Source organism: Arachis ipaensis, chromosome B4 (genome assembly GCF_059453495.1).
Source record: "Arachis ipaensis isolate K30076 ecotype BB chromosome B4, ASM5945349v1, whole genome shotgun sequence".
NCBI classification, from domain to species: Eukaryota; Viridiplantae; Streptophyta; class Magnoliopsida; order Fabales; family Fabaceae; genus Arachis; species Arachis ipaensis.
In genome coordinates this window covers 323,794-465,648 of record NC_142439.1, presented here as the reverse complement: position 1 = coordinate 465,648, position 141,855 = coordinate 323,794, and the positions used below count along the sequence as shown (strand labels likewise).

Sequence of the window (141,855 nt, the reverse complement as noted above, 5' to 3'; positions counted from 1 at the left end):
CCAATTGATGTCCTTTCAAACATGCTCAACTTGTCTCATGTGTGGCTTCAGGGGAACTCGTTTACAGGACCTATTCCTGACATGTCTCGCTGCACTGATTTAGAAGATTTACAACTTGCCCACAATCAATTAACAGGTGTGGTCCCAGATTCTCTCATCGCTCATCAATACTTGGAAGATTTTTATTTGGGCTATAACTTTTTGCAAGGTCCTCTACCAAATACTACCTTCAATAGTTTTGCTATTATGGAGAATCTCGGTGTTAACACCACAAATGGCTTCTGTCACAAAGATCCAGGACCTTGTGATCACAAAGTGACCCATTTGCTTCAAATTGCTGCGGAATTCAAGTATCCAATTTTGTTGGCACGTACATGGAAAGGAAATGATGTCTGTAAAGGTTGGCGTTTTATTACGTGTGATGACAAAAATAAGATCAGAATGGTCAATTTATCAAATCTGAAATTGACGGGCACGATCTCACCTGCATTCGCCAATTTAACTGATTTGTGGAAATTGTATTTGGATGGCAATAATTTGACGGGTGAAATTCCTCAAAGATTGACAAGTTTACATGAACTTGAGGTTGTGGATGTCTCTAACAACCATCTTGAAGGAAATATTCCCAAATTCTCACCAAGTGTAAAGTTTATTGCCACAGGCAATGATTTTCCTAATGCTTCCCACCATAGACCAAGGCGAACCTTAACTACTACTTTGATTACAGGTACTTCCACCTAACTTCAGATGTACCATGTAACAATCTTTTAGAGAAAAGTTTTAATTTCAAATTATTGTTTTTAGATTTTTAATTTAATAAAAATTCAATACTACAAGTTATCTTTTACAAATTTGCAAATAAAACCATATTTAACTGTTACTAGTTGTGTTTCCTATTTTAGTAGCATTAGGCCATTAGCCTTATTGATTTTTCATGGTTTTTAACTTTGTTTCTGCTGGCATGTGTCTAACTTGATATTGTGTTATTTTGTTCTCAAATTTCATGTTAGTATTCTGTGGATCTTCAAAATTTTATTTAGAAAACAACAAAAAAAATGGTCTCTTTACCGAGATAATAAAAAAAAATAAAAAGTACTTGAATATTTTCAAAATTCAAAATAATAAATCCAAAATTTATATGGATTAATATTGGCTAATAGTTAGTATTTTTCAGATTTATCCCAAAAAAGAGAGAAAACAAGAATTGTCGTTTATTTTTATGTCTATACTACTTCCTTCTACTCAAAATAATAAATTAATAATACTTCTTTTGTCATGTTATTCATACTTATTGTGGCTATTCTTTTAAAGATCCTAGTGTATGTAATTGTTCTCCATTTTTTTGCATATATATACACTTATAGAATTAATAATTTTTTTTCACACGTGAAACAAGTAGAGAGGATCTATAAGTAAGTGGTTTAATCATAAATGAGTGGTTCATGATATAGAATGCTATCAAAAATATTATTTGTACACTAAAATTAGCTACTAAAATTAGTCACTAATGTATTTGTGTATAAATACATGTGTAGCTTAATTTATCTATTGGTCCCTATAGTTTTGCAAAATTTTCAATTAAGTTTCTATACTTTTTTTTTTCTTTTAATTGGGTCTCTGTACTAATTTTTTTTTAATTAGGTCCCTCTTAGCAATAATTGACTTAATTTTATAGGGATCCAACTAAAAGAAAAATTGGTGCAAGGACCCAAATAAAAGAGAAAAAAGTGTAGAGACCTAATTAAAAAAAATTAGTGTAAGGACTCAATTAAAAGAAAAAAAAAGTACAGAGACCTAATTAAAAATTTCGCAAAACTATAGGAACCAACAGAGTAATTAAATCTTTAATTTATTATCACTGTGTATTTATATTTCAACATGTATTTTATATTGGTGGCTGGCTTTGGTGACTGATTTTAGTGTGGCATATCATAATTCGAATGCTATATATGTCATTATTTGCTGGTCTATGTACCTATAGCTTTATTTAGTGTGACATGCCTGAGATTTTTTCCCCTTCTTTTAGGTATACACAGAGATTTCAGAATTTTTAAATTGTTTAAAAAATAGACAAATATTATATAAATAATAATGAATTAATATGCATAGTAGAGTACTAGAGTGTATGTGTAGAAATCAAATGCATGGAACACTCTCCGAATTAGATTTCATCATGGTAACTCAGTCAAACAATTTTTGTTGATCCTTTACTTTAGTGTTTGAAATATCTAACTTGTACAATCATTTTAAAGTCTTACCAGCTCAATATGAAAAATCATGAGTGATTGAATTTTCGGTCCATGCTTCTTAAGAGTTGTTTGTAGTTGATCTCCACTTCCTTGCATATATGTGTACAGGCTTATCAGCAGCCAGTGTTGGAATTTTGGTAACATGTGCTGTGGTTATTTATGAAAGCAAGAGGTTACAGAAAATTCTGTTCAAGAAAACAATTGTTAATCACAATATTGAGGATTTGATACAAAGTCATGGGTTTATGGTGCAAAAACGATATAGTTACTCACAGGTAAAAAAGATGACCAATTCATTTTGTGAGAAACTAGGACAAGGAGGATTTGGTGTTGTATATAAAGGAAGTTTAAGTGATGGTCGTCAAGTAGTAGTGAAGATATTGAATGAATCCAAAGGTAATGGAGAAGAATTTATAAATGAGGTTGCAAGTATTAACAGAACATCTCATGTGAATATTGTCCCATTTTTAGGATTTTGTTATGAGCCAAATAAACGAGCTTTGATTTATGAATTAATGCCAAATGGTTCTTTAGACAAATTTATTGATGAAAGGGCATCGTTTAATACTGTGTGCAAATTGGACTGGAATATACTCTACCAAGTTATAATTGGCATAGCTCGTGATCTAGAATATTTACATTGGGAATGTAGCACCAAGATTTTACATCTTGATATTAAACCTCAAAATATTCTTTTGGATAGAGAATTTGTTCCTAAAATTGCTGATTTTGGATTAGCTAAAATATGCACAAAGAAAGAGAGTATTGTATCTCTACAGTGCCCAAGAGGAACTGCAGGATATATTGCACCAGAAGTATATAATCAAATGGACGGTGGAGTTTCTCGAATTTCTCACAAATCCGATGTGTATAGTTATGGGAAGTTGATTCATGTAGTAGTCGGAGGAAAAAAGAATTATAATAGTAAAGATTCTCGTGCAAGTGAAATATTCTTTACAGATTGGATTTATAAGGAATTCGAACAAGATAATCTTCCAGCAAAATGCTTGATGAACATAGAGGATGAAGATGATGATTTAATAAAGAAGATTATTTTGGTAAGCATGTGGTGTATACAAAGAAATCCGTCGAATAGACCGTCCATGAAAAAAGTGATAGAGATGTTAGAAGGACCACTTGATTCTATCCCATTTCCTCCGAAGCCAATATGGTATTCTCCCCAAGGATCAAAGTTGCAATCTCCAGATATGGCTTATGACGATACACATGAGACAGATTCATCAACTTCAGTGCAGAATGATTCCATCAATCCAAATGACGTTGCCTAAGGTAACAAAATTTATGTAGTTGTTGTGTAACATATTTCTCATTATATTCTAGACAACAATCTTGCATGGTATCTCTTTTTCTCAAATGGTATGTTTGTGCATCTATAAAAACTTACTGACGTGAGAAAAGTGAAGCTTCTCATTGTCTTAGGGGCACTTGTAGTTGTATGTGAGTAGTGTGGTTTGCTTGCTATAAACTAAAACTAAGTGGTTGCTTCTGATGAAAATGCATTTAGTTTGCATGCATTCTTTTTTAAGTGAAATTATTTCGTTAGCATAATTATTGAACATTTTAATTTCAAATTGAGTCCACAGTAAATAGGGTTTCTGTATTAGGCTTTGTTACTAAGGAAAACTGTTGTTGAATGGCTAATCTTTGGTACAAATGAAGTGTTTCACCAGAGTTTTGGTAAAGACCAATAATTAACAAGTGTTAGAACACTCAAGTGTTTCTTACCAAAGACAGACACAAATATTGAGCCATTCTAAGGTTTTCATAGTGTTTATACTTCATGCATTGAATTAGAGATTGAAGATGAATAATTGCCTTTTTTATCTTTTCTTTATTTTTCTTTACTTTTTTTTCCGTTCTTTTTACTTCAAGTACAAGAATGAAACCTCTACTTCACTTTGAAATCTGTTGCAAACAGAACTCTTTAATATAGTGTGTTTAAGTTGAATTTTACACCATTGATTCTTGTAAAATCCCTACAATACCCTTACTCTCTTTTTTCCCAAACCAACCCTAACCCTAATCTCAAAATAAATCTCACACCCTCCCTCTTACACATACACACACACAATTCAGAGAAAGAGGGAGAAGTAACGGAAGCAAAGAAAAGAGAAAGGGGAGAGTGAGGGAACGGAGAAGAAAAGAGAGGGAGGCTGTCCACCGTCAATGCCGTCGCCTTGGAGCACGCCGGCGTTGCGCCTCACTGCCGTGGAGCCGCCGTCCCACGTGTCGCCGCTGGCGCTGATGAAGAGCGGAGAGTGAGACGTTGAGGCAGAGAGCTGCCGCCACAGGAAACGCGATGGAGGAGAGGACGCCGCGAGCTCTGTCATGCCTGGTTGCTGCCTAGCATGCCGTCGGAGACCGCCGTTCCCTCACCACTGCTGCGTCGCCGTTGATAAAGCTGTTGTTGCCACCGTGAGCCGCGAACAGAGGAGGGAGAAGGAGGCGAGTTCGTGAGGGAGAAGAAGCAGCGCTACCACCTTGCTGCCGTCGAGTTGTTCGCTGCCATTGTTGTCGTTCTGGTTCGCTATTTTTCCTTGAATCTGTTTCACTTCCGTATCTTGTCATTCTGATTTTATTGAACCTCTGCTTTACCTTGGATTTTCCAGCACTATTTGTTGTTGTCTTCCATTCAATTTGAATCCAATAGTTTCTCTGGGTGCTATGATCATTGACGTTGCAATAAGAAATGGATGTTGCTGTTGTTGTAGCCGCAACTTTCCGCTGCCCGGTCCAAATCCTGCGACTCTTCATTTCATTCTACATCGATTCTTCTCACCCGTTAATTTCGCACTTCGGTTTTGGTCTCTTCGGTCCCTTAGGACCACGTTGTGATCAGGCTTTACATTTATAATTATTTGGCTTTACATCTATAATTATTTTGATACATGCTGTTTGAATTTATGACTATACTAACAAGTTATTAACAAAGGATTTGAATTTGATTTTAATAATGGATTTATTAGAACTATGTATTATTTTTGTGAAATTCGAATTTTTAATCTGCACATGAGACTATATACATGTTTGATGAAGTTTTGTATTATTTTAGAATATTCAATTTTATTGAAGATATGTTTTTGAAACATTAAAGTATTGTGAATACTTACTCATATACTATGAATTTGTAAAGTATATTTGACATTTCATATGACTGAAAATGATTTTTGATAAGAGAGTATTATTTGATTTGATTTGATACTGTATATAATTGAAAGATCAAAGATTAGTTGTATTTGAAATTATTTGTTTTGAATTGGTTTGGGAGGCTCGTATTAGAAAACCGTAGTTAACGGCGATTATGACGTTAACCTAGATGCATCTGGCTCAGACCTCAACTAGCAGGGGCGTTGCTAGCCTAACGTGTAGGCCACACGTTGGATCTGTTATTCCGTACGGACACACTAGAGGAAAGGGCTACCCTTAGAGGTGGAGCCGCCCAAGTGTGGACTATTTGATTTGATTTCTGTATGAGAACTCCCTTATTGATTCACTTATTCATATAAATTATTATTTTCTAACTAAAATTATTTTCATAATAATGTTTAGATGGTCTCATGTGAATTATAGATGTACTGTCTAGTCATTGAGTTGCAAAACTCACCCTTTTTTTAAAAATATTTTTCAGGAATAAGTATTTGATTATGCGAGCTTTTCTATTTAAGAGTAATGATCTGCAATGGGTTCTATTCCTTGTTGAGTTATTAGACGTCATCTGCTCCATATGTCACAGGCAGGACCTATCTATATTTATTTATTTTATTTTTGTTTAATTATGTAATTATTCATTCTAGAAAGTGTAAATTTATCAAAAACTATTTGTAACATTTTTATTTATCTTATATTCGAATCTGTTAGGCTTGCTAGGGAACTCTTTTTCCTGAGCGCCAGTCATGGCTCATTTTGGACCGTGACAATTCTCAAATTCCTTCCTATAATACATAAAATGAATAATATTAAAATTGAGGTAATGACCAAATCAGTACCCGAAAGATTAAAACGCTGACATTGCGGTATCTGACTATTGTAATCGACAAAATGGTACTTGGTTAATTTTAAAAACTGACAAGCGTGTCCATAAGCTTGCCGGACCAAAACTCCGGTGAGGACAATGCTTACCTGGACACCGGATTATGCTGACAAATCATGTTTTAATTGAGTTGTAATTTTTAATTAATTAATTTGTTAGCCTAAGTGGAAATTGATTTCATTTTGCCCCAAATCAGAACTCTTTGCCCTAATCCCAAATTAACAAGCTCTCTATGGCAGAACCAACAGCTTCAGTAACGCTTCTCATAGCCAGCTGGTTAACACCTTCTTCCCTCTTCATCTTTGTCAACCTCGTCATTGACACCATTGCCATCACCTCCCGCTTCACCTCCTCCCACAACAACCGAATTCAAGAACATGAACTCCAACAGCCTTTCACTCGCTCACCCTCCCTCCTGCAACGAGTCAGATCCTTCAGACTCACTCATCAATACACCTACGACACAACGCCACCTTCTCCTCCCTCGCTCTTACTGGCCGAGCCACTGTGACCCTCCTCTTCGCGATATCACCTCCAGCTCGCGTCCAGCCTCCGTCTTCTTCCCCTCCTGTCCGAACCCTAGCCTCGCCTCAGCCTCCAATCATCACCACCGCAACCGGCGTCTGTACCCACAACCGACACAGAGCCACCACATCTCTCTCTTTCTTCTTCTTCCGCCTCTCCATCTTTCCCCTGTCCGTACCCTAGCGCCGCCCAGAACCACCGAACCTTCGCGGACCACCCAACGCGCCTCCACACCTTCACTATTTCGACGCCTCACCTCCGCGATTTCACCATCGCCGCACCTCACCTCCGCCGAGCCCAGAACCTAACCTCCAACCACATCGCCGCCGGTTCTCCTTGGCTCTGTGCGAGACCCACCACCTCCGCGAAGCTCTCTCTCCCTCTGTCATTAGTTCCCTAACCGCCAGCCACCAACAGCCTCCTCTTCACCGGACCAACACGACGACGAGCTTCTCTTTCGCCTCCCTGTTCGCCGCTAGGACTCCACCTAGAACAACCGAGGCCACTCCTCTTCCTCTCCTTTCCTGTTTCGAAGTGGAAGTAGAGAAGCAGAGAACAGAAATTACAGATACAGATCGAGATGTTGGAAGTAGAGAAGCAGGGATTCAAGTGGCAGAAGTTCAGAGAGCTTGTTAATTTGGGATTAGGGCAAAGAGTTCTGATTTGGGGCAAAATGAAATCAATTTCCACTTGGGCTAACAAATTAATTAATTAAAAATTACAACTCAATTAAAACATGATTTGTCAGCATAATCCGGTGTCCAGGTAAGCATTGTCCTCACCGGAGTTTTGGTCCGGCAAGCTTATGGACACGCTTGTCAGTTTTTAAAATTAACCAAGTACCATTTTGTCGATTACAATAGTCAGGTACCGCAATGTCAGCGTTTTAATCTTTCGGGTACTGATTTGGTCATTACCTCTATTAAAATTTTATTCTGTATATACGTCGAGTAAACCAACCCAAACACTATGTTAGTGTGAGTCTCTAATACTCTCTCTTTCTTTAACGCATTTAACAATTATATTCTCTTACACTTATACTTTAGGAAAGTTATCACGTATGGCAATCCAAAAAAGAGGCATATGGTATGCTTTGTACGATTAGGATTTAGGTAGGCAATGAGAAATTTGTCTTGTAGTGAATGTTGAATAGACAAAATTAACCCTGTCAAAGCAAGTGAAATGCCATAATTATCCTGCTTAGAATGGCAAAAAGGCCGTGGCTGAAATAGAATAGCTAGGAAGGCTTCGGCTTGGAGAGTTGTGTTGGGTAATGGGCATTCACGCTCCCACCCTTATCCTGGGTGAAACTGAAAGGAATTAACAATTGAAGCCCTAACCACTCGGTGACGCAGCCCTGCCGCCGGCAGTCACGTCAACCACCGTAGTCACATCAACCCCGCAACCCCGTCGCGTGTGGAAGTCCGGCACCATCGCAGGAGCGTGAGGTCGTCTCACTGTTGGAGCCCGCTCTCACCGTGCCTCTGTCACCGCTGCTGTGCCCCCGTCACCGTCTCTTCTGTTCGTGCTTCCCTCCTCTGCGTGAGGTAGGTCTTCTCGTTTTCTCCGTTTTGTAATTATTTTTTAATTGTGTATTCTGGAAAGAGTACTGCTGTTTTTATTTTTGGAATTACTGGTTCTGAAATTTTTTATTTCATATTCTAGTTACTATTGGTAATGGTGTCTTCCTTACAATGTTCCTCATCTTTGTGATGTTATATTCTATGTTATTATATTTTGTGACTAGAAATCATTTAGTTTGGTTAATTACTTAATGTTGTACATGATTTTTGTTAACTAGATTTTGAATTTTTTTTGTTGCGCTTGGAGTCATTTGGTTTGCTTAATCTTACTGCGAGGTCACTCTGTGATCGCCGTTAATCTCTCGTCATCTCTCCGGTAGGCTGATGCTTCTTCAGCGGCATCTATTTTTGTATTTCTTTTTTAAGATTCTCCGGTTATAGTAGTCTTAGGTCCCTGCAACTTGATATTGAACATTTTCCTATGTTAGATACTTTGATGGTTGATAATTATGAAAAGCTAGAATTATCAACAAATTCGAATTTGAGGTAAAGGTTGTAGATTTTGTTTCTATTGCCAATTTGCTGGCCTTGCCCAGTGAGATGTATGAAGTCGTTACAGTATTTCTTGGTTTGAAGATACATCAATCGTGTGGTGCTTCTTGTGTGAGTCACAAATTAAAAGTCGAGAACTTATTTTGCGTGGATTGTTAAATTGTTACATAGCTAGGGTACCTGAGTCATGTCACAAACAGATAAAGTTATAAACACAACTAGCTAATTAGCCAAATATGATAATAAGCTTATTAATTTTATGAATTATTGTTAAGAGAAAAAAGGGGAACAGAGGTTGGTTCTAATAAGCATCCTTTCGTTGTCATCGCAACTGTAATGAGCCTGCAGTTTCGGTTTGGCCATAAAATTTAAGTAGCAGGCAAATAATAAACCAATCAAATAAAAGTCATGAAACTTTAGGGATACTATTTGTTTTTTTTTTTTTTTTTCCTCTTTAAAATTAAAGTAAGTCTTGTCTTCCAAGTTAATAATACGAATACCTGTTAGAATATGATTGATTTTTAAATGACAAAATTGAGAAAAAATATTTTTGACCAACTCAGAATAAAATTCATAAAACTTGGAAGTTTAATTATGGCACGTATATATAACAACATTGTATTAGAAATAGATTTTGCAACATTTATTAAGACGGAAAACCTGCACTAATCAAATTTGTTAATTAAATACACAAATTAATAATTTTTGTATCTTAATTTAGTTCTGTAAATAATAAATTTTTTATTTAAATAAAAAAGGACAAGAGTGGGATCATATTTTAATTGGCAAAAACTTTAATAAATGTTGCTCCATAATACAAATGAGTACAATGCAAGTCACCAAAAAAAGGAGTACAATATACTACTTCACAAGTAAAATTGTGTATTTTTCACCTAATCAACACTTTTCTTTTATAAAATCAACAAAATACGATTTATTTTTTTTTAATTTACACGTGTATCAAAAATAGACAATTACTTTGCATTAAAAAAATAATAACATTTAATTTAATACTATTATCTCATATATAAAATATTATTAATTTATTTAAAATTCTTTTTATTTAACAAAAATGTTTTCATATCCATCATTTTTTTTAGCACAAAATATAAAATACATAATTAATATAAAATTGTTACATTATGCAATACAGACAACTACTTCTATTCTCCACTATTGCATCCATCCTCAATATTTTGCCTCTCCACATTATTCATTTTCTATGATAGAAACGGGCTTAATCACAACAAGGGAAAAAACTAGAACAAAAATCAAACACAAGCAAAAATCGAATTACATAACATTATTCTACAATTGGCCCAACATCCAGCCTGTATGTGTACCAAAAAAAAAATTTTCAGCTGAGCTCCCACAACAACAAGCCAGCTGGCTCTAGCCAACATTGCGTCCACTTTTGGAATCCAACTACTTCATGTCAGTGTGACAATGGATTACCGTGCCAATCAGTTTATCCCACACCATGGATCCTAGCCATTATATTCCATATTATTAACCATCTCCTCTATCTGAACCATCAACATATTTTAATTTATATCTGAACGGTCCACATGTTTGCCATACCAAATTCTATCTTGTACATTGTCATACGGGAACACCTTCCAATAGTATAATGTGCATTTAAAGATAATATAATAATAAATATTTATTATGACTTGACTGTCATTCAATTTCTCATTCTTATTTGAATGTAAAATAAATAAATAATTTGGGTCTTTTTAATATTATTAATAATTTTACATACATAATTCATATAGTCAAATGACATAAATATGTATTGAAAAAGAAAAATGAATTTCCTTCATTAACCATCTGCAAAATATTGAGAGAAGTACTAAGAAATTAGTAGATTTTGTGATCTGGAGTCATCAGTTAGTTATCATCAATATTAAATATCGTTTTTTTTTTAAAGAATAAAATTAAAGCTTAGTTGGATAAATTTTTTTTTGAATATATTCTCTATCAAAAAAAATTTATCTAAGCTTTAATAAAAAAAATTTATCCAACTAAGCTATAATATTTTTTATATTAGATAAATAAAAAATATTATATATTTATACTTTTAGCATTTAAAAGTAAAAAATACTCTTAAAAGTATTGAAAAGAAATATTTTTATATCAAAATTTATTCTTATATTTATGTCTATTAGACTGTCTTTATTTATTAGGACAGAATATTAAGACATAAAAATAGAAATACAAAATTATATTTGACAAGTGAAATATAGATAAATTTATTATATATTTATATCTTAAAATATTAAATTAGTGTATTTTGTCAGGAAAAACACAAGACTCTGGACGAAGAGATAACTTGTTTTTTTTTATTTTTTATTATCACTATCAAATTTTTAAAATTAAATATTTTATCATTTTATTTTTGTTCAAAATTTTATTTGAAACAAATAACAGTAAATTAGACTTCTTATTATTTGTTCTATTTTATATTCAGTTTATCACTAAATAAAATATAAAAATATTAATTTTTATATTTTTATTTTCTATATTTTATTCTCAGTATCTTGCCTTATTATATTATTAGACATAACCTTACTTATAGTCTTTTTAAAATTTATCAATTATTTCACGAAATATAATTATTGTTGCTTTTAAAAACCATTTTTAGTTTAATTTAACAAATATAAATTATTTTTTTAAAATTAATTTTATTAATTTAATTTTAAAAAATAAAAATAAAATCCAAAACCAATCTAAAATACAAGATTCTATCGGATTTGGGAAGTCAAATCATACCATTTTTTTCCCAGAAATTCAATCTTATATATTTAATTAGCAAATCAAAGAATTAAATATTTGTATTTGAATATCTTAAATATAAATCTAATTTATTCAAAATATGCCATTGTAATTAATTGATATAAGATTGTGCAACTATAAAAGGCACACCAAAACAGTGTTGAAATACAATAGATAAATTCAAGAATTTATCGAGACAGCATTGATTTAATCTCTCAAAAAAAAAAAAAAAATTTTTCAACATGGCCGTCATGAACAACATAATTATCGTCATATTCCTCTTTCTTGCCCTGGTTTCTCAATGTAATTATTTTCAAATGCATGAATTTCTACTCTTTTTCTTTTTCTTTTTCTTTTTTTCATTTTTTTGCGAATGTGAGAATTTCAAATTAGGTGTATAATAAAAATGAGCCATAATATTTTTTATAATATGTTAGAATATAAAAAATATAAAATAATATGTATGTATATATATACAATTATAACTGATTTAGTACTTGTTTGGGCGCCATTATTTTGATAAAAAAAGATCTTTTTTCAATGAAAAAAGATTTTTTTTTTATTTTTTAGCGTGTTTGACAAATTTATAGTAGTAAAAGTAAAAGCACTAAAAAAATTAAAAAAAAAATCTTTTTTGAAAAGCTGTAATTTACATATTTTTTTTAAAAGATTTTTTTCTCTTAAAAAAAAAGATGTTTTTTATCTAATAAATAAATAAATAAGTACTTTTATATCGTTATACCCAAACATAATTGATAGATAAAAAGATCTTTTTACATGAGATACCCAAACATAAAATTATTTTTACTTTTCCATAAAATCTTTTAAAAAAAAGATCATTTTTTTAAAAACTCACCCAAACAAGCTCTTAAAAACTATTTTTATTATGACTACTGGTTTTAATTTATTTGTTGTTTTGGTATCATCAGGTTATGGCCAGTGCAGAGAGTCTGATCTTTTTCTGACGCAAAAACCAACAGGGGCTATAGTAAAAGGAAAGGCAGAGTGGGAAGTTACTATAAGCACCGGATGTGCTAAATGTAATTTTCCGGGAGTAAGGGTAAATTGCTTAGGATTTCAAACCGTGGAGCCTATAAATACGTCAATCTTGGGCAAACCGGAAGGAGGACTTTGTCTTGTTGCTAAGGGTCGACCTATTTCTAGATCACAACCTGTTACCTTCAAATATGCATCGGACACCTCTTTTCCTTTTCATGCTGTCGAGACAAAAATTGTTTGCACTTGATTTTCCAATACTTAAACATCTCTTTGTATACTTATATCATGTAATTAAAGAATAAAAGTTTCGTACTAAGAAACAGAAATAAAAGTGAAAAAATATTTTGTATATAAATAATATTAAAATAAAAAAATCTCGTGGTTCAATTATTTATTAAACATATGTATATACGGTATATTTTTTTATTGGTATTGGTTAAATCTATTTTTGTAATTGTTTTATTCGCGAGGAGTCGTATGAGATGAAAATCTCATGTACGGTTCTAGAATAGCGATGGAATTTCTAAACAACCATCAACTATAACCTCAATACATTATGTTTCTTTTGATACAAAATTTTTAAGAAATTAAGTGATTTTAAGTGATTTTAAAGAAATAGAAAATTTCCGAAATTTCTTTGTATTTGTATGTAGTAAAAGCGCTTTCTTTTTATATTTTTTTTATTATGATTAACGATATACTAAAAAACAGAAGATAATAAAAAACAGAGGTTTGCGATCTCATACTTTTCTTCGATCGATATTCTGGTGTCCTAGGCATAGAAGAACCATACCAATCCATCCCGAACTTGAAAAAATTTCAAAAACGACAAGAACTGAGAAAAAAAAAAGATATATTCAAAAACCGATACTTCTTTTTATCTTTTTTATAATAGCATTTGAAAATTATCATTCTATATTCTATCTATGGTTTCAATATACTATTAATATATTTAATTTAAGTTGTAAACAATAAATTGTATGTTTGTGATTTGATACGTGTAACCTAAAATTATGGCTTTTACCTTTTATGCATAAATAAATTAAAAAATATTTAAATTACCTTAATCTCCTAATTAAAATAAATTAATTACACAAATGTATGTTTTTTATAACATTATATAAATAATCTAGAATGATGTTATTTTGGTTTGTACGTAGATAATTTTATAAGGTGGCACAATTTATTTGTTAAAATTTTAATCATGTGTTAAAATTTTAACTCGTTTAATATATAAATTATTCAAAGATGTAATAATTTATATTTGTACATAAATAGTTTTGGCGATGTCAAATTTTTGTGTAAAAATTTCAACTCGTTTAATATATAATACGTAAATCTTATCGAAAAATTATGAGTCTTAAATGGATATAGATCGTAGTAAACTATTAGAATTTATATCCTGTGACTTATGTATGTATAGATAAAAACAAAAGTTTATCATCATAAAAATTTTAAAAAAGACATTTTTTGTATTTTTATTTTAACTATTTTTTGAAAAAAATAAAAATATATTAATTTATTTCTATTCTTACCTTTTTTTTATGAAATTCTTAAAAAAAATTTGGATATAATAATGAGATATGAAATTCTAATATTTATTATTTCTCTTCTTGTCTCATTCTACAGTGACTACTCATATTTACTAATATTTTTTTCTTGTACAATATATTTGTTAAGAATAATGTTATACATCTTAGTCTTTTTATGAATAAAGTCCAACCAAGTTAAATAATAAGATTTAAAATAATACTAGTTATAATTAATTTTTGTTATACTAGACTAACTTGATTAAATTTAGTTAACAAAAAAATTTAAATGTGTAGCATTATAAAAAATATTAAATAAAATAGACAATATTTTTAATCTCTTGAAAATTTTTAACCAATCAATTATTCTCTGCTTAATTAATATTTAAAAGGAATAGATAATATTACCTCTATTTTATAATGTTATCTTTCAAATAGATTTATGTAATAAAAAATTGAGCATTATAATTTACCTAAATGAATAAACTACTTATTATTTATCTCTCATATATTATTGATCAACTTAAAAATAGTAGAATGAAGATTTTGTTTTGTATAAAATTTTACTAGCAATAATTAACGAGTTGAAAATTAAACACATAATTCGTGGCATTTTAGGACTATAACCTAAATAGTTACACCCTAAAATGACTTATGTGTTAAACGTGTTAAAATTTTAACTCAAATTGTAAAATTTTAGGACTATTTATATACAAACATATATAACTACATTCCACGATAATTTATTTGTTAAATGAGTTAAAATTTTAACAGATAAATTGTGCCATCCTACAAAAACAATTTATGTATCAACCAAATTGACATCATCATAGGATGATTATTTATTCTATATTGAAAAGAGGACATTCATATAATTAATTTTGTTTCAGAAGATTCTAGTAATTTGGATTTATTTTAGCTTATTTATGCAACAAAGTCTAAAATTACTTGCACTAAAAAAATATAGTTGTCTAATAACAAAAACTAATCATATCATTATACTAGAACAAAAATATTTAAATAATATTTGACTTATCTAACGCTAAATCTTAAATACATATATTAGAGTTATTCTTAAAATAGCAACTAATGAAAATATTATAACTATATTAAATATGTAAAATTTGTATAAATTCAGACTATATTTTATTTTAAATATACTTCATTATCAGTTATCCATGAATAAAAAAACTGAAATAACTACCGCATTAAGAAATTATGTTTACCTTTATGCCTCTTTAATGACAATGCATTAGTACATTAGATGGCTGAAATTTTTTGGAATGTTAAAAAATAACATTAAAATTTTATTAAATAAAATCACCTAGTGTAAAGTATTTGATGAGAATTAAAAAAATTAAAAAGATAGAGTATTAAAAAGCTTATACAAATTCTTCGGATTGTATCTCTAATTTTGATATAAGTTTTTGAAAAACGAAACCTAAAATAAGGAGCTCAATCTCATTATATACTCCACTCTAAATATTCTTGGCCATACTCTATACAAAATTATTTGAATAATGACTGAAAAAATTAATGGCTAATAGCGACTAATATAGAATTTTTAGGATCAGAGAAAAGTTGGTCGCTAAAACTAATAGCAATCGAATTAGTGATTGATAAGTTTTTTATACAACTAGAATCAAGTTAGTCTCTAAATCGGTCGCTATTTTTTAATTTAGCGACCGAATTAGCAACCAAAACATGAGAAGTAACATTTTTGGGACTTTTGGTCACAAAATCAGTCGCTATTTTTAATTTAGCGACTGATTTTGCAGTCAATAGAGAGATAAGGTGAAAAGTTTTCGGTTGCTAAGGTAGTGGTCGCTATATCGGTCACTAATAGCAATCGAATTAGCGACCGATCACTTTTTTATACAACCAGAATGTAGCTATGGTTGCTAAAATCGATCGCTATTTTTTAATTTAGCAACCAAAATAAAGAAGTAACATTTTTGGGACTCCTGATCGTTGATAATCAAATCTTATTTGAATTATATTGGTCGTTGATATTCGACCCTTGCAAAATTTTTTAAAAAATAAAAAATATTTATATAAAACAATTTATATATATATATATATATAGTGAATAACTAGTTTTTATTAGAATTGTTACTAGTTGAAAAAATATAAGTGGATCTAGAGATATTAACATGAAAAACGAACGAGCTAAATGGTTTGATTTTGGAAGCGGTTTGATTTTTAATTGGTTTGATTTTATAAATGTTTTGATATTAGAAATGGTTTTTGATTTATTGAAAATGATTTGAAAGAGTTTGAGAAATGGTTTGGATGGGACCCGAGAAGGGTGGCAAAGTCCGAGTTTTATGGAAAATGTTGCCAAAATTTTTATAAAATCCGAGACTTTGTTTGAAATGTTATTTAGAAAAAGATTGGATTTGAGAAATTGTATCATTTGATTTTTGATTTATTAAGAAAATAGTTATGTTTCGAGTTTAATTCATTCAAAACAATGTATATGTTTTGAGTTTGATCTATTTAGAAAAGAATTATTTTATATTTAAATTATTTAAGAAAAGTATTATGTTTTAAGGTTGGTTTAAATATGAAAATGGTTTATGTTTTGAATTTGACTTCAGAATTTTATTCGGAGGAGTTTTAGTGAACTTTAAAAGTAATTGAATTTTGATTGAATGATTTCGTTTTAATTTGCAACGTCTTGGAAAAAGTTAAAGAATTAATTTTAAGGATGAAACTGGGATTGGTTTGGTTTTAAAATTGGTTCGAAACTTCTGATTTGTATGATTTGGTTTTGATTTGATTTATAAACTTTATTTGATTAAATTCAATTTAAAAAAACAATGATTGTTAAGTATTTCTAATGAACTTAGAAAATGAGATTGGTTGTCGTTCCCCTAAAATCTAGAGGCCTTGCTGAGGCGTTTAACTAATAAATGGTTTTTCTTTGTCTTCTGAAAGAAGAATTGGTTTAAGTGAAATTGTTTTAAAGGTTTTGGAGTATGTCACAAAGAGGTGGTTTTGGTTTTAAAAGAAAAAGAGAAGATAAATCGGCACGTGTGATTATGAGAATGATTGAAAGGTTACGAGAGGGTGACGGAAAATAAATAGTTATGGTGCCGATGTGAAAATGTTAAGCCGTGGGTTTTATATGTGAATGATTGTGTGGGGACCCCGTAAATATGGAATGGCTTCCAGGAGAAAGGGTCACATGCTTCAGCTGGAAAATCAGCGTCTACAAGTACTTGCAGATAGGGGTGTAATCGGTTCGGTTTGGTTCGGTTTTCGACCGAAAACCAACCGAACCAACCTGATCGGTCCTCTAATAATACCAACCATTCGGTTGGCTGCGGTTTGATCAATCGAACCGAACCGAACCGAACCAACTGCGGTTTGGTTCGGTCAGTTTTTTCGGTTTTTTTACACCTATTGATCAAAATTAAAATTATTATAAAATAAAATTTAAAACCTTCAATAAACTAGAATAACAAGAGTATATCACATCCAAATTTAATACAGATTCAACTTAATTAAATATAAAACAAAGACAACTAAAAATGTCTAGCAAAACTAACAAAAATAAACACACTTTGATCTAGAATGGGGCGGGGATTTGGTAAGCATGCCGCTGTCCGTTGAAGAACGTACCACAGACTCAACAATTTCACCCCCAACTTTAGGCGTCCGCTCATTGGGCACCTCATTGCTTGTTGGCTGCATATATATAAACAGAACAAAGAAAAATTAGTATTTTTAACTCATGAACAGCACCAAAAGTTTTGTTTCCAGCAACAAAACCACAACAGCTCATAAGCAGCTTATGAAAAATTAGCATTTTTAATTATATGCAGCCATATATATGCACTTATGCAGAACAAAACCATTGGATAACAACTTCAACATCTTGCACCAAACATATAGCCATATTTCAAAGTCTTAAACTAAAATCAAAGGGGCAATTAGTGTAGAGCCGGCACAAACATATACACTTATACACTATATTATAAATTGACCTTTGCAATGTGAAATATCAAATGTCACAATATTTCATGCCACAGTTGAAGCCTTCCTCAACTTGCAGTTCTGTTACATCTTAAAGACTTAAAAAGACACAATAAAAGTTCCAAAAGACCCCTAAACTAAGACTAAGGCATTAAATTATTAAGTAAGACAACTACCATGCATTCTTGTTATTAATAACTTCATAATAATATAATATGATACCATGAGTTAGAGCAAAGTCAATTAAGCAATCCACTTCTATGTATTAGAGCATCAATTCCATAAGTAATCTGCAGAATCTAGCATTATGATCTTAACAAGTTTTATAATCTGACTGCTCAAAGAATTGCATTTATTATTGGTTGCATATTTCACTATCAGTGATTTTTGGTATCAATATTAGTGTGGAAATGAGATACAAGAACTTGATTTTTAGGAATAAAAGATACAAAAACTTGATTTGATAAACATTCAACCAGAATTTGAGAGAAAATGAGATCAAGCACAATATCACTAAAAATCAAGCACAAACAGAATTTAAATCAAGCATAACATCACTAAAAATCCCACAAACAGAATTTCTAAAAACAGAACCACAAACATAATTTCTAAAAAACAATTATTCAGGTTAAATCAGGCACAATATCACTAAAAATCAAGCACAAACAGAATTTAAATCAAGCACAACATCACTAAAAATCCCACAAACAGAATTTCTAAAAACAGAACCACAAACAGAATTTCTAAAAAACAATTATTCAGGTTAAATCAGGCACAATATCACTAAAAATTCCACTAAATCAAGTACAAATATCACTAAAAATATTGCAGACTAGGAGAAATTACTGTAAAAAAAATAACCAACCACAAATTCTAACCTCTGAAGAAGACATTCTTCACTTGCTTTTTGCAGGAGAGGGCTTGGTGACAGGAGTGACGGCGACCCAGCGAGCAGCGACCAGCGACGGCGACCCTGCGACGGCTACGGATGAACGCCTTCGAGAAACGATTGGCGACTTCCTTGACGATGGACACTGGACAGCACTCTCTGGCTCCCTCGGGCTCTCTTTCTGTCAAGCATGGAGGTCGGAGGTGGTACCGTGGAAGAATGGGAGAGAGAAGTTTTTTGTGGGTGAATTGGGTGTAGCCGCGTAAAAGAAGAAGAAAACTAGGGTTGTGGCTAAGTGGCCCTTTTATACCTAGGTTAAAGGGCAACTTAGTAAAAATACACACCACTGAACCCCCATTATTCGGTTCGGTTAGGTTCGGTTCGGTTTCTGCCGATCCAACCGAAAATCGAACCGAACCGATCGGTTTAGTTCGAAAAAAACAAAAAAAAATCGATTTTTTCGGTTTTTCAATCGGTTGTTGTAAAATTCGGTTCGATTTTGTAATATTTTTCGGTCCGATTCGGTAATTTACACCCCTACTTGCAGAGGTCATGTCTCGTGGATGACAAATTTAGTATTGTAATTGTCGCAAAATTTGCTGGTAAAACGACGGTAATATACTAATATTCGACACTAAATCTAATGGTAAAATCGACAATAATTAATGTTTTCTTGTAATGTATTAACCAATCTTATCAAAAATGCTTTTCATAAATAAAATATAAATAACTAATTACTAACTAATCTTACAAATTTGATTTTCATAAATAAAAAACCCATGACTAAGACACACATAAATTAGATACATTATTAATTAAAAACATTTTATATGTATTTTTATTTTTTTAAATTAATAACAAATCTCATGATATTCATTAATTGTTAAAAAATATCATCCTAAATATATAATATTGTTCGCAAATAACGTTGAAAAGAGAGACGGATTGGATAAAGAATGAAGCCAAAACACACTACATTGACATACTATTGCTATGCATTTTAAAATAGTATAATACTATAATGTGCATTTTAAGATAATATAATAATAAATATTTATTATGACTTGACTGTCATTCAATTTCTCATTCTTATTTGAATGTAAAATAAATAAATAATTTGGATCTTTTTAATATTATTAATAATTTTACATACATAATTCATATAGTCAAATGACATAAATATGTATTGAAAAAGAATGAAAATGAATTTCCTTCATTAACCATCTGCAAAATATTGAGAAGAGTGCTAAAAAATTAGCAGATTTTTAGTCATTAATTAGTCATCATGAGTATTAAATATCGTTTTTCTTTAAAAGAATAACATTAAAGCTTAGTTGGATAAATTTTTTTGATAGAGAATATATATATATATTAGATAAATAAAAAATATTATATATTTATACTTTTAGCATTTAAAAGTAAAAAATACTCTTAAAAGTATTGAAAAGAAAAATTTTTATACCAAAATTTATTCTTATATTTATATCTATTAGACTGTCTTTATTTATCAAGACAGAATATTAAGACATAAAAATAGAGACACAAAATTATATTTGACAAGTAAAATATAGATAAATTTATTATATATTTATATCTTAAAACACTGAACTAGTGTATTTTATCAGGAAAGATACAAGACTCTAGACAAAGAAATAACTAATTTTTTTATTTTTTATTATCATTATCAAATTTTCAAAATTAAATATTTTATAATTTTATTTTTGTTCTAAATTTTATTTGAAAAAAAAACAGTAAATTAGACTTCTTATTATTTGTTCTATTTTATATTTAGTTTATCACTAAATAAAATATAAAAATATTAATTTTTATATTTTTATTTTCTGTATTTTATTTTCGGTATTTTGTCTTATTATATTATTAGACATGACCTTACTTATAGTCTTTTTAAATTTTATCAATTATTTCACGAAATATAATTATTGTTGCTTGTGCTTTTAAAAATCATTTTTAGTTTAATTTAACAAATATAAATTATTTTTTTAAAATTAATTTTATTAAGTTAGTTTTAAAAAATAAAAATAAAATCCAAAACCAAGTCTAAGATACAAGATTCTGTCGGATTTGGGAAGTCAAATCATACCATTTTTTTTTCCTGGATTTAAACTTATATATTTAATTAGCAAATCAAAGAATTAATTATTTATATTTGAATATCTTAAATATAAATTTAATTTATTCAAAATATGCCATTGTAATTAATTGATATAAGCAGTGACGGATCCAGAAAATTTTGATAGTGAGGCAAAATATATATAATATTATAATAATTTTTATAAAAAAAATTATGTTTATATAAAAAATTAGCTATCAAATTATCTATTATAAATTTGTGTATAAATACATATGTCATTTAACTTATTTTTAATATGTATTTTGTATTTTAAAATTTATATTTTAAGATTTATTCTGTACAAGTGATTATTTTATGTATACGTAGCATAATTGTTGTTATAATTATATTTTGTTATTGTAAAATATGATTAGGTTTCAAAATATCTAATTACAAATTAAAATATTAAAATAGTAATTTAAATAATAACATATAATTTAAAATTTAATTTCTTATATTTCATATTTTGAAACTTTGACAATATAATTAAAATGTCTTTTTTTTGTATATGTCGTTAAACAATCATTTAAAACTCAACTTTCATACAAATTAGCTCTTGATGATATTTATAGTTGAAAAAGTTCATTCAATTAGTGGAGTTATTATGAAAAAAACTAAAGCTAATTTTAAAAGAAGGAACACAAATGGATAGATAATATTCTTTCGAGTCGATCTCTAAGAAAGAACACCAATCTTATTTAAATTTAAAAATTGATCATTATAATGGACATCTAATATGAAGTTTTCAAATTGGCTATCAAGAGTCGAAAATTGAATAAAAAATTATTGTGGGGTCAAATTTAATAATTTAATGGAGACAAATAAATATTATTATTATATACTACTCAATAAAATTTCAAATTGTAGTAGGCCACACCCACATGAATGGATCCCTCCTTGATATAAGATTGTGCAACTATAAAAGCACACCAAAACAGTGTTGAAATACATTAGATAAATTCAAGAATTTATCGAAACAGCATTGATTTAATCTCTCAAAAAAAAAAAAAAATTAAGATGGCCGTCATGAACAACATAATTATCGTCATATTCCTCTTTCTTGCCCTGGCTTCTCAATGTAATTATTTTCAAATGCATGAATTTCTACTCTTTTTCTTTTTCTTTCTTTTTTCATTTTATTACGAACGCGAGAATTTTAAATTAGGTGTATAATAAAAATGAGCCATAATATAAAATATATGTTAGAATATAAAAAATATAAAATAATATGTATGTATATATATACAATTATAATTGATTTAAAAACTATTTTTATTACGACTACTGGTTTTAATTTAATTGTTGTTTTGGTACTAATATATAGGGGTGTTATCGGTTTGGTTCGGTTCGATTTTAGACCAAAAATCAACCGAACCGATATGTTCGATTCTTACAGACACACAACTATTCGGTTTGTTGTTTTTACAACAATCGAATCGAATCGAACCGAACCAACGGCGGTTTGGTTCGGTCAGTTTTTTCAGTTTTTAATTTCTAATGAGAAGAATATGAATCACAATAATTAGAGGTTTAAAATAGTCAATAAACTGAAATAATAAGAGTAAAACATTGAAATGGTTAGGGGGTTGAGGATTTTTGTTGTTAGGTTAAAGGCTAAAATGGTTAAAATATTGAAATGTACGCATATTTTCGGTTCGGTTCGGTTCGGTTCGAACCAATCGAAAACCGAATCGAACCGAACCGATCGGTTTTGTCAGAAAAAAATCGATTTTTTCGGTTTTCAAATCGGTTGTTGTACTTTTCAATTCGGTTTTGCGGTAATTTTTGGTCCAGTTCGATAACTTATACTCTACTAATATATATATATATCATCAGGTTATAGCCAGTGCGACCAGTTTCTTGATCTTCATCTTACGCAAAAACCAACAGGGGCTAAAGTACAAGGAAAGCCAGAGTGGCTAGTAAATATAAGCACCACATGTGCTGTATGTGATTTTCGGGAAGTAAGTATATTTTGCTTAGGATTTCAAACCGTGGAGCCTATAAATACATCAATTTTGGGCAAAGAGGAAAGAGGACTTTGTCTTGTTAATAATGGTCGACCTATTTCTAGATCGCATCCTGTTACCTTCAAATATGCATGGGACACCTCTTTTAATTTTCCTAATATAATTTCCAAGGCAAAAGTTGTTTGCTTTTGATTTTCTAATACTTAAACATCTCTTTGTATACTTATATCATGTAATTAAAGAATAAAAGTTTCGTACTAAGAAACAGAAATAAAAGTGAATAAATATTATATATGATATTATCTTATCTTTTGATACACTATTTTTTGTTTAATTACTCTGTTGGTCCTTATAGTTTCGTGAAATTTTTAATTAGGTCCCTATATTTTCTTTTTTAATTGGGTCTCTGCACCAATTTTTTTTTCAATTAAGTCATTTTTAGTAGTAATTAGCTTAATTTTATAGGGACTCAACTAAAAAAAAAGAATTGGTACAGAGACCTAAATAAAAGAAGAAAAAAAAAGTGTAGAGACCCAATAAAAAAAATTAGTACAAAAACTCAATTAAAAGAAAAAAAAAGTATAAGAACCTAGCTAATTGAAAATTTTGCGAAACTATAAGACCAGCAAAGTAATTAAACCACTATTTTTTATAATAGCATTTGAAAATTATCATTCTATATTCTACCTATGGTTTCAATACTATTAATATATTTAATTTAAGTTGTAAACAATAAATTGTATGTTTAATTTGTGATTTGATAAGTGTAACCTAAAATTATGGCTTTTACCTTTTATGCATAAATAAATTAAAAAATATTTAAGTTACCTGAATCTCCTAATTAAAATAAATTAATTACAAAAATGTATGTTTTTATAATATTATATAAATAATCTAGAATGATGTTATTTTGGTTTGTACACAGATAATGTTATAAGGTGGCACAATTTGTGTGTTAAAATTTTAATCATGTGTTAAAATTTTAACTCGTTTAATATATAAATTATCCAAAGATGTAATAATTTATATTTGTACATAAATAGTTTTTGGCGACGTCAAATTTGTGTGTAAAAATTTCAACTCGTTTAACATATATAACACGTAAATCTTGTCGAAAAGTTATGAGTCTTAAATGGATATAGATCGTAGTAAGCTTTTCCAATTTATATCCTGTGACTTATAGATAAAGACAAAAGTCCATCATCATATAAATAATTTTAAATAAGACATTTTTTGTATTTTTATTTTAAATATTTTGTGAAAAATAATAAAAATATATTAATTTATTTCTATTCTTACCTTTTCTTTATGAGATTCTATAAAAAAAATATTGGATATAATATATGTAACAAAAAAATAAAAAATTAGTTTAAATCAAAGCCTAATATTTGTTATATTTCTCTTCTTGTCTCATTCTTCAGTGACCGTTCTTGTTTACTAATATTTTTCTCTTGTACAATATATTTTTTAAGAATAATGTTATACTTTTAACCTTTTTATGAATAAAGTCCAACCAAATTAAATAATAAGACTTGAAATAATATTAATTATAATTAATTTTTGTTATGTTAGACTAACTTGGCTGAACTTAGTTAACAAAAAGCTTTAAATATGTAACATTATAAAAAATATTAAATAAAATAGACAATATTTTTAATCTCTTGAAAATTTTTAACCAATCAATTATTCTCTGCTTAATTAATATTTAGAAGGAATAGATAATATTACCTCTATTTTGTAATGTTATCTTTCAATCAGATTTATGTAATAAAAAATTGAGCATTATAAATTATTTTAGAAAATATACCTAAATGAGTAAACTACTTATTATTTATCTCTCATATATTATTGATCAACTTAAAAATAGTAGTATATGAAGATTTTGTTTTGTATAAAATTTTACTAGCAATAATTAACGAGTTGAAAATTAAACACATAATTTGTGGCATTTTAGGATTATAACCTAAATAGTTACACCCTAAAATGACTTATGTGTTAAACGTGTTAAAATTTTAACACAAATTGTAAAATCTTAGGACTATTATATATAGGTGAATTCTACCCAACCTCCTCTAAAATAACATGTAAGTTACCCTTTATGATGTGTCACATTTTAATTGGTCATTACTTAACTATAGTTGGGTTATTTTGTAATTTATTATTTGAGATGGGTAATTGTATAATTTCTTAAAATATTAAAATTCTACCCCATTAATTGAAGCACATTCTCACGCAATCTCTTTCTACAATGCATCATTTCTTAACGGGTCGTTGAATTCCCATGACTCGTAACTTCCCTGTTCTTCCCAGTATAGCCAACGCAGACTTCATTGCTATCTCTTGTCCTCTCACTCAATCCCCCCCCCCTTTTTTTTTTTTTTTTTGCCATGAATCACTCTTTACCAACATCAACATCATTATTGGTTAGTTCGGTTATTAAATTTTTTTATTAAAAAAATATATATTTATTTAATTACAAGATGGAATATATATTCATATTTAAAATATAATATAATAAAATAAATCTATTTAAAATACTTGAAAGTATAATTAAAATCATGAATATATAAATATAATAATAAAATTTGTACTCTAAACAAGTAAACATATTTTTTATCATACATAAATTATTTAAAAAATAAATATAATATTAAAATTAATAATACAAATTTAAAATAATAAAATCCAATTTTTTACTGTATTTGTTATAATATTTTTATTCTTTTAATTTACAATTTATTAGTACTTTATTATTTAATTAATGATTAAACAAATTATTTTTATAAAAAATTATGTTTTGTATTATTTTATAGAAGAGACCAATATAGTAGTTTAAAAAATAAAGTAAAAATGAAATTTTAAATAAAAAATATTTAATATTAAAATTTTTAAATATAAAAATAATTTGTATAAATATTTAAAAGATAAATATAAAATATATGCATAAAATAAATAAAACAGATAAAATGGAAGTACTCATGAGAAATAAATAATTATTTTTGTCTCCTTTATTTATTTTAAACATGTATTTTATATTTATATCTTGAATATCTATATAATTTGCTTTTGTATTTAAAAATTTTAATATTAACTATTTTTTATTTAAAATATCATTTTTATATTAATTTTTAAATTGGTATATTGGTCTCTTCTTTAAGAGTATACAAAAAATATTTCTCATGAAAATAATTTGTTTAATCATTAATTAAATAATAAAATATTAATAAATTAAAAATTAAAAGAATAAAAATACTATAAAAATTACTTGTAAGAAAGTTGAATTTTATCATTTTAAATTTGTGTTATTAATTTTAACAATTTATATTTTTTTTAAATAATTTATGTATGATAAAAGATATGTTTACTTGTTTAGAGTACAAATTTTATTATTATATTTATATATTTCTGATTTTAATTATACTTTTAAGTACTCTTAATAAATTTATTTTATTATATTATATTATATTTTACATATGAATATATATTCCATATATTATTTTTAATGAAAAAAATTTAATAACCAAACTAACCATTAATTATATTGGTAAGGAATGATCCATGGTAAAAAAAAAAAAAAAAAGATTGAGTGAGAGGACATGAGATAGCAATGAAGTCGTGCTGACTATACTGGAAGTCGGTGCTGACTATACTGGGAATAACGAAGAAGTTACAAGCCATGGAAATTCAACGACTCGTTAAGAAATGATGCATTGTATAAAGAGATTGCGTGAGAACGTGCTTCAATTAATGTGGTAGAATTTTAATATTTTAAGAAATTATACAATTACCCATCTCAAATAATAAATTACAAAATAACCCAACTATAGTTAAGTAATGACCAATTAAAATGTGACACATCATGAAAAGTAACTTACATATTATTTTAGAGGGGGTAAGGTAGAATTCACCTTATATATAACTACACTCCATGATGATTTATTTGTTAAATGAGTTAAAATTTTAACAGATAAATTGTGTCATTCTAGAAAAACAATTTATGTATCAGCCAAATTGACATAATCATAGGATGATTATTTATACTATATTAAAAAGAGGACATTTTCATATAATTAATTTTGTTTCAGAAGATTCTAGTAATTTGGATTTATTTTAGTTTATTTATGCAACAAAGTCTAAAATTACTTGCACTAAAAAAATATAGTTGTCTGATAACAAAAACTAATCATATCATTATTTATACTAGAACAAAAATATTTAAATAATACTTGACTTATCTAACGCTAAATTTTAAATATATATATATATATATATATATATATATATATATATATATATATATATATATATATTAGAGTTATTCTTAAAACAGCAACAAATAAAAATATTATAACTATATTAAATATGTAAAATTTGTACGAATTCATACTATATTTTATTTTAAATATACTTCATTATCAGTTATTCATGAATACGAAAAACTGTAATAACTATCACATTAAGAAATTATGTTTACCTTTATGCCGCTTACCGAAAGATCATTTTCTCGGTTCTTTAATACACATAAGAAGGTTATTATAATGCACAATACGTATGAAATAAAGAGACATTATATAATGATATACAATGTTAATATCTATATTTAAAAAATTTAAAATAAGACATATAAAAAAGGTAGTATAAAACCCCTATTTCTAGTGAACTTCCTATATATATTCCAATGCAATTAGATAGTAGATACGATTCGATAGTGAAGAGAGACTTGTTCCACAGCTAGGCTTTGTGTATATTTTGATGTAGGTATTAATCTTTGACTAGATAAAAAAGAAGTCTCCATATTTCATAGTTTGCATAGTTCAGAGAGGATATCTTATCGAACAATATATGAGTGAAATTTGTAAATAGTTTGGCATAAGGTTTAGAGTGAGAGTAAGAAAGTGAGAAGAGATAATGATTTTTCTTATAATAAAGTGAAAAAAGTATATGAATGACAATTTATAGAGATAATAAAATATAGAAAAGATAGGTTATCTAGAACGTTTTGTATAAAAAAGATGAAACAGAATGAAAAAAGAAAAGACTCAAATAGCTCTTAGGTATGTACAGATTACATTAGAAAAATATAATTAGGTGGAATCTCCAATATAAATCCTCACTTTGCAAGTCCTATAAAATTTTTGCCCAAACACTTGTCCCGTTAAAAATCCGTTTCGAACAGGTTAAAGGGATGAATACCCACAAATTTAAATAGTGTTGTTACTTCTATCTATTTTATTCACTGCTAGTTACTATAGTACTATCAACTATGTGATATATTCAATCTATGCAAAAATGTTACTTCTGTATTAAATCTAGCGATAAAAATTAGTTATTAGCATAAAATATATATTAAAAATAAATTAAATTATATATTTTTATATATAAATATATAATAATTAATTTTAATGTATACTAATTAATATAGTTGCATCCAGAGTTCTTTTTTGGCATAGAAAATAAACCTTACATGTTAACATAATGCGACTAATTTTTTTGGTTATGGAAGAGGGGCAGGTGTTATGTCGGGTTATGGAATGAGGGGGTGCTACACCTAAATGTGGGACAGTTTTTGGTTCGGATTTAGTAGGAAGAAATCGGACCGTCCGAGTTCTTTGTTTTGAAAATTTTGTAAGCAAATCAGAGGATCCGTTTTGCTTGTAGTATACGAAATTCACGTAGAAGAAATCGGACTGTGCGAGATGTCCTCACTAAAACGGATGGTCCGTTTTCTTTGTTGGTTTTTTTTTATTTGGTTATACTAGTCCCTGGGTCCGATTTGTGCTTGAGAGAATTTTTTTTAATTTACAGTAGATGAAATCGCAGGGTTATACTAGTCTTTGGGTCCGAGTTCCCATCAGCAACTCGCAGGGTCCGATTACTATGTTCCTGATACCACAATCTGGTAAAGCTTCCTTCATCTCCATATCCGCGTCTTACACTAACGTTGCCTCCATAATAAAATTAATGTGCGACATAATGCAGTGTGTTAAATTGTTAAATGGAGCCGTCATGCTAGGAAGCAGGAACAAATTCAACGGAAAAATGTAGGTTTTCTCCTCTTCCGTTTTTTTTTTTTTTTTAAATATGAGAGATAACAAATTCAGACTCTATATTGAATAGTGTCACTACATTTTTTTAACGGCTTTGGTTTTCGGTAACGAATCTCTTTTTTTTTTGTCATGGGTCACCAATCTGAATTACCTTTGTTAACAGACCCAAAAAGGCCCTAAAGCCTTGTATTCAAACTAAGCGTAGCATAGCTTTAAACTTTTTTGTTAGTTCAATTAGTTGCAGTTTACTCTCTTGCTCTGTTGGGCCTCCAAGCCCATTATCACTTTAAAAGTGTGATGCACAGTAAAAATTCTTTAGTGCCTCAATTTTTTCACCGATATTTCTATACAAATAATTGATGGTTGGATTAACAGAATAGAGATATAATTGGTAATAATTGGTGACATTTATTCTTCATATTTTTCTCGAAATTTTTTATTTATTTATTTGGTAAATTAATTCCAAATATTATATAAAATTAATGTCATTGCCTAACTTATTTATTTATTTATATACACACTTAAACATTCTTTTAGTTACCGAACATAAGAGTTAACAAGGCCAAAAAACATCATCCCATTTTGCCTTCTAGAACCCTTCGTTTTCTTTCTGATCGATCACATCATGTTAGGTGGTTTAATTAACGTATTGATAGAACGATGCTATAAATTATAAGTTATTATAGTATAATCGGGGTTAGTTTGTGTTGTTTTTTCAACCCTTAATTTAGTTGCACGTACTCTAATTATTTTTTTCCTCGAAAAACTGAATGTGAAAAATGCCCTGATCAACACGTTAAAAAATTCAATGAAATCAAATAAAATAATGATGAATGTTAGAATGTTATCAAAATTTATTATTTTTATTATCAATTAGTTATTAATTTTTTAAAATATGAAATAAAATATGTTGTTAAATTATTAAATTAAAAGAATTAAATTAAACGAATTGAGTTGATGGTTAAATAATAATTTTTTTTAAATAATTTTAAAATGCAAGCTTAAACGTTATTATTGTGAATCACAAATTTTATATTATATATCGATGTAACATACGTTTTTTAATAGTCAATAATCTAGATACATGAAAGATGTATACATACATATTGACTAGACCAAAGTCGTAATGCATATATAATATTTAGATAAACAACAAAATATGTCATCTATATTTATGATTCGTGAGAGAATATAGTGATTCTTGCAATGCACGCTATAGCAGAAAATAATTAATAATCCTTCACTTTAATTTTGTAATCTAACTCTAAACAAAAACACCAAAGCTGCGTTTGTTTTTAAGAACAGGGCAGAATAAGACATTGAGAATAGGACAGGACAGAATACTGATGAACAGAACACAAAATTTTATATTTTTATATTCTGTTTGGTGATAAACTATAACAAATTATGAAAATTTAATTTATTTTTATTTTTTTTATTTAACAAATTTGAGATGAAAAATATAACAATAAAAAATATAATTATGAAAAATTAACAAGAATAATGAAAAAAAAATAAAAAATAAGTTATGTCCTTTGTTAATGTCTCCGTGTCCTTCCTGTTAGGAAAGACACAAAATATACTAATTTAGTGTCTCTGGATATATTGTGTTCCTGTCTTAGTGTCCTGTCTCTATAAACAAACGCAGCCTAATACTAAAAGAGACTCACCAATAGCTCCTCTATCGCAAAAATCAATTGTGTTTCACACCAATATGAAAAAATTAAATTTATCAGAATAATTATTAAACGGGAAAACGAGTTGTCTGGCCGATTATAGTAGTAACTATGTAATAATTAAACAACAATCTGATAATTACCGCTCAGGGGAGGGCACAAAACTCACCATCCAATTTTCATTGAATGATATGGTTTGGTCATATGAGAATATGGAATTAAATTATAACGCATAATGTGATGGTCCAAGAAAGGCAACTGGAGTTTGACATTCACATTCCCATTGTGAGAGTACGTTGACATGATGACCTAGCTATAATTTAATTAATTTATTTGTTTGATAAAATCAACTAAAAAACAAAATAGAAAATGAATCATCCCTAAGTGTGCTACAGCTCCTTATTACGCGCAATTAACTAAGGTCTAAGACTACTGAAAATGGAAGCATCTAAAGCCTCGGATCGGAGCTCCTATACCTCATCATATATACTCCATTTGTCCATTCATATTGTTTTCAACGCTCAACTCATCTACATAAATTCTCTTTTATGATGTGTAATAATGTTATTTATACAATTTAACACTACAAAAAAATCAACAGATAGCGGTGGATATTTAGTGACGATTTTTTTTAATCGCTGCTAAATAGAATCTGCCAGCAGTTCTTATGACGAATTTAGAGAGGACTACTAATAAGATAAAAAGATGAATATTAATATTCGACAAAAAAAAGTTCAATTATATATTGGTTCTTTCTTTTTTCATCATCAGTTATAAAGCTAGCATTCTCCTTTTATGATAAAGAATTTTGCAGCTATTCCTATTTTTTTTTCAGAGGTGACGAGCTTATGAAATTTAAAAATTTTAACTTGAGTAACGTTGATATTAAATTGGGAGGATTACTTGTAAAGATATCCTGATGTTTAAGTTAGTAATGGTTAAAATGATAAAGTGAATCCTAAATAATATGTTAGTTGTTCTGAGTTTTTTTTTTTTTTTTTTCATTTTATCGGTGTAACGTTATTAAGTATTTATTGTATTTAATATATATTTTTAATGCCATAAATTAACACCTATACAGATTAATGACTTATTCGTCTTAATAACATATCTATTAGTCTTTATTGAGATTGTAATATAGTATTTTCATTTACTCAAAATTTTAATATGCTATCCTAATCCAAAACAGTAGTCTCGTCAACAAATGTTATATAAAAAAAGGTTTATTAATTTTTTTTTTAAGTTTTTTCAATTCAATTGTCATCTAGCTATCTCAAACTATTGTTCACAACTAAATTCTAAAACAAGTTTTTATATCATCTTATATAATAATATACTATTCCTTAAAATATATTATTCCATAAGGTAGCTATTATTAATTACGTTTTTGAGTAATTAATGTTTATTTACATGATTTATTATTCAATTTAATTGTAAATATAAAATTTATAAATTTCTCTTAAGAAAAAATTATTTATGTATTGAATGATTATTGGTAATTTAGGTAATTAGTATCTAGAAGAAATAATATTTTTTTAAGATATGGATGATTCATGAGTTCAAGAGAAAGCAATTCATAATTGATCGTATGTATTTATTTAATTATTCAATCACGTTAATTTTACATGTCATGTATAACATTCTAATTTATATTGGAGATTGATTTAAGTAGAAGAACAAATTAAAAAAAATCATATTTCTACTGTTATGTATGTATCAAATTGTCAACTTTTATGATTAATGAATATGATTTAAGAAATAATTGAAATTTTGATAAATTAATAATGTAAAATATTTTACAAAATTATTATTTAAATTTTTTTGTATAATTATTTGTTAAGTAATTAGTTAACAAATAATTATTTTTAGGTAATTAGTTAACAAATAATCAAATATGAGACCACCTTTTATTCCTCACTTCTTCGAAATGCAAATCATGATCGTTTAAATTAAAGAAGGATAGGTAGCCTTCGTGGCAGTGTACACTTAATTTCCTATAAACTACTTCGTTGACTGTTGCTTTTGAGTTTTGACCGCTTAATTCCCTTACTTTTTTACTTGTTATAATTCTAACACAAGTAATTGTGTCACTTTTTAACTTAATGTGGGAGGAGGAATGATGTAGAATGCAAATATGAAGTGTAGAAGTGTTTTATGCAATTAAATTGTTCGATTTTTGGGTACACAAATTGGAGGGTTTGATTACCTTAATTTTTTTTATAAAGAAATTGGATGATCTAATTTTTTTATCTTTAATTCAAAAAAAATTATTCTCACATCCATGTCTAACACCCACATTTTCCACAATAATACACAACACACATACTTATCATGTCCCAAAAAATGAGTCTAATTGTGTATGTATGACAAATATAATATTATATTGTATTATATTTGGGAAAAAAAGTTTTGTAGCATTGGGTACTTATAAAAGAAATGGTAATTAATACTACAGAAATTGGATAATTGCATAAATAAAGATGAAGATTTTACCATCACATGCTAAATTAAATTAAGTTAAGCCCTTTATGACTTTTTGTTAATTTATTTGTAATGACACGCATTGACTTTTAGTGAGGAAACACCTCCCCATCCTTCCGCCAAAATCCGGTTCGGTGATTTGACCAAATTGTCCTCATTCCGCGCACTCGTTGATTTGCAGGAATCGTAGTTTGTTACGCACCGCGGTTTTCAATTCTATTCTAATTCGCCCACACTCAACACAACATTTAAGTCCAAATTATTTGGATCATATCAACTCATAACTCATTTTTTTTTCTATGCTATGGCATAGTTTTAGTTCCTCGGGGCTTATCCAATAACATTGAGATTTTTTTTAATAAAAATTTAATTTATTTACACGTTAGAATTAAAATATGTTAAAAAAACTAAATTTTATATATTATCTACAAAAACTTCTTTAATTATTAAGTTTAATATATATACTAAATTAAATCCTCTTCATAATAACAAATAATATTAATAATTAATATACTACAATCCAATCATGCGGCGGATCCCAACTACCTTCCCCGCCGCCGCACGGCGATGACTCATTTGACTCACACTCCTTCCTTCCCTCTCAAACCACATAGCATATGTAACCGACTTAATTCAATTCTACACAGCTGATTAGAATTATCTTTGATTTTTTTTAAAGGATAAGTTGGTTAAAATTAATTTCATAAATTCAGGTGGATCCATTAAAATCAAGCATCCTATTTATTACTTGCTGTCAACTTTTGTGGATTATGGTGTTTAACTTTTCTTCCGCACTATGTTCTATTTCTACTAACTACATACCAAACAATTTCTCAAATTATGTTTCACTTATACGAGGTGGTCACGAAATTAAAGATTCCGCTTGCTATGTATGTGGAGATGTTCCAAAAAAAAAAAGAGTAACTTGAATAATCTAAGTTTTTTATAAAAGGGCAATTGGCCATTAACGTGTTGCATAAATAATTCCTCCTTGTTTAAGTAATATTTTTCATCCAAACCACCTAACTCATTAGTTAAAACAATAATTAGTATTAAAATATAACACATGATTTTTTTTGTAAAAAATTAACGTAACTAAACATAAACTAATAATTAATAGTTCGTTGCCGTTGAACCGCAGGCATATAATTCAAGTTTCCAACTACTATGATTTTTTTTTTTATTTTATGTTGCTGTTTAATAAACATTGATGTTTTCTCTTGTATGTATATAGTGGAACGTAGAAACTAGAAACAAATTAAATTAAAATTTTCTATAAACTATAATCTAACAATGTTGCAAGAACATCGACTTTGCTTATTGTTCCATTTCTCTGTATCTGAAAGAAGAAACAAATTAAATCATGTTCACACATTGCTTGATCGAAGAGTCGCTCACTTAATCGTACTACGTCATCTGTCTGTCCCTTTGCTAGCTGCCATATATAGTGATGAAATAGATAATAAAAAAAAAGGGAGTTTTAGATAACAAAAAAAATATTGTGTTTAGAAAATACATATACACCGCACAAAGGCTAAAAAAATTTGGATATGGAAGTATGATGAGTGTTATGCCTTAACGTGATAATTTTTGGTGTTTTATAAAACTATGGAAGGTACACAATTTAAAAAATTAAAAAATTTTGGAGTCCGATTTGTGTACTCCAAATTTTTTAAATTTTTAAACACAAATCGAACGGTCCGATTTCTGTATAATAGATCATAATTTAAATCATCCCACATTTTAAAAAAATACTACAGTAGATCATAATTTAAAAAAACTCCACTGTTAATCCAATATTAAAAATAAAAATGTGCCGGAAAAAAAGGATGGCGGCGGCGTAAAGGCAATAAAAAATTTAGTTGAGATGGAGTTCTATTTTGCTATGATTTTTACATAATTATGGAATTTTTTTTTGAAACAAGATTGACTGAAAATATGAGTTGTTGTTAGAAGAAAATATATTTTTTTTTCTGGCAAAAATAAAATTGTAAGATTCATTTATTTACTTACAATTTATTATGTAGTATATTCCACTGTTGTAATAGCTTTTTAAAGCGCCACTTATATTATAGCATTTGAGTGTTATGAAATGAAAGCTAAGGAAACATTCCGGAAGATGGCATTCCTACTAAGAAGGTCCTTTAATGGGAGAAAGTCAAGGAGGGGTAGACATGTCATTTTACCTAAACCCAACATCTTAGACTTGAGAATAAGATATACTCGGTTCCCCATTAATCCAATTATTTAAATCACTTTCAAAGGGTTTGCCAAACACCACAACCACCGCACCCCCCTATAAATAAAGAAATGGCACATAGAAGAAGAATAATTCCATTGCGTACAGGAGCTACACAAATCAAAGAGAAAAATTCAACACAACCAACAAGTTCTGCTGCCTAAACACTTTGTAATTTGTATCTATATATGTCACCAATTCTCTAAGGTTCCTCAAGAAAAAACAAACATTATTATTCTTTAATTCTTTTGGTTAGATGAAGATGACATTGAGTTCCTTGTTCCTGAGTTGTTACAAGGGTGGTGATCATTCTGATTACCCACCACAGTCTCCTAAGAAATCAAACAACAAAGTGGTGGCAACCAAGGGTCATAGTAGCGGTACTAGTACTACTAGGAGCGGTTCTAACAGAGTTTCGGTTACCGATTTGAGTTTTCCAAGCGCTACCACGCTCTCTGAGGAGATCTCCATATCTCTAGCAGGGACCAACCTTTATGTGTTCACACTCGCCGAACTCAAGATCATTACTCAGAGCTTCTCATCAAGTAACTTTCTTGGTGAAGGAGGCTTCGGACCTGTCCACAAAGGCTTCATTGATGATAAGGTAAGGCCTGGTCTTAAGGCTCAGCCTGTTGCTGTTAAGCTTTTGGATTTGGATGGAACTCAGGGCCACAAGGAGTGGTTGGTAAGTCAAGTCCCTTAGCTTCTTCTTTTGATTCATTCTGGTTTGTTTAGTAGTTAATTAAACCTTACAATTGTTTGTTCTGGTTTATGATAGACTGAAGTTGTGTTTCTGGGTCAACTGAGTCACCCGCACCTTGTGAATTTGATTGGATACTGCTGTGAAGAGGAACATAGGCTTCTGGTGTATGAGTATTTACCACGAGGCAGCTTAGAGAATCAACTCTTTAGAAGTAAGTTGTTGGGTTAATTAGTTACTGTTTAATTTGTTTGACTATAATAATGTATTTAATATGCTAATGTGTGTTGTGTTTTAATGAAATTGCAGGATACTCTGCGTCATTGCCATGGTCAACAAGAATGAAGATTGCTGTTGGAGCAGCCAAAGGTCTATCCTTTCTTCATGAACAAAAGAAGCCAGTAATCTATAGAGATTTCAAGGCTTCAAACATCTTGTTAGACTCTGTGAGTGTCACAATAGCATTATTATTATTATTGTTGTTGTTATTGAATTAACTTTCTTCAGAAGTCTATAAAAAAGTTTAAGAATAAATTACCATTTGTACTCATAAAAAATATAGACGCTGACAAATGTATCCATATAAGAATAAAACAACAATTGTAACCACGGAAGATGACCTTCGTGTGCCAAGAGTACTCAGACGTTAGTTATGTAATTGGTCTGTTAGCATACTCTTGACACACAAAAGTCATCTTCTGTGATTACAATTGTCGTCTTTCGTGGATACAAATGGTAATTTATTCAAAGTTTAAAATTGAAAACTGATGATATGATAATGATGATCAGGATTACAATGCAAAGCTATCAGATTTCGGGTTGGCAAAAGACGGGCCTGAAGGAGATGACACACACGTGTCAACACGAGTGATGGGGACACAAGGATATGCAGCACCGGAATACGTGATGACAGGTCACTTGACAGCAATGAGTGACGTGTACAGCTTCGGAGTGGTGCTGTTGGAGATGCTGACAGGAAGAAGATCAGTGGACAAGGGGCGTCCATCAAGAGAACAGAATCTGGTGGAATGGGCGAGGCCTGCACTCAACGATTCAAGGAAGCTGGGGAGGATCATGGATCCAAGGCTGGAGGGACAGTACTCTGAGATGGGTGCAAAGAAAGCAGCAGCCTTGGCTTACCAGTGCCTCAGCCATAGGCCTAGGAACCGTCCTTCTATGCCCGCCGTGGTTAAGATCCTTGAGCCACTCCAGGACTATGATGATGTCCCCATTGGACCCTTTGTTTACACTGTTCCAAATCATGATGATACCAACACTACCACAGATGCTCAAACTCCCAAGGAGCGGAAGAGAACTCACCATCGTAGGCATCCTCTCAAGTCGCCAAAGTCTTCACCAGATTCACACAATCACAATGCCGATGACAAATCCAATTAATTAATTCAGCTCCAATATTATACTGTAAAATGTAAAGGGTAACGGAAATGTTTGGTAACAAAAGAAAATCAGCTAAAAAATAGCCAAAATTTGGCTTATTTAGCATTCATTAATTATTGCGATAATTAATGAAGGCTAAATAAGGCAAGTTCTTGCTGTTTTTTTTGTCTACCTAACATTACTTGGTAATGTTAGAGAGAAAAAAAAAAACAGTCATAACTTACTTTATTTAGCATTCATTAATTGTCCCAATCAATGAATACTAAATAAGGTAATTTATAGTTGTTTTTGGCTGATTTTTTTTTTTGTTATCAAACATTTTCGAAATGTAAATAATACATACATATATAGTTAAGTAATTTTATGGTCACTGTAATGAGCCTTCAAGCCAAAAGGAAAGCAAAAATTAAAGGAGAGATTATTATTATTAAATTAGAGTGTAATGGGGGCGTTTTGAAATTTTGAAGTAGGAGAAGAGAAGAGAGACTAGTTCAGCAATTGGACAATTATTTACCAACTACGATTTGTTGTGTTTGAATGAGTGAATGAAGTTGAAAACATATCTTCAAAGAAAACGAGTACAGCTAGATTACATATATAGCTGACCGGTTTGACCGGAACACATACATGTGAATAATATACACAACAATTTGCCAATCAGATCATACCCCACTGCTGGACAGCACTAACACCTGCCCCTCCTATATAATTATTAATTTTTTTTTCTACTTTTGTATTCTTATGCCATATACATACACTTCAATTAGTACATGAATTAAATAATGAACACGATTCAACTCGTCAACTTATTAACTTGCTAGCTATCTAGCTATATATCTTGGTTTTTGATAAATTATTATTCATGCAAATGAAATTCCTTATAGTAATAATTTATTCCAGCCATGCTCAATCAATCAAATAAAATCATAGGTAATTGACGATAGTATCTTTGTATCGTGTACTGCTAGGCCGAGTGTTATTAATTTAAATATTGACTTGATATGTTTAACAAGCTTCATTATTTAACTAATTTATTGAACGCTGTCTTTACTGTAAAATTTATAGTAAAAATTGTTACATAATTTAATAAATTTAATTAAATTTTTATTTTATAATTTTTTTATTATTAGTTTTACATAAAAATAATTGAATGTGAATTTTTATTATCTAACTAATTTATTGAAAGAGTTGTGTCGGTTGAGACTTGGGAGTATTATGAAGAGACAAAATAATGGGAGAATCTTTAATTTCAATAAGGTTTAATTGCCATCATGTAAGGCAGTAAGACTCTGATTAACCGAGCGAATTATTAGTAGGAAAAAGTATAGGTAGATTATGAAAATACTAAATAATATGAATAATAAAAATATTGGATATTTAATTTATTAGATATGTAAATAGTATTCTAATATTAAGATTTAGGTGAGTAATTTGAGAGTGTAGTGTATTTTTATTTTATTAGAGTAATTTTAGAATTTATTGTTCATATTATTCACAAAAAATATTGTTTACCTAGTAAAATAAGATAAATTTATTTTTAGTAATACTAAAAAAAAAATTCTAAATTTATTTTATTATTTATTAATTTTAACAATAATTAATAAATATTAAATAAGATAAATTTTGATTATTTTTTATTAATTTTGTTTGTTAGCAAATATTTCTGTAATATTATATAGTGTGAACAAGAAGAGGGTTTGTAGATGAGAAAGATATATACATACATTATACATATGCTCCCATCATATTATGTGGTCCTCATAGTCATAGAGAGTAGCAATAATAGATACAAGAAGATGAAACCGTGCATGTCTGAGTGACCGTGTGATGCGCAAAAGCCTGGAATTCATCAATTTAAATATTTAATAAATTTTAGACACAATGAATAATAATATAATATCATCAATTAGCCCCTCGTCCCTAGCTACCACAAGAATTTATGCGGATATTTTCCAAAATGGAAGACAATATTATACTAATATGAAAATTAGTAGCCGTTGTAGTTGACAAATTAACAAGGGCTGTCTCTGCAATTCTGTGGGTTTCGAGAATAATATTTTATTTTATTTTATTTTATCCACTTGGGTAATTCTCTATTCTTATTTCTTAAATACGACAAATTAAACGCTTGGGTGATTGTCAAAGATAGATATTTGTAGAATGACATAATCATTATTACCTACCACAAATATTTAAATTTGATTAAGAGGCCAAGCCAGCTAATTAACCAGAGACCAATTCCTTGGAAAATTATACAATATAAATAATGTACACAATACTTTTTACTACTTCATATTAAATATATCTTGAGAGCGCTCATGCAATGCTCCAGTAAGCCAAGAAATATGTTGGCGGTGGTGGCTGCTGTGATTTTTTGGTTTCAGTGAATTTTGAGTTACTGTGGTGGCTGCTATGCTTGAATTTGTTGGTAAAACTATATATATATTTATGCCACTATAGTTCTGATATAGATCTAGAATTTGTTCTCTCTGCACGCATATTATTGTTGCATTAGTGGCTTTCTAGCTAGCTAGTCATGATTTTATGGTTGACTTTTGTTAATTTTTAATCGTCTTTTTGTTGATCACATTTTTATTGTATTGAGTATTGACATGTATTAATTTATGATCGTAGCGAAGCAACTACCAATTTTAAAAGATTGTGTGTTAGTTGCTGTGTTATTTACTAGGTGGCTTAATTAATAATTATATTGGATGTTGGTTGATCACTCTGTTCTGATATCAAACATACCCTTGAGGTTGAGGGATTGATGTCTTACTTTATTCAAAACTAATCCAAACGTGACTCTTATCATCAAATTAAAGGAATCAGCGGCCTTCTTGAATCTTGACACTGCAGAGATTATAGTTGCCAGCCAGTTGTCATAAGTGATAATAATATAATAATGAGTAATACTATACATCTAAGTCTTTTTATAAACTAAGTTGAACAATAAAATTTAGAATAATACTAGTTATAATTGATTTTTGTTATGTTAGATCAATTTAATTAAACTTAGTTTAACAAAAAAAATTTAAATGTATAGTATTATTCTAATATAATATTCACAAATTCACTCAAGTGCAAGGGGAAAAAAAGGAGGTATTGGGGGCGCATTATTATTAATCCGGTGCATGATCATCATATCTAACATTAGATATATATTAAGTTCAACATCAAATTAACATGTGTATGATAATGTTTTTCTGGCGGAAAACATGTCTTAAAGCAAACCAATTATAAATTAGCATAGCAGTAAATTAAAGGAGTGGAAAAGGAGTTGGGATCTGTATATGTAGGCGCACATAATCAATCAAACAACAATATGTAAGTCAATAATAATGATGAAACTAAGGTTCATATTCAACCATCTTATATATCCCCCACCGCCACACATATCATTATCATGATTTAACTCATTGCTTTCTTATATATTAACTCGTTACATGATTGGGTTATGCCAGGTTTCTTGTTGTTACATAGGAGATTTTAATAAAATAGTACATGTGGAGAAAAGATAAAGTACTGTTATTTTATCTCGGTCTATGGATAACTTCAAGAATTGAATACAAGATATGCACTTAGTGGATTTGTCACTCACTGATCGTAAGTTCACATAGTTTCAGAGGCGTTTTTACAGTCGTATAGATAAAGCTCTGGTTAGCTTAGAGTGGCTAGAAGAGTTTTACGAGACCCGGTTACGAGGTGGACCTAGAGACTTATCAGATCATTGTCTTATTTTAGTGGAAGACAAGAAGTTGAGGGAAGGTCCAAGGCTATTCCGAAGCCTAGATTCTTGGTTTAGACATGAAGGCTTTCTCAGAATGGTGAGGGATAAGTGGAGAGGATTGGGGGAGATACAGTTCACGGATAAATCGAAGGCTTTGACGACTCCGATAAGGAGGTGGCACAAGGCCAACTTTGGTGACATGGACAAGAAGATTACAAAGTTTGAGGAATAAATTAAAAAGTAGTGTATGATGGAACGATGGAGGTTAGAAGAAAGGCGCTAGTTACTTGTTGTGAGAGGTGGTATATGAGAAAAGAAGTTCACTGGAAACAGATGTCTCGGTCTAGGCAAGCGAAGGATATGGACAAAAATACAAGATACTTTCACAATATAGATTCAGCAAGAAGGAAGAATAATAGGATTGATACACTATTAATCAACAGCAGACTGGTCAGGAATCAAGCTAGAATAAAAATTGCAATTACAGAGTTATATAAGGATTTATATCACCAGAAAGATTCTCCGATGGTGGGATTCAGGGACGGTCTGGTAGGTAGGATAGACCAGGAAGATTCTATGAATTTGGAGACGCTGCCATCGGCTGAGGAGATCAGAGAGGTTGTATGGGATTGCGAGTCTTCTAAGGCACCAGGCTGTGATGGATACAACATGAATTTAATTAGAGTAAAGTATCGTTTTTGTCCCCAACGTTTGGGGTAAGTCCTATTTGTGTTCCTAACGTTTAAATCGTCCTATTTGTATCCTTAACGTTTATAAAAGTGATTCAATGTTATCCTACTATCAATTATACTAATAAATCAGATTATATTTTTCAATTATTCTCACTTGAATGTATTCATTCTCAATTAGGTCTCACTTGGATGTGGTTGATTTTAATATTTTACCCACTATTTGTGTTTAGATTCACTTATGTCCTTAGAAAAGTGAATTATGTAAATGTTGTAGGAATTAGTTTCAACATTTGATGAGCTCTTTTTCGGAGTAGATCATCGATTCTATCCCAAACATTTATATTCTAACTTCAAGAAGAGATTTTTAAAACTCAAATTAAAGCGCTCATGATGTGTAACTGACGGCAGGATAACATTGAATCACTTTTACAAACGTTAAGGATACAAATAGGACGATTTAAACGTTAGGGACACAAATAGAATTTACCCCAAACGTTGGGGACAAAAACGATACTTTACTCATTTAATTAAGAGGTGTTGGGGCGAGATTGGATCTGAATTCACGGCAGCTGTGATGTGATTCTTTCAGATATCCAGGTTACCGGCTAATTCCAATGTCACCTGGGTAGCGCTGGCACCGAAGTTCATTGGTGCAAGGGAGATTAAGGACCTACGACCTATTAGTATGGTTGGGTGTGTATACAAGGTTATTTCCAAGGTACTAATTAGGAGGATGAGATCTATGATACCAGAGTTAGTAGGGGAGACTCAGAGCGCATTTGTAAAGGGAAGGAAAATACATAATGGGGCACTTATCGCGAGTGAAACTGTAAATTGGCTTAAACTGAGAAAAAAAGAGGCTGCAATAATCAAGATTGATTTTCAAAAAGCATATGATAGAGTCAAGTGGAGCTTTGTGGACACAGTAATGCAAAATGTGGGGTTTGGACATAGATGGAGATCGTGGGTTATGGAATGTGTGGCCACAACATCTATGTTGGTTTTGGTAAATGGTTTGCCGACTAAGCCGTTCAAAATGGAAAGAGGGCTTAGACAAGGTGACCCACTTTCTCCTTTCTTGTTTGTCCTGGTTGTGGATGTGCTGCATGGAATGGTTGGAGAGGCAGTGAGGAACGGCCGCATATCACCTTTGTTGGTTAGGAGAGATAGTATAGAGTTCTCACATCTACAGTTTGCTGATGATACAATTCTGTTTTGTCCACCAGAAGAGGAGACTATCAAGAATTACAAGCGACTCCTGAGATGCTTTGAGTTGATGTCAGGGTTCAGTATCAATTTTGATAAGTCGAGCTTGATTCCAATAAATTGTGACGAACAATGGATCCAGCGTATGTGCCGCTTGTTGGGTTGTAAGCGTGATTCCCTTCCAGTTAAATACCTTGGAATCCTCTTAGGAGCAAATCCGAGGTTGGTGAAGACCTGGAAGCCTATAATAGACAAAGTGGAGGAAAAGCTCAGCCTGTGGAAAGCTAAAGTACTGAACAAAGCTGGAAAATTAGTGCTGATCAAATCAGTTTTAAATAGTTTGCCAGTGTATTATTTGAGTTTGTTCAAGATGTCGAAAGCTGTTGCTGAGAAACTGATTTCACTGCAGAGAAGGTTCCTGTGGAGTAAGGAGGATGGTAGTAATGGGATGGCATTAGTAAGATGGAAAGTGGTGTAGGCTCCAAAGAAACTTGGTGGGTTGGGAGTGGGAGATGTTATGATTCATAACACAGCTATGTTGTTTAAGTGGTGGTGGCGATTTGCGAAGGAAGAGTGCCCGTTGTGGAAGAAAGTGGTATGCTCCTCCAATAATCTAAATCCTAATGAGCTTCTCTCAACTCAAGTGCTACCTACTAGAGGCGGGCCCTGGAAGGATATATGCCAGATGCAGATAATGAATCAACATATAAGGGAGAAGATGATTACTGGCTTATCTATGGAGATTGGTGATGGGCCACGTACTTGGTTTTAGGAGGATGTTTGGTTACTTGGTGGACCTTTGAAGGATCGGCTCCCCAGGCTTTTCTCTATTTCAAACCAATGTGGATTTGTTATAGGGGATTGCGGGTTCTGGAACGGGTTAGATCGGATTTAGAACTTCCAATGGCGGAGAGAGCTCTTTCAATGGGAGCTGGAACTTCCGAGTCAATTACATGAGGCATTGAGACCTGTGAAACTAGTAAATAACAAAAACGATAGAGTGATGTAGAAATATGATAGACAAGGTGTTTATTCAACTAACTCATTTGTGCAGGTTTTGCAGTAGGAAATTATCCCAGAAGAGGTTACCAGCTACAGCTTCACTAAGACTATCTTAAAAGGTTTAGTGCCACCAAGAGTGGAATTGTTTACTTGGTTCGTCTTGATAGGGAGGGTGAATACAAAAGAAAGGCTAAGCCGGTTTAGAATTATCAGTAAGGAAGATAATGTATGTGTTTTATGTAATAACGATGTGGAGCATGTCCACCACTTGTTTCTAAGCTGTGATTTTGTTTGGCAGGTGTAGAGTGCTTGGATATCGATGCTATGCCAACAGTGGTCCTTTCTGGATTCGATGAAAGAACATTTCCTATGTTGGACTGAGGAACCAAGGAGAAAGGTGGATCAAGAACAACGATTAAGGTGCTTCTGCGCAATCGTTTGGAACATCTGGCTAGAAAAAAATAGAAGAATATTTCAGAATAAAAGCAAAGATGTGGAAGAAATAATCAATATGACGGTGGTGAGCTTCAACGAGTGGAAAGGTGTGGATCCCGTTAGTTGTTGATAACTATGCCGGAAATGACATGAGGTCTCTTTTTGTGATGTCATGTACTTTCTCTAAGTGATTATTGTATTTTCTGACTCTGTTTACTCCACTGTATTATGTTAAACTCCTTGCTTCAAAAAAAAAAAAAAACTCATTGCTTTCATATGCATTCTTTGAGCTTTAAATAGTTTATCAAAGGTAAGTATGTGTATTACACAATAATTATTGTGATTTCTTATTAGTTGCATGTGTTAGGCCGAAATCATTCTGGACGTAGAATATAATAAAAATCCTGATATCTCCTGCTGCTTTTGCACTAGAGAGGCTACATATATCTTTAACTGCAACACAAACAAAAGATGGTCCATTATTTCCCGTGCTTTTGCCAAAAATTTAGTGTAAGTAACTAACTCAACCCTTCCTATGAGTAAAAATTAAACAAACAGAAGAAAAATATAGAAATTTATATTTAAGAGACAAATATGTATGTCTTCATAAGAAATGATAAAGAATAACGACCTTAGATGCACATATTCGTGTGTGACTTGTAATTTACAAATTATGATCTGATGCTACGTTGAAGCTGATTGTATGATGAGGAGCCCAATGGGCCAAAGTCCCTATTGACTAATGATTTAGTTTGCAAAACAAGATCTCTTATTTTCACTTTGATTGCATTATTATATTAGCTGCAGATCAGAGGTTTGCGGGGCAAAATATAAAACACATCGTCGCCTGAGAGATTCGAACTCTCGCGGGGAAACCCCATGTACTTAGCAGGCACACGCCTTAACCACTCGGCCAAAGCGACTCTTGTTGAAGTTTCGAACATATTAATTTACAAGGTAACAAGATTCAAACCAAATTGAAACCATATATATAAAAGTAAGTTTAAGTTTACCTAAAAATTAGCATTAGCCATTAGGTATTAAAAAGAAACCCGTACTAGTTAGTACATCAGCAAATAAAAATGAATACACATTTTTGCTTGTTAAGTATCAACTTTCCTAGCTATGTATAATACTATGATTATGGTTATAATTATATAAATATTATGCTAAGAATAACATCATCTAATTGTTAGAATAAATACACACAGTATCATCTGTTTCACCAACCTTAGATGATACTCTAAATATACATATTCTTTTTCAAGAAATAATTAATTAATTACAAAGGTACTTGTTATTTAACCCTATTTTAGAGGAGTTGCAATTAATTAATATCATTTTTGCTTTTGATATTCATGGGCCATGTATCCATGCATGCATCTCTTTTATTCAGCTGAACCCGTGAATTTGTGTCAGACAAAGAACACGATGACGTTTTATAGATATTTTACACAAGGGGACAAACCACTGAATGGGGAGATTACAATGCAGTGAATCAGTGATGAGGTACCCAGGTTTTTTAATTACACATAATTCAAATGGATTTTCCCCCTTAAACTAAATCAATAAGGCACAAATACACATATAATATATAATATATAATACACATAAATACAAAGTTATGCAGTGTATGTCTGTATTGTGTATAGTTCATCAAAGTTGTGGAGGCACACGTGCAATGTGTAGCTTTATGAACCACTTTCAGGTTGATTTTCATTAACATATCCATACATATTATTTAGTAGTAGATGAATCACATGCCCGCAAATTAATGTTTTGAATTAAATAATTACAATTACCGATGGCTAAAATTAAAGGAGTATATCTATCTATCTATGCATGTGCAACCTCAGAAAGAGTCAAAAACAAATGCAGGCACGGAACATTCTGATTTGTACCAATACCTACCCTGCCTGATCCTATCCTTCATCAGTTGAAACGAAAGCACTTATTTTTGCATTTCTAACTTGTTATCTGCAAGAATTCCATTCCATGCAGATGACAGATATAATTTAATTTATGATTTTTCAAGTTCAATAAAATAAAATAAACACGGGAATTGAAGATAGTTTAAAACCAGATAAACTTTAATAATTTTTCTCACTATGCTTCCTTTTATTTTGATTTTAACCGCATGAATCTGTTACCAATAAGCCAATAATGGCACAGCTTTCTCTGATGAGGAATAAATTGTATGAAACCAAAACACTTGTTCGTTCATTCAGTCATAATTATATGACTGCTGCATAGTGCATCATACTGTGGTCTGTCATTTCTTTTTACTAAAATTCTTGCTTCCACCACAATCCATAGTGCTGTACTTCCTTTCGAATATACTATGATTAGATTTCTAAGAGATTTTCTTTTTTAGAAAAGAAATAACTCTCATCCAAACACTGTTGAGCTTATGAGTGGGGCAAATTAATAAAGCATGCACGTACAACAAAATATCTCCTTGTCTATCTTATAACTCCTGCTCCCGTTTTGTATTATTTTTTTATTACAGTTGCCAAGTCCGTGAATGGAGAGGACAAATTAAAAACCCAATATTCAATATTTTATCACCAGCAAGAGTGTTTTTATATTTAGTTTGGAATTTGGATCAATGAAGTGTTAAAAAACAAAAAGGTTTGCTTTAATTTCATCCATGCATATCATAACGATTGAAGGGTATAATATTCGGCAGGCATGAGCGTATCAAAAGAAGAGATTTGGTTGAACAACGATTTGCGCTAATAAAACATGGTCTTGCATCACCAAAGAATGGCTAAGATTGGTGGACCCTCAACCATGACGCGTTTACAGCTGTTTTTGTTTAACCCATGCATAGTGAAGACAAAAAATTACTCTGAATTCTGAAATCTATCCCATGCACTACAAAACCATATATTTTCACGCTAATTATGAAATTGATGTAAGAAGGAAATGCAATGCAACATATAATAATTTGGACTCTTTTGAGCGCTAGTCAAAGTGATGTCAAAGACATGGCTACTTATTAGCAAGTAGTTATAACTTATAAGTGTATGCAGTAGTTGCATGAGGCATCATTGCAATGCAGAGCAATTAAATCACACCACTACCTTACAAAATTAATAATAGAAAACTTAGCCCTCATTGGCTAAGCTGCTTGCATTGTATATATATATATATATGACTGGGGAGAAGTGAGTTAATTAGCAAGAAAAAAGCAACAAGGCAGGCAGGGCATGGCCTCAACGTGTTCCATCTCCATGGTTATGATAGCGATGATGCTACAATGTCTATTATGTGAAGCGATGGCCACCAGCACAAAGAAAACTTACATAGTTCACATGAAACACAAACATCACAACCCTTCCAAGCGAGACTGGTACACAGCAACACTTGAATATCATAACTCCCACTCCGATTCCCTGCTCTACTCATACGAAACCGCTTATAATGGCTTTGCCGCTTCCCTCAGCAAGGACCAGGCACAGTTACTACGCCGTTCCGATTCGGTGCTTGCGGTTTACGAGGACACACGCTACACCCTCCACACAACAAGGACACCGGAGTTCTTGGGCCTCCAGAAGGCTTCAAACTTGTGGGAAGGCCACACCATTCAGGATCTCGACCATGCTTCCAACGACATTATCATCGGAATCCTCGACACCGGGGTGTGGCCGGAGACAAACAGCTTCGACGATTCCGGCATGCCTCCGGTTCCCACAAGGTGGCGCGGACAATGCGAGCCAGCTCCGGATTTCGATCCTTCCCTATGTAACAGAAAGCTCATTGGCGCCAGGACTTTCTCCAAGGGCTACTTATTGTCCTCCGGTGGCGGTTACATGGTTAGGGAGAAGGACCAAGTGTCTCCACGCGACCGTGAAGGACATGGAACCCATACTGCTACTACTGCTGCAGGCTCCGCCGTCCCCAACGCCACTTTACTTGGTTACGCCACTGGAACGGCGCGTGGTATGGCACCACAGGCGCGCATCGCGGCGTACAAGGTCTGCTGGACAGGCGGCTGCTATGCCTCCGACATTCTCGCGGGGATTGATCAAGCGATCCAGGACGGCGTCGACGTGCTCTCGCTCTCTCTCGGAGGCTCCTCCACCGCCTACCACCGGGACACCATTGCCATTGGAACCTTCGCGGCGGTGCAGAAAGGAATCTTCGTGGCCTGCTCGGCAGGGAACAATGGTCCTCGTCAGGGATCTGTCGCCAATGTGGCTCCCTGGGTGATGACCGTCGGAGCCGGAACCCTAGATCGGGATTTCCCAGCTTATGTTAAAATCGGAAATGGAAAACGATTCAGCGGTGTTTCTCTTTACGGTGGAGAAGGTTTAGGAGACGAACCGGTCGGATTGGTTTATTTCACCGATAAATCCAATTCGTCGAGCAGCGTTTGCTTGCCCGGTTCGCTGGAACCGTCGCTTGTGCGAGGGAAGGTGGTGGTTTGCGACAGAGGGCTCAATGCGCGGGCGGAGAAGAGTGCGGTGGTGAGAGAAGCTGGAGGTGTGGGGATGATACTGGCGAACACGGCGGCGAGCGGCGAGGAAGTGGTGGCGGACAGCCATCTTGTACCGGCCGTAGCTGTGGGGAGAAGCGCGGGAGATGAGATCAGAGAGTACGCTTCGTTGGATCCTAATCCAACGGCTGTGCTTAGCTTCGGTGGAACTGTTCTGAACGTGAGGCCTTCGCCAGTTGTGGCCGCGTTCAGTTCCCGTGGGCCCAATGGAGTTACGCCTCAGATTCTTAAGCCCGATATTATTGGGCCTGGTGTTAACATTTTGGCGGGATGGTCCGAGGCTGTTGGCCCGTCTGGGTTAACGAAGGATACTCGCAAAACCCAATTCAATATCATGTCAGGTACTTACTAGTTAGTTAATTTTGATCACGTGAGATGTCATTATTATTATAATTTGACCTGGGAATTGAATTATAGGTACGTCAATGTCATGTCCACACATAAGCGGATTGGGTGCGTTGTTGAAAGCAGCCCATCCAGATTGGAGTCCAAGTGCCATCAAATCGGCACTCATGACAACTGCTTCTACACACGACAACACCAACTCCCCTTTTAAGGATGCTGCCGGAGGAGACTTTTCAACCCCCTGGGCTCATGGTGCCGGGTATGTGAACCCACAAAAGGCATTCTCTCCAGGGCTTGTGTACGACGCAACCACCGATGATTACGTTGCCTTCTTGTGCTCCTTGGACTACTATACGCCTGAGACTATACAGCTTATTGTTAAGAATCCCAACGTGAATTGTTCCGTGAGATTTGATGAGGCGGGGCAGTTGAACTACCCGTCGTTTTCGGTTGTGTTTGGGACCAAGAAGAGGGCTGTTGCGTACACTCGGACGTTGACCAATGTTGGGGCAGCAGGATCCGTGTATGATGTGGATGTTGATGGACCATCCGTCGTGGCAATAACGGTGAAGCCCACAAGGCTTGTGTTCGCCCAAGTTGGGGAAAAGCAATCTTACACGGTCACCTTTGTGTCCAACAAGAGTGCTGATGATTACTCGCTTCTTTCCAAATTCGGTAGCATTGTGTGGAGCAATCAAGTGCACCAAGTTAGGAGCCCAGTTGCTTTTGCATGGACTGATGATTCGTGAACTTAATTATTCCTTCTATACCCAGTACTAAAAAGCTAACGTAGCAAACACAGAGTCCTTGCTATATATGTATGTAATAATATTATGATGTTCAATATAATGCTCCAACGAGTATTATATGCAGCTTATTATGCCTGTTTTTGTTCCCTCATGCCTAGCTAGCTAGTTTCAGATTTTGTTTTAATTTTTAAAAATGCTGTGTGTGTGTGTGCAATGTGCATATATATTTAGCCACTTCACAAATATGGAAACATAGCAATGACAGTTCTGTGGTCTGAACACCACCCTCGTGTGTAATCACTGTTTTCATTGGATATTTTAGCATTCTAGTTCTAGTTCTACCGCAGTAGATCTCTATAATAGGCACACAAAAGGGGGTCATTTTCTGAGTGAAAACTTACTCTGAATTGAATTTCTAATTTCTATATTCTTTTTTCCGAAATGTCTCATTCCAAACGATCTAAAGCCAGATTGGCTTCAAATCTGCGTACTGAATGAATGAAAAGACATTTGCTGAGTTCTGTGTCATTGTCAGCAATGCAGAAAAAAAGTAGTTCACGCCCATCACATATTTTCCTGACTTCTTTTCCCGTTTGATCACTTCATTGATCATCAACTTTCTTGTAGGACCACCGAGATTAAAACTTGGTAGAAAATAAAAGATAATAGGACAAAAAAGAAATCGCTTTTACACTTCTCTTTTCGGAGATAAAAAGTAAAAACTCTTATATGCTTGTCAAAGTTTTCAAGAAGCTGCCACTGCCATTCCTTACCATAAGTGCCCAAAGAATCTCATTGGATTTGCTAATCAAAACACTCAAAATTAAGCAATAAAGCTGAACAAACCATCAAGCCATATTTCAACGGCCATTTTTATAAATTTATACTATTGCATCTTCCATTTCACATGCAACACTGAAAAATGCTGACAATAAAGGACCAAATTTATCTGGCCCACAAATTACAAAGCAGAGCTACTACATTTGCTTCAACTAACTATACAAATACTTCAAAATCTAACTTAGCTTATAACATTTTATAATAAAAAAACTCCTTTATATTTCCAAAATTTATACTCTAACTATATCATAATTGCAAATTGAGCAAGTAATATAATATAATTTGAAAATCTAACAACAGAAACAGCAGAAAGCACTTCTCCAAAAGGACTTTGTACAGCAGCAGCAAGGGTGTACCTTGGGACAACTGGGGCAAGAACAAGTGCAGGAGCATTTGCAACTGCAGCAAGAAGGGCAAGATGGACACTGAAAACTGCAACTGCTTGGGAGAATGCAGCAGTTTCCGAAGCCGCAGCTACCTTGGCAGCATTTTGATTGAGGACAAGAGCAACTGAAGCAGCTCCTCCTCCTCCATTTACAGCACTTTGATCTGGAACAAGAACAGCAGCTGCTCCATCTACAGCAACTTGATTTGGAAAATGAGCAGCAGTTACTCCCTTTACAGCAATTTGATGACGAAGTGGGACACAAGCAGCAGCACAGCCATTTTGGCAAGGAGCAATTGATGGAGGGAAGACAATTGCAGCTGCAGCTGCAGCAACTGCATGGCCTGCAGCAGTGGCAGCTTGGTAATTTCAGATGTACAGGTAAGCCTTCACAGCAGAAGCAGCAGCAGCAGATCCAAGACAAGTTTAAACATGGCAAACCACTGTACAGTGAAAAAAAATAAAAGTTACTCATATGTTCATTTTTCATGACAGTAAATAAATAAGCATACTTGGACAGAGGTTGCTCTAGCTTCATCAATAATTGAGCTTAACAACTAAGGCATAACGGAAACTAATAATGAACAAGGTAAACCTATTACTCTTCAAAATTAGGGATGGCTCAGAGTTTCAATCTTCAAAGCTAAACAACATTAACATATTACTCATCAAATAACCTTGATTGTCCTTACATGCTAGTAGCCTGTTTATCTTTATTATGCTTTTTATTATATAAAATATTCAGTGGAAAATGGACTACAAATATTGCACCAGACAGCAGGTATCAAGAAATGAAAAATTACTACTGAAAACTAATTTTATATGGCACACTAGCACTTTATGCATTATGTATTAAACCTTTTTTTTTCCAATAGCAACTAAATTTTCATGCGTGAAATGTATTTTAGGTGCATCTCCCACATTGGTATCTACACTCTAAGTAAGAAGATGAAGTAGTAGTAGTAGTAGTAGTAGTACCAGAGCCACTTCCAAAAGCGGCATGACTTGCGATTCTTCTTGCTTCTGCTTGAGAAAGAAAAAGAGAAACAAAAAAAAAGTATAAAAACGATGATGCCATTTTGAAAGTACGAAAGAAAGATTGTGGAGAAGTAATAAGAACATTGATTACGAAGGTAAGAGAGGATCAGAGTTGGCGACCACAAAATCAGCAACCCTGCAGATTAAAGTAAAGAAATTTGTTTAGCTCGAAGAGTTTGATAACGAAGGAAGTGGAGAAGAGAGAATGAACATACTCTTTGCAGCATGCTGAAGCTGGTTGAAGGGCTTCAACATTTTTCAACTCAACCTGACAGATGCAAAGATACTTGTGAATAAAGAGAAATGGTGCAGTGCAGATACATGAAAAGTGAAAAGAAAAAGAGAGAGACCTCGAGAAAAGTGATTTCTCTGTCCAGCATGTGAAGCCTGGCGGTGTCGCGGCGCTTGCCGTACAAGTCAGGGGGTGACTTGGGGGAAGGTGGTGGGAGAGAAGGAAGGGAGGAAGAAGAAGCAGCAGTGGCCATGGCTTGGAGTGGAGGGATGAAAGAAAAGGGAATAGGCACAAGTGAGTGAGCGCAGAGAAGAAGAAGAAGAAGAAGAAGAAAATAAGGTTAGGTTAGGTGCGAGTGAGTGAGAGTGGCAGGGTGCAGTAAATTGGGTCCTCTGACATCCCCATACATAATTATGAAACACCCAGAACAGAGCCACCACTAAATTATTTCTTTTTTGTTTATTTACAACAAAAATAGCTTCAATTTGAATTTCAACCACCATTTGCCTTTGCTTGAAACTGAGCCTCAAGCACCCCGGCAACAAAACCTGCAAACTAAGCTCTACTAATCCCTGCTTAGCGCTGCTTAATTACTTTTTGACAATTTCTTAACTTCCTGAGGCCGCACGTGACGTCAATGCAAGTTACAGTTACATATTGTGATTTTTCAAGTAAGACATTTTTATTTTCTATAGGCCCAATAAAAGAAATTAAAAAAGAAACGGAAGCCCGGTATAAGAAATCTTCTCCATTTGGGATCGTATTCCGTGCCCTGCGCTCAGCGATTCTGTTCCCTTCCGTGATCACATTTATTTAATGAATTCTGGTAGAGAAGTAATGGAGTATTTGTACAATGTGTACAATGGGCTATGTATTTGATTCAATATGAGTTAAAAAATGAACATTTAGGATAAAATACTACTAATTTCTCAAACACAATACATTTATACTATCCAGAATAACCATCCGGATATCACAAATAATAAACATCTGATAACCTACTGAATTGAACATTCCTAAACCGCGATTGCAGAAAATAATAATACAACACAACCTCTACATTGCATTCTATACATATGATTCACCATTTGATGATCTATTACTTAATTCTCAAGACTATTCTAGATAAATACAATGAGCTTAACAAAGAGATAATAAACTGAAAATTGTTACAACAATGAAATAGATAATAGCTCTTGAGGAACGTGTTAATCTCTTAAGCATGTGCCTACAAAAAATAATACTGATGCAGCTTCTGGATAATAGTTGATGAAAAGCACAAGCAGATCTGTTACATTTGCTTCAACTATACAATTTACAAATCGTTCAAAATCTAACTTACATTACAACATTCTAGCATAACATGCAAACTAGCAACAATAACAACAGAAAGGGCGTACCATTGGACAACTGGGTAAAGAGCAAGTGAAAGGAGCATTTGCAACTGCAGCAACATGGACACTCAAGAGTTGAAGGGAGGAGACCTCAAGAAAGGTGATTTTTCTCTGTGAAGCAGAAGCTGTGGACATAGCATGGCAGAGGCAGAGCATGCATATATTTTTAGGTTTGTGATGTAATAAACATTTTCCTTAACATTAACATACATGACATAAAACTTGTGTGGTCCAATCCAAGGTCGAGTTTGAGAATGTTGCACTATGCTTCTTCCACATTTACGATACCCATCCATCCATCCATCTACTCACCAGTCACCACAAAACGTGCTCCACTTTCCTCTCCCAATGCTTACACTTTTTTCAACGTTAACCGGATACACAAGAATCGAATATATGGTCTTTTCCTTTTTTTGGATAAAAGCCACAACTTAACCCACTTTATCTTTTTATATATGCTTTATTCCCTCTACTTAAAACCTTGGCTAAACAATAATCCCATATAAATATATTAATTAAAAATGAAACTAGAGGAAAATAATATTTTACCTTTTAATTTTATATACTCGAGAAATTTTGTTCACTTTTTTAAGAGTTATTTTTTTTTGTCAAAAAGAATCTCGCAGATGGTTAATTAGAAAACAAGTTGATAAAACTTGTGTGTAAAAGATTAGTGAGTGAAAATTAGATTAGTATGCCTCTTATTTGTATAATTCATCAACCATGTTAAATATACTAAAATTAATCATCACAAATGAATTGAAATATCCATATATTTATACACAAATATATAATGAATGATTTTAGTATATTTATTTGTATAAATTTTCATAATATATAAATGAGTAAATTTTGAGAAATTATAACCTTTATCAGTTAGTTATACTATTTTCATTTAGTTGTGTTATTTAACCTCGTTAACTTTGGTTATCCAACAAACTTGAATTTTTTTTAAAAAAAAGGGCTAATGGATATCAAATTTAAGGTACAAGTAAATAAATAATGGGGTTGAAGGAGGTGTAGGGAATTTCAAAAGTTTGCATACATTTATTGTCTTTAAAACAACTTGGTAAGTATTTGGAATTGCCACCAATGATTGGGCCAATAAAATGTATAGGTTTTGCGTTTGAAGTGAAAAGCACTTAACTAAATGCTCCCATCCATGCTACCTAGCAAGCCAGCTAGCCACAACACAATATTCAAACTCACACGGCTGCACACAATTTCAACCCCTCTCTCGGTATCTGAATTACTTCGACTCTGTTCCTTATACACTAAAATCAACCACGAAATTAATTATAAATATAAAATATATATTAAAATATAAATACATACTAAAAATAAAATAAATCATACTTATATTTATATACAAATATATTGATGATTAATTTTAGTGAATAATTTTAGTATACGAATAATATTTTTAAATTAATATATATATATATATATATATATATTAATTCAGTCTATATCTCTTCCACAAGCAACCTCCTCGTCAATATTATCCATGCATCATGTCTTATCTCCCACGTCAAAAACTTGCCAAACCCTTCAACAAAACCCACCTTGATCTCTCTCGATCTTTCTCTCTCTTTGTGTGTGTATATATACATACATATACATATATATTGCAGTTTGAGAGACGCAAAGATGCTGCCTGTAATTAGCAAGTTGTACTGTCGGGGTGGTGAGACGGAATTCGTGGTAAGGATGAGGCCGCATGCGGTGTACGGAGGGGGTTTGGTGGTGACGGATTGTAGCAGCCACAAGGTTGTGTTTAGGGTGGATGGTTGCGGTGTTCTTGGTAAAAGGGATGAACTCATTCTAAGAGACGCTGACTCTGTTCCTTTGCTTCTCATGCGTCGAAAGGGTGCAGGATTCGTTGAAGCGCTCTGCTTTAATAAGGTTTGGAAAGGTTACCGTTTAGATCAGTTGGAACCCTCTGGATCCGTGGTGAAGAAGCAGTTGGTTTTCAGTTTGAAGGAGTCATCATCATCATCTTGTTTTATTTCAAAAGGAGGTGGCCCAATCAGAATCACCACTCAACCGAGGATTTTTAGTAACAAATCCTGGGATTTCGAGATCAAAGGATATTTTCCTGACAAGTGTTGCAGCATTCTTGATTGTCAAGGCAACGTGGTTGGGATCACCAAGGAATTGGAGACATTCAAGGATGTGTACCATGTAGTCGTCAATCCAGGGATGGATCAAGCCTTTGTTTTTGGTGTCATTGCTATCCTTGACTACATTTACGGCGAATCTACTATCTGCCCATCGTGAATCCTAATTTGAATTCAAATGTACACTCATGCATTCCTATTTTCTAACACCAAATTACAGATTAAATATTCTTTTGAATGAGAAGAACATGATCCCATGATGGGTTTGTCTTACTTTACTTAGCTTGTTTATATATTTAATTTGCTACTTTGATTAATATGATGTGAGTAAGTAATATTCTATGTATGGTGTGGAATGAATGCTTTCTATTTTGATTAGTTAATCTATTTTTAAAAAGAGTGGCTGAAATGATTCTTTGGTGACGGAGGGATGCTCTACAATCTATATACATGCATGCATTTTTTTCTTATTCGTTAAAAGAGAAAATACTCAATTTAATTCTTGAAGTTTCAATTGCCTCAATTTAGTCCTGATCTTTTCAAATTTTAATCACGTTAGTCCTGCAGTGGTTTCCGTCACAGAGTCAATTGAAAAGTTTGAGGACTAAATTGAGGCAATTAAAATTTTAAGGACTAAATTGAGGCTCGAGTGTAACTTCAGAGACCAAATTGAGTATTATCTCTAATTTATCATAGTAGTGATCATCACCAAATTTAACTCAATTCAATTTGCTGTGAGACTCATACTGCATGGGGAAAATGCAACAAGTACATGAATTAGTTTCAAAATCATATGTAATGCACATTCACCACTACAATTATTTTGTCAAAATTATAGATCAACACTTGGTCCAAAAATGTCTTGCTAATGTCAATCACTCTGTTTCCTTCTCTGTTTTGGGTCAAACACTATTGCTCTTCTATCACCGGGGATTGGTACTTATTTGGGTCAAAAAAAGCTTGGCCCAATGAATTAGACTGAGTGTTGACCAAAAACGCCAAGAAGAAGAGAGTAGAGCCAATGAGCAGTGGTGCACGCGGATCGGATATGACCAAAATTTCGATCCGATCCTCACTAAAATTATCGGATCGGATCCAATATCCGCAGTTTTTAAGGTTGGATCCGATCCGCCACGGATATTGGATATATCCGCAAAACACAAAAATATTTTTAAAATTTTATTTTTATTAAAAAATATCAATAAAATTCATTTTTTATTCTTTTAAATATGTTTATTCTTAAAATAATATTAAACATATTTTTTTTAAATAATAAATTAAAATAATACAACATATATAATAATTATTAGTTAAAATAAAACATAAAGAATATTTACTTATTTATTTATTTATTTTTGCGGATACGCATATGCGGATATCAACACAAAATCCGCAATCCGATCCGATTAGTGTGCGGATTCGATCCGATCAGATCCGAAAGCCTTGCAGATCGGATCCATATCCGCAATTTTCGGATCGGATTCGGATAAACACCGCGGATATGCGGATCGGATCCGATCCATGAACACCCCTACCAATCAGTTTCAGAATTCAGACTGACTATTCTAATTAAGGTTGTGAATTTGAAATTAAGATATTAATCAAGTGATTGAAGCAGGCAATCATGCAAGATTATGGTGAGGATTGCATAGAGTTGGTCGTACTGAATATACAAATTATTGAGATTTTTCCAGCTCTTTTTGTCTATAAGTGCTTTTGCAAGCTTAGATGAATTATGAAATTTGCCTTGAGCAATTTCCATATTTATACAAAGTCATGATGGCCTTCACTGGACTCTTGAATTATTCCCTGAAATTTTGGCATTGATGCTGATTTTACAAAGAAAAAGGGACTGCAAAGCCATGCTCTTCATCAGAGCTCTCTGGATTCTGTAACTTCTGATAACTTCCAGTGCTTTAATTTGATGTACCACGCTCTTGCTCTTGTTCATTTGTCATATTTTCATTGATCACTTTCTTGAATAAGTTTATCACAACAGAATAAAGGAGAGAGAGATCAATCTCACGTTTTGCAAAAGTATAATGTGTAACTACAATTAACAACTAAATGTTAATAAAGTGATAAATAATGTTGTTGCAACCTAAACATACAAGTAACATGGTTTGAACTTTGAACCCACCTCATGATAAGTGAAACTCCAAAATATGCAAATCTAGAGCAGTTAAGAAGTTCTTCTTGGACTTGCTGCAATGGTGACCCTTTATATGTATGTTTATTGATCTCTATGGTCAATATAATGTGGGGTCATAGAAAATCACATGATGCTTTTGCACGTTTAGTCCCTGTCCCTTAGCTAAGGTACTAGTAGAAAAATGGGGGAAAAGAGAAGTCTATGATGTTCTTTTTAAAAGGGCAGTATTATTGGGTTAAAATTGGATGTTTTTCTTTCAGAGTGGACTTGCACAAGAAATAGAACAAAGAGCACTATATGAGGGGTTAGGTAAGCTACCTTTTAAACAAAAGAGCATATATAATGGAAATTGTTTCTTCGTGACCCATATGAATAATAATTCAGTTTGACTAAATTACTTTGATGACTAAGAAATTGGATTATGGTGCTATATGTGAGGCAATAGCATTAGGAAAATTGGAAAAATGTTAAATATCTTGGATTCTTATCTTCGGCTAATTTTTTTTGTTATGGAAGTAGGAATAGTGATATACCTTAACATTGTAATTTTTAATATTTTTTAAAATTGTGGAAAGTACACAAATCGGAGGGTCCGATTTCATTACAGAGAGAGGGGGTACAAATCGGACCCAAGGTTTTCTGAAATCGGACCCAAAATTTTCTGCTAGTACACACATCGGACCCAGGGTTTTCAGTACCTCTAATCGGATGGTCCGATTTCTCTTGGACAACCATCATACGCCAGTGAATCACCATACACCCCCATAATTTAAGGTATACACCATTCTTTTCATCATATTAAAAATAAAAAGTTCCTTATGTTCTTTGAAAATCAAAAGTAACCTTTACTTGGAAAAATTCACTTGGTCCCTCAAGTCCTTTTCTTCTGCTGTTTTACTTTGTTTTTTACTACTTGCATTGCAAGTAGGTGAAAGTGAGAAAATTTCTGCTGAAAATGGGCACCGTTGTACTCTGAGTAATACACTTATTTATCATTATCATGAGATACACCACATTTTAATGCACACTTCAAATGGCTTTGGTGCATGCATGTGGCACCGTACACCGTTACGTCAATAAAAGTTTGTGTTGGTTTCTTCTGATTCTGGTTTTGAACCTGAAGATACCTATTTTAATGCTTTTTTGCTTCTAACAGGAGCTGCTTTTTTAACTTTTGTAGCATCAAACCAAACTAATCAATTCACAAAAGAAACTTCCCAGGGTTATGGCAAAGTGAATTGAATTGATATATAATATCTTCTAGATTCTAGATATCAGGATCGGTCAAGATCAAGATTGCATATCTGATCTTAGCTAAGCAATTAGCAATTATCGTAACACAATAAAACGTGACACCATGAGTAATTGACTCTTCAATATTTAAATGAACTACTAATTTAGTTTTTATATATATATTAGCATTAGATAATTATCAATAATCCACTCCAACAACAACACGTAAACACAAATATTGAAATATCTAATTAAGATGTGGTAGCAAAAACCTTGATTGTTATAAGAAACGTAGAGTGAATGAGATCCAAGTCTCCAACACAAACACGCAAACCGAAGAACCTAAAAGGACATCATCATAAAATAATAACAACAATTTGCAATGATAATCCAAATGGTTTGGGGGGTGTGTCCCCACTCACACTCGATCCCTTTGTCAGAACACACATAAACACCTGGTGGATACATCCGGAAGGTTCAGATCACTCTTACTCTTTTTCTTCTTTATGTCACTATCTATCCATACAGACAAGAAGTAAATTTCGGTCTCAAACTGATAAATAAAAATTACTGCTCGCTAATCATTCCGAATGTATCACCGTAAAATTATTGGTCTCAAACTGACATTATTTTTATTAATGTAGTAATATATGCTTAATTATCTGTGTCTCTTAATCACATCTCACATAGGAATTAAACCAATTATTATAGCTTTCATGTCCTAATTCAGATATGTAAAAGAACCAATTAAGTTGTGCAATTTATAAAAGGCCTTGGGGTTGAAGGAAGAGCCAGAAAGAAAGACTAAATACCTATTTTGATCCTTGAACTTCATGCTATTACTCAATTTGATCTCTGAAATTTAAAATTATCTATATTAGTCTTTTAGATTTAAATCCAACACCAATATGGTCCCTCAACTCTTTCCAGTGATGACTAGACAAACAAAGTACTGATATAGCATCCTTTCTATTACGGTGGATGATGAGTAAACGATGTCGTTTACCTTTGGTGCCCAAACAAGTCAGAAATGAAGAATATTGGAGGTAGAGGAGAAGAAAAATATTTTATTTTGGGTCTTCATCATTTCTTCTCTCTTTATATTCAAAGCCACGATATTTTTGACTTGTTTGGATGCCAAGAGTGAACAACGTTGTTTACTCATCATCCAACGTAGCAGGGAAGCATATCATCTCAGCATTCTATTTGTTTAGTCATCGCCAGAAAGATTCGAGGGACCACATTGGTATCGGGACTTGAATTTGGAGGACCAATATAGCTAATTTTAAATTTCAAAGACCAAAATGGATAATCACTTAAATTTCAGGGACCAAAACGGAAATTTAGTCAACAAAGAAAAGACAAAATGGAAAATTTTACAGCTTCATTGGAATGCATGCTTTGCTTCATGTACCTAAGTAGTTAAAATTTGGCTGGTACACTAATTAACTGGAGCCCTGAAAAGTTTAATACTCTTGCACCAAAAAACAACGTTGGGAATTTTCCGTGCACTTTCGTTTTCTGTCACCTTCCCCCTTTTCTTTTTTCTTTCTTGTATGGAAAAAGAAAGAAAGAAAGAGAGAATCTTTTGATTGAGTATGGTTAATAATGGGCATGCTGAAAATGGACATTAACAGCTAAGAAAGTGAGAATCATTAGTTTGGAAAGGCTTAGGAATTAAGATTCGTCATACAACTATAATGTGATCATCACTCATTGGATTGTAAAATTCTTTCTTTTTTAAAAAAGGATTGAGCCTGGAGTTTGCGCTGTCTTTTTTTGTTCTCATTCTAATTCAATACTCTTAGCTTAACTCATAAGCTTTGTTTTCACAAAAATAAATATATATCTAAATTACAAGAAGAAATTCATGGAATATTCAGCATATAAGAAAATTAAGAAAAAAACAGAGAAAATTAGAGAATAAGAAGGAATTAAAAGTTTGAAGAATTTGTTAACCAGTCTACATGTATATACAGTAAAGAAGAAGGATTAAAAGAAAGAAAGAAAGGAAGTAGTGGCGATTGGTGAAGTGATCGTAATCATGGAGTTGTGTTATACCCCTGATATAGATGAGAAGCAACTGTCGGATCGAAGAAGAGCGGCTGGTGGAGCAGTTTGAACACGATGAAGCGGTGGAAGTGCTCCGGTGGAATTGGTCCGGAGAGGCCTCGGAGAAGAAGAAGAGGAATCCAAACTTCTTCGAAGGATTCGTGCCATGGCGAAGAGAGGGTGCTCTGGTTTGGCTGAAGCTCTGAAGTCTCTGCAGAAAGAGATGTGGCGGTTGAGAGCTTCTTCGGTGGAGATGAGGGTGTCGGATCTGAGAAGCTCGTCCTTGACCGCCTCGACGCAGAGGCCGCAGAGCCAGCGTCCCTGGTAGCGCTGCCGCAACCGTGAAATGTACGCCGGCGTGCATTCTTCCGTGAAGCCGCATGAGTCGCATTTCACGCACTCTACTTCAACCGCGTTCACGTTTCCGTTACCGTTACCGTTACCGTTGACACTGTTACTACCTTGCTCACACTCTGAAGAAATTCCCATTCTCTTCATCAATTCTCTCTCTCTCTCTTTCTCTTCCTAACCTAATGTCAATGTCTCCCTTCTTTAATTATATAAATAACACAACACAAATATTATCACTTTTTTTCGTTTTTTAAACAAAAGGCGAAAAATTATTTGTGATGGACAGATGTCGGTAAGGAATGTGATTGGAAGGTACTAGATCACCTATGACCTGCCTATGTAAAGAAATATAAAAATGAAAGGAAAAGAATTTCAAAATTTCAATTCATTATTTGCTGCTACTAACATTGTAGGCATTGATTGATTGCCAATTACTTTAACATGTGAAAAACAGCTTTTTGTTTCAATGTATTTTATGAGTCCTTATTAAGAGTGATATAACTAACTGTAACTAATAGTAATAATACAAGCGCCTAGCGGCTCTGATCTTATTTATTTCATTTCATGTCACATGCAAAAGAGAGAGCATGGTCCTATCATAATGAGTCTAGAATCAATGGGAATGTGAATCATAATTCTGCCATACACAAGAATAAGATGCTGACACTACTGTTTTCGTTTCTTAAGGTTGCACACATGCTATACTACTCCTCAATGTAGTTTATTTGCTATATATATATACTGTTATATTTAATTATTATTTCCATCATCTTCAAATATTGTTCCAAATTAAAGGGCAGGTGGTTTGCTTAGATAGCTGCTGGGAGTTATTAAATAGCAGACTTAAATGTTTGAATAAAAGAGACTAGGTAGGGTTTGAAGGTGGCCTGGGGAATCCATTGCAAGCTAAGAAAGGGACAAGAGGAAAGGGAACTACCATCACAATGCATGCAGGACTTGGGAACTTGCAGCAGAAGATGACAAGAGTGAGGTACAACTCTCTGATATTAAGGGAATCTCTTTTACTTGTATTATTATTGGCAAGAGTCACAACCTACTAACAAATTTGATATGCATATCCATAAATGCTATATAGCTATACACATTTCATACTAACTACTAACATAGAGAGTGGCATGCATCCATTCATTATAAATAATATTTTTAAGGTCGTCAAAATGCAAATCAAGGGCAAAACTGGAATTATTGATTGTACTTGTACAGCTAAAGATCATGAGGGGGAAGTGATCTGGTCCAAGTGGTTTCATTGGTTGGTACTTCTTGGTCCCATCATTGCTAAACTCTTTGTTCATGTTAGTACGGTATCCTAATACATACATACATATATACCTAGACATACATATAAGCTTTTTTATGGTGGAGCCACTATGGCTGCACTACAAGATCCGTTGTTGAGAAAGTTGTGCTCAAAAGTATCATGTGTCTTTTGTAATCTTGTTCATGCAACCTTGAATAAACAATTGACATATTTTCTTAATGCATGCACTGCTCTTATGACTTCATTTTTCATTTTAACGTTTTTGTGACATACATAATGTATTTTACACATTATTTTATGAATACATCAAGAAAGTTAAAGCAACTTATCCCAATGAATCTTTGTCAAAGTGGTGAAAAAGATATAAACAAACTAAAGTATGTTATTGTTGTACCATCGTGAGGAGTTCTCGACCACTAAGAGAGAAAACACCACATCCAACTCAAAATCTTAAAATAGTAAATTAATGGGTCTTTCATCTTATAAATTTTTCGCTCTTCCTTGCTTTCTTCAATGTAAGATTAATTTCATATACTACTCCTTACACTTACAACATTAACAGTTATTATTACCCATAATTCTGAAATAAAGGAGTTTGTGCGCCACTCCATAATATAAGGATATAAAGTTGATTAAGGAGGTCAATGCATGGAGGGTAAATAAGTGACAATGGAAGTGAATGTGGTAACTGAATTCAACAAGATCAGAGCAGAATTTCTGAACACACCATATGGGAAGGTAATGATTTCTGTGAAATAAGCTTTGGAGTTTGAGAACCATTTTTAACTTCGGTAGTCTCAGTTTTCCAATTTCACTGAAAACTTATTTATTACCATTGTTGCAAATGTTCATCACCTTCCATTGAATGAATGATAACAAAGGACGTTTTCTTCCAATTTTCTATATTTTTAATAAATTAATTCCTTCACGTTACTCTTTTAAAATAGATTTTGTAAGACTTATTTTTTAAGTAGTGGCAGTGGCACAATCAAAGTAGCTCGAAGTTCCAGGCTTTTTATTTAAGAAGAGAATTATGAAAAATTTAGTAATAATAAACAGAATTTCCTGAATATTATAGTAGTGTGTGAGACTAAAACCATTTTAAGACCAAAAAATTAAACTAAGCAGTCTACTTGCTTCAATTGTTAATCATAAATCTCACATTATTAATATGGATTAATGGCATGTTCCCTTGGAAAGCGTTTCTCAACCCGAAAAAGAATGGTTAAGCAGTCTCATCATTATCTATATTCTATACGATAAATGCTCATAAATAAAGAAAATAAAAAATCTTTCCAAATTTAGAAATATGCAGAATAAATGTAGATTACTAAAGGATTATTCCTTTAATGATGGTCAACTTAGGAGAACAAAATCAGTTACTGTATCTAAAACTAACTATATTATATTTATATCAATGATTAAATCATAATTAATTAACTATAACCTGACATAATTCACCAACATTATTTTTTCTGTTGGTTAAGAAATAGCACATGAGCATGATTATATGATTATTTATATTGTTAAAAACTTAAAATAGTTAAAAAGAATAAAAGCATTTGCATATGAACTTTTGAGGAGTGACGGTGAAGCGTTGCCGCGAACTGCGTTGTTCTTCGTACACCGTACGCTCAGAGGTACATAGCTCCTTACCTCTCTTCTTCCAGGTTTTATTCTTCTTGGAGTCGGCGACATTGTTCTCAATTCGGCATCTAATTTCTTCCGCATTCGGCAAAGTTGATTTTTCTATTTTCCCTTTTTGGGGTGATTTTGATCTTACATAGAACAGGTACCGTTATTGTTGTTGTCTATGCTTGTGAACTTGCCAGATCCATTGTCAATTTCGTGCGAGATTTGCGATGTATAAATTATGTGCCATTGTGATAGGCGTATAGCTAGCTCCTGAACTTTGATTTGGGATTTTTTTTTTTACAAAGAAAAATTATGTTTTGATGTTCCTGAGATTGTGTCATACTTGGCTTACAAGATGGTACTTGCCCAGGTTTCGATGCAGAAAGTTTTCGAATTGGGCATAAAATTTTCCTCTTTCAGATTAGTAAGATCAGGGTAGAGGTCTAGAGGACGCGTTCAGGTTTAAGTTTTTTCCACAATTGGGAGGGTGGCTCTTGCGTGATTGGGAGGAAGGACTTCATAGGTTGAGATTGTTATTTTGGATTGGTGTTTAACTGTAAGGCAGTAAAATCTATTTATTTTGGATGATTAAGCTAATAAAAATATATGGTTAAGGTTGTGTATTTTTGTTCCTTTTGTCTGTTTGCAGATTGAGCTTAAAATGTTTTTAAACTAATGTTAGTTGCTGGATTGCTGGGTTGCTGTTTCAGTTTCTGGTTCTGTTTTCTGCATTTTAGAGTTATATTGAGCTTCTATTGCCAATTCTTGATGTGTGCAGTGTCCATGTGTTTGCTGAAATTGAAGCTCTCTGTTCTTGCTAGTGATCATTGTTTTTTCTTATTTTTGCTGATGCATGTCCACTTGACTTTTAGATGAGAGCTTGCTCTTCTCTTCTTCCTTTTTGTTCTTTTGATTTTATGTTTTATGTTTTTGCAGGATGAAGACAGGCTTAAATGGGTTGAAGGGTAAAGAAATTACTCTTATTACCATTGTTGTCATGTCTGCAACTATCATTTTGTGGAACTGGGAGAAAACACCCCGTCTTACTGCCCTTTTCCCTCCGCAAGATCCATTGCAGCTGTCTTCAGGTTTGCTTCCATATGTATATAAAATAGTTCTTTTTCAAAACACACCAATATGATACTCTATCAGTATGACAAATATTGTTTTATAGACTTGAACAACTATCTGGCATATATTTTTCTGCTGTATGTTTTTGCAATCTTTCTGTCAACGAGTAGAATTAAAGTATCTCTCGCCGCATTTTGTCCCTGTGGGTGATGAAGCTGGAAACCAATCTTTAGCTTCTTGTTCAGCATAATCTCATCTATTTGAAATTTCGATTAGAATATCCTTAATATATCTTTTTGTACCAATGTTTGATTGATAGTTCATGCTGCTTAAGAAAAACACTATTAGTACTAAGTATATTAATCTGGTCAGAATGCTGCACCCACTGTCCTGTTAAGCTTAGTTGATGCCTTGATGGGGGTTCAGTTGAATATATTGCTAGATGTTGGCACCTTGTTATATTGAATGCTCGATTTTTTTTTTTTGGTGTTTTTTTTTTTCTTTTGTCTTTTTGTGGTGTGGGGGATATAGCCCTTACCACAACCCTCTTCTTTTCTCTCCTTTAATCTTTTTAAGAAAAAGGAATCTCATTTTGATTTCTGCAGCTTAACATGTCTTTTATGTGATGGTGTAGAAATACTTTCAAGTGTGCCAGATGAAGTAAAACATCCTTCGTATGTATCAGATGAAGAAAAACATCCTTCAAGTGTGTCAGATGTAGTAAAACATCCTTCAAGAGTGTCAGATGTAGTAAAACATCCTTCCAGTGTGTCAAATGAAGCAAATCAGTCTTTCAATGTGTCAGATGAAGAAGTAGAACATGACAGAATTTCGGAAGCTGGGAAAAATCATGCTATACAAACTTTTCCGAATCCAACAGCGCATAAGACTGAAAGGAATGAAGCACAGGCGGAGAGAACTTCAAAACAAGAAGAAAATATAAAACATCCAACAAACGAAGATCCACAAAGAAGCTCTTTAATTAGTGGAGAAGACAAGAATTCAAATAAGGCTACAGAGAGTAAAGGTGCTGACTACTCTTCATTCATACTTATCATCTATTAACTCTAATGAAAAGTTTAGTTGCTTTGGAATGTTTTGATGGGTGAATCACACACACACACACACACTTGTCAGCATGTTCTATAGATTTTTTATCAGAAACATTTTTCTTTATTGTTTCTAAACGAAGAAGTTATGCTAGGAACAAGGATTTAGTTGTCTTTGTGTGATCTCAAGATCATGGATTTAAGCCGTAGAATCAACCACTGACATTCGCATAAGGTTAGGTTGGATATATTACATCCTTCAGGTGTCGGCTTACCTGATTCTGCGTAATGTGGGATCCTTGTGCAGCCCTTATTGTTTTTGGAGAAAGCTCGATACATTATTGTAAAGTTAAATTGGTTCCCAATTGTCATGATGTTTTCTAATAATAAGCTTTCTATTGAAGGATACCTCCTATATTTTTACCTTTTCTTTTGGTGTATTTTTAAGAAACCTTTTATAATTAGTTCAAGTTAGAATTTGTCTGTTTCTTGTACTCTTTCCATTTGTTACAGGTAGACTATTATCTTGATAGCCCTTAGCCACTATTTTAAACATGTGTAATTAGCAAACAGAAAAACATACTTTAGACTAATATTTGGATAACAAAATTCTCATATTAGACAAGCTGACTTATGTTGTACGTTTTTCTTCCGATATTATTGCATCTGTTGGTTTCTTCATTCATTAAAAGATTTATCAGATCATTATCTTGTTCAGGAGGGCGTTTCCCTGCACATTTATTGGAATGATGGGTTATTTATTTATAAGCACTGTTAACTAATGGATGTTCCCTCCCCAACTTTTTCTGCAGTCTGTAACTATGCAAAAGGAAAATGGGTTCTAGATGACAAGCGGCCTTTGTATTCTGGATTTCATTGCAAACAGTGGCTGTCAGCGATGTGGGCATGCCGCATGATGCAACGTACTGATTTTACTTATGAGAAGCTCAGATGGCAGCCAAATGATTGTCAAATGGAGGAATTTGAAGGTTCTAAATTTTTGACAAGGTATTCTCTATTTCTCTCGATTGTATTTGAATATATAAATTCTATGCTTACGTAATCGTGAGTCTACCCTCAGGGATTTGATGCTCAAAATTGTGACTTTTTGTTTCTTTTGCCTGTAACTCACTTATTCCAAAATGATTGAGGAATAGGATGCTCCTCAATGGACCTGAAAGAGGATAGGCAGCTTTGGTTGAGGCATGTGTTAGCATATTATTGAATGATTCCCTCAAATTATTTTTTGTGGTCACATGTGACTACTGCTTTTTGAGATGCCTTTACTCTTTAAGGCAGCTTTTGATATATAGAGGAACAAATTTCCCCTAATTTTCACATCTAGATTTCTTTCTTCATACTTGTCTATTTAAGTTCAAGTTCAACAGTAAAAAGGCCAACAAATGCATGACTAATTGATAATAAGCTTTTGTGCATTCAGGATGCAAAGCAAAACTCTAGCATTTGTTGGAGACTCATTGGGCCGGCAGCAGTTCCAGTCTTTAATGTGCATGGTCACTGGTGGTAAGGAGGCCCCTGATGTACAAGATGTGGGTGCAGAGTATGGATTGGTTCTGACAGAGGGAAATTCCCGCCCTAGTGGATGGGCTTACCGTTTCCCAAGCACCAATACTACCATTCTCTACTACTGGTCAGCAAGTCTCTGTGATATTGAACCAATTGACATAAACAACCCAGAAACAGAGTATGCAATGCACCTGGATCGGCCACCGGCATTTTTGCGCCAGTACCTTCACAGGTTTGATGTACTGGTTCTCAACACAGGTCACCATTGGAATCGAGGAAAGCTCAATGCTAACAAATGGGTAATGCATGTTGGGGGGAAGCCAAATACCAATAGGAAAATAGCAGTGATATGGGTTGCCAAGAATCTTACAATTCATAGCATTGTTAGTTGGGTGAATTCACAGCTCCCAAAGTACCCTGGTCTGAAGGCCTTTTATCGGTCCATTTCTCCTAGGCATTTTTTTGGTGGGGAGTGGAACACTGGAGGCAGTTGTGACAACACCACACCAATGTCAATAGGAAAGGAAATATTGGGTGAAGAGTCTACTGATCAAAGTGCTGCAAGTGCAGTGAAAGGAACAGGAGTGAAGCTCTTGGACATAACAGCTCTTTCTCAGCTTAGGGACGAGGCTCATATATCACGGTACAGCCTGACAGCACAGCCAGGCGTGCAAGATTGCTTACACTGGTGTTTGCCGGGTGTTCCTGATACATGGAATGAACTAATCTTTGCACAGATCTAGTTTGTTGTGTTGGAGAGTATTTGGTTGGCCTTAAAAACATTACCACCATTCCTTGAGTTGGAATGGGTCACTTAACTTCGAATACCATAGTTTCGCAGAGGATGTTGTCATGGGGTTGCAATGTATCCAACTCTTGAGGTAATATTATGAGATATTTGAAGCCGAAAAGCGCAGAGACACTAGAATATAAATTAAACACTAGTTGGCATGGCCCCTTGGAGTCCTCAGCAGAAAGGCCGATGACAAAGGTGCAGTATAGGAGCATTTGAAGAATGTTAGCGGAACGTGAGTTGCTATTGTGTGGTGTAGCAGCAGCAGTAGCAGCAGAGGTTCTGGTCAGTAGGATAGGAAGATACTGTTGCTCTTAGATTTGTCAAACCTTAAAGGGGTTTCAACTTTCAACCCTATTACACAACAATATGATGATATGTTATGTATCTCTCCCAGGCGGGATTGAGTATTATATGTGGGGGGTCCCTCCTTTTGTTGAATATTCTTTTTTATCCAACTCCTGCATATCCATTGACGCGTTTGAATTAAACAATACTAAATACTAGTTTGATTATCAGAAGTTTTCAAATCAGAAAATGCACGAAGCAATAGACACTTGGATCTCTCAATAATGGCAAAATAGATGTCAGCTTTGATGTATCTTATCCAAGGCAAAAAAGCACAGAAAGCGAAATACGCAGTCTCATAAATGTAGGCATGTAAGGAGTGTGGTGCGCAAATCTGTGAGACTGAGACCAGTAAGAAACAAACAATTCATAAATTTCAACGGTCAAGTATGGGAAATATAGACAATTGGAGTGTATTTATTAATGGAACGACCTTGCAAGTTAAGCATCACATGGACAGGACCCTCACATATCAAAATTTAATAGTAGCGATCAACGTCCCCGCTGGTCTATCTATTATTGTTAATAATGCTTAATATCATAATGAAATCGCGTAAACTATAGTAATATATCAAATCAATGTGTCAATTATGCAAAGTCATGAATTAAATTCAATTGCAAAAGTCGTTTTAACAACAATATCTTCTTTTTTCAACTGATTTATCAACTTATAGTTATGAAGTTTTAATCGAGTGAACACACAACACACAATTGCCGACATGGAAGAGGAACACGTGGCAGAAGAGGAACGGTCCAACAGACCACATAACGGAAAAACAGAAGGTGTGTAGTTTAGAAGAGCATAGGGAATAGGGAATAGGGGAGGGCCCCACCACAGCACAGCACTACTACACCATAACACAAGAACGTTATTACCCTCCTTTTATTTTTGCAAAGATATTCTGCTCCCTTTTCTTCTTCCAAACTCTTCTTCACCCTTTTCGTAATTCTTCTTCAAGCTTTATTCATTTCTCACACACTTTTCTGTATTGAAAACTCTAATGGCGGAGGATTTTTCCAGAGCCGTTGATGATGGGATCAAGCTCTCCAAGCGAATATACTTCGGCAAGGACAGGGCCGTGGCACCGCCCAATCCGGTGGTGCCGATGGCCAAGTCAGCCAGGGCGCTCCTTCCTTCGGGGCCCATGGTTTACGCCGTCATTCAAGACCCGGGGATCGTTGACAACCCGGACATTCCGAGCTACCAGCCGCACGTTCACGGACGCTGCGACCCGCCGGCGCTCATTCCGCTTCAGATGAACGCCATCGCCGCGGAGGTCGATTGCCACCTCGACACCGCGTTCATCACGGTGACCGGCGTATGGCGTGTCCATTGCATCATGGGAAGCCGAAGCTGTGATTGCCGTCTCGCTGTTCCCATGGGTTCCCGGGTGAATTCCTCTTTTCTCTTCTTCTTTCTGATCACTCTATTTTTTTTATTCATTTGGATGATTATTAAGTGTTTCTAACGTGATTTGGCTAACAGGGTTCAATTCTAGGTGTTGAGATTGAGGTTCCAAGGAAATCATATTCAACTCAGCTGGTTGTGATGGATGATGACACCAAGAAAAATGAGAGTGGCACTTCCCTTCAAAATGGAGGCTTTGTCAACTCTAATATATTTACTTTGACTATACCAAAGGTGAATCAATGCTTGCTCTCCTTCCAAAACTAGTTTTATTCTGATGCTGTTTACTTGTTAGTAACTGTGGCCTTCTGTCTCTGTGGTTGTTACAGATTGATGGGGGTACCAATTTATCTATTAAAATTAGTTGGTCTCAGAAATTGGTCTACACCGAGGGTGAGTACTGTTTGGATTTGCCGTATACCTTTCCTGATTTTGTCAACCCTGCTGGGAAGAGATTATCCAAGAAAGAGAAGATACAAGTCAATGTAAATGCTCTTCCAGGAAGTGAGATTCTTTGCAGGACAATGAGCCATCAACTAAAGGTGCATATTTGTTTGTGTGTGTGTTTGGTACGATCATAGTTGAACATTTGAAAGTTTACAAATTGTATGATGAATGAACCATTTGAACCTGACTTGTTACAGGCAATGAAGCGGCATGCTGGGAGTATGGGTTTCTTATATGATGCCGAAGTTCTCTCGTGGTCGAAAACTGATTTTAGATTTTCATATGCTGTAAGACTCAATCAATTCTTTTTTAATAAATTGTAATTCAGCTGTTGAAAGGTTATCTTATTGGAATAGCTATGTCTATTTAGGTTCCGACGAATTATATAAATGGAGCCATCCTTTTGGAAGGTGCATCTATGCATGATTTTGATCAGAGACAGATGTTCTACATATACCTTTCTCCAGGAGATATAAAGCGTGACAAGGTTTGTGTAATATCTGCAATCTTCATAGGTGTATATATTATCTTATTTTATATATAACTATTAAATTTTCTTTTTCTTCTCACTTCTGGTCCTACTCTATATGTAGGTATTCAGAAAGGATATAATATTTGTTATCGACATCAGCGGAAGCATGCAGGGAAAACTAATTGAAGACACAAAGAGTGCCTTATCTGCAGCACTCTCTAAGCTTAATCCCGATGATTCATTTAATATTATCGCCTTCAATGCAGAGAGTCGTCTATTTTCGAAAACAATGGAATTGGCTTCCAAGGATACTGTTGAAAGGGCCATTGAGTGGATTAATGTGAATTTTGTGGCTGGGGGTGGTACAAATATTTCACATCCCTTAAACACGGTACATTGAAATATTCAATACCATTTCTATGTGAATATTATTGAACTGTTATTAGGTACTGAATCTATTGAACATCAAATCAATTATTATCTTCTTCATTTCAGGCAATAGAGATGCTATCCAGTGCTCAAAGTTCAGTTCCAATAGTTTTCCTAGTTACAGATGGAACTGCTGAAGATGAGAGACAAATTTGTTCTATGGTAAAAAATCATATGGCAGATGGAGAGTCAATATGCCCCCGAATTTACACTTTTGGAATAGGTCTCAGTTTCTAGGCCTTGAACCTTAATCAGATCTTTCCAGTTGAAATAATCTGTTAGGCTATGACATCCTTTTTGTCCAAAAAAAAAAAGGGTTAAATCGTCTTAAGTTCTTTTTATTCTTCATTGTATGTTATATAACACCTTATTCAACCCCAGGTTCATTTTGCAACCATTATTTCTTGAGGATGCTAGCTGTGATTAGTAGGGGACACTATGATGCAGCTTTTGATGTAGGTAAGGTCTGAATTGACATTGTTGGTATGAAATTTTGAATTTGGCATTTTGGTATTTGTGTAGAAACTCTTCCTTTAGGCATTAAACAGGAAACGTTTCTTAGATTACTTTGTATGAATTTCTATTGTTTCTGCATTTATATCTAATTTGACAGCTGCCCTCTTTTTTTGGATTGCTAGATTTGGTTGAGCCTCAAATGCTGGCATTGTTTGACAAAGCTTCATCCCTTGTTCTAGCAAATATAACAATAGACATATTTGATGATCTTGATGAGTTTGAGGTAAAAACTTCTGGTACCTCGCTAGATTGAATTGGAAAAAAGTATGCTGTGCATGAACCTCTTTATAACGGCCTGTCCTGAAAATAATGACATTTATTATATTCCGCATACCCTTATTTAATGTTACACATGCTATTGTATAAGTAGAATGTTTGTCCAAAGAGTTTATGCCTCTTGCTTATGGAGTTATCTGCAATGTTTGTGATAGGTACACCCCTCTCATATTCCAGATCTTTCATCAGGGGGTCCATTGACTATATCTGGAAGGTACAAGGGAAGTTTCCCCGAAACTGTTAAAGTCAAAGGTATCTTGGCTGATCTCAGTAATTTTGCTGTAGATATGAAGATAGAAACAGCTAAGGACATGCCTTTACAGAGGGTAAAGTGTTCTATCACTATGTATACTTATTTTTAAAATTATACATACAATTTCTGGACAGGAGATGCCAAATTTGTAGAGGGTGCTTGGGGAGCTATTTAGTTATTGGTTCTATGTGAAGTTTTTTTTACTTTAAAGAATCTGTTTGCTCATGAAACAATATAATTAGTAGTTGCATCAAGTTTTAACCATTTAGAAGGGATTCCTCTTATAACCTGTCTTTATTATATTTTTCTGCGTGTTCACAAAGAACCACGGTCTTGTTTCCCTACTTCATATTTCTGTGGTGTGTCCATCATCATAAACTCTTGTCATCAGTTCTTCGTTTCTTGCATTCATCGTCTTTGGATCTTTAGTTGGATGCTGCTTTTTAAATAATGCGCATATATTTACCATTCTGTCTCCTTTCCGTTACTACTGTTTTTCTTTCAATTCCTCATTTCTTCTCTTAAACAGGTTTCTGCAAGAGATCAGATAGAGATTCTAACTGCTCAAGCATGGCTTTCAGAAAATAAACAAATAGAACAGAAGGTACTTTGTAATATATCACTCCACTTGGTGCATGGGACATTCAGTTTTATATTTCTCACTCCAATCCTTTAATTGGCAGGTCGCAAAACTGAGCCTGCAGGCTGGATTTATGTCCGAGTACACACGTATGGTAATACTTGAGAATGATCATCTAAAGAAAGTCAAGGAATCTGGGAAGAAAGAAGTACGTGTTATGAATATTGAGTGTTTTGTCTTTTTCATTTTCAAATTCTGTAGAAAAACATTGGTTTTAGACTAATACCGTTAAAATATCTTAGAGAGTCTTCTGTAATCATATCTCTTTGATTCATTGCAAACAGGCATCGAAAAAGAGCCAGCCCCAGTATGAGGAAAACGTCCAAGGGCAGAGGATGATTTTACTCCCACATTTAGGTGTTGGCTTTGGCAACTTGAAAGCAACTGCTGAAAATACTCCTCCAGGAGATGTATCCAAGGTACCTGAAGTGGCTGAAATATTTAAGGCGGCCTCAAATTGCTGTAGCAGGATGTGCAGTTACTGCTGTTGCATGTGCTGCATCGATTGCTGTTCGCGGATGAACAACCAGTTTGCAACTGCATTGACTCAGCTTTGCATTGGTCTAGGATGCTTCGGCTGCCTCACATGTTGTTCAGAGATATGCTGTTCCGGAAACGATGGCTGATGAAATCCCAATTTTGTTGTATGATGGTTCTTGTATTTTATTGCACAGAAAATTTCTCTTTGTATAGTATAGTTTTAGTTGTTCTGGCAATGTATATCCGTATATTACACATGCAATAGAAAGTTAATTGTACACTCGTAGCAAAAATAGAATATGAATATACAAGAGAGTCATTTTCCAGTCAAATATTTCCTCCTTCTTTGCTTTCATCGTTTTGTATTTGATTGATACTGAGTGCTTGCGATGGTTGATAAGTAATAACGAGCAGAGCCATGAGGCATCAAAGACAACATTCATTAGAAAGTGCAACCATACAAGGAAGGAAGCGTTTGTAAATTTATTATTAAAGAGTAGAGATTCTTCAGTTGAATACAAAGCTGGAAAACACTCATTTATTTATTTAATTAGGAGTAGGTATGAGTAATCACTCGGGAAAAGTGAGTGCAGTGATGAGTTGGTCCAGCTGGGGAAAGCGGGAGACGAGGTCAGAGCGCTTAGCAAGCTCAAAGTCCTGGAACTGAAACGCGGGTGCACACGTGCACCCTACCAGAGAGTAGTGCCTCTCACAGTCCTTTGCTTCGCCTCTCACGAACGACGACCCTTCCGGAGACGCGTTGAAATCCCCGGTGGGGAATGAACCAAACCACACGTTGGGAGGAACAGTATACTGCGGCACCTCATTCTCATTTAGGTTGGATCCCAGCTGGGTGAATTTGACACTTGCATCGTTCTCATTCAGTTCAACTACGGTTATGGGGTCACCGATGTAGTGGTGCCAGGTTTCCGCACAGGGTATGCGGTGCAGGCGAGACACGCTGCCAGATGGAAGCAGAAAGTATATGGAGGTTGATACAGGGCGATCAACTTTGTCTGTTACAGTAAATTCAATTTCAAAATCTGAATCAGAATGGAATACTGGAATTGTAAAAGGTCATGAAATACAAGAAAGAGTGCATTACATTGGGGTGGAAGCTGAGACTTGGAGAGTTGAACGGATCCGTCGCGGAATGTCTCGGTGTAGAAGCCACCTTCAGGGTGGGGCTGCAGATTCAGCTTCGTTGCCACCTGGGATGCCTTCAGTGACATGCTTGCTTCTTTGCTTTCTCACTGCCCTGCGGCCTGCGCTACCCGCTAAGCTGTCTTAACTTAAGTCCTTGCCTGAGACTAAGATCAAAGGTTGAGATTGTATCTTGGAGTAAAATATGTTTTACTCCGTCTCCAGTCCACACCTACCCACTTATTTTTATTTTTATATTCATATGCACACTAATGGTTAGACACGTAATGAAAGCAATAAAGGGTTTACACCTAGATAAACAATGTCTCTACACTCTACTTCCTTCATTTCGGCCTCTCGAATCTCGATTAATAAAACACCAAGGTAATGACTATCTAGTATTTTACCATTTGCTATTTAATATTATTTCGTCAAATTTTGCGGAAAGTAGCATTGTCAAGTACGAAATAAAAGTTTGAATCAATAATTTCCTAATATAACCAATCAAACCAAGATGGATAGCAAGCGTAAAATGATTATGTAGCATAAATGCACAAGGTGAGAACCAAATTATTTGCAAGCACAGCCCTTGATAATACGGAAGGTTACAACATAAAAATTAACACCAAATCAATACAGTTGTAGAGTCCAAAAGAAACTCATTAAAAAATGTGTCCCTTGCGCCATAAAACCAAAATGGGATTATTTACAAGAGTGAAATTATTGTGTTAGCATAAGGCACTCGAGCGCTAAGCCAATGAAGTGCCCAACACAGAACAAATGTGAACTTATCCAAACCATAAGTACTAGTAAATATAGCATCTCCTACAAGTGATAATCATGGTTTCATTGTTCAAGAGAAACATGATATGACCGCGGAGTCGAATATTATCTACGAAGAACTTTCCCCATAAACCCTTGAAATGTGTTCCCGAGTCCCGCACTCACAGCTTCTGCCAAATGCTGTGCCTGAGAAAATAAAGTATCACTGACTCTCAAGTCCGGAATGCACCAAGCATGATAGTAAATAATTCAAATTCCAAAACTCGACGGACAGATTCAGAATTACCTCTTGAATGGTTTTCTTTAGATCGAAAGCATCTTTCACTCGAGCATCCAGGAAGGCCCATGTATCACGGAAGTCTAACAAGAAACAAACGAAAGATGTATTAAGAAATGTCCTCACGTGTTACAACTCCACCAGATCAGAGCCACAAACAGCTAGTTATCCATCCAAATTGGACTTTATTCAATATAAGATACTATATTAATGGAGTGGGGTGGGGTGGGGCATAAAAGAATAAATTCCATCGCTTTCCCCCTGATTACATACTTTATCAAATTACCACATAAATTGGTTGCCATGAGAAAATTGGCTACTATGTCAGGCTCAGTTCAAGAAAATAAGGAGTTTGAGAGAACGGACATTGGAACCCAGTTAATATTTTTGGTCTATTCACATACTAAAAAAGAAAGAGAGGAGAGAGAGGGAAGGGGGGGGGGGGGGATCAAATGGAACTGAATAATCGATGAAAGATGTCACAGCATCATTGAACCAGGCTCCACGACAGTCGACAGAGTGATTAGCATAAATAGAAAAGCACAAAAAAACACAAAATAATGGATGGAAAGTTTAAATCAAACAAAAAATTCGAGAAAACTTGTATGCTCAGAAAGAAGGGGCAGAAAAACAAACCAGGAGAGGTATCTGTCAGCATATAAATCTCGGTTGTTGAGTATATTCCTGCCAGGACAGTGCGCTTGGCATACCAATCAATATCAGAAGCATTGTCACCTGCAGCATGCCAAATCTCATCCACGAGCATTGCCCTCTGCTTAAAACTAGTTGGAACATTCACCGGTTGTGCCTGTAATGAAATCGGTATTAGAAAATTAGGAAATCTTTAATCTCTACAATCCAGATACAAAGTTTGCTTAAGTACATTGGCAGACCTGGATGCTAAGAGCTTGAGGCCATGTTGATATATATGGCGCTTGCATTTCTAGACGAATTCTGATAAGCTTAGAGATACATTCACTTGGTGTCAAAGTTTTCAAACTCTCATCAGAGTCAATTCTATCGATAAGCTTTTGTAAGCAGTCATCCATGAAAAACTGGCACGGGAAAATTTTTTAAGACAAAAAATTAGTCATATCGAACAATTTGAACGAAGAGAGTCGCATGAGCCTTCCAAAATTATGGCAACCCATTGGACTGATTATACTGATGGTCTGAAAGACAGGAAATCATGCATTGAAAATTTATACTAATACATATCATTGACAACTCCTGAAATTGAAGCTAGCCAAAGGTCATATCTTAGATCTTACAAGGATATGCTATCACCGGATTTTTGTTTAGGAGATGCATGTATGCCATTATGTTCATAAAAGATTCCAGTTCATCCTTTACTTTTCCTAAAATGAGATGGTAAAATGGTGCATCATTATAATTAAAAATATTATGAAGCAGCTTAAAAACAGTATTATCTAAGCACAATCCTGTTTCGAATTTAAGGTGTGAAGCAATTTCAGGCAACCAATCGTGACAACATTTAACAGTAACGGTTAATGTAATCATGATGATAAAATAGTAAATAATGGAGATACCTACCTCAACCAGAGCGGCTTCCTTCCTCGGCAAAGAACCAACGATGGAAGGGGAGAGTCCAACATCCTTTGCTCCTGAAATTAGCGCAGCTTCAGTCCATCCCAGCTTTATCTGCAAAATTAGAAACACCGCAATTTCTCACTCAATTAATTCGCAACATAAATGAATTATTGAAATGAAAGAAGGATGAGAGAGTACGAACAACGTGAGTGAGGGAGGCATGGAGCACGCGAGATTTTTCGTCCTGGTACTTGTCTCCTCTGGTTCTGGGATCCTCATCCGGCGACGGCGATGGCGATGAAGATGGAGCTGAATCTGGTACGAGAGGGGTTTCAGGATGAACGGGAGATTGTGGAATAGGAAATGGTTGATCCTCGGATGTGGAAAAGGAACGATAGGGTATGAAGATCTGAGAGTGTGGAGGGCGCAACCGGAGGCGGTGAAGATTACCATGATAGGAATGAGTTGCAGCGGAGAATAATCGCTTCGCCGCCGTTCGGTACATTATTATTATTATTGTTATGATGATTGTTATTAAGGGCCGCCGTTCGGTGAGTGAAACACAGAGCCAGGGAAGGTGTTAGCAGATGTATTTGTTTGCCAAAGAAGATGAGACAACAGAATGGAGTGCCACGTAGATCACCGTTTTTGGCGCCACTTGTCGCACCTTCTGCCACCCACCAATTGCAACAATTTTTTCTTAAAAAAAATAAATAATACACCGAGAGTACAGTATATCCCTATTGAGTACTCATTTTCAAAACTTTTTCGCACCACTTCAGATATAATATATAAAAAAGTATATATAAATATATAATAATTAATTTGTTGATTAATTTTTTAGGTGAAGAGAATATTTTTATTTTCTTTGAAGAAATTAAATTTGCAGTACTAGTTGATATTTTTGTGTCCAGCTACTATGTCTAAAACGGCAGAACAAATGAAGGATGAGAAAAGAATAAAATAATAGCATTGAACATCATTAAACATATTTCTTAGTAGCTAACATTAGTTATAAAACAATTTACAAGAAATGAAAAGAAAAAAAGGAAAGGAAGGGAGGCCAAAAAAAAAAAAAAGAAAGAAAGCTAAGTTTGAAGGCATAAAAGTGATTTACACATTGAATTGAGGAGTTAACTTTGCATGGTTGTTGTTGGTGTTTCCTTCCCTTCCTTTCCTAGGCCTGCACTGAAACTAATATAAACTAATTTGAAAATACAATAGAAATTAAATTAAAGCTGAAGTTCCTCTATCCTCCTAATGGCTTCCTTCATGGGAAGACGTCGTTGGGGGTTGGGTTCCGTGCAGTCAGCTCCAATGCGGACGAGCTGCAGCATCTGAGGGAGAGAGCTGTTGTTAGGGTGCAAGTCCGGGTCGATTAAATCCGCCTCTCTTTTCTCGGAAATGGCGGTGGACACCCACTGCACAACATCGGTGCCGCCCTTGCCATTGCTGTGATACTGAGAGGGGAACTTGCCGGTTATGATCTCCAGAATGATGATGCCAAGGCAGTACACATCGGTCTTCTGAGACACGTGTTTGTATTCGGTGTAGTCTGGAGTTTTGTAGGCAAACAAGGTTTGAATGGCGTAGTTGGGATTCATGAGCGAATGGAATCCATAGTCGCTGAGGAGAGGCTCATACTGGTTGGTGAGGAGAATGTTGCTGGATTTGAGGTTCCCATGGGGAAGCTCTTCGGTTGAAAATTCAGTGTAGAGGAAACTCAAACCTTTTGCGATTCCCTTGACAATGGCGAAACGTGTTGGCCAGGTGAGTTCGCCATGGCTGGATCCTCTATCTCCATGAAGCACATAAAGCAAGCTTCCTTTGGGGATGTATTCCGTCACAAACAACTTCTCCTCCTTGCGATAATGGTAAGCAAGAGGAGTCAGGATGTTACGGTTTCTGATCCTTCCAAACCGTCTCATCTCCGCGTCGAATATGTCTCTGCTCACCTTATTCATCTCCCTCATCCTCTTAACCACCACCGATATCCCGTTCGCCATCGCCGCCTTGTACGCCGACCCTAGTCCCCCGTTCCCCAGCACCTCCGCTGCCGCCTTCATCAAGTCCGTCAGCCCAAACACGCCCTTCTCATCGTTCACCATTATGAGGTCACCCATCCCCCCTCTCCCGCCACCTCCTCTCTTTCCACCAATGCCTGTGCCGCTGCCCCCTTCTGATCCCTTAACGCTCTTCGCCACGTGCACCTGCATCACCTCCTCGTCCACGTGGCTGTTTCCTCTGCTCATCACGCTGAAGTTATCGCTTTGGTCCCGCCGATTCTTCACCAACACGAACACTCCCGCCAGAATCGCCGCCAGCAGAATGACAATCAGGATCTTCCAGAACCAACTCAATCCACCGCCGGCGCTGCCCCCAGAGCTCGCCGGCTCAGAAGGAGAGGCGTCCCCACCGCCGCATTCCTTGAGAGGCTTCCCGCAGAGAGCTGGATTCCCGGCGAAGACACTAGCGTCAAAGCCCGCCATGGATGGTGGTATTGGACCTTCTAGCTTGTTGTTGGAAAAGTCGAGGATTCTTATTGGTTGGGTGAAGTCAGGTAGAGTCCCTGAGAAGTCGTTTTTGTCGAGGCGCAACTCGGAAAGGAAGCGAAGCTTGGTCAATGATATGGGTATGTTACCGGAGAATTTATTGTCGGAGAGCCATAGCTTCTTCAAGGAGGCTAACTTGTCGAAGTAATCAGGCGGAATGGAACCGGAGAATTGGTTGGTGTTGAGGTAAATGGCTTTGAGGGCGCCGATCCTGTTGAGGTCGGGAATGGGGCCGGATAATGAGTTGTTGATGAGGCTGATGGTCCTGAGGGAGGGGATTTGCAAGAGGGCGTCGACGTCGATGGTGCCGGAGAGTCCCATGTTGGCGAGGTTGATGCCGTTGATGGTGCCCTTAGCGCAGAGGACGCCAACCCAGAGGGGGAGGGCGCAAGGGTCCTTGTTTGGGACCCATAAGGAGAGGGCAGGAGGGTTGTTGAGGGCTTGTTTGAGTTTGAGTAAGGCTTCGCCGTCGGTGATGGAGAAGGAAGGGAGAGGAAGGAGGAAGAGGAAGAAAAAGAAAAGAGCAGCGGCCATTGCCGAGGCGGGTAGAAATGGGCCGCCGCTGGGAGAGTTTGTTGTTGTTGTTTGGCAGCAATAATGTTGTGTTGTTGGAATTGAGGGTGTGACATGTTTGTTGGTTTACGTCGTTGCTTGTTGTGGGGGTGGAAGAAGATTAGGAAGCCCTCTTTCTTCATGCACTCCCTATTCTTAGTCATCTTTCTCCCTGGCACCCCATTTTATTCTTCACCCTTTCGTTGACCCCGTCAAACCCCTTTTCTTGCCTCTCCTAATCCTTCTATTCTTATATCATATATATTTATAATTAAGCATTTTTATCATTGCTTCCTTCTTGCTTTTCTACTAGGCATAACACATATGCTGCTTGGTTCTGCCATCACTAAGAAGCGCAAACAAGTAAATAAAGCCAACATTGTGAATTTTCGTTACAGACATGCCAAGATTGGTATGAGCTCTGCGTATATGCACTACTTTTTGCATGTATAAATAAAATAAATAAATAGACTTACTAATAAGTCTAATATCAATTGGCTTTGTCAACTACAAGAAGAAAATGATTTTGAGGAGGGTTTTCTGTTGGGCAATCATAGCCCATAATGCAATAATGTTATTGTTGAGGCACTGATATATATGTCTGTCCTGATCGTCTCTGTGCTAATTGATAATTAAGAATTATCCTGATATTCAATGGATTAAAGGATCAATAAAACAGCGTTAGTTGGAAGTTTAGAGATAATTATATATATAATTTTGTTAATTGTCATCATCCACTAATTTTATGAATCAAAAGAAAGGAATGTACCACCAGTTCACCAACTACATGAGCTGATTAAAGATGACAATAATGCTTGGTAGTGCCGCAAGAGAACATACGTCTAATTTGCTAATGAATTTAAATAACTATTTTATCATTTTAGTGTATGCATTTCGAGATGAAATTTCTTTTGTAATATACAACTAACTGGCCTCTTTTTTAACGTGAATAGTTGGTTTTTTAAAGAAAATATATAGTTATTTTTTTAATTTATAATTAAAAAAATCCTTGTTAAATATGACTTATTCCAGTGTACTTATATATTTTTAGAAATGATAATAATGGTTGTCATTGTTAAATATGATTTATTTTTTTTATTTATAATTAAAAAAATTCTTGAAGAAGTTATTCTTGTTGTCTGTATATTTTTGTGTACTTCTTGTAGATCTATTTACTATTTTCTAAATTAAAAATACGTGTTTTAAAAAAATTGATTGGAGTTCGCGAAAGTAAAGTGAACTTACTAATTTCTATAGAGTTAAAAAAAAAGAGAATTAAAATCTAAAAATTTTGTTTAGAAAAATAATAATTTTTTTTATTTTATTATAAAAAAAAAACCCTATTTTTATGTATAATTATCTTATGAAGATAAATATTCAATTCATTATTATCTTATTCTTTTATCTGTCGGCTAAGTTGATAAAAATATTAAGAATTATTCTATTATATTTTTCCTTTGTTAATTAAGGATTTTAAATTATTTTTACTTTCAAGGGGTTATTAATTACTTTGCAATTAAACAAAGTGTTGAAACTGGAAAATAATTATAAGAGTGATGATTTCGGTTTAAGGATCCATGATCTATGGTTTTGCAATTTTAATGAATAAAGAAAGAGACGCCATCATTGTCCGAGCGACCAACTGAGTGAGACACAGCTTCCCTTTGAATTCACTCCATCGAAGCAGATCCCAAAAGAGGGTCCTTCATTTCTCACACACTCACTTCACAATCTTGGATTCAGAAGCTCCAATCCCTCTGAAAATCAATGCTGGCAGACACCCGACTCGCCGCCGCCTGCTAAATCCAACTCCGTGTTCGCAATGATGGTGGACACCTCAACGCTTGGGCGCTTCCACCACCAAAGACTCGAATTCAAGCGCTGTCTCCCCGCAATCATAACCTCCCACAGAACCCTCTTCACCGTCCTCTGGATCGCCGCCTTCGCCTCCGTCTTCATCTGGCAGAGGAACGTTGTCGTCGGAGGCTTCTTCCTCTTCGGTCGGACCCTCCCGCCGCGCCCGATTCCCAAGCTGAGGCCGGTGGTTTTCAACTTGACCGATTTCGGGGGTGTCGGCGACGGTGTCACCCTCAACACTGAGGCATTTGAGAGGGCCGTTTCTGCGATTTCCAAGTTGGGGAAGAAAGGTGGTGGCCAGCTCAATGTGCCTCCCGGTCGCTGGCTTACTGCGCCCTTCAATCTCACCAGCCATATGACACTTTTTGTAGCTCAAGATGCTGTTATTCTTGGACTTGATGTGAGTTCATGCTGTTATTCCCAATTCTTAATATTTTTGTTGTTTGTGCTGCTTCATGTGTGAAATGAAAACTTTGGGGGCTCTGCTGATTTTACTTCTAGTAATTTAACAGGTCAGTCAGCAGAAATGATAGTACTGTATCTAACTGCCACAATTTTTCCATGAAGTGAAAAGTTCAAAATAGAACTTTTAATGATCGTCTGAGTATATCCTTATTCTGATAAATGACTAAGCTTTGAATGTTATTTTCAGTGAGGGTTCTCCCTTTTTTTAAGAATGTTATATTGATTTTTTTCCCCCCTTCTATTGAAGGCACTACATGCTGGTTTATTTATGTCTCTGACTAAATTTGTGAAGGGTACATAGGATTGTGAAACAGGATGATAGGCACAAAGTTCATGAATCTATTTTATATTTTTATGTCATAACGAATAGGCGCATGATAAGCTTGAAAACTTATGTGCTAGGATGATAGTAGTATAACAAGCTGTTAATTATTGATTCTACTTTCTTGAACACATTGCTCATGACTTGTGTTCCCATTATGTATGTTATTCGGTCTCGTACATTTTGGTTCCTATCTCCATGAATAAAGGAGATATACAAAATTGTGGAAATTACCCAAATATCAAGCTCATGAGTCATATCATAAAATTATGGGAGGGGGTGATAGAATGTAGGTTCAGATAGGAGAAACAGGTTTTGGAGAACCAGTTTGGTATTTTAGAGACCAAAGCTATATATCTATTAAGAGAATGATGGACAGGTATTGGAGTAACCATTGTGTTTATTAACTTGGAAAAAATATATGATAGGGTACTAAGAAAAGCCTTATAAAAGGTTTTGGACAAGAAGGGAGTAAGGGTTGCATATGTTTGTACAATTAAGGACATGTAAAATGGGGTTACAACATAAAATCTTCTAATTAACGCTTTAAATGGATGAATTTGACTTGCCGAATTTCTCTTTGATTAAGCATACACTAGAATCTAAATATTTCTGCCACTCTTGTAATTGAACAATATTTCTTACATTATATTTATCATCGTATTTCTTGGTGAACAGGATGAGAAGTATTGGCCACTGATGCCACCATTGCCATCGTATGGGTATGGGAGGGAGCATCCTGGACCACGATATGGCAGTTTGATTCATGGTCAAAATCTTAAAGATATTGTGATAACAGGTTAGGATTTACATCCTGCTTCCACTGTGTGAAAAAGTAGGTTTTGAACTTTTGTTTGTCTTGATCTATCAATATAAAAAAGTGTATTTTATGTACTACTATGTGACTTTGTTATGTAGTTAAGAACCTTAGATAGCAATACTCCAAAGGCTTAAGCTAATGGTGAACTATAGTTTTGTTGATTGATCTTTTGTTATGTTAAATTTTCATGTTGATCTGATTCATCTGTGGTAATAAACTGACAGGGCATAACGGTACCATAAATGGACAGGGACAAACCTGGTGGAAAAAGTATCGTCAAAAACGTCTCAACCACACAAGGGGGCCACTTGTTCAGATCATGTGGTCTAGTGACATTGTCATTGCTAATATTACTTTGCGTGACTCTCCTTTTTGGACACTTCATCCATATGACTGCAAAAACATCACTATAAGAAATGTTACAATATTGGCTCCTGTAACTGAAGCTCCAAATACTGATGGCATAGATCCTGGCAAGTGATATTTTTACTGAGTACAAATGTTTATTCATATCTTGATCACATAGGATTGATGATATTAGATTTATTAGGAATAGTGGATAGTTGTTGGGTTTTTGTCGTGCGACGGTATCTAGGGCGTTGGGAAGCAACCTAAGAACCCAAGCTATTCACCCATGCTTACTGTTCACACTTCTCCAAAATAAATCAACAGTTTTTCCACTTTTTTAAAGCATCAATGTAGGATAGTTATGTAGCTGGTTCCACCTAGTGGCATAAGATTTTGTTGTTGTTGGTTGAGGATAGTTTTGGTAGCTTAATCTAGATGGTTGGCAAAGAGTGAACTTGAAGAGGCCACATTTAAGTTGTGGATATATTTGATGCACTAATGTAGAGAAGCTCTATCCTGTTAATACTTTGAATTTTCTGGTCAACTGAATGATTTCTAATGACCAATATATATTCCAACTGAGTCAGGCAACGGATGATTAGTGAGTGGGTTGACCTCTGTTTGCAAGTGTCACCAAATCCATGAAGGATAATTATGGATTTTTGACATGGAATTTCTTTAATATGCATAAAATGTTTGTCTGTTAGTGGTCCAGTAAGATGCAAACAATTTAACCTTCCCCAGTTACGAAACCAATGCTAATTGTATCTATTAGCTTTGTTGTTATATGGCAAATTAACAAGCTTCAAATTCTTTTGCATGAACAGACTCTTGTGAGGACATGTTGATAGAGGACTGTTACATAAGTACAGGAGATGATGCAATTGCAATAAAAAGTGGCTGGGATCAGTATGGAATTGCTTATGGAAGGCCATCCATGAATATAATGATCCGGAATCTAGTTGTTCGCTCCGTGGTCAGGTTAATCCTTAACTCACGCAACTTGCACTTTTGGCATATCTTTCAACATCCTATTTTTGGATAGCAACTAGCTGTCTGACTGCTATTCTGCATAAATTTAAGAGCCAAAATGTAAATAAATCTGTCTTTCTGAATTACAATTTCTTTATGCATCTGGCCATGCTTTATCTATAATGTATCACTTTTGGTGTGTGCAGTGTTTACAAATTTGATGACTGCATCTTTGTTAGCTTCTCGTCATTTAGATATCTGACTTGTTTTTTGAAATGGAACAGTGCTGGCGTTTCAATAGGCAGTGAGATGTCTGGTGGGGTGTCCAATGTGACTGTGGAGAATATTCTTGTATGGGGTTCTAGGCGTGCCGTGAGGATTAAGACGGCCCCTGGGCGAGGCGGATATGTTCGCCATATTACTTACCGGAATCTAACATTTGATAACGTCCGTGTTGGAATAGTAATTAAGACAGATTACAACGAACACCCTGATGATGGATATGACCCTAGTGCACTTCCTGTACTCAAAGACATAAGTTTCACCACCGTCCATGGCCAGGGTGTTCGTGTGCCAGTACGAATTCATGGCAGCGAAGAGATCCCAGTGAGAAATGTGACGTTTCGGGACATGTCAGTTGGCCTCACCTACAAGAAGAAACATATCTTTCAGTGTGCCTTTGTCCAAGGGCGCGTAATAGGGACCATCTTTCCTGCTCCCTGTGAGAACCTTGATCGGTACAATGAGCATGGACAGCTAGTTAAGCATTCTGCTTCCCAGAATGTAACAGACATAGATTATGATTTTTGAGGTTTCAAGTTCACAAATTTACCGGCCTTGTTCCATCATCAATCGGATCCTCAAGTTTCTGTCTGTATCAGATCATGTTTTTGGAGTGTAACAGTCAAGTTAATTTTCTTTCTTTTTATGGGGAAGTTAAATGTTCTATTTCTTCTTCTTCTTTTTTTTTTTTATTTGTAACACTCCAATTTATAGCTTTATTAAGTAGAGTTGTATATACGGAAAATTTTCAGATGCTTACCTGTGTTTACTAGAATATACAAATTCAGAACTCGCTGCTACGTGCTATCATTCATTCTTGATTATTTATTGTAAGCAAGAATTACTCGTGTTACTTGAAGCATCATTTTTTGGCTTAGATTCATTGCAGCATTACTTTCCGGGTCAAAATAGTAGGTAAGGTTGAAGCATTTATCACATTCATGCCACTTTTTTCACTCCCAAGTCCAAGAGATACTTTCTTTTACCAAAGATAGGAGACTCGAACCCGCAACCTCTTAATTGAGTATGGAGAGATTATACCATTTGAACTATAATTCATTAGCAAATCCAAGAGATATTTACTTTCATTTTAAAGTGAGCACAAATCTAAAAACAGGTAGAGACATAAGCTACAAGAGATTCCGTAGAGAAATATTCAATATATGCATATCAAAAATGTGAATTAAGATGGACTAGTAGTGGATGAAGTGTCCACTATTTCTTCTTGTAACTCTAGAAGTTCAATACTTTGACTATATTAGAAAGTAACAAAAAACAATTATTTAATTAATATCTTAGTCAGTCCATAAAATTCTTTAAATAACCATGTTTGTAGCAATTTGGTCTAGATAAGAAACTTGTGCATATGATTTGGTCGCGCTGTCGCTGATTCAGAGTTTTGACTGGTCTGTGTCGGAATTTGGAAGGAAAATATGGGGCTCAATGTGGGTCTAACTCACATTCTATCTAGACGGAACACCATTGGACTCCAGACCCAGTCCATTGCCTTTAATTTCAAATATATTTGCTTTTTATCATCAACTTGGGTTGGTCGAGGGGTCAGCTCACTCACCTGCTTAAACAAGTGTCGGGAATTTGAACCCTGCCTTGTGCATGCAGTAATTCATTGGCCAGCGACAGACCTTTAAGGATTAGAAAATACCGTTTGGGTAAACCAAAATTAATACTAACTTTTTCCAAAGAAAGGAATTAACATTTTTAATAGAATATAAATTTTAAATAAATTTATTATCAACCTCAATTATGATTTTAATTATATGTATATTGTTACTAATTAAAATTATTATCTCGAAATTATTATTTCACAGTTAATAAGGACGTATAATTAGTTATTATTTAAAACAAGGTTTAAATAAATCTTTTGGTCAGATTAAATTACATAATGTTAAAACTTTTTGCAATTCAAAATTAAAATCTATTTATAGAGACCAAAACAAAAAAAAGTATTTCCTGTGTACAAATCTTATATGAATTTAAATAAATAAAAATAATCGACACATAAAATAATAATAAGAAGAATATTCTTTTGTAATTCTTTTTATATATTCCCAATTTTTTTATTTGTTATTAATCCATCCATTATTTCATTCTTAATCCTAGGGAAATAATTTCTCCACCTAAAATTTGTTCCCCTATTCTTTTTCTTTTTCCTTTCTTTTCTCTCACATGTTTCACACCATTAATCTTCTTTATCCCCTTTTTTTTCTTCTTTTTCTTCTCATAAAATTTTATATCCTCTTATGTTAGAAGAATAAATTTGCTAATAAAAAATCTGGTCTATAGAAGAAGTAAAAGATATTTTCTGGTCTCAATTTTAAAAAATCATCAGAAATTAGTGAAATTATTCAAATTTTTTATCCCTAAAAAAAAAATAGAAACGGAACAAAAAAGAAGTATTAGCTCGTTACTTTATTTACTGAGTCATTACTCTGTTATCCTTATAGTTTCGTCAAAATTTTAATTAGGTTCCTATACTTTTTTTCTTTTTAATTGGATCTCTGTACTATTTTTTTTTTTCAATTAAGTCCCTCTTAGTAATAATTGACTTAATTTTATAGGGACCTAACTAAAAAAAAAATTGGTATAAGAACCTAAATTTAAAAAAAAAGTATAGGGACTCAATTAAAAAAAAATTTAGTACAAAGACTCAATTAAAAAAATATATATAAAGACCTAATTAAAAATTTCGCAAAACTATAGGATTAGCAGAATAATTAAACCTAAAAAAAATAATCGAAAAAATACTAGTGTTCGAAATTTAATATGAGAAACGACAACAAAATAATTAGAATCTCGGATATCAAATCGATGTAAATCATGAATCTGAAAAATTAATGGGGGGATTTAGTCCACTAGTGATTGATAATTGATGTAGTCATGTAGAGGTTAGTATTTGTAATTGTTGATAAAGGAGAAGGGTGTTTCTTAAAGAAGGATCAAAGGTGCAGTAATCATGAGTCACGAGTATCACGTGGACATTTTACAAGAAAAAGAATAATGAAATAATGAATGGATTGATGAAAAGTAGATAGATATATTATTAATTTATTATATGCTGAAATGCTGAATGAAGAAGAGGAAGAATAACAACTACAAGTGAACCACTCCCTTAAGACTCAGTCTTAACCCGTGACACCTCCTTCTTCATCATATTATTGTATTCATATTCTTTGCTTTGCTTTTTCTTTTCTTTTATTGCTAAATTCAACACATGTTCCCAACGCAACTATGAAGTATGAACTAACAAGTAACAACTCTTTCTTTTTTTTTGTTTGACCTATGTTTATTCTTTTTTCTTTTCTATAAATTTATAAATATATCTAGTTTGTTATAATGATCGAATTAACTTTGGTTTAACTAATCAAATTAAATTCAAATAAATCCAAAATAATTTTTATGAGAAATTAAATCTAATACTTTTAAATTATAAAATCACATATCCTTTAACTATTAAATTATAATTAATTTTGCCAATGAGTAATAGTTCAAATGGCATAGTCTCCACATACTCAATTAAGAGGTTGCGGATTCGAGTCTCCTATCTTTGGTAAAAAAAAAAAATTATAATTAATTTTACATTTTTATATCATATAAAATATATTTAAAAAGCACCGGTAATATTAATAAATTAAAGAAGGGCGACACTAAACGTCTATACCTACCTATGCCTTGTTAAGCAACCAAGCATTATATTATGAGTTATATATGTGTATTATATATGCTGCTAATTGGGTCACTCATAACAACTCACAGTTGTAAATCGATTAAATTAAAGCTGCAAAAGTTAATTAAGCGCGTTCTAAGGATGCATATCATTATGCCACGTGTATGCTTCTGCATGCTTATTCATTATTTAGGTGCTTGTAACTTCTTAGTGCATCAGCTTTTCTATTGTCTCCGCGTTTCCACTACGAGTGTGGTTAGTGTGGTGTGAGTGTTTTCTTTTTTAATTTGTTTCCTATCAAGACCTAAGAGAGGAAATTGAATAGCACTTTTAAGATGGGACATAATATATTGGAACATAATGTATTATCATGGTAGTTTTGTGTGAATTATGGCTGCATTTTGTTTATAGACACAGGATAGGACACTGAAACACAAAATTGTATTTAGTAGAGGAGATATGAACAGAGATAATGTGTTTAGAGATACTAAATTAGTATATTTTGTGTCCATCTTGATAGGAAGGACATAGAGACACTAATAAGGAACACAACTTATTTTTTATTTTTTATTTTATTATTCTTGTTAATTTTTTATAGTTATATTTTTCATCTCAAATTTTTTGAATGAAAAAAATGAGAATAAATTGAATTTTCATAATTTGTTATAGTTTATTATCAAATAGAATACAAGAACACAAAATTTTGTATCTCTATCTATTAATATCTTATTTTATCTTATTCTCAATGTCTTATCCTGTCCTATTTTTAAAAAACAACCGCAGCCTATATGTCTACAAAATAATGCACAATAATAAGTGAATACTTGTTAAATGTTGAAAATAATCTGAGTGTATTATTATGTGAGTTTATTCATGTAGGATCTAATATAAATGCTTTGGTGGAAGGATTTGAGGTGATTGCTCAATTCATGCTAGAAGAGTATAATATAACACCGGAACAAGTAATTTTCAATACAAATAAATCATGCTTGATCAATTGGACATACACACTGATGGTAATAGTTATTGGAGGTTAAATTTAATTAAAAGAAAATAGATTTAAGAATTTTGTATAACAATGTGTCAGGGTGATAATTCAATATATTTTTTTGAAAGAGTTTAGATATATACATCAATAATTGAAGAAATATAATTAATAGTGAACATTGTAATATAGTTATTTGGATACAATACTCGTAAATTGGTAATGACATAATAAGTTTATATGTCTAAATTAATGACTCTTTAATAATAATGTCGAAGGAGAATAATTAATTTAAGTGTATTAAGGTGTTTAAATGTGATAGTAGTATTTTAGTTAATTTTTATAATGTAATTGAACTGAATTTATTTTCTATTATTTTGGTGATTAAAAGTACTAATAATAATGTCAATGAGTAATAGCTCAAATGGCATAGTCTCTCCATATTCAATTAAGAGGTTACGGATTCGAGTATCCTATCTTTGGTAAAAAAAAGTATTAATAATAATTAAAAAAAAAAACTAATACGAGGAGTGTTAAGGGGCCAGCAACTTTTGTATTTTGTAACAATTAATCGGCCATCAATAGTATTTTTAATGGTATAAGATTACATCTAATGGTGGGAGATCACTCACTTTTCTTTTGATGGTTTAGTGCTGACCACAAAAATACAAAAATTACTGGCCTAGACTTTCTCTAAAAAACCTCCATGTGCGGATGTGCCATCATTTAACTAGCAAGAAGGTCAATATAACTTACCATATATGTGTTATTAATCATTAATCTTTGGACGACCAAAATAGAAGCATGACATAATGTTTGAGAGATACTTTTAACCCCTAATAATTACACACAAAATACACCATTCCATTTCCATGACTAGTCTCAAAAACAAAAGTGACTTGAGAGTAACATTCTGCAGCTCAAATTAAAATGTGGGGGAGGGGGCGCTGTTGCATGCCATGCAAAATTACAAATGCAGTTGCTTGCTTGTCAGTCCTCAGTCATCACATGTAAGTATAGCTATACATATATAGAACGTGATCAAAAAGAGAAAAATTCACAATAAAAATTAGTACTATAGGGCATTAATGAAAGAGAAGGAAGGAAGAAATTTGGGTGGGTGGTGTGAGGGCCCATAAGCCATAGCAATAGTGGGAAAAATTTAATACTCCTCATTTCCTCTACAACTTCTTGCGCGTGAATTGCGTAACTACGTCCAGTTTCACTGGGTAGATAACAGAAAATTTGAATAATGTAAATAATAGGCTGAAAATTTGACTCAATAAAAATTAAAAAAAAAACGGAAATTTGAACAATATCAACAAGTTAAACACGGTTTGCTCATGTAATCCTTGTCTCTATACTATAAATTATGAGAGTTATTCGGATAAAGATGTTGAAAACGTTTTTTTTTAAAGATATTTTTTAATAATTAAAATTTAACATATAGACAAATTAATTTGACCGAAAATGATAAATCAAATCTTGAACTGGTTTAAATTAATATTATTTTTTATAAAAAATGACTACAATATTCTATTATAGAAAATGACTAAAATACTTCTATTATATATATTAATTTTGAAAATTTTAAATTTTAGTTCTTTATTTTTCTATCGTATGATTAGAATTTAGAATTTTTAAAATTAATATATATATATATATATATATATATATATATATATATATATATAAAATAAGAGTATTTTAATTATTTTTTATAATAAAAATATTGTAGTTATTTTTTATAAAAAAATAATATTAATTTAAATTAATTTAAAATTTAATTTACTATTTTTTTAATTAAATCAATTTGTCTAACAATAATAACATAATTTAATTAACTATATATATTAAATTTTAATTATTAAAAAAATTAAAAAAAAATATTTTAGACGCATTTATCTAAGTAGTTCGCTAAATTATAAAGCACCTCGCATGCATTCATGTGTTCGACGAACGCGGCCGTAAAATAAAAGGCACAGGAACAACAGGAAAAGCCAACCACAAAAGTGTACCGCTTCCGTTCTGCCTACGCAAATACAAACGCAAACAACACGTGTTGGAAATTACTCTCAGACAAAGTTCTAATAACAATATTTAATTAATTAATATGTGTATTAGAGCAATTTCAAAACTATTAGGATTCGTTTCTTTTTCTTCTTTTTTTTTACGTAAAATTTTAACATTTGGGCCAACTGTTCCCCATAACAATGTGTCAATGTCAATCATCAAACTATTCCAACATTTTTTTTATTAATTTCGTTTTCCTTATTACTGGATTTAGGTTTGTGGTCTCTGGATTAGCTGAAACTAAAATGAGGAAAGTAGGTCTGGACGTGAGTGCTCTAGTCCACTCTTTAGACAAAGGTGAAGGGTACCTGAAAAGAATAAATTTGGATGCTTAGATTAGTAAGAAGTTTTAATAAGGTGTAGTTTGAGTTGAATGAAAGTACATGAGTTGTTTGAGCATTTATAAAATAGGGTAATAACTTGATTATAGTAGAGATAATATTTTTTAGCGATGGTGGACAATTATACTCTTTACTATATGAAAAATTATATATGTTGAATGAATTTATTATTATCTTACTAGCAATAAATAAAGTAGTGAGAGAATTCTTAACTTATTTTTTAGATTACGTCAGATCATGGATAATATGATCTAAATTTTTGTTATTTGACAAGCTTAATCCAATAAAAAAAAATGAGAGCCCTTTTGTTAATTAAGTTGTCTAAAAATGATCCAATTTAATTAGAGATGTTAGTTGAGCGAATTGAATTAGACTAATTTGACTACATATATGAATAATTTATATTTTTAAGGAGGATTGTTTATTGTAAAAAAAGATGATTTGTTATTGTAATAACCTAAATCCAAATGTTTTATTGTCATTCCAGGTATTACTTGTTCGAAAGTTTGTGAAATGATATTTGTCAGATACAGTTTAAGGATCAATAAATTAGACGGAAGATGATTACTAAGTTGTTTATGAAGGTTGGTGATGGAAGAGAGACTCGATTTTGAAAAGATGTCTGGCTGCATGGTAATTATCTGAAAGATCAGTTTCCGAGACTCTTCTCAGTTTCAAATCAAAGAGGATCCGTAATAGGGGATTGTGGGTTTTGGGATGATTAGAGTGGATATGTAACTTCCAATTGAGGTAAGAACTTTTTCAATTGGAGTTGGATCTAGTGAACCAGTTGTAAGATACCTTAAAGCTGGTTAAACTTGCATATGATAGAGAAGATAGAGTTGTGTGAAAATTTAGTAAACAAGGTGTATTTTCTACTAACTTTTTTGTACAAGTGTTGCAAGCAAAAATGATTTCGAATGATATAACAAGTTATAGCTTTATTAGGACTATTTGGACAGGTCTAGTTCCACTAAGAGTTGAGCTGTTTGTTTGGTTTGTCTTGACTGGCAAGGTTAATACGAAGGAGAGGCTGAGTCGGCTTAGGGTTGTTAACCAGGAAGATGTTGTATGCGTGTTATGTAACAAAAGTGTTGAACATGGTCACCACTTGTTTCTTGGTTGTGGTTTTTCTTGACAGGTTTGGTGTGCATTGATATCATTTGTTGGGAGGCAATGGTCTTGCTCGGAGACATTAAAGGAACATTTTCAAAGTTAGACTTAGATATCAGTTAGCAAGGAGGAGCGCAAGAGGTGGATGATGTGTTTTTGTGCGATTATTTTGACATTTGGTTAGAAAGAAATAGAAGGATTTTTCAGAATAAAGGAAAAGAGGTTGACGAGATTATCAACTTGTCCTTTTTGAACTACATGGAGTGGTTAGGTGTGGATCCCTTTTATTGTTGATGGCAATGCCAAAGATGAGAATGGGATAACTATTAGTGTTCTTTGCATTGCTTATTTTTCTTTGGTTGTTTTAAGTTGTTATGTTGGATGTCTTCTTTTACTCCACTTTATGTGCTGAGCTTATTACTTAAAAAAAAAAATTAGTGACAGTACACATTTTTTTAATCTTTAATTGGGTTGCTCGATCACAAACATAGAACAAAGAGCAAAAGTTCAACGAAACAGTTAGGTTGAGTTAACTATTAAAACAACTGCTCCATCTTAACAAAAGGCATACCAAAACATCCAACATAGCACAAAAACCAAATAAAAAATATCTCCTACTCAAAAAGACAAAAATAACCAAAACACCGTAGCATTAACATTAAATCTTCAAAAGATACCTTGCACACATTATTCTCTATAAACGAAACTAGCGCTAGTTTTATGTCGCTCTCCGTATTCTTCTGGTTCTTTTTTTATTGTACTGTCAATTGTGTTGATATTTTCTCTCTGTCCTGCGTTGCATAAATGATCCACCACAACTTTTTCATTACTACATTGTAAACCTAGTTGGGAGCGCAAATTTCATGCTCCTACTCCTTCCTCTGAGTCATCTATATCATTAGCATCACTTGTTTTAGGGTCATTTTTTTTCTCTCTAAATCTTGCACACTTCTCTTCTTTGTTTGGTACTTTTCTCTTATTTCTTTCTTATGCCTTTCCTTCTTAATAGATGTGTGATCGCTCCCTTATTTTTTTTGTGAGATCTTCTGTTCTTCTTCCCTTGGTTATGCTTTCATTCTTTTTTGAAATTGCTTTCCTCATTTTAGTCACTTTTTTATCATTGAATTCTTTACTTAACTTCTTGCTTTCTTCCATCCTAACTTGTGTCAAATTTTTCTTAATAACATTTTCAAAATTAGGCGGAAGTAGAAGTCCTAAAAAAGATTCATCTTCGTTATCCTCGTTAACTTCTTTTTGACTCCTTTGTAAGTCTAATTGTGTCTCTTGTATTACTTCTTCATAATTTCTATAATCATAGATGCATCTAATTACTTGAATTTGAACCTTTCACGGAGGTTAGGTTCTTCATCGTTTATAAATAAAGAGGATCTAGTATCTCTATCTGCTTATCTACCTTCTTATAAGTTAATAAAGGATCTGACTTAAGTAACAGAGTTCCTTACAAGTATCATCACCATCTATTTGAAGGTGTTGGATAACTCCTTATCAAACGGTAAAGTAAAAAATTTTATCCAATAAAGTCTGGATCTAGATCCATATTATATTGATTTTAGGTAATTCCACAAAATACATATTAATGTTATAAATTAATTTTTTTTTTATAAATATAGTAAATATCAAGTATATACAAATATCTTTATCCTTTGTTCACTAATTTTGTGAGCTTAGTAATAATTTATTAGTTTTAATGGAAAAAAAAATAGAAAAGAAACAAAGGGGAGAGTGGACTAGGAAAAGTCTAATAGTAGAGTTTGGGAGAGTCATGGAAGGCAACAAATTAAAGAAAGGCCGAAAGCAGCATTTAAAAAGGAAGAGTACACCCATATATTCCTCGTGCTTCAATTTCAATTTCATTTTCCCTCTTCCCTGGACCCCGCAATTTAAAATTAAATAATCCTTTTTCAATTTTCCAACTTATATACCCTCTCCTATATAAAATAAAAGTCTCATCAGGACGACGGAACCATCCGCTCTCTCTTCAAAAATCAAAGCCTCGCTAATATCTGCAAAAATGTCCAGCTCATCGGAGTATTCTGGAGTTTCCGGCCAAAATCCGGTCAAGTCGCCGGAGATCTCCACGTTTTCCCAGACTTGTAATCGGTTGAGCCAATACCTCAGAGAAAACGGTTCCTTCGGTGACCTCACCCTCGGCATAACAAAACGCAACCCCGCCCCTGAAACACACGGTACCTCTCAATTTCCCAAATTGCCCCCCTATTCCGTTTCTATTTTCTGTTACGAAATGTATATGTTTGATTTTTGGAGTGCATGCATGTTAACCGGTCCCAATTTTCTCAACATTCTGTTAGAGGAGGAGTCACGTTTTTTTTATTTCTCTCTTTTTGGGATAAGATTAAACCGTATTTCCTGGATACCGGGGAACGAGGAGGATAATCATATATTAAGGGATTTGCTTAATCATCTTTTTTAATAAGAGTGCGAATGTGCGATGGACTTGAATGATGTATTCCGTTCTCTACGGCTCTCTGAATCTTCTGTTTATTATTTGACGGCAGGGTCACCTGAGAATTCATGCTATTCTGCAACAACCATGGAGTTATTTCCCACAAAGGAGAACAATAATGTGACAACCATGGATCTTCTTTATCCACGTGCTCCTGCTTATGCTCCAGCCCCGGTAAACACAAGGTATGCGTGTTTCTTCTTGCTTTTCATGCACCGCACCGTTTCTTTTCTGCGTTTAACAAAATTACTCATGTGCAGTGCATTCAAGGATGGTAAAGGTGCACAGTTAACAATCTTTTATGGTGGAGAAGTGATGGTGTTTGATGACATTCCTGCTGAGAAAGCGGAGGAGATTCTGTCCTTGGCTAAAAGAGGGAACTCTTCTGCATGCGCTTCTACTCAGCACACCCGGCCTTACTTGTTTCAACCCCATTCCCAGCTACAGTCCGCACCTGTTGTTGGTGGTAATTTCTTTTCATTTATTTAGAGTGATTAAACAGCAAAAATGATATATCATTGTGAGTTATTCTCTAATCGTAAATTTCATTTTTATGTGCAGATCTACCTATTGCAAGGAAGGCTTCGCTGCATCGGTTCCTGGAGAAGAGAAAGGATAGGTAGGCCTCCCAAACAATTGTTTGGTTTATCTTTTTTTTTTTGAGGAATGTTAGGGTCAGCAATTTTTGTGTTTTATAATCATCAATTGGCCATCAATAGTGTTTTTAATGGTGTGAGATTACATCGAATGATAGGAGATCACTTACTTTTCTCTTTTGATGGTTAAGTATTGGCCACAAAACACAAAAGTTGCTGGCCTCTAGACTTTCTCTTGTTTGTTTCTATGCACCCCTGTCATGTTGGTTTATCAATTGGAAGTTAAATCTTGTTGTATAAGGTGCTGTTTTAGGCCTAATTGACTAATTATTATGTTGTGTTTGCAGAATTGCTTCAAAAGCACCATATCAAACCAGCAGCCCCGTCTCGGTCCCTAATAAAGCAGCTGAGTCGTCTATGGCATGGCTTGGGTTAGGAGCTTAATCAACACACTATTAAAAGCAGTTTTGTTCATAATTGGTGGACTGCTCAATTAGGCTTTTTGTTATTTTGGTTTCAGCCTATCCCCACTGCTATATATCAAGACTAAGACAAATATAGATCTAACTTTATTCCTATTTAGCTTCTGCCTAGTTATTTCTTTCCTTGTAATTATTAGTATCTCAAACATTTTGGATTCAATACTATTTCATTCCATTTGTTTTATGTTTTATGAATTTTTTTCCCTCTTGTTAATAATTCCTTCCTCATCAACCGAAATGATCAAATGAATGATAATAAAATTAATCTTTAATAAAATATTATATGATATCCAAATCTGATAATAATTGTGATAAAGTAAAATGTTTAACACGTTTTGGGAGTCAAACTACTAATTTATATGTGGTGGTTCAAGGAAAGGGAGGAAATTGGTCAAAGTTGGAGTGGTGTCACTAAGTGGGTCCCGTCTTTTGGCACCTGTATCGCATGCCTCAACCACCTAAGATTTTGAAGTTAGGGTAAGATTTTGAAGTTAGGGTACGTGAGTGCTTGTGCCCTTTATAACTGCGCACCTTCTTCCCATTTTCTGCCACTATTCTTGAATGATGTGGCATCAATAAATCCAACTGTTCAGCCAATGTTATAAGTCAAAGAAGGCAACAAATATATATTTTAGGAAACATTTCAAGTGCATTGGAAGTATCGGTGTTCTAGTTATTTTGGTGCTCTAGTTATTTTAACCATTGATCTGAATTATAAAAAATATATATAATATATATTAATTAAAATCAATGGTTAAAATAATTGGTGCACCGGTACTCCCGGTGCACTTGAAATGTTTCCTATATTTTAATCAGGCAACAAGTATGAACTAAATGGTACTCTTTTTTATAATTTTCCTTGTGTATTTCATTATGAGAGAACACCTTTTGTATACAAGCCTCTAATAATCTTTTTGGTACAAGAAGAAAATAAAAATGAGCCAAACATGAAGGAGACAGCATGAAAATTTAGATGAAAGGTTACTGTCCTCTAATAATTTAGACATTATTTATTAGAGAGGGGTACTATTCTTTCTCTCAGATTTTTTTTTTTAGCGTTATGTTCAGCCACCAAAAAACACGAAGGAGATCTAGTTGAGTAATGGTACTTAATAATTACCGAACATGTAGTAGTTTTTTTTAACTATTTTAGAGACAAATTGAAAACATGTGTTTAATCTACTTAAACAAAATTATTATAGGTATAGATGCTTAAGATTAACTAACTTTTTAATCCCTAAATATTCAATTTTTTTATTTTAGTTTTGATCCAACAAAATTTTAATAAAGGTTTGTTTGTTTTTGTTATTAGTTTTTTCAGTACATAATAAGTTAAATGTTAATATTAAAATATTAACATGGTAAAATGTCCTACATTATTATTTAATGGCACAAACTAACTAACTAACGAAAGCATATTAAAATAGACACTTTTTAATATTTTTGGATCAAAATTTGAAGAATAATTTTGTAGAAAATCAAAAACAAAAAACAAAAAAATATTTATGCCTAATATAAGATGGCCATTCACCTTTTATAGAAAAATGAGATTAATTTTTTCAAAAAATAAAAAATATATAGATAGTGAAATGAATTAGTTGCACACACGTATCTTATTAGGTCAAAAGCATGTTTTGTGTGTTGCGACTAAATATATAAGAATTTTCGTTCTTCAAGGCAGTGGCACTAGATTGACACTTACACTTTTCTACCATTTTATGTGCACTTATTTTTCCATTTCTCAAGTGAAAAAAGAAAAAAGTGACGAGAAGGGAGGGGGTTTATCAAATCAGAGAATAGAATTTTTCTTTTTCTTCTAAGATGCCAAGAACCATAAGGTATAAGGTATAAACAAACACTTTTTTTCTCTCTTAATTAGAATTTTTCTACAGCCACAAAAACTAATAACAATAACAATAGAACAAAATAACATTTCACATAAAACGGAAGGCCTAACTATACGCATATGTAGATATCACTATCATATAGTAATATAGTATCATACAACAAACTAAGATTTTAAATTGAACTTATAATTCTAATAAACGAAAAATATATAAGAATTGATTTTTTTGGTTGCCCCACCAAACATGTTATAGTTTTTGTCCAGATACTTTCATTGAGTACACTTTAGGCCCAGTTGTTTTATTTTTATCACTCGCTATTTGATACAACCTTCCTTTTGGTCATGAGGTTGCTACAACCTTACCAACTTTATGGTCACCATGTGATATGCTTTTTGCGAAATAAAAGAGTTTTTGGTCAAGTCATTTTTAGGCCTAATATCATCTCAAAAATGGGCTTTTTTTCCCTTGCAAAAATTTGACAAATTTACTCACAAATATGCAAACTAGCATTATTTTGCTGTGAAAATCGTTTTTGGTCTTAGAGTTAGTCTTTGTTGGCTTGGTCCAACCCAATCCATGACCAAAAATGAAAGAGTACCCTATTTTATTGTTTGATTCTTTTTGGCATAATGGAATATTGGTATTGAACTTCCCTGTTTTTATTCCAACAAGATTCTTCAAAAACTAGACAACAAACAAGAACATAATTTTCAGACCAGAAACTAAAAAACAAAACCAAGCTAGATTATACCATAAATATGATTTGGACAAAAATCCAAGTTAGTTTAACTAAAGTATGACAAAACAAAGCTAGTTCTCAGGCCAGAAACAAGAGAGCTAGTTGAGTATTTTTCTTTTTTTGTAATTTAAAACAACAAAAGATTTAGCATTAAAAAAAATTAGTTCAATTGAATACAGGGTCAATACAGTGAAACACAACCTATCTGCCGTGGTATTTTAAAAAGAAAAAAAAAACTGCCCTACAAAATATATAAAAGAAATCTATCCGCAAACGCTTTGGGATGCTTTTCCATTTTCACCCCCGGCCCCATTTTCTTTTAATGGAAAATATAATTGAAGTTAGTTTGTTTGTTTTTTATTTTTTATTTTATTTTTGAAGTATTAAAAGGGGGTAAGTGTATCTGAGACTGAGTCCCTCTCCAGTATCATCTTCTTCGTCTTTGTTTGTCTCTGTTTTCTCTCACATCCTCTCCCTTTCGAGGGGTTTTTTCTTTTCCCTTTTTTTTCTTTTTTTTTTCTCCTTTTTGTTTTCTCTCTTTTTTTTTTGTTTGTCTTATATTTTGTGTTTTGATTTGTTCCGTTTCCTTTTTTTTTTCTGTTCTTCCCTTTTGTTATTATCCTTTCATCATCGTCTTCAAACCCTAACCCTAGGAATCGAAGATGCAGCAACACAGGTTGAGACAGCATGCTATGATGCAGCACTCTCTCTATCACCACCCTGCTCTCCTAACTCCTCCACAGGTTCATCTACTCTTTATTTATTTGTTTTTAATTGTTGATTTTTTTCAGCTTTATTTCTTCTCAGAAATTAGCATGTTTTCTTTGTGATTACTGTTTGCTGCTTAAATTTTCAGCTATTTCGTCAAGCTCAAGCTTTTTTGTTATGTTTTGGGATTAGATTAGATACGTTTGAATTACCCTAGAATTTAGGTGAAACGCTGGGTACTCACGCTATGATTCCTATTGTTTTAATTAGATTACTTGTGAGGAGAGTAGAATAGTAGATGATTTTGATTTTAGTTTTTTTCCCCCTTTGTTTTTACATTTTTATTTTGCAGATTGAGCCTATCTTGAGTGGAAATCTGCCTCCTGGCTTTGATTCAAGTTCATGCCGCAGTGTGTGAGTGTTAATGAACATTTTATTACTTTTTTTTTTAAAAATATTATTTTAAAATGTCGAGTATTTTTGTTTAGTTCGACATGTTCATCTTCCCGTATTTTAGTACCTTAAGGAAGTGGCTCGTTGACTTCACTGCCTCTTAGATAATTTATTATATCCTTTGCGAGAATTCTTCTCAAAAAAAGTTTCTGCTCGGTTTATGTATTTTTAGTTGGCAAGTTGACTCTCTTATGTTCTAGGTTTATGAAGCGCTTTTCTTTGATGTGTATTGATTTTTTATATTGCTAATCGTTAATCAAATTTGATGAAATGCATGAAATGCAGCTATGTAGGCAACATTCATCCTCAGGTTTCAGAATCCCTTCTTCAAGAGCTTTTTTCAAGTGCAGGCGCACTTGAAGGATGCAAGCTCATTAGGAAAGATAAGGTCAGTTTTCTTAATATTCATCTTTTTAAATGCAATAAAATGACTTACAGTAGAGTCCATGATTCCTGTCAGCTGTTGGAAATAGATATTTCTACGTATTTCTTTCTCTTCTCACAATGATGGTTTTCTTCAAACATTTAATTTGCAGTCGTCATATGGCTTCGTTGATTACTTTGATCGCAGTGCAGCTGCATTTGCCATTGTAACTCTCAATGGAAGGCACATGTAAGTTTGATTTTAATTTTTTGTTTCGAGTTATGGAACAGCTTTTACTAGATTCATATTATGATGTGTTGCGTGTACTATGCAGCTTTGGCCAGCCTATTAAGGTTAACTGGGCTTATGCTAGCAGCCAGAGAGAGGATACTTCAGGTTACATATATATATATATATATATATTTCCTTGAAACGTACTTTGCAATGTCTTATTACAGTTCTTATTTTGTGGAATAACAACTTTACCCTTTGTTTTGTTTTGGATTCAGGTCATTTTAATATTTTTGTTGGTGACCTTAGCCCTGAGGTTACAGATGCAACCTTGTTTGCTTGCTTCTCTGTGTATCCCACTTGTTCGTAAGTTTCTAAATGTCATTTTGTTATTGTAGGTTACATGTAACATGACGTGAGAAGTAATTTGACTTGAGTATGTATCTGAATTCAATTCATAGTAACAATAAACTCGTGCTAAATTGATTTCAGAGATGCGAAGGTAATGTGGGATCAGAAAACAGGGCGGTCCAGGGGATTTGGCTTTGTTTCTTTTCGAAATCAGCAGGCATGAAATCTTCAACTTATTACATTTTTCTCTTCCTATCTTAATATTCTTTGGGATTATTTTGTGTGTTTGTCATGCTAATGTAGTGTCTTTATTTTGTAATATACTTTATCAGGATGCCCAAAGTGCCATAAATGATTTAACTGGTAAGATTTTTGTTTTGGAATTGCTAGATTTTTATCTCTCTCATTGTGTCTCTGGTTTATGTCTGTTATATGTTATATTTGTTATAGAAAATTTATGTCTCTTTCATCACATATTTTTCTTCTTTACACCTTAATGGAACATTGTGTATATATATATATATATATATTGGAAAACTTACGATATCAAATCTTGCTACAAGCTATAACCATGTGATAGCTTAATAATAGAAAACCGTATTCAGGAACTGTGTGAAATTTAATATATATTGCTCCATATTGTTACTACCGAGGCCTCAGGTGGGGGGAACTGATGATGGGGGCCTAATTGGCCAGATATTTGGGCTGAAGGATCAAATAACCCTTTTTTTTCCCAATTATATCAGTGTTGAGAAAATATTTTGTGGTGATGAGGTTCTCATCATTGATAATGATAGTTTTCCTTGGATTTATAAGCTGCTGTTTTTATTTTTGCCCATTCCTAGTTTGTAGTTCACACATTAGCACCTTCTATTGTTTATGAAACTTTTAATATTTTTCTGACACTTTAGGTAAGTGGCTTGGAAGTAGACAGATACGCTGCAACTGGGCCACTAAAGGGGCTAACAGCAATGATGAAAAGCAGAGTTCGGATTCTAAAAGTGTTGTGGAGTTAACTAATGGAACATTGGGTGAGATTACTGAGTTTATTCTTGTAAAATTCTATTTAGTGGCTCCTTTTTTACACCCCCCCCCCCCTTTTTCATTTTGTTCCTGTGGTTTGCATCTAGACTGTAGAAATTGTTGAATTCGTTGTCTACTTTTTGAAAGCTCCTATGAGATCTACATCATGATTTTTCTTTCTTATTATCATTTTAAGGTGGCACTTCAATATATTATGTGTTCATGCTGCTGATGTGTATCATAATATTTCATAGTTGATGTTTTTCAAATAATTATTTTTTTAATGTATGGATACTTTTCCATTTATTGTTTGTAGTAGCCTGATTGTAGATTATGCTTGGTGGATGCTTTTCATTTCATGGTTATCTTGTTTTCTAATTGCAGAAGAAGCGCAGCAAGTAACCAGTGATGATGCACCAGAGAAGAATCCTCAATATACCACTGTTTATGTTGGCAATCTCGCTCCAGAGGCAAGGGTTTTTTTTTTTTTGGCCATTTTGATATAACCTAGTCTTATAGCTTTATTGAAAGGTGGAGTGCTTTGGCAGTCAGTTGTCTCTATTAGCAGTACAGATATGCTAGGTTGCTAGCTATAAAATGCGACATATTCCTGCAAATTAAGCTTTATCGAAAATTACTTTTTAGAAGTTCTCATAGGTATTGAAATTGCAGGTTACATCTGTTGATCTTCATCACCATTTTCATGCCCTTGGTGTTGGAATTATTGAAGATGTTAGGGTGCAACGAGACAAAGGTTTTGGATTTGTGAGATACAGTACACATGATGAAGCAGCTCTTGCTATCCAGATGGGTAATGCTCGGATTCTGTTTGGCAAACCTGTCAAGGTATGCTGTTTGCAGGATATTTGTTTGCCGATAATTCTATTATCTTTTATGCCGTATTGCTATTCTCTGTGTTATTTAAGATGGTGTTAATGGCATATGACTTGGTTGTTTTCATATTTTCCTATCTCAAGTTTAAGGGGTTTATTAAACTGGATTTTGCTGTCAACTGGAGGCTTTATTATTATTATTATTATTATTATTATTATTATTATTATTATTTGATCTGGTGAAATTCCAACTAGCTTATTCACCGTGGAACTCCTGTCTCGCAAACTCTCAAAACAACTTGCTATAAATTTTGTCATGGAAAATGGAATCTTTCATACTCAAAAGGCTCTGCATAATGGCATTGTATCTGATCCAAATTTTTGGTGTTTCGGCAGTGTTCATGGGGTAGCAAGCCCACTCCTCCTGGAACAGCCTCTACTCCTCTTCCCCTACCTAGCACTGCACATGTGCCTGGCTTTTCTCCTGTGGGACTTGCAGCGTATGAACGTCAAATGGCTCTGAGCAAGATGGGTGGTGCGCATGCGGCGCTAATGCATCAGCAGAATCAGCATGCTGCCATGAAGCAGGCAGCCATGGGAATGGGTGCTCCTAACCAGCACCTTATGTACTATCAGTAAAATGTGTTATGCAACTCCCCTAGTTAAAGAAGGGAGTATTATATAGTATTGAACCTCCAGAATACAGCTACAGTATCATCTACTCTTTTTTTGGGGTTCCTTTTAACCCCTCCCTCTCTTTTCTCTCTTCTCCTCTTCCTTCCACCCGTATGTTTAGCTCTTTCCATTAGATAATTTTTTCGGTTGCTGGTTGTACGTCTATTTATGCTTTTGTACATGTGTATTACTATAATTGGTCCTGTGTGCACTGATAGTGTCTCTTGTTTTCTAATTGGAAAGATTGCATGATTCTGTTGGGTGGCCGATGATTGTGTTTTTCCTAATATATAACAAATTAAAACCTGCTCGCCATGTCAAAATGTTTTAAACCTTTAATATTTTTCTATAAACTATGCTCGAAAGATATGCCAAGTTCCACTTGCGGGAGAAAAACTCAAGCTTACTCAGGTTTCCTCTATAAAAGGTCTTCAAACATAGATGTTAAGTAGGCCGTTTTGCCTTGTTGATTCCATGATTTTTAGTTTGTTAGCGAGACTAAAGATTACACACACGATACCTCCTTTTTGCTCTTAATGAGAGACCACGATACTTGGTAGTTGGTAATATTCTAATCTTTAATACCAATGAACGCCAACTATGCTAGCTCTAAAACTAAAGAAAATTGTTAAACCCAAACTAATAGGATTGGAGCGTGAAAAGGTTAAGGAATCGGATATGTTCAAGATTTAGTTTAACTCTTGGGTGACCAACAGTACCTATAAACTGCTTTGGGACCATATTACAATTATTTTTGCATAAAGCATGGTATAATTCGTAATTTCCGTGCATGACCGCTAGATGATGAACTCGTTCGTAATTTTTGCTTTGCTTATATAGAATGGAAAGAATTAAAATGAACAGCAAATGAATTTGGCCAGAGTTATACTAGTTTGAAGACATAACATAATAAGACAATACTCACTAATCAAATGCTTTCGTTTACATGTTAATAACCGAATAAATGTTTATGAACTCTTTTATATTGATTGTGCCAAATTTAAATTCTTGATTGAGATATAAAGCATGCTTTAATCAGATTTTAATTTTTTTCTCAAATTAGTAAAGTTATTTGTATCCTTAATAATTGTCTTCCACGCCCTAATGTTTTATCCGATGTGCGGAGCAAAAACTGAATAATCCGGTGCATTTCTCTGTATACATTTTGCTTCCATTAAGAATGGTTTATACAATATGCTAATGGCATATTCGGAAGAACAATTAAAAGGGGAGTTGCGAAGCATAAAGTAGCTGGGATTTTGATCAAGTGTTGATGATTTATGTTGGCTACTTTTGTGATCCTTAGCGTGTTAGTCGGGATGGTAGGGCCCATGGCAAGTGGGCAGTGGGTCCGTTCCATCGTCATAGTCCACTCCCGTTGCTATCAACTCAAATATCACATTTATTATCACACACCAGAAAAATTCTTTGATTAAATGTATCCATACGACTTAAGAAGAAAAACTTGACATCTCATGTTCATGATAATTATTGGCAACATACTAACATACAGGAAAAGTACAACGGAACGGAATCCTCTAGCGTTATTTCCGATCAAAATTTTCTTTTTATAGTATATATGTACGTAGATAAATAGAGTTGTATGTTGATTAAATTAAAGGGCAAGAATCCCGGTTGAGAATATTTGTTCTTCCCATGAGAGTTCTACAGCTTCTGATCTACAAAGCTCTTTGCGTTCGTCCATCATCATCTGTCTTGAACGACACTCTGGGCTACAAAACCCTTTCTCTCCTCTGCACACGCCATATCCACAAACAATTATTAACCAAACTCCATCCGGCATATGTATCACTTGCATGCCAAACATCAAAATAATCGTTACCTGTACATGTATATGTCTTTGCCATCAAGTTTCTTTCTGCATAAATGGCATGAACTGAGAAAATTTGATGTGGGGAATACTGGTTCGCATGAAGGTTCAACAAAATCTGATGATGGGGTTTTGTTGTTGTTGTTGTAGCACCGTCCATGTCTTGGAACATCACTATAACCACCATCATAGTACACCTTAGTGAAGGTCTTGTTAGGCACGTGGCATGTCACGTACGTGTAATCTTCCAAGCTTCCACCCACGTCAAAATTCTCCCCATCTTCTGGGTTTCTCATGGAACAAACCGGGATCGGCTTCGATCGGTTCAGATTCGGGACACAAACGGTGCGTTTGGGCAACTCTTCGTTATCAAGAGCCACCACAATTTTGAGACCAACACCACCAAGATCATAGCCCTTTAAGCCCCTTGGCGATGATTGCTGAGCTTTCATATCCAAGGGGCTTCTTGGGCTACCCGTTGCTGCGGTGTCTAGAAGCACCGCAGCTGCACGGCCTCCCCCGGAGACCAATAATTCGGACAACTTTCCGATCATTGGGCTGGGCCTCTTCCCCAACATCAACATGATCGGAAAAGTTGTTGTTTAGTGAGTGAAGGGGAGGTGTTTGTTAATTTGTTTGTGAGAATTTGGGGAGTGGAAATGTGTGCTTGAGGGGTTGTATTTATAAGAGTGATGTTTATGTTTTGTTATGTTAGTGGGATGTGTTAATATCATTATCATTCATGGAGTGGTTGGACTAAGCACCTAGTTTTGCTTGGAATTATGCTGGGTATGATTGCTACCTAACATTAATATTTTATTCCTCTCTTATTATTTAATTAAGCAGATTATGGTGTAAAAATTGTATAGTATATTGGTGTAAAAATCTATTTATTGTTGGATGCACAACTCACATTAAAGATTTTGAAAAATAATAATTAAAAGATTATGATTTCTTTTTATACATAGTGCCTATATTGGTATAAATGATTTTTAAACTTAGTAATCTTAATAGGATTCTAACTAGTGTGATAAGATATGATTTAATATATGTGTAAATATTTTTATCAATAAAGCTTTATATTTAAATAAAATACTTAATTAAATTTAACCAAATTATTATAATAACTTTTTGAATTACGCATCTCATCCTTCTCTTCTTTTTCCTTTTCCTCCTCTTTCTCCTCCTCCTTCTTTTCTTTTTTCGTTATCGTCATCCCCAATAACACTAATATTTTGCAAACATCTTTATTAATTTTGATGTTCTTTGATGCCATTATTAAATAATTTCGACTCATTTCTTAATTTATTTCGATTCGTTTATGTGTTAATTAAGATTCACTTAATATTAGTGATAAATATTGACCAAATTTTTTATTTCTTAAGTAATTTCGGTTCAGTTCTTAGTTTAATTGTGGTTCAATTGGATCTAGAAATGAATTCGATGTGTTTTTGTTAATGATTGAGACTTTTTTACTACTTGTTTAAATCTGAACTGATTGAACGGAATAGAGTGGAATCTAATACAATTGAATAAAGTGATAATGAATAATTTCATTCTTCTTTGTTAAAAAATTTGGTCAATTCTTATCAGCAGCATCAAGTGAACCTCAATTAACACGTAAATGAACCGAAATCAGTTCAATTTAGAACAAACAATTAAAAGGATTCAATCATCAACAAAAACACATACAATTTATTTATGGATTCAAATAAACCTCAATTAAACTAAGAAATAAACCGAAATTACTTAAGGAATAAAAAGTTTGGTCAATACTTATTAACAGTATCAAGTGAACCTCAATTAATTCACAAATGAACCGAAATAAACTAAAAAATGAACTAAAATTATTTAATGATGGCACCAGAGAAAACCAGAAACAATAAAAATGTTAGCAAAATGCTAGTGTTGTTAGTGATGACGATAACAAAAGAAGAAGAAGAAGAAGGAGGAGGAGACGAAGAAAGATATATTTTGCGTTATTAAAATGCGTGTGTGTATACACTAATGTTATGAATGTGATTTTTATTGAATTTGAGACAACTTAATTAAACTTGATTGTCAAAAATATTTAAATGTGTAACTATTACTGAATTGTATTTTTATATTAACAGTATATCAAAACTAATTTTAGTAGAAACATGTATTCAACTAGACAGAAGAAAATCAACTACAAATGATATAGTGGTATAGGATCTCAAAGAAAACAAGGTTCAATATATTTAAACTTTAATTTGAATAATTATATATAAGTTATGTTACATGATCAATAATTTTGTAGTCTACATGTGATTAAGATTTAACCAAAAGAAAGAAAAAGAAAATCAAACTAATTAAATATTTTTTTATTCTTTTTGAAAGAAAGAAATAAAATTATCAACTAAAAAATATTAATCTGCTAAACTTTTTTATTATATTCATAATTTATCTAGTCTTTTGGACTAAATGCTAGAGTTTATAAGTAGGAATTAGCTTCTTAAAAATGATAATATTGTCGAAAACACTAAAATTAATATTTTTTATATTCTTAATATATTAAAAGTACATTAGAATAAAAAAAATAATCTCAGTATCCGAGATTAAACTGTCTTTATTTGTGGTAGAAGAAAGATTGGAAAGTATTTGCATAGTTGGATGAAGGATGTATTTGGACACCCATTATTGAAAGGAACAACATAGCTGACCCCACCCTATTTCACTTTCAGAAAGTGATTTCTTGCTCACTCTCAAATTACATTTATATCCTTCGGTTTATGCTGGAGTCTACACAAATCGAATCTGATCCAATTTGGTCAAAATTATACTTCTAACCATTTCATGAATATATTAATTTTTCCTCTTATTTTCCACTTCAAAATTACTATTCAATATTTTTTCAAAATAATAAAAATAAAACAAGAATTTATCGGATGAAATATGTAATTATGATACCAACATGATTGTCTAAAGAATTAGATATTATCCACAAAAGTGGGATCTGATAGCAGTTGAGATTATATCCATTTTGGGCCTTCTAAGCAAATAATGGATCTGAATTGCGATGCAAGTCTTTTGCAGAAGCAGAACAAATCCAATAATCAAACATGAAATAAACCACAAGGCTTACAGCACATGCATGCTATAACTCTCAATTCAAAACAGAATCACATGAAACTCTATCTATTCATTCATGCATGCACGCATAACCAATTAGAGGCAAATGAATTCTCAATGAAAGAGGTACATTACAGCAAGAAATTAAGGGTTATAAATTTATAATTATAGGTGTACATACTACATACTAACAAGTTAATACGATAATAGATGACGGGTAGAATAACAAAAGATATAAGAATCTATAGTTAACTAGTTTATCCATTGCGCCAAAAATACAACATATGTATATCCCTTTAATTTGTGGGGCTATACTTATACATATAGCTCTTTACTGAAAAAAAGCCTAGCATATATATCAGTCATAAATAATATCTCTTTTATAATTTTAATTGTCTATGGTTAAACCTTTTCTAATTAGAATTCTTATTTTTTAGTAGTGGATCCAAAGTACTTTGAGAAGCACCATTTATAAAGGTGACTTTCAATCAATCAATTTTGACATTCCCTCACTCCAGTAACTTAATTAGCTTGAAGATAAACACTAGGCTTGGTTTAATTGATTGAGTCAGGGATAGATGTGGGAGTGTATAATCGTGTAAGACCCAGAATAGGCCAGGTTTATGCAATGCAATGTGACAACCTACCTGCCTAAATTGACATATATTTATGTACCTTTAATTTCCTTAATCTATCTCCATGCAGCCACATCACCATTATAATCCAATTCCTTCTATCTTTGGACACGCCTCACGCCTGTGTAGGTATTATCATATTAAGAAAATTACAAATATAATAATATTATTGCACATGTATGTGGTCGAGCTGGATGCATGCATGCTACATATTTATGCATGGAATCCTTATGACTTTTCTTCCTCCTTCCCTTTTCGGTTATAAATAACGTATACAATATATTAACTTCACATATTCCACCCCACTATTTTTGAAAGAGGAGTGTTAGGGGCAGTAATTTTTGTGATTTGTAGCCATTAAATAGTTATTAATGATATTTTTAATGGTGTAAAATTACTTACTTTTCTTTTGATAGTTACATACTGACCAGAATTTAATAAAGTTGTTGGCCCTAGACTTTTCTATTTTTAAAATAGACACTTTCCTTTTTATAATAATTAAATTAAATAACATATATTTTAGTTTATTTAATTAAAATACTCTTTAATGTAAAATATTTTAACCTCTTACAAGAATATTTAATCTAAAATTTTTATATATTTCATGATCAATAATAAAAAACTTAAAAATAAATAAAATATATTACAATAATAAATGAATTTTATATTATTATTTCTTTGTTTGAAATAATAAAATAATTATTACTAATTTATATATAAAAAATAATTATTAAAGAGTATTTTAATTAAATAGATTAAACTGCATGTTATTTAATTTTTAGAGAAAAAAATATATATTTTATAAATTAAAAAAAATAAATATTATTTAATATTTCATAGAAGAGGAAAGTGTTATTTTTTCTAAATTTTTATATTTGTCGGTCGTATTTTACAAAAATTTGTTAAAATTACACAAACACATAGCTGCAAATGTCAGAATCTCAAGTCAATCTAAGTTATAACAACCTTGACTCAAAGAGAACCATTTGATTGAATATAAACCAATCCAAGGGATCAAAATGAAAGGAGAACGACCTTAATCCCAAAATCTTCGGTGAGCAACAAAACTCACAACTGTAGGCTATAGCTGTGTAATGAATTATTGAATTCTCCCCTCTATTTTTTGCTTCGATTTTGTTATCTATAAATAATTGTCCACTTTTTTTTTACCGTATTTGTGCTAAGCCAATTCTTTTTTCCTTCACTTTGTTTTTTTCCTCCTCCTCCTCTTTCTCAAAACTCATTAAAGCTTCACACATTTTTACTGGTAAGTATCTTTCATCTCTAATTTCTAATTTAGCTCTTTTTTCCATTATTTCATTCTTCTTGTGTAATTTTACTATGTAGACATGTAGTATGTATGCATACATTATGTGACTACATCTTTCTTTTTTTTTATCAATCATCATTAAGAAAAAGAAAATTGTGGTATATTATATTAGCCAAATAAATTTATGTATAAATTTTCTTTGAAAAGATCTATATTGACATACAAAAACTAGCATTACATTATCCAAATAAATTTAAGTCATTACTTGTCTCTTTGTTTTGAAGAATAACTGTTTTGACTTTTGCGTATGAAAACTGAAAATATATTATGTTCACATTACCTTATTTCCATGTGTATTTTTAATCATTATACAAACACTTTTGGCATTTACTTTATTTGCTATGTATATTTTTAATCCTTATACAAATACAAATTCATTATTATTATTATGGTAGTTAAAATAGCTACATAAATTTAATAACATTTAAAAATTATTGTTAAAATTAAATTAATATTTTTTTAGTATTTAAAAAATAAAACTAATAATATTAAAAAATATATATATAAAAATGTGTGTCATATTTAAGTTTGCCAAAATTATATAATCGCAATAGCTACCATAATGATAGTCACTGTACACTCTACCTTAGAAGTATATAATCATCAAGCTAAGGTTACAACTTACAATACAATAGTTTCTAATAAGTCTTTTTAATAATATTAATACTTGGACATTCTTTATGTTTTCAACAGTTGTAGGTGCAGTTTATTTGGGATTAAATAAATCTTGAGAGATAATTATACATAGATGGCGAAGGATCAACTTCAAGTGTTGAATGCACTTGATGTGGCAAAAACACAATGGTACCATTTCACAGCAATTATCGTTGCAGGAATGGGATTTTTCACCGATGCCTATGACTTGTTTTGTATCTCTCTCGTAACGAAGCTACTTGGCCGTATATACTACCACGTCGACGGTGCACCAAAGCCGGGAACCTTACCGCCCGATGTCTCCGCCGCAGTTAACGGCGTAGCCTTCATCGGAACACTTTCTGGCCAGCTCTTTTTTGGCTGGCTAGGTGACAAGCTCGGCAGAAAGAAAGTCTACGGCATGACTCTGTTGCTTATGGTGCTTTGCTCTGTCGCCTCCGGCCTATCGTTCGGCCGGGAACCAAAGTCGGTTATGACGACGCTTTGCTTTTTCCGGTTCTGGCTCGGATTCGGTATCGGAGGAGATTATCCGCTTTCTGCAACAATTATGTCAGAGTACGCAAACAAGAAAACTCGCGGTGCGTTTATCGCCGCCGTCTTCGCAATGCAGGGGTTTGGAATCTTGGCCGGAGGCATATTTGCAATCGTTATCTCATCGATATTCAAGGCGAAATTCGATGCTCCTCCCTATGAGGTTGATCCAGTAGGCTCAACTGTTCCAGAAGCAGATTTTGCGTGGAGAATAATTCTTATGTTTGGGGCTCTTCCCGCTGCACTGACTTACTATTGGAGGACGAAGATGCCAGAAACCGCGCGTTACACGGCATTGGTTGCGAAGAACATGGAGCAAGCTGCAAAAGATATGTCTAGAGTTATGCAAGTGGAACTCCAAGCAGAGGAGTTGAAGAAAGAGGATCAAACTAAGGATTTTGGCTTGTTCTCTAAGCAATTCGCTGCACGTCATGGTTTACATTTGCTTGGAACAGCAAGTACATGGTTCTTGCTTGATGTTGCATTTTACAGTCAGAATCTCTTCCAGAAAGATATCTTCAGCGCAATCGGTTGGATTCCTCCTGCGAAAACCATGAACGCATTGGAAGAAGTTTTCAAGATCGCGAGAGCTCAAACGCTTATAGCTCTTTGCAGTACAATTCCTGGATACTGGTTTACAGTAGCATTCATTGATAAGATCGGAAGATTCACCATCCAATTGGTTGGCTTCTTCTTCATGACAGTGTTCATGTTCGCCCTCGCAATTCCTTATGAGCACTGGACTCTGAAAGAGAATCGCATTGGATTCGTGGTGTTGTATTCGTTAACATTCTTCTTCGCAAACTTTGGACCTAACTCAACCACTTTCGTCGTCCCTGCAGAGATCTTCCCTGCAAGATTCCGCTCTACCTCCCATGGGATTTCGTCGGCTTCCGGCAAGCTTGGTGCTATGATTGGTGCTTTTGGATTCCTATATTTGGCACAGAGTCCGGACAAGACCAAGACTGATGCTGGTTATCCTCCCGGTATCGGTATCAAGAATTCCTTGCTAGTATTAGGAGTGGTTAACATTTTAGGGTTTTTGTTTACATTTTTGGTACCTGAGCCAAAAGGAAAATCTTTGGAGGAGATATCAGGTGAGCATGAGCAGGAAGATGAACTTGAAAATAAAGTATAATTGTTTTACGAGGAATGATAGGACTAGCAACTTTTGTGATTTGTAGCCATCAAATAGATATCAATGATGATTTTAATGGTGTGAGATTGATGTGAGATTTCATCCAATGATTCATTTTTCTTTGCTGGTTACATGCTCGCTAGAATTTGAAAAAGTTGTTGGCCCTAAACTTTTCTTTGCGTTATTTGACGCACTACACTTCTATTTATTTTAGTTAAAAATTTAGCTAATGTATTTCATAAGAATGTATAGTAGAATTATTAATTTAAATTTTTTATAATTGACACATAAAGTTTAAATTTTATTGTTTATTTATTAAAATACAAATTTTAAATTCTTTTATAATAACAATATTAACATATATCTTTAGAAATTCTAAAGAAATATGATAGTTAAATTCTTTATAATTTGGATCATATAGATTTTCTTTCTGTTATTGGACATTTAATATTGCTTTTTTGGTGCCTAACATTTAATACTGTTAATTAGCATTCATGTCTCCTGGCTAATGATGCTTACTTATATACTGCTAATAATATCCTTACTACTTTGCTAAATGATTATTAGCAATTATGAATTATGAGAAAAACATGATATTGGAAAGTTGATTAAGGGAAAAGGCAGCATACAATATAAGCTAATAAGGGTAGAGGATTATTAAACATAAATTATAATAGAGGAATTGTACTAACACGCCACGTTATTTTTATAGGAACGTTATTACAACTATTCATAATCTATTTTCAATGTATGGTGAGTGATTAGTTGCTAATATTAATCAGAATTACTGCGCAACATTGACTACTTATTACCCACAACATCATCATGGTGAGAATACTAAAAACATCGAATAATTTGCGGAAAATAATTGGTTGGTGTTAGTAATTTAGATGATGATGCTCTAGCATCTGGCGATCTAAATCAGAAGAGGAATGACATGGAAGAATCGTCAAGACTCAAAAGAATGCACTACATACTTGCAACTTCAATAATTGAGGCAACAGAAAATAATAAAACCATGTCCTCAAATTGTGACATTTGAGTCTTATGTTGAGTGATATTTTTTTCTCACTATTGTGTTTGGTGGTTGAACTAATGCCTCTTTTATTTAATTCTATTTCTAAGATTCACCCTCCAAAGAAGGTATGGAGACTTAAAATTAGGGTATTAAGGACTTAAATTGTTCCTTCATTTGAAATCATGATATTGCAAATTCAATGGAAGTTGTTCTTGTTGATGCAGATATGAGTGGTTGTTCATTGTTCATTTTTGGTTGATTTTATTTATGACTTTCTTTGATCTTAAATTTTAGTTGTTGTGACTGTTTTTTATGTTTAATTTATTTTCGCAGTCTAACAAAATTCAGACAACTGTTAAGAAGCAGCTGATAAATAGGTTTAAAGAGAATATTATTGAGGGTCAAACATATCAAATGGCATATTTAGTGTTGTTCCAAATCAAGATAATTATAGGGCAGCAGAACATGAGTTTAAGTTGGTTTTTCTTAACCGTACAAGTGTTGTTCCTGTCCCTGATGATGCTATCCCCAAGACATGTTTCAGTTTTTGTCCATTTAATGAGCTCTTGAAAATGATTGACGATTATGTTTACTTAGTTGGTAAGTGACTTTGTATCTTTTTTATCCCCTTCATTTTCTTTTTTTTCTTTCAGTTTGTTTTTTTTTCGTTGGTTATTTTTATTATGGAAGTGTGCACTTTTGTACTGTAATTTTATTGATGTTTGTTTTCTGATAGATATGACTGGATTGCTAACTTCTGTTGGTGAAGAAAAAGAGTATGTGAAAGACGGTAAAGTGATGAAGATAATCGTTCGAGTTTGTTTTGTGCATCTTATCTTCATATTGATTGTGTTTTATATTAATTGCCTATTATTTATATTATGAACTGTCCTGTGAATTTTTAATGGTATTTTATATTGGATTATTAATGGATCTAAGTTTTAAAAAAAAAATTTCAGGTTGACAATATGTTGTGCTCTGTTTGGGGAGTACGTGGATGAAGTGCATCATTTCTTAACTAGGTTCTGGTTATATGGAGCAGCCAGTTGTTGTGATCTAACTTGTTAAAGTTAAATTCTTTAGGGGTAGTGAATATTATAATATTCAGGCTTCACAATTTCTTCTCAACTCTCTATTTTATATTTATTTTTCTGTTTCTCCTTTTTTATTTATTCAGCCGGTTGTTTTGTAGGACAAGTTGATCTCCAAAATGTTATTTTTTAATCCTGATTTGGCTGAAGTTGTTGATTTCAAAAACAGGTTATTAGATAGTATCTTAATAAATGATATATTTAATTCATTGGTGTTCCTATGTATAATTTTAACTTAGCTAATATGATTTCATTTTATTCTCTTTGTTTATGTTTTAAGTTTAGTTGATCTTATTTCTGATTTTTTTAATCTTTTATTAGTATGGCTGATCAAGGTATCAATGGAACACAACTATTGTTTATTGCTAATGAGGGCAAGGGTGTTTTATTGGAAGATAATTTTATATGGCTTATTAGAATATGCACTATTGAGGAGCTTCATGATAACAATGAGGTTTATTAAGTTTTCGATGTCTTTAGTCAATTTTGACTTAGTTATCTTTTAATAAAAAAAGTTATGCAAAGTTATGTTTTCCATTTGTATCTCAAGGTTTATTTTTATGTTATAATAGGAAGGGTCTTTTGTGATTTTTGGTATTATGAGATCTATTGTGGAAGAAGGACTTTAGTGGTATTCATCTTGTGTTTGTGGAAAATCAATTCAGCCTCAAGGTGGTGTATATTATTGTGATTTTTGTCAGCATTATGTTACCAATGTGACTCTTAGATTTGTTGTGTTTATTTATTTATTTTTGCATGTGATATTGACTTCTGTTTTCTTTTCTTTCTTTTTCCTTCTATTGTTTCATTCTCCTTGTTCCATTTTTTCTAATTATAGTTGTTTTCTTGTGTTTTTTTTTTTTTGGTAAATTTCTTATTAGGTAATTGTTCTATGATCAGATATCGGATCAAAATAGCTGTTGAGAATGACGGACATGGTGTATTTGTATTGTTCGATCGTGAGACTTCTTATTTATTGAAAAAAATAATGTGCTAATCTGTTTGGGGAGGTTTAAAAGGATGCAAGTGTATGTGATTTATGCTTTTTTTTTTCTTGTTGAATTTAGTAATAGATAAGGTCTGTTTGTGTCATGTATAATTATATCTTTACTGTGTTTGAGTGTGTCATTGGCCCTTGATTTTTCTAAGAACCATGTGCTCAAATTATTTCATAGGTTGTTTGTGGAGATAGTTATCCTATGATGTTCTAACAATTGCTGGGAAAAAAATTGCTTCTTAAGATAGATATCAAGAGTGTTGGTGCTAATAAATATTTCGGAACTTTCCCGGTGAGAAGAGTTTCCGATGATGCTGCTATTATTGCCATGTTTGAGTTGTATAATTATGATGCTGATGATGAACGTACTCCAGTCAAGGTTGCCTTTTCAAACTCTTGTATTTGATATGTGTCTCTTTCGTAATGTTGTTTTAGTTTATTCCTTGTTTTTTTTATTGGTTTCTTTTCGTTTGATTTTTTTTATGTTTTTAATAAATCCTGTTTATGATGGTATTTTGGAAAAGATCCCTTCAAGTGACCGTGAATATATTGTTGGCAAGAAGGATCTGTGTGAGGTGCTGAGCGAGGGTATTTCTTCTGATGGGATTTGTCCCAATGTGAAGACAAACTGCAGACCTTTTATTGATTTTTTTGGTGAAAAGGATGCTGAAGTTTCTGGATTGGATGATATAAGCAGTGAAGTCGATATTATGAAAGAGAAAGAAAAAGCTGAAACAAGTTTTTTAGGCACTATTTTTCTACCATGAGTGATGTTTTATGTAGAAGTGATCACAAAAGATAGACATTGTATTATTTTTGTCTTCTATTAATAATTTCTTGTTATATATGTTCTAAATATACTGAATAGACTTGATTTAGACGTTTCTTTAGTACAAGATAACATTGATCAAATGATAAAGAATCAAGAATTATATTTGGTGCATACAAAGGACGGATACACATTTAAACTGATATATACTTTGTGCTTTTTTTTGTAGTAACCATGTGAAAAACAAATAAATTACATATAATCGAATTATTAAAATCTATCATAATAAATTAAATGTACGTGATAACTCTTTTTTTTTTAGGGTGATGTGTTAGTTCCAGATATAATAATTGCTAGATATGGTGCCGAGTTAAAAGATGAAATTGTCCTAATTGATCACCGTGACAATTGTATCAAACTTAAAATAAAAATTCGAGAAAAAAAATCTGGATACCTTCACATGAGGTAGAAAACTTATTTGCTTTCTATAAGTTCAAAAGTATGGTGAGAATCTATTTAATGTATGTCACAAGTGGAATATATTTTTTTTGCTCTTGTGGATAAGCGAAATGTTCCAATCTATGTGAATTTTTATGAATCTCATTATGTTAAAGATATTATTGGGATATCTTTGTTAAAAGTTATCCAAGATAAGTTAGGGTTAAACTACTTTGATGCATTGGAAGATATTGTTTTTGGTATAGAAGATAATGGGATATATGAGAATATGAAAATGTTAGAATTTACAGTTTTTTTTTTAATTATTATTAATTTTGTACATGTTATATATAATAAATACATTAATTAAAATATAACATGTACAAAATTAACAATAATTAAAAAAAAATTGTAAATTCTAACCTTTTCATATTCTCGTGCATCCCATTATCTTCTATACCGGAAGCAACATCTTCCAATGCATCAAAGTACTTTAATCCTAACTTATCTTGAATAACTTTTAACAAAGATATCCGAATAATATCTTTAACATAATGAGATTCATAAAAATCCACATAGATTGGAGCATTTCGCTTATCCACAGGAGTAAAAAAAAAATATTTCACTTGTGACATACATTAAATAGATCCTCACCATACTTTTAAACTTATAGAAAGCAAATAAATTTTCTACCTCATGTGAAGGTATCCAATTTTTTTTTCCTTGGATTTTTATTTTAAACTTGATACAATTGTCACGATGATCAATTAGGACAATTTCATCTTTCAACTCGATACCATATTTAGCAATTATTATATCTGGAACTAACACATCACCCTAAAAAAAAAGAGAGTTATCACATACATTTAATTTATTATAATAGATTTTATTAATTCAGTTATATGTAATTTATCTGTTTTTCACATGGTTACTACAAAAAAAGGCACAAAGTATATATCAGTTTAAATGTGTACCCGTCCTTTGTATGCACCAAATATAATTCTTGATTCTTTATCATTTGGCCAATGTTATCTTGTGCTAAAGAAACGCCTAAATCAAGTCCATTCAGTATGTTTAGAACATATATAACAAGAAATCATTAATAGAAGACAAAAATAATACAATGTCTACCTTTTGTAATCACTTCTACATGCAACAACACTCATGGTAGAAAAATAGTGTTTAAAAAACTTGTTTCAGTTTTTCCTTTCTGTTTCATAATATCAATTTTACTGCTTATATCATCCAATCCAAGAACTTCAACATCCTTTTCACCAAGAAAATCAATAAAAAGTTCGCAGTTTGTCTTCACATTGAGACAAATCCAATCAGAAGAAATATCCTCGCCCAACACCTCACACAGATCTTTCTTGCCAACAATATATTCATGGTCACTTAAAGAGATCTTTCCCAAAGAACCATCCTAAACAGGATTTATAAAAACATAAAAGAAAATCAAACGACAAGAAACCAATAAAGAAGAAGAAATGAATAAACTAAAACAATATTATGAAAGAGACACATATCAAATACAGGAGTTTGAAGAGGCAACCTTGACTGGAATACGCTCATCATCAGCATCATAGTTAAACAACTCAAACATGGCAATAATAGCAGCATCATCGGAAACTCTTCTCACATGAAAAGTTTCGAAATATTTATCAGCACCAACACTCTTGGTATCCATCTTAAGAAGCAATTTTTTCCCCAGCAATTGTTAGAACTCACAGGATAACGATTTCCACAAACAACCTGTGAAATAATTTGAACACATAGTTCTTAGAAAAATCAAGGACCAATGACACACTCAAGCACAGTAAAGATACAATTATACATGACACAAACAGACCTTATCCATTACTAAATTCAACAACAAGAAAAAAAGCATAAACCATACACTTGCATCCTTTTGAACCTCCCCAAACAGAATAAACACAACAAACCTAGGAGTCACATTGGTAATATAGTACTGACAAAAATCACAATAATATGCACCACCTTGAGGCTGAATTGACTTCCCACAAACACAAGCTGAATACCACCAAGGTCCTTCTTCCACAATAGATCTCACAATACCAAAAATCACAAAAGACCCTTCCTATTATAACATAAAAATAAACCTTGAGATACAAATGAAAAACATAACTTTGCATAACTTTTTTATTAAAAAACAACTAAGTCAAAATTGACTAAAGACATCGAAAACTTAATAAACCTCATTGTTATCATGAAGTTCCTCAATAGTGCACCTTCAAGTAAGCCATATAAAATCATCTTCCAATAAAACACCCTTGCCCTCATTAGCAATAAACAATGGTTGTGTTCCATTGATACCTTGATCAACCATACTAATCATCACAGAAGAATAAAAAAAGAAAAAGATAAAAAAAATCAGAAATAAGATCAACTAAACTTAAAACACAAACAAAGATAACAAAATGAAATCATATTACCTAAGTTAAAACTATAAATAGGAACACCAATGAACTAAACATATCATTTATTAAGATACTATCTAATAACCTGTTTTTGAGATCAACAACTTCAGCCAAATTAGGATTAAAGAACAGGCGAGTAGCATGCATAATATTTTGTAGACCAACTTGTCCTACAAAACAACCGGCTGAATAAATAAAAAAGAGAAACAGGAAAATAAATATAAAATAGAGAGTTCAGAAAAAATTGAGAAGCCTGAATATTATAATATTCACTACCCCTAAAGAATTTAACTTTGGCAAGTTGAATCACAACAACTGGCTGCTCCATATAACCAGAACCTAAGAAATGATGCACTTCATCCATGTACTCCCCAAATAGAACACAGGGTATTGTCAACCTAAAAAAAATATTTTAAAAAACTTAGATCTATTAACAATCCAATATAAAATACCACTAAAAACTCATAGGACAGTTCATAACATAAATAATAGGCAACTAATATAAAACATAATTAATATGAAGATAAGATGCACAAAACAAACTCTTTTGAAGATAATTCAAGAACAATCACCTTCATCACTTTGTCGTCTTTCACATACTCTTTTTCTTCACCAACAGAAGTTAGCAATCCAATCATATCTATCAGAAAATAAACATCAATAAAATTACGGTACAAAAGTGCACATTTTCATAAAAAAATAATCAACAAAAAAGAAACAACAAACTGAAAGAAAAAAAGAAAATGAAGGGAATAAAAAAGATACAAAGTCACCTACCAACTAAGTAAACATAATCGTTGGTCATTTTCAAAAGCTCATCAAATGGACAAAAACTAAAACATGTCTTGGGGATAGCATCATCAAGGACAGAAACAAGACTTGTACGGTTAAGGAAAACCAACTTAAACTCGTGTTCTACTATCCTATAATTGCCTTGATTTGGAACAACACTAAAATATGCCATTTGATATGTTTGTCCTTCAATAATATTCTCTTTAAACCTATTTATCAACTGCTTCTTAACAGTTGCATGGATTTTGTTAGACTGCGAAAATAAATTAAGCATAAAAAAACAGCTACAACAACTAAAATTTAGGAACAAAAAAAGTCATAAATAAAAGAGTAAATGCCTTTTCGAGTCTCTAACCATTTGTTCGATGGACTTCCCACCCCCTAAGAAATCTAAACATCCAAATCGGTCCCTATCTACTTTGATATATGTACGTTTCAGTCCCTGGTTAGGGACCGGAAAGGGCATTTACTCAAAGTAGATAGGGACTGGAACGTACATATATCAAAGTAGATAGGGACCGATTTGGGTGTTTAGATTTCTTAGGAGGTGGGAAGTCCATCGAGCAAATGGTTAGGGACTGGAAATGGCATTTACTTTAAATAAAATCAACCAAAAACGAACAATGAACAACCACTCACATCTGCATCAACAAGAACAACTTCCATTGAATTTGCAACATCATGATTCCTAAATGAAGGAACAATTGAAGTCCTTAGTACTTGATCCATTGGGCGGACACAATGAAACCAGATCTAGTGGAACATATAATGAAAAGGTTCTTCCGAATAGATCGGGTGTGTTCCCCCAGTCCACAACGCAGATTCTAGAAAGAGGAAGTAAAGAGAGAAGGAACTGACGATGGATCATCTGATCTTGCCCACCCAGATGCTAAGGGCGCTCCTGCTCCCTCCCAAAGAATCTATTGTTGGATCTCATAACGACAATCGATCGTTCCTCGTCAGCGCCTCTCTGCAACTCCCCTGGAGAGCGTTTCATGGTTCACAACTACAGGAAATGGCAGAGGTGGCAAGAATCATTCGAAAGCTGGCACCGACAGAGAGCCAGATATGGGTTCATTTTTGAACAAGAAAAAATATCGGGATTAAGTTGAGAATGAAGAGAGAGTGTACCCATTGAATTTCTTCTGTAAATAGAAAAAAGAGGATAGAACCGAAGAGATGAATAAAATTTCGAAGAGAAAAAAAAAAGGAGAAGAAAGAAGCAGTATAAATGAAGAAAGAAAAGGAACGCAAAAAGACATGAGACTCTTAAAGTGACATTTTTTGAATTAAAAAAAAAATCTAAAAAATCACAAAATACCACTTCAGATATGAATCCTCCTCTATACCATTGATATATAGATAGATAGATTCATAGCATGGTCCTACACTATATTATTTTAAGATTCACCAGTCACCACCACCATTGGCTCGAATGATACACACACAATAATACTCATTATTAGTGGTGCTCGATAGATGACTTTTGGACAGAATTTTGTTTTTTGTTTTTTTTTTTTTGTTTCTTTTTGGCTCGAATGATACACACAATAATACACAAGGTTTTCGGTTTCTATCTTTGGACATGCTAGAATGATAATTATCACAATATTGTTTAAATCAGAATTTTGGCCCAGTCCAATAAGCTTTACAGGCCAACAAACTCAATTAACCATTTTGCCGTGTGGCTATTGTGGATTTAGTGATTTACTAAATAATAATCCATTCTGACCCCAAAAACTTTTAGGTATATCCATGCTACTCGGACTATGATGGCCAGTTAAATACTTAAATCCATTGTATTCTCTTATTTATCCATGGAAGTATACGTTTTCAAACAATAAAATGACATGTAATCATTCAATACTTTTTCTTCTTCATTTTCGCATTTTACTAATGACCCTTCTTTTTCATAGGAGTGAGCACGGGTAGCAGATACCTGATTACCCGTCTGAATTCGAACCGAACCAATTAAATTGGTTCTAAAATCAACAGATAATCGGATTCAATTCGAACCAAATCGATGATTTTTGTTAGTGATTAATTCGGGTATCGGTTTTGGGGGTGCAGAACCCGAATCAACCCGCGAACCCAATCATATATTAATTAAATAAAAAAATATATATGGCTTTTCCATTAGACAATGATTATTTATTATTAATATGTTTATATTTTAATGTATTTGGTATTTAACATGTTTGGATTATTTCTATTGATGTTACATATTTATTGTACTTGTTGAATTTTTAAGATAAAATTTTGTTTTTTTTTTTATGAATTTCAAAGTCATCGGGTACCCAATTACCCGAACCGAACCAATCCGTTCTTAATCAATTTGGTTTGATTCGGGTATATATACAAAAAAATATAAATCTAAACCAAACCGAACCAATTATATTTTGATCGATTCAATTCTAATTTTACCATAAATCCGAATCAAACCGACCTGTGCTCACCCCTACTTTTCCATCACTTAGTAGAAGGATTTGTGATTTGCTTTGTATGTAACCGTGGGTTTACATAAATTTGTTGAAATATATAAGTATGCACCCTCATTTGTATATATAAAAAAAAGGTGTAAGAATAAAAAATCACTCAATCTACAAATCAGTTTTTGAAATTTTTTTTTAAATCAAATTCATCTTTCAAAGATTTTAAATTAGTTATATTAGTTTTTCTATTACTGATAGTATCAAAATTTACTGATATGGCACGTTAAGTGATCATACTAATCACAATATATACCTGAAAATTCTAATTAGCTGCTAGCATGATAGATTTATAAAATTAGATCAATTCAACCCTAAATTGAAGAGATTTTGAGGCATTAAAATTCGGAGTTAATTTGATCTAATTTTATAAACTTATCATATTAGTAATGTTCTTGCCTGGATGTTCCGAGGTATGAGTCGTCTCAAAGTGAGGGTCGCCGAGCTTTTCAGCTAGTATGTGACACACGTCGGTGATAAGCAGAACGGTGGGACGGAGACCTGCAAAAGGCATTCCGAAATTGTACGTACCTCATAGATCTTTTCAAATTGTTCTTTATAGTCTGGAGAATGGAAGTAGCCGAATAATAACGTCTTCAGGAGGAGTTAATGATGGCCTATCCGACGTTATGGAATAAAGATCGGTTACGATATTATATTTAAATCTTCGGTTACGTTGCCGAGCTATAATCGTGTAACTGACATTTACTGGTCATATCAAGTAGGTAATTAAAATTAGGTGTGTACATTTATATTACTTAACGTGCCATATTAATAAATTCTAACGCCATCAGTGACGGAATGACTAATATGACTAACTTAAAATTTGTTAAAGATAAATTTAATTACAACAATATTTTTTAGACTAATTTAAAAAATAAATATTCTTTCAAAAATGAATTTGATTATATATTCAAAAAGATAATTCAAATGATAATTTGATACATTGGTTGTTCGTACGGACTTTGTATCCAAAATTTCTGAAAAAGAAACAACAGATTAGATCCCATGAAAGAACCATTCCATTTGATTCGAAAATATAGCAAGGAAAAAAGGGGAAACAGCCCTTTTAAATGAACTTTGAGTTCTAATATGCTCGTATTTGTCCACAAAATCCTTAAACAAACTCTAACAAAGAAACACACTCACGTCTTTATATTTAGGCTCACACAGAACTTGCTCTTCACCTTTTATATAGTCTTCTCATCAAATAATCCACATTTACGGGAGGAGAAGTGAGTGCATGAATCCATATAATTAATAAGGCACCAGCCAATGAAACTTTTGATACAGGTTTAATTTATTGTGTATTCTAAAAGTTAAGCAAAGTCTAAACTCCAGAGATTTAGAGTGGTTAATAGCTAGTAAAACAAATCTTTTTGTGATCACAAAATACCAAGGAACAATCTGTTGCTTTCGATCGTTAAATGAGATCAGTGGCGGAACTTGAAATAAAATTTTGGAGGTCAGATAGAAGATAATTGTCAAAATGCTTTTGATATGAACTCCATTTAAGTTAAACTCGTCTAACCCCATCTTTCTGATTTGGATGATATTGTTAAATTTAAAGCCGTTTTTCAGGGTCTCCTTCCAAAGAATTAAGGTCAAACTCATCAGATGCAAGTCTTTGAACTTTTGAATATTGTATCTCATTTTTTTCGTGATTCATTAAAGTAGAAGAACTATCTACTGGTGTTAATATTATAAAAGTTATATGTTCTTCTTCTTGAATATTAGCCTTCTTCTTAAAAATGCATAAATTCTTTGATTTTTTTATGATTATTTTATATAAAAATTTAAATATATATCCTGTAAAATATATAAAAAAGAAGTTAGAAGGACAAATATTAAAATTTATAATATTTATTAAATTTTTTAATCAATTTATACAAATATAATAATATCAATACTTATTGAATATTCTAATATTTTTTATCATATAAAAAATTAAATTAAATTAATAGTAAAATATAAAATAATATTAAATTACATAAATAAAAAATACCTAATTTTTTATATTTGAACTCAAAGGTAGAATGAGTATTGCTTATTGAATAAAGAGCTGCGAAATGTGAATACATTCAGTTTCAGTCCAAACCCAACATGTTTTAAATGTTTAAAACTAAAAACTATTATATAATAAAAATAAGAAATGAAGATTGAACTTTAGTATTTTAAATCATAATAAAATATTTAAACCAACTAACCTATTTTTTATTTTTTAAAAAAATATTACTAATTTTTTAATAAAAGTTTGGAGGAGGGGGATGGCCCCTTGTCTGAACTAAGATGAGACCCATGCTAGTTCATTTAATTAAGTAAAGCACCCAACTAATTAATGGATCGGAGTGCTTGAATTCCGATCCCCTGTAAATCATCTAAGCCTAAAAGGGAAAGAGAGAGAGTGACTAAAGTAATTTCATTGGTCGCTCTGTGATAACATTTGTAGAAGCGTATCGCATTATCCAACCCTTTAATTAGGTTCATGCAAAAAATTGATAACATTATCTTCATCTATGAATACGTGGGGGAAAAAAATTAATAAGGACATGGTACGTGTAATTTGCTAAAAAACAAACAAAACTGAGATAGGGGACCATATTGCACTTTGAATAATTTGAGCTTCCAGATTGTTATGATTTTTGTTTCATGGTAATAGGATAGATTATTAATTCATGAAGAAAATTAGAAAAATAATACATTAAGTCTTCAAATAATTAAGATGTGATAGCGTTAGTCTCACTCTTACACTGCACGTGAAAAGTTTGGCTCCCTCGTACCAACAACCTAAGCCAATTCTCTTTAATTTCTTACATAACCTCAGGAGTTATTAGCACAAATTAAATTAATTAAAGCTATGACTTCATTCCATAACCTTGCTTACAAGAATGGAGTACAAATTTCTAATGTAGATCAACCTAGTTTCAATCTAGCACATTGATTATTATTGATTACCAGTCGAGCGTTACATCCCATGAAAAAAGGATTTGAAGACACAGATTAAGAAAAAAATTAATTACACTCACTTATTATTCTTAATTAAATATTGTATTATTTAAGATATATGTTTAGCCCACCTAATTACTGCTTCTATCTCTTTTTTTTTTGGAGGAAATTAACTTTTAAAAATTTAAACAATGCTAATAAAACTTTCCATCAAAATCTAAATAGGGCCTTGACATTATTTTCTTCTTCCTGGTTTCATTTATCATATGCTGCAAGGAAAAAAAAAAGAAAAAAAAATGAATTTATGTATAATGTAATGCTTTTTAAGTGAGCAATCAAATTTTAGCGTAACGGATTTTGTGGAATATTTTAAGATGAAAATCCACACGCAATTGTTTTCATATAAAGTTGTTACTTGAGATCTTGAGGACTATTAGATAATTTAATGTTTGACAAAATTGTTATTTAACAATTTTTAACTAACAACTTTACATGAAAATAACTGCACCTGAATTACCACAAAAAAAAATATCGATAATTATGTATTATTGAAATAAAAAATTTAATAATTTCTATTGACAATAATTTTAATGTGTATCTTTAAAAGTTAAACCATTTAGAGTTAATTTAGTCACAAAAAATTAAGAATTTTAATAATTTGTATTCTAGAAACATAGGTAAAAATATCATAAAAATATATTTTATAAAAATTGTTACTAAAAAAAGTTTTTATATTTCTAATACATTGAATGTATTAAAAGTATTGAAAAAAATTTATTATTATATTTTAAAAATGTGTTTTTAGATCACAAGTCAATTAATTCCAAAAGTAAAAAACAACAACAATAGTTAGGTAAACCAAACATATATTAAATAAGACAATTTTTGAGAATGAATGAATATAATTAACATTCACTAAGCAACAAACCCTTAATCAATGTTAGGATTTGACCCCGCGCAAGAGTTAATACTTAATAGTTAATACTTAAAAGCACTTTATTTGCAGAATTGCAGTATTATAGGTTTCGTTCAGCCTGCCCGAGCTACCTCATTTAATTACTGCATTGTGACGCACATAAAATCTTACTTTTAGCGGTAAAATTTCTTATCTTGTAATAGATATAGGCATGTTTGGATAGGTTTATAAGTGACTTTTTTTTTAATTTTTAACTTATGAAAATGTATAATATTAATATCTGGTACAATTTAAAAAGTAAAATTACAATTTTTTAAAAAACTATTTTGGTGTTTAAGGAGAAGTTAAAAAAATGACTTCTTTCATAATAAAATTTTTTTTATCACTTTTCTCTTAAAATAAGTACTTTTAAAACTAAAAAACCAAATACAAAATAATTTATTTATAAACTACTTTTAATATAAGCATTTATTATTTAATCTATTTCTTCAAAAATAACTTAATTAAGTTGTTTATCCAAACCAAATAATATTTGGGTTGGAAATTTGACTTATGACTAATAAAGGAGCTACTCAGTTAAAAATATTTAGAACATCTTTTAAAAAATATTTTTTAATAATTAAAATTTAATATATATAATTAATTAAATCGTATTATTTTTATTAAAATTAGATCAGATAAATTAATTTAACAAAAAAATTAATAAATTAAATCTTAAACCGATTTAAATTAATAATTTTTTTTATAGAAAATGACTATCATATCTTTATTATAAAAAATGATAATATATATATATATATATATATATATATATATATATATTTAAAAATTTTAAATTCTAACTCTTTTCTTCTCTGTGTTGTCGTGGATTAAGATTTAGGATTTTTAAATATATACACACATATATATATATATATATATATGATGAATGCTAGGGGTCAGTAACTTTTGTGATTTGTAGCCATCAAATAGCCATCAATAATGGTTTTAATGGTGTGAGATTTCATCCAATAGCTCATTTTTTTTTTGCTGGTTACATACTGGCCCTAGACTTTTTCTATATATATATATATATAATTGTTCCGGGCGTTACCTGAAATCGGATATGGATTGGACTTACTTATGAGGCCCAAACATTTAATGGAGTGGTTTCTAACTTGTTCTGCCTTAGAGAGCCGCCGTCCGATTTGTGTGTTTAAAAGGGTGGGAGGTGATACCTGTAAGACACTCCGATACCTAAGTCAGCAAGGAATTAAGCAAGTTTAAGTATATTGGAATTTAGATGTACCTGAGTGTCAGGGTATTTATAGGAGACGAGCCAATAATCACGCTGAAGTAGTTTCACTTCTGATGGTGGATAACCGTCCCTTTATTTTAGGGTTGTTGAGATCTCCTTATAGAAACGGGAGAGAGATTTACGGAGGCAGTTATTCACTTAGATAAGTGTTAAGTGCCTCCTTACGTTGACCCCGACCTCCAAAGAGGTCGGATAGATAGTGAAGGCCAATTTTTCAGATTGGGCCTTTTAACTTAATTTGAGCCTGACTTATGATTTGGACCAGGGTATGAACAATAATATGAGTATTTTAGTCATTTTTTATAATAGAATATTGTAGTTATTTTTTATAAAAAAAATTAATTTAGACCGGTTTAACATTTAGTTCATCGTTTTTTTGGTCAAATCAGTTTGTCCGATCTCATTATAACAAAAATAATATAATTTAATCGATTACATATGTAAAATTTTAATTATTAAAAAATATTTTAAAAAAAATATTTTAGGTGTCTTTATTTGAGTGACTCTTAACTAATAATACATGAAAATTCTTAATATTGTATGTATAATATATTTAAATTTTGTGATGTTATAATATCTAAAGTTAAAAGTTGTCCGACCTTTTTTTTTTTTTTTTTTTATAAAAATTTCTGCATTGTACTAGCCTGATTATAGTTCAGGGGTCTTTATTGTTTTTTAAATTTTGGTTGGTCAAAATTATAGTAACATTTCAAGGAGGATATTATCCTCACAGGCCCAAATAAGTACAAGTAACAACAAAGATAATAAATGATATTATCTGCCTCTCACTAACTGGGACAAAAATTGAATATTTTGTGCACAATACAAAGATGGTACCTTTTCCTTTCATATTCACAAGAATTTTATCCTTTTTTCCTCAGGAATTTAATTTTTTTCCCATATAATCAAAACCTAAATAACTCAGTCAATTCTCACGTTGGACTTCATTATTAATAAGATTTTACTATAACAGAAATTCTAAAGATAAATACACTATAACATGTAGTATTCAAACGTTTTTTCAATAAAACTTAACAAAGTAGTGCTTAACGAAATTTTAATAGACAACATAAAACTTTTCAATTAATTTTTTTATGTTAAATCAAATTCTATATCTAATATGTTAAAACAATTTTTTAAATTTGAAGTATTACTATTAATAGATTGTAATATGATTTCTATCGTGGCACTCAAAGTCTTATTTTGATATAAAAATAATATATATCAATAAAAAATATAGGCAGACAATGAATTTAGTGAATAATACAATTACGTATAAGAAAAGTATAGGTAGAAAATGAAAATATTAAACAATGTGAACAATGAATATATCGGATGTTCATTTTACTAGGTGTACGGATAGTTATTCTAATATTAAGATTTAGGTGGTTGTTTATATTGTTTAAGAAAATCATTAGTTACCTAACATTATCCTTACGCACATGGTAATCTCCTTTTTTTCACTTATAATTTTCGTAATTTGGATAGAGGTATATACGTGTAATGTATTTTTATTTTATTGAACTAATTTTAAAATTTATTATTTATATTATTTATAAAAATCATTGTCTATTTAACAAATCTGCAATCCATAAACACTCTACTCTTTATGTATAGAGATAGCACATGTTAGGTGAAAATATGCGTTTATTTGGAGAAAAGAATCATATATTTGTGAATTGTCATTCCTTGGGTTTGGACTCCTATGTATGGATGATTGTCCTTCCTTCATTTGCAATAACTACAAAGAAAATCGATTTTCTCCGTCCACTGTTACAATGAATATATATATATACGACTATAGCCAAAATAAATTATTAAAATCAGTCATCAATATAAAATATAAATATATATTAAAAATAAATTAAATTATACATATATTTATATATAAATATATTAGTAATTGGCCGATGAGTAATAACCCAAATGACATAGACTCCCCATATTCAATTAAGAGGTTGCGGGTTCAAGTCTGCTATCTTGTTGCGGATTCGAGTCTCATATTTTTAGTAAAAAAAAAAAATATATTAATAACTGATTTTAGTATACAAATAATATTTATTATCTATATAACCTACACAATATTCGGGGAACTAGTAATTTAAAGCAACTACTTTCTAACAAACAACAACTCGTAACATTAGTTGAGCCAGAATTTCGAATTTCGTGGGCAGAATATAGAATGAGTGGTTGCATGTTGTTTTCTGAGCAAATCAGCATAAAATCAAGTTCGGCTATCTCCACTTTCCATCAATCTCTTTCTCATTAATTTTTTCTCGCGAGCTATATTTGAAAAACTTAGAAACTCATTAAATTTTTTTGTGTGCCATAGTTGAAAAACTTAAAAAGCATTTTTTTTTTATGTTCCATTAATACACATACTTATTATATATGAAACACATGTAAACAAAATAGTATCCATTGAGTGTCATATTCGACAGGTCAACCAATATTCATGTTTCAAATTTTTTTTTTTTGGTGAATTTAAATCATTTTGATATTTGAAATTTGAGTAATGTGATAAATGTGATACAATGTTGGATGCGTGACACTTGCGCGAAAAAACGGGGCCTTACTTATTCTGTTCAGGGAGGATGAAAGACAAAGAAAGGGATCGGGGGGCTTATTGATCGGAGAAAGGGAAGGGACTTACTTATTGGACCTAACTGAGAAGGAGACAGAAAGGGATCACCTGACCTTATCTTGAGTGAGAGAGGCTAGTCGCAAGGCAGAAAGCTTAGTCTCAAGTCTGAGGGTGAACGAACGGGATTTCTATTTCATTCAGAGCCCGGCCAGTGACAGAAAGAAATACATTGACAGACGGAGTCACCGACCGGAATGACATGTATCCGAAGTCCTCTCCACCGGATACTGCCCTAAAACAATCCTAAGCTTCAAGCTCATCCAGAAAGACCCCAAGCCCACTAGCGGACTACTGATCCTATTAGAAAAAAGAAGACGAGACTCGTACTAGGCAAGAACATCAACCAATCCTAGAACTACAAGATGATACCTTAGAAGCGACTTCTCCTAACGACAAGTAAAGGCATACCCTCTAATAAAGGAGAGCTGCTTTCCCTCTATTAGAAAACTAGACAAGAATGGATGTCACAGTGGAAAGCTCAACCGCGTGGCACAAAACAGTGGGTTGGGGTTCCTGATCTTGTCTTCCTTCAGGCTAAAGCTTCAAGTCTCAATCCGAAGTCAAAGAGAAAGTAATAGATAAATAGATGCCCACTCTTCCCCTGGTGTAGCTGCTGCAAATCACCTATTGAGTTACGAAAGAAACCAACAAGAAACTTCCCACTTTGGATGTCCCACGATTCTGCTAGTTTAGAAACAAAGGGGAAGGCTACAAATTACATGGGTCGCTAGGTCAGAAAAGCAAGAACTCAAAATTCTCCCCAAGTAGGATTCGAACCTACGACCAGTCAGTTAACAGCCGACCGCTCTACCACTGAGCTACTGAGGAACAAAGGACTAAAGTTAAGGAAGCCGACTCTCGTTCTTTGGACACCAACCTATGACCGAACAAAAAAAGGTTCGTCACTCTTTTTCACATACACCGGGAGAAAGGGTTACGATAGCAAGCCCCTCCTCGGCCGGAGAGCCTCCGGGACAAGGGGGCGCATGCATATAACGGAGCAACCATCCACTCTCGAGATTCGTATTGATCAATCGATCTCCGCGTCCTGCCAGTTCGCTAAGTAGACTCACTCTCCCGAGGGGCTACAAAGGCTGGAACTATTCCTGTCAAAAACAAAGGACCTACTTATCATCCTAGGAGTTAGCAGGTATGATTGAGTCCCCTCTCTGTCTGTCTCTCCGAGTTTCTACTACTAAGTAGCACTTCTGCTATTCAATCATAGAATCGATTCCAATCAAGCTGAAAGATGAAAGAAACCCTATATTATTAGTAAGCTCTAACGCCCTTCCTTCAGCCGGCTCCGCCCCATTGTTGACTTTTATCAAATGGATATTTAGGGATCTCTCTTGTTCATAGATCTTGAAACCAGATCCATATCCATTTCTCAATATATATATCTATCTTTCTATCTATCGATAGATATATTGATATAGATCTCTATCTGGATCTATCTCCATATCTATCTAAGCTAAGAAAGAACCAATACTTAAAGGGCGTAACCAACGGAAGGTTCTCACCCTGTCCCCGACATTGTTCTCCGACGATGCCCCGCGGAATGGATAAGCGAAAGGGGCCTTCTCTTTCTTTCTTCAATCGTTCCGATCAGGACAAGTGGGTTGGTTTCGTCCTTCTATCTACGCAATTCTCTGTCTTCGTTCGTGATCATGTTGGGCGAAAGGTAGTTTGTTGTAGAGGAGCGGCTGTGAAACGGCGATTCCCCCCTTTCCATTGAAGTGGGGGCCTCCTTCCCCACCATTTTTCCTATTTATTATGGATAGGGATTTTACCGATGCTGAAGGTAGCTTGCTTACCAGGCCACCCACTTTAGAAGCTAGTCGCCAGAAAGAAGCGGCGAGGACGCGAAGCTGTCGTAGAAGCTGCCCTCCCCCCCTGTAGTCGAAGTACTGGGCGCTACTTTGATTCAATTCAAAAGGTAACGACTTTTTCCGGTTTCCGCAACCGTAATCATTTGTCACTCCGATTACTTCATCCATAAACCTTTTTTTTTTTCAATAGCGGTACGCTATAAAAAAAGTAAAGGATAAGCTTGCATTCTAGAAGCGGTAGCTTCCCGCCTCCTTCATTTCTACAGCCTCCTTCGGTGATAAAAGTTCCCTTCCCTTTTCTAAAATGCCCGATTGGTCTGCCTCAGCAAATGTACAAAGTGGACCGCTGTTTGGTTGGCTGACCCTCTTCTTACCATTCGGGTTGGGTTGACCCAGAAGTCAAGTTAGAAGGAATGGAACCAATGGAGAGTCGTCCGCAGTTCACACTTGGGCAAAGACGACTGACTTTGTTTGGAAGCGGAACACGAACCGATTTCCGCTATTCCGGGTTCTTATTGAGCGTAGCGAAATCAAGGTTTATTATAAAGTCAGCGAAGTTTCTATGGTGTTCTACCTTTGCGTAGTCTCGGTCCACAGTGGAAGGCTCCGTACCGACGCCTCACTACTACTTAATTAATGGCTAAGCGATTTCATAACCTGAGCTTTCCTTAACCAGCTGACCTTACTTCGTAACCTTCCGCAATAGAAAAAGGTTCATAGCACTCAGAAGTGCTTTCCATTCCATTCTCTTACCCAAAAAAAAAAAAGAAAAAAAAATATTAATTTTCAATTTGCAAACAAGCAGGCATGCTCATCATCTCTGTTACATTATTTCAGGTCACGTAGCCAGCAAAAGGAGACACTGATATGCACCAGCATTTTTCTTTTCCTTTTCTTCTGTGGTCGTTATTTTTTAGAATATCATGATATATACGGATTAATTTCAATTTTTTTTTGTATCATATTCAACTACTAGTTTACATATATGAGACTTTTTAATAACCATCAAGAGATAAAATTTAAATATTTTTATTGATCATATAATACTTAATTGTATAGTTGTGTAAAATACTTTAAATAATACTATTAATATATTAAAATCAGCTATTATATATATTGTTTAATTTATTTTTAATATATATTTTATATTTTAATATGTATTTTATATTAATGTTTGATTTTGGTATATACTTAATAATACAGTTAATACATTGATAATATTTTAGACTATTTTTCTTAATTTTATTTTTTAAAGTTTTAATATCAACCATTCATTTATTAAAGATAAGATAAATTTTGATTCATGAATTTGATCTGATAATTAATATAAATTTTAAACATGCTTAATTTGATAATGAGTTTTATAACTATAATTCAATCAAGTCATTTTGTCACCCATTCATGAATACTTATGTGTGCAGATAACTATTAACAGCTCATCAGTAGCTTGCTGATGGTAATGTCTCTCAACTTGTTTACATGACAGTTAACTAACCGGGCATCTCATAAGTATTTTAATTTGTAAGCATTTTATTAATTAGATTGATTATAAAAAAAAATTAATTTGATTTACGGTTAAAAATAGCTTTTGTTTAAAATTTAAAAGCCAAACTAACTATTAGATGAAAATTTATGAGCAAATTGAGTTTTAATGCTAGTTTGGATTGGTTTTTTTGAGTAAAAATTATTTTTTAAAAACAAATTAAAGTACTTTTTACTCAATTTTAAATTTATTTAGATATATTTTTTTAATTTATTAAAAAATTAAACTATTTACTTTTTTAAAAGTTAACAATATTTTACTTTTAAAAAAATAGAAACAAAAAATATTTTTAATATTTGAAATTTTTTAAAAAGCTTATTTAAATGTAAAATAATTTAAAAAAATAAAAACTAAATATTTTTTTAAAAATCAATTTAAACTGATCTTTATCTCTTAATTATTAACTAATTTTGGTATTTACTTTCAAATTTTCGTAAAAAAAAGTCCTACAAGAGAATAAAGTATTATTTTGACTAAAGAAAATCTTATTTTGACTAAAGAAAATCTGAAACCAAGAATAAAATAAATGCTATGTCACGTTTTACACTAATGATAAAAAAATTAAAGTACAATATAAGTAGAAAATATGTTCTAAAACCAAACAAAAAAGTGCATTAAATTGCGAAAAGGATTGATCCAAGGAGAAATGGCGTAATGAATTAGCATAGAAAGCAATTAGTTTTATATTGCATAAATAATGATGAATTATATTAGGTAAAGGTTCAGGTGGAGTGGAATTCACGTAAAGTTGATAACTGAGAGTCGTTAGATAATTTGATTGATTTGACTAAATTTTTATTTAACGGCTCTCGACTATCAACTTTGCGATGCACCTGAATTTTACCATTATATTAGTAGCGAAGAAAAAGAAAAGAGGTTAGTAGAAAATTAAATTAAATTAATAAAGAAAGCAAATGAGAAGCGAAGGAGCGACTGAGACTCAGATTGCAGAAAAAGCAGAGACTTTGAGACTCGACTCTTGAGACTTCACAACGCCTCCCTTTTCCTCCTTCTCTCAGATCGATTCTCTTTCTCACTCTCTCAACTCTCTTCAAAACCCCCACAACTAACTTTCTTCTTCTTCTTCTTCTTGTTCTTTGTATATACATACATACATACATACATGTACATGTATCTCCACCTTCCATATCCACCACTCCTGACTTGCTCTTAATCTTCACTGAAACGTCCTCGATTCTCTTGCGAGCTTCTGCTTTAGACAACATGATACATTCCGCTGCTTCATCCATGGCCTCACCCCTCTGCACGTGGCTGGTGGCGGCTTGCATGTCAGTCACGTGCCACACTGACCGCGCCGGGACTCCAAAGGCAGCGCTTCGGTCATCCAAGAGGTCAAGGAGGACGAAGGCGCTGCCAGCAAACACCTCCCAATTGAACATGAGATTGATTTCTTCGCTGTACGGATCCAGCATTCAGGGACTCATAAGCTCCTTCGAGCCCTGCGATGACTACTGCAACACTCACAATGCCTTCTCTTCGCTCTTTCGATCCACAACTCCCAATCGCAGACACACCCGTCTCAATAAACTTTCTCATTCTGGTAAACTTTTTTTTTTTTTTTTTTAATTTTCCCCACTTAAATCACCTCAAGTTAAGATATTTCTGGTGCTTTTTCCAATTTTAATCTGTACCCCGTACTGGGTATTTCAATTTGATTCATTTATTTATTTTTCTTATATTAATATAATAATAATAGTTTTTTTTTTTATTATGGTTATGAAATCTGGGTTCTGATTTTCTGGTCTTCTGAAAGATATGTGTGTGTGTGTGGCTTTTTTCCCTTTTTTTTCTGAATTACTTAAAATGCACAAGTGTTAGCTTGGATCTTTGTCTTTTGGTTGGTCATCCTAATAAATGGGGTTGCTTGGTGGTTTAGTATTGAGGGTTGTTCTACCTGCTCTGTTTAACTGTTTTGAGGGTACGGTTTATAATATTAGGAGTATGGGGGTAGTTGTTGTTCTTTCTTTGCTGAGATTGATGGTGCACCTGTGTCACTTAATTAGGACATGTTGCTACAACACTATGCCATTGCCCATGCTTTTTGCTTTCATTTCCCATTCCTACTTCATTTCCTTGTATTTATCGTACACCCAGGTATCTACATAAAGTTCCCATTAAATATTGGTTAATGTTCGCATCATCACTTTGAATTTCTTGCAATCTCGTTGAGGTAGTTCAGCATATTCACAGAATCAACTCAAACGAAAATAAATTTCTTTTGACTTTTATTTTGTTTTCTTTTCTTCATGAAAATAATAATCACACTGAAGTGTTCTGAATTTAACTACTATGTAAATATCGCCCCCACGTGGGATTACCTCTCTCTCCCTCTCTCTCTAGTTTTTTTGTTTCTCTATGTAAAATAGTGGAGGTAAGTTATGCCTTTGTCATAAGCACACATAAGCAAGCAGAGGCTCCTTTTTTTTTCCCTCATTTTTTTTTTAAATTATCATGTAAAATAGATGATTCTGGCACAAACTATCCACAAGTTATTTTTGCTCCTAGTTCTTTAGTATGTTTTTAACACACTGGACAAGTCTACTACTGCTGCATGCATGTCCCTGACTGATGGGTTCTAGTATTCAGTGGTCTTGAGTGTTTTGATTTAAAGCAAGGGATATAAGTTGGGTCTGATGAATTTTTCGAGGTTTCATAGCATTTTTGTTACCATAGTCTTAGAATTACTACCTTGGATAAACCTAAGCATATTTTTGTTAATGGCTGGGGTTGCATTTCCTGCTCAACATTAATGTGCAACAAGGGTATGTTCGGTTAGGGGTTAAAAATGGGGCGGGAATTTTCAATGGATGTGGCCCATGTGTAATTTTACTCATAGAACTTATTGTAAAAATTTCACCCCATTTCTACTTCCCAAAAGAACATATCCTTATCATGATCATTGGAAGCTACACATGCATCATGTTGAACTATAAGCTGTGGGCCGTTCTTTCTTGTATGCTTCTGATATGAATTTCTTGAATGATAGGCGGTTGCATGCAATTTTTATTATTGCTGACTTATTCCTCTGAATTGCAAAACTATAAGGTAAAACAATGGCTGTAGCTGTGGAACCTGCACACGAAGTCACAGCAACGAAAAAACCTCCTACAAAACAAAGGCGAGTAGTTGTGACTGGGTTGGGCGTTGTTACACCTCTTGGTCACGAACCAGATGTTTACTACAACAATTTACTTGATGGTGTTAGTGGCATAAGTGAGATCGAGACATTTGATTGTGCTGAATATCCAACGGCAAGTTATATATAATTGAAATTGTATTTCTTGTTGTCTGTTGTAGCTTTTGTTCTGAACATTCTATGTTTCCAGAGGATTGCTGGTGAGATCAAGTCGTTCTCCACTGATGGCTGGGTTGCACCAAAACTTTCGAAGAGAATGGATAAATTTATGCTCTATTTGCTAACAGCCGGTAAAAAGGCCTTAGTTGATGGTGGAATTACTGAAGATGTAATGGATGAGTTGAATAAGGAAAAATGTGGAGTTTTGATTGGCTCAGCGATGGGTGGCATGAAGGTAACCTTGTCTTTCTTTCATGTTGAGATACAAATCTTGTAAAACCAGCTGGTGTTGTGGACTGAATTTAATGCCACTGCAATCCAAATGGAGCAGAAGAGTGTGCTATATTTTCAACCTTGTGCCCTTGTTATATTGACTATGATTTTTGGTGCTTTTTCTACTGAGCAGGTTTTTAATGATGCCATTGAAGCTTTAAGAGTATCATATAAGAAGATGAATCCTTTTTGTGTACCTTTTGCCACAACAAATATGGGATCTGCCATACTTGCGATGGATCTGGTCTGTTGTTGCATGGACACCATAAATTGGTGTTTTGTTTCGTACCAAGCTTTTATTTTGGCTATGTTATCTTCAGCTTCTAACAAACATTGTTATCTTTTATGGATTACAGGGATGGATGGGCCCTAATTATTCAATCTCTACAGCTTGTGCTACAAGTAACTTTTGTATATTGAATGCAGCAAACCACATCATAAGAGGTGAAGCTGTAAGTATTCATGCTTTGATATTACTCTCAGGATGGTGAATTTTTCGTATCCAATATTATACCTTATATTTATTTATTTATTTAACTTTCTTTTTCTGAGACAGTTTGGTGTAATGATATGGTCATTGCATCAAAATGTATTGATAAATTTAATATGAAAATATTCCTGCAGGATGTGATGCTTTGTGGTGGCTCAGATGCTGCTATTATACCCATTGGTATGATCTCACCATTGATTCTTTTTCACCTGCATACGGTTATCATGCCATAAATCTAGCTGATATGAATCCACTAATCATTGGTACAGGTTTGGGAGGTTTTGTGGCATGCAGAGCCCTATCGCAGAGGAATACAGACCCTACCAAAGCTTCACGCCCTTGGGACATTGTAATACAACAGAAATCCTGCTCATTCTTTCTGCTACTCACCATGTTTTTGTATTGCTGATCTTTCATCATTTTTTATTTTTGAAACAATACAACTATAATTATAATGAAATTTGATGACCAAGTCTTGTATCCTTTCTTGTAATCTGAACAGCATAGTTTATTAAAAACTAACGTTTCAATGGTCACAGATACAACTTTTCCTTTTGATCACAAAAATGCTGTCTTCTATGGATATGAGCTATGGCAAATTCAGTTTTTCTAATTAGGCTGTTTATGATATTCCAGAATCGAGATGGATTTGTCATGGGGGAAGGAGCTGGAGTTTTACTTTTGGAGGACTTGGAGCATGCAAAGGTACAGGAAATCAGATCTAATAATTTTAAAACAGAACATCCCTTATGAAATGACAGTGCATGTTTTGATATTATTACTGCAGACTTGTGCATGTAATTTATTTCATTTAGTGCATCCTTCAGTTCCTTCAAACAGTATTAAAGGACTTCATACATCTGTTCTCTCTTGAATTAGGATTGATTTTCAGGCTGCTGCTTGTCATAAAAATTCACCTGTTACTTCTCATGTCAAATCTGCGCTTGACATTTGTCTTGCAACTAAATCAAATGCATCTCTTTTACATTGCAGAAAAGAGGTGCAACCATATATGCTGAATTCCTTGGTGGAAGCTTCACCTGTGATGCATATCATGTGACAGAGCCACGTCCCGATGGTAAAATTTCAAATCTTTTACTACCAAAATTTAAAGCATTTATATGCATGCTATGATTACCATGCTTAAAATCCGAAGAGAACAAGGCAAAAGAATGTGACAAGGGTATTTTTATATATTTAGAATCATGTGTGCCATTTGCTGATGGTTAGGTTAAGTATTTAGAAATATACTATATGTTGCATTTTTCTTGTTTGGCACTGGAATTTCTTCTTCCGAGATCGTGATGGAATTTAAAACTGCATGTTGCGATCATGACTTGTCTCGACAATATGGACCTGGGATTTAATAATAGTCCTATATTAGTGGACCTAGTAATCCTAGTCATAATTAGTATCTGCTTGTACTTTACCACATTTCCTTTATGATTCCATTCGGACTCTTCTTTGAGCATTCTATGACTTGACAAGGAATGATTTGTATCTCCCTGCGGAACTTGCATTCACGTTTCTTTACTCCATCTTAAATAGGAGCTGGCGTTATACTTTGCATTGAAAAGGCATTAGCTCAGTCTGGAGTATCAAAAGAGGATGTGAACTACATAAATGCACATGCCACATCCACGCCTGCTGGGGA

General features: G+C 33.1%; 16 protein-coding genes, 1 long non-coding RNA gene, 2 other non-coding genes and 2 pseudogenes across 28 annotated transcripts in view; 11 read left to right on the top strand and 10 right to left on the bottom strand.

Annotated features, from left to right (window-relative positions):
- The window catches only part of LOC107635838 (receptor protein kinase TMK1-like), a 4,656-nt gene extending 879 nt beyond the window's left edge, over positions 1–3,777 (top strand). Inside the window, exons 1-2 of the mRNA XM_016339399.3 lie at positions 1–727; positions 2,358–3,777. The exon at positions 1–727 is cut by the window's left edge and continues 879 nt beyond it. Coding sequence (XP_016194885.1) covers positions 1–727; positions 2,358–3,538 — 1,908 coding nt within the window. The 3' untranslated portion in view covers positions 3,539–3,777. The remainder of the gene's footprint in view (positions 728–2,357) is intronic.
- A 31,850-nt stretch (positions 3,778–35,627) lies between these two features.
- LOC107638396 (serine/threonine-protein kinase RIPK) lies at positions 35,628–38,147 on the top strand. The gene is made up of 4 exons (XM_088483908.1): positions 35,628–36,302; positions 36,396–36,531; positions 36,627–36,763; positions 37,107–38,147. The coding sequence occupies exons 1-4, from the start codon at positions 35,874–35,876 to the stop codon at positions 37,713–37,715; spliced, it is 1,311 nt and encodes a 436-aa protein (XP_088340034.1). The 5' UTR covers positions 35,628–35,873; the 3' UTR covers positions 37,716–38,147.
- Positions 38,148–45,621: 7,474 nt separating this feature from the next.
- Positions 45,622–45,703, bottom strand: TRNAS-GCU (transfer RNA serine (anticodon GCU)). The gene has a single exon. It is a non-coding gene; the product is annotated as a tRNA-Ser (tRNA).
- Positions 45,704–47,732: 2,029 nt separating this feature from the next.
- LOC107638398 (subtilisin-like protease SBT1.8) lies at positions 47,733–50,672 on the top strand. The gene is made up of 2 exons (XM_016341649.3): positions 47,733–49,622; positions 49,699–50,672. The coding sequence occupies exons 1-2, from the start codon at positions 47,993–47,995 to the stop codon at positions 50,373–50,375; spliced, it is 2,307 nt and encodes a 768-aa protein (XP_016197135.1). The 5' UTR covers positions 47,733–47,992; the 3' UTR covers positions 50,376–50,672.
- A 503-nt stretch (positions 50,673–51,175) lies between these two features.
- Positions 51,176–54,576, bottom strand: LOC107637504 (uncharacterized). 2 transcript variants are annotated; one of them, XM_021120284.2, is made up of 5 exons: positions 52,989–54,576; positions 52,854–52,906; positions 52,730–52,774; positions 52,579–52,626; positions 51,176–52,043 (listed from the first exon to the last, which is right to left on the bottom strand). In XM_021120284.2, exons 1-5 carry the CDS (start codon positions 53,121–53,123, stop codon positions 51,506–51,508), a joined length of 819 nt encoding a protein of 272 aa, XP_020975943.1. In that variant the 5' UTR covers positions 53,124–54,576; the 3' UTR covers positions 51,176–51,505. The 2 variants fall into 2 exon arrangements, with proteins under 2 accessions (XP_020975943.1, XP_016196398.1); XM_016340912.3 differs by having other exon boundaries at positions 52,579–52,623.
- Positions 54,577–55,753: 1,177 nt separating this feature from the next.
- LOC107638399 (protein LURP-one-related 6 pseudogene) lies at positions 55,754–56,657 on the top strand (annotated as a pseudogene).
- A 1,337-nt stretch (positions 56,658–57,994) lies between these two features.
- On the bottom strand, positions 57,995–58,848 carry LOC148566424 (uncharacterized). The gene is made up of 2 exons (XR_015880929.1): positions 58,525–58,848; positions 57,995–58,360 (listed from the first exon to the last, which is right to left on the bottom strand). It is a non-coding gene; the product is annotated as an uncharacterized LOC148566424 (long non-coding RNA).
- A 2,837-nt stretch (positions 58,849–61,685) lies between these two features.
- On the bottom strand, positions 61,686–62,319 carry LOC107638400 (uncharacterized). The gene has a single exon (XM_016341652.3). It carries the CDS (start codon positions 62,317–62,319, stop codon positions 61,825–61,827), a length of 495 nt encoding a protein of 164 aa, XP_016197138.1. The 3' UTR covers positions 61,686–61,824.
- A 37-nt stretch (positions 62,320–62,356) lies between these two features.
- Positions 62,357–70,017, top strand: LOC107638403 (protein trichome birefringence-like 16). 6 transcript variants are annotated; one of them, XM_088484113.1, is made up of 6 exons: positions 62,357–62,859; positions 62,968–63,163; positions 66,023–66,174; positions 66,792–67,184; positions 68,019–68,214; positions 68,648–70,017. In XM_088484113.1, exons 2-6 carry the CDS (start codon positions 63,117–63,119, stop codon positions 69,474–69,476), a joined length of 1,617 nt encoding a protein of 538 aa, XP_088340239.1. In that variant the 5' UTR covers positions 62,357–62,859; positions 62,968–63,116; the 3' UTR covers positions 69,477–70,017. The 6 variants fall into 6 exon arrangements, with proteins under 6 accessions (XP_088340239.1, XP_088340240.1, XP_020975935.1 ...); XM_088484114.1 differs by adding an exon at positions 64,043–64,189 and having other exon boundaries at positions 62,357–63,163; XM_088484117.1 differs by lacking the exons at positions 62,357–62,859; positions 62,968–63,163 and adding exons at positions 64,014–64,189; positions 65,122–65,243.
- Positions 70,018–70,668: 651 nt separating this feature from the next.
- LOC107638401 (uncharacterized) lies at positions 70,669–75,127 on the top strand. The gene is made up of 13 exons (XM_016341653.3): positions 70,669–71,265; positions 71,361–71,516; positions 71,612–71,824; positions 71,927–72,016; positions 72,100–72,216; positions 72,323–72,592; positions 72,697–72,853; positions 73,012–73,089; positions 73,269–73,369; positions 73,578–73,748; positions 74,205–74,279; positions 74,359–74,463; positions 74,600–75,127. Exons 1-13 carry the CDS (start codon positions 70,876–70,878, stop codon positions 74,939–74,941), a joined length of 2,265 nt encoding a protein of 754 aa, XP_016197139.1. The 5' UTR covers positions 70,669–70,875; the 3' UTR covers positions 74,942–75,127.
- An 87-nt stretch (positions 75,128–75,214) lies between these two features.
- On the bottom strand, positions 75,215–76,255 carry LOC107638407 (RmlC-like jelly roll fold protein). Its single transcript, XM_016341661.3, has 2 exons — positions 75,901–76,255; positions 75,215–75,811 (listed from the first exon to the last, which is right to left on the bottom strand). Exons 1-2 carry the CDS (start codon positions 76,025–76,027, stop codon positions 75,366–75,368), a joined length of 573 nt encoding a protein of 190 aa, XP_016197147.1. The 5' UTR covers positions 76,028–76,255; the 3' UTR covers positions 75,215–75,365.
- A 198-nt stretch (positions 76,256–76,453) lies between these two features.
- On the bottom strand, positions 76,454–79,233 carry LOC107638406 (ubiquinone biosynthesis COQ9-like protein). Its single transcript, XM_016341660.3, has 6 exons — positions 78,752–79,233; positions 78,553–78,660; positions 77,892–78,053; positions 77,635–77,806; positions 77,008–77,081; positions 76,454–76,907 (listed from the first exon to the last, which is right to left on the bottom strand). The coding sequence occupies exons 1-6, from the start codon at positions 79,052–79,054 to the stop codon at positions 76,827–76,829; spliced, it is 900 nt and encodes a 299-aa protein (XP_016197146.1). The 5' UTR covers positions 79,055–79,233; the 3' UTR covers positions 76,454–76,826.
- Positions 79,234–79,540: 307 nt separating this feature from the next.
- LOC107638402 (pollen receptor-like kinase 3 pseudogene) lies at positions 79,541–81,994 on the bottom strand (annotated as a pseudogene). The gene has a single exon (XR_015880890.1). The product of XR_015880890.1 is annotated as a pollen receptor-like kinase 3 pseudogene (transcript).
- A 1,001-nt stretch (positions 81,995–82,995) lies between these two features.
- On the top strand, positions 82,996–87,578 carry LOC107638405 (Pectin lyase-like superfamily protein). The gene is made up of 5 exons (XM_016341659.3): positions 82,996–83,910; positions 84,976–85,096; positions 85,342–85,590; positions 86,293–86,446; positions 86,722–87,578. The coding sequence occupies exons 1-5, from the start codon at positions 83,476–83,478 to the stop codon at positions 87,245–87,247; spliced, it is 1,485 nt and encodes a 494-aa protein (XP_016197145.1). The 5' UTR covers positions 82,996–83,475; the 3' UTR covers positions 87,248–87,578.
- Positions 87,579–96,740: 9,162 nt separating this feature from the next.
- JAZ1 (jasmonate-zim-domain protein 1) lies at positions 96,741–98,663 on the top strand. Of its 2 annotated transcripts, XM_016341662.3 has the most exons (5): positions 96,741–97,123; positions 97,454–97,586; positions 97,662–97,867; positions 97,963–98,020; positions 98,345–98,663. In XM_016341662.3, the coding sequence occupies exons 1-5, from the start codon at positions 96,949–96,951 to the stop codon at positions 98,439–98,441; spliced, it is 669 nt and encodes a 222-aa protein (XP_016197148.1). In that variant the 5' UTR covers positions 96,741–96,948; the 3' UTR covers positions 98,442–98,663. The 2 variants fall into 2 exon arrangements, with proteins under 2 accessions (XP_016197148.1, XP_088341583.1); XM_088485457.1 differs by having other exon boundaries at positions 96,771–97,123; positions 97,454–97,867.
- Positions 98,664–101,217: 2,554 nt separating this feature from the next.
- Positions 101,218–105,970, top strand: LOC107638409 (oligouridylate-binding protein 1). The gene is made up of 12 exons (XM_016341663.2): positions 101,218–101,808; positions 102,126–102,187; positions 102,512–102,614; positions 102,763–102,839; positions 102,925–102,986; positions 103,100–103,187; positions 103,314–103,389; positions 103,505–103,535; positions 104,084–104,203; positions 104,580–104,665; positions 104,868–105,041; positions 105,425–105,970. The coding sequence occupies exons 1-12, from the start codon at positions 101,728–101,730 to the stop codon at positions 105,665–105,667; spliced, it is 1,203 nt and encodes a 400-aa protein (XP_016197149.1). The 5' UTR covers positions 101,218–101,727; the 3' UTR covers positions 105,668–105,970.
- Positions 105,971–107,154: 1,184 nt separating this feature from the next.
- On the bottom strand, positions 107,155–108,321 carry LOC107638410 (cyclin-dependent kinase, putative (DUF581)). The gene is made up of 2 exons (XM_016341664.3): positions 107,547–108,321; positions 107,155–107,457 (listed from the first exon to the last, which is right to left on the bottom strand). The coding sequence occupies exons 1-2, from the start codon at positions 108,116–108,118 to the stop codon at positions 107,319–107,321; spliced, it is 711 nt and encodes a 236-aa protein (XP_016197150.1). The 5' UTR covers positions 108,119–108,321; the 3' UTR covers positions 107,155–107,318.
- A 5,019-nt stretch (positions 108,322–113,340) lies between these two features.
- LOC107638411 (putative inorganic phosphate transporter 1-7) lies at positions 113,341–114,933 on the top strand. Its single transcript, XM_016341665.3, has one exon. The coding sequence runs from the start codon at positions 113,341–113,343 to the stop codon at positions 114,913–114,915; it is 1,575 nt and encodes a 524-aa protein (XP_016197151.2). The 3' UTR covers positions 114,916–114,933.
- A 5,535-nt stretch (positions 114,934–120,468) lies between these two features.
- On the bottom strand, positions 120,469–123,668 carry LOC107638413 (replication protein A 70 kDa DNA-binding subunit A-like). Its single transcript, XM_088485616.1, has 6 exons — positions 123,098–123,668; positions 122,444–122,711; positions 122,210–122,306; positions 121,943–122,064; positions 121,752–121,836; positions 120,469–121,576 (listed from the first exon to the last, which is right to left on the bottom strand). Exons 1-6 carry the CDS (start codon positions 123,185–123,187, stop codon positions 121,480–121,482), a joined length of 759 nt encoding a protein of 252 aa, XP_088341742.1. The 5' UTR covers positions 123,188–123,668; the 3' UTR covers positions 120,469–121,479.
- A 9,838-nt stretch (positions 123,669–133,506) lies between these two features.
- TRNAN-GUU (transfer RNA asparagine (anticodon GUU)) lies at positions 133,507–133,578 on the bottom strand. The gene has a single exon. It is a non-coding gene; the product is annotated as a tRNA-Asn (tRNA).
- A 3,400-nt stretch (positions 133,579–136,978) lies between these two features.
- The window catches only part of LOC107638415 (3-oxoacyl-[acyl-carrier-protein] synthase II, chloroplastic), a 6,273-nt gene continuing 1,396 nt past the window's right edge, over positions 136,979–141,855 (top strand). Inside the window, exons 1-10 of one of the 2 annotated variants that reach the window (XM_016341667.3) lie at positions 136,979–137,683; positions 139,189–139,394; positions 139,470–139,673; positions 139,845–139,955; positions 140,068–140,163; positions 140,336–140,381; positions 140,471–140,550; positions 140,838–140,906; positions 141,195–141,279; positions 141,750–141,855. The exon at positions 141,750–141,855 is cut by the window's right edge and continues 49 nt beyond it. In XM_016341667.3, the coding sequence (XP_016197153.1) occupies positions 137,347–137,683; positions 139,189–139,394; positions 139,470–139,673; positions 139,845–139,955; positions 140,068–140,163; positions 140,336–140,381; positions 140,471–140,550; positions 140,838–140,906; positions 141,195–141,279; positions 141,750–141,855 (1,340 nt within the window). In that variant the 5' untranslated portion in view covers positions 136,979–137,346. The remainder of the gene's footprint in view (positions 137,684–139,188; positions 139,395–139,469; positions 139,674–139,844; positions 139,956–140,067; positions 140,164–140,335; positions 140,382–140,470; positions 140,551–140,837; positions 140,907–141,194; positions 141,280–141,749) is intronic. The other variant, XM_088483321.1, reaches the window with a different exon arrangement.

Excerpts from the sequence above, each read along its gene's own strand:
- LOC107638396 (XM_088483908.1), top strand. The coding sequence starts at position 35,874 with ATGAAGATGACATTGAGTTCCTTGTTCCTGAGTTGTTACAAGGGTGGT. Across the intron at positions 36,303-36,395 it reads AGGGCCACAAGGAGTGGTTG|ACTGAAGTTGTGTTTCTGGG; the intron begins GTAAGTCAAGTC and ends GGTTTATGATAG. Across the intron at positions 36,532-36,626 it reads AGAGAATCAACTCTTTAGAA|GATACTCTGCGTCATTGCCA; the intron begins GTAAGTTGTTGG and ends ATGAAATTGCAG.
- JAZ1 (XM_088485457.1), top strand. The coding sequence starts at position 96,949 with ATGTCCAGCTCATCGGAGTATTCTGGAGTTTCCGGCCAAAATCCGGTC. Across the intron at positions 97,124-97,453 it reads CCCCGCCCCTGAAACACACG|GGTCACCTGAGAATTCATGC; the intron begins GTACCTCTCAAT and ends ATTTGACGGCAG. Across the intron at positions 98,021-98,344 it reads CTGGAGAAGAGAAAGGATAG|AATTGCTTCAAAAGCACCAT; the intron begins GTAGGCCTCCCA and ends TTGTGTTTGCAG.
- LOC107638406 (XM_016341660.3), bottom strand. The coding sequence starts at position 79,054 with ATGTACCGAACGGCGGCGAAGCGATTATTCTCCGCTGCAACTCATTCC. Across the intron at positions 78,054-78,552 it reads AGGAAGCCGCTCTGGTTGAG|TTTTTCATGGATGACTGCTT; the intron begins GTAGGTATCTCC and ends TTCCCGTGCCAG. Across the intron at positions 76,908-77,007 it reads TAAAGAAAACCATTCAAGAG|GCACAGCATTTGGCAGAAGC; the intron begins GTAATTCTGAAT and ends TTATTTTCTCAG.
- LOC107638413 (XM_088485616.1), bottom strand. The coding sequence starts at position 123,187 with ATGGATCAAGTACTAAGGACTTCAATTGTTCCTTCATTTAGGAATCAT. Across the intron at positions 122,712-123,097 it reads TTGTTCTTGTTGATGCAGAT|TCTAACAAAATCCATGCAAC; the intron begins GTGAGTGGTTGT and ends TTATTTTCGCAG. Across the intron at positions 121,577-121,751 it reads GTTGTTGATCTCAAAAACAG|TATGGTTGATCAAGGTATCA; the intron begins GTTATTAGATAG and ends TGTGATGATTAG.
- LOC107638410 (XM_016341664.3), bottom strand. The coding sequence starts at position 108,118 with ATGTTGATGTTGGGGAAGAGGCCCAGCCCAATGATCGGAAAGTTGTCC. Across the intron at positions 107,458-107,546 it reads AAAGACATATACATGTACAG|AGGAGAGAAAGGGTTTTGTA; the intron begins GTAACGATTATT and ends TGGCGTGTGCAG.
- LOC107638409 (XM_016341663.2), top strand. The coding sequence starts at position 101,728 with ATGCAGCAACACAGGTTGAGACAGCATGCTATGATGCAGCACTCTCTC. Across the intron at positions 102,615-102,762 it reads AGCTCATTAGGAAAGATAAG|TCGTCATATGGCTTCGTTGA; the intron begins GTCAGTTTTCTT and ends TTTAATTTGCAG. Across the intron at positions 103,188-103,313 it reads TCTGTGTATCCCACTTGTTC|AGATGCGAAGGTAATGTGGG; the intron begins GTAAGTTTCTAA and ends AATTGATTTCAG.
- LOC107638407 (XM_016341661.3), bottom strand. The coding sequence starts at position 76,027 with ATGTCACTGAAGGCATCCCAGGTGGCAACGAAGCTGAATCTGCAGCCC. Across the intron at positions 75,812-75,900 it reads GTCTCAGCTTCCACCCCAAT|ACAAAGTTGATCGCCCTGTA; the intron begins GTAATGCACTCT and ends TTACTGTAACAG.
- LOC107637504 (XM_021120284.2), bottom strand. The coding sequence starts at position 53,123 with ATGGCCACTGCTGCTTCTTCTTCCTCCCTTCCTTCTCTCCCACCACCT. Across the intron at positions 52,907-52,988 it reads GAGAAATCACTTTTCTCGAG|GTTGAGTTGAAAAATGTTGA; the intron begins GTCTCTCTCTTT and ends TGCATCTGTCAG. Across the intron at positions 52,775-52,853 it reads GCTTCAGCATGCTGCAAAGA|GGTTGCTGATTTTGTGGTCG; the intron begins GTATGTTCATTC and ends TTTAATCTGCAG.
- LOC107638398 (XM_016341649.3), top strand. The coding sequence starts at position 47,993 with ATGGCCTCAACGTGTTCCATCTCCATGGTTATGATAGCGATGATGCTA. Across the intron at positions 49,623-49,698 it reads CCAATTCAATATCATGTCAG|GTACGTCAATGTCATGTCCA; the intron begins GTACTTACTAGT and ends ATTGAATTATAG.
- LOC107638411 (XM_016341665.3), top strand. The coding sequence starts at position 113,341 with ATGGCGAAGGATCAACTTCAAGTGTTGAATGCACTTGATGTGGCAAAA.
- LOC107638403 (XM_088484113.1), top strand. The coding sequence starts at position 63,117 with ATGCATGCAGGACTTGGGAACTTGCAGCAGAAGATGACAAGAGTGAG. Across the intron at positions 66,175-66,791 it reads TCCATTGCAGCTGTCTTCAG|AAATACTTTCAAGTGTGCCA; the intron begins GTTTGCTTCCAT and ends GTGATGGTGTAG. Across the intron at positions 68,215-68,647 it reads GGTTCTAAATTTTTGACAAG|GATGCAAAGCAAAACTCTAG; the intron begins GTATTCTCTATT and ends TTGTGCATTCAG.
- LOC107638401 (XM_016341653.3), top strand. The coding sequence starts at position 70,876 with ATGGCGGAGGATTTTTCCAGAGCCGTTGATGATGGGATCAAGCTCTCC. Across the intron at positions 72,854-73,011 it reads AATTTACACTTTTGGAATAG|GTTCATTTTGCAACCATTAT; the intron begins GTCTCAGTTTCT and ends ATTCAACCCCAG. Across the intron at positions 73,749-74,204 it reads AGGACATGCCTTTACAGAGG|GTTTCTGCAAGAGATCAGAT; the intron begins GTAAAGTGTTCT and ends TCTCTTAAACAG.
- LOC107638400 (XM_016341652.3), bottom strand. The coding sequence starts at position 62,319 with ATGAAGAGAATGGGAATTTCTTCAGAGTGTGAGCAAGGTAGTAACAGT.
- LOC107638405 (XM_016341659.3), top strand. The coding sequence starts at position 83,476 with ATGATGGTGGACACCTCAACGCTTGGGCGCTTCCACCACCAAAGACTC. Across the intron at positions 85,591-86,292 it reads TACTGATGGCATAGATCCTG|ACTCTTGTGAGGACATGTTG; the intron begins GCAAGTGATATT and ends TTGCATGAACAG. Across the intron at positions 86,447-86,721 it reads GTTGTTCGCTCCGTGGTCAG|TGCTGGCGTTTCAATAGGCA; the intron begins GTTAATCCTTAA and ends GAAATGGAACAG.